Here is a 126306-nt window from a genome sequence, read left to right as displayed (position 1 = left end):
TGCTCGACACGTTATTTGCCAATGTCGACAACTTTTAAAATTCTTTTGCTCTTGAAATCTGCAAGTCGACAACGACCTTTTTTCAACCAAGACAAAGCGTGTTAGTTTTAAGCAATCATGGTGTAGGCAGCTATGAGATGGATATATGCAAACGAGTGCAACACAATGGAAATAAAATATATGTGTAGATAAAACACATGCAATGGTACAATGGTACATAAATATAAATACGACATCTTCTCTGAAAAAAATGCAACAATAGACATAGGTTAGAACGAAGCGAATACGGACCTTGAAATGGTCATATAAGTCCCTAATAGCTTGGTTGTGACACGGGTCAATACCAAGCTATTATTGGCCTTAAAAGATTCCAAGTGTCTCTATTCATCACTTGGTACAGACCCCGACACGGTGAAATAATGAACTTAAAGCTTACCATATAGCTAGATAGCGTGCATTTACACGGGTCAGAACGTAGCAAATATGATTCTTGAAATGGTCTGTTAGGTCCCTATTCGCTTCGTTCTAACCCTAAGTGCCGAAAAAACACAGGTCAATATCGAGCAAATAGCGACATTGTAAATATCCAAGGTTCCCTATTCACTTGGTACTGACCACAACATCGTCACATAATGAACTTAATTCTTACCACATAGGAGCATGGGCGACTGCATCCATTGCGTTGGTGTTGGAGAAATTGCGCATGCAGAGAAAATCTTGATGATCGAGGTTAAAAACAGAGTCCGCCTATGATCTTCTGGGCAGAGGAATTTGTGCTTGAAGAGGTTCTGAATTGGCAAGCATTTGTAGTCCCTCTTTGTTTTCTTCGTGGATCTGCTCTACAATATGCCAGTCTTCTTGCACACGCTCTTGCTCTTCACTAGCTTGTCATTGCTCTACGTTGGATGACCCTTGCGAAGAGGTACCTACCTCTTGCTTTTCTTGAGCAAACTCTAGCCCTACCTCACCGGGCTCAAGATCTAAATTGGTAGGCTTCTCCCTAGTGGACACTAGCTAATTTAGGATTGTAGGATCCTCTCTGACCAACTCTTCTGTCTCCACTTGTGCAGGCTCGTCCCTGGTGGGCTCTATCTCTACCTATGCGGGCTCCTCCGTGGCATGTTCAGGCCGGTTTCATGTGCCTTTCGATCCTATGCAGCTCCTGTAGGTTGCATCTATGCACCTCATATCGGCGTCTTCTTGCTTGAGCATGCAAGGACTCACCTATCGCTCTTCTAGGTGTGGCCTTTCCACGAGCCATCTCTACAAACAGCATAACGAAAAACCAACTACATTATGTGAGCAAATGTTACTTTCACATAACGGGATCCACGCATCAAACATAGCTGCAAATATGGTCAGTATCAAGCAAACCAGAGCACCAAATACAACAATGACTCTCCTATTCGCTTGGTACTGACCTTGCAAATTTGAACTACAGAAAAGAATAAAATATCTACAAACAACACAATGAAAAATTAAACCAACCACATTCTGTGAGCGAATGTATCTGTTACATACTCAGGGGGTGCACTATGTAAGCATGTTAATGTATAGCGTGAGTTAGAAAAGAGGAGTTTTAAAATGCAAAATTTTTAGACAATTTAACAAAGATACATTGAAATAAAGGGGTTTTATATTTAATTTTGGAAAAAAATCCTAAAATAAGGGGTCATTTTGTTCATTCAGACATGTTAAAAGAGGGGTTTTTTTAATACCCCCGTAAACGCATGTTATATAGGGGGGTACTAAAAGGTGAACCCTGCGAGGTTACATAAGGGGTTTCAAGCGGCAAACACAAATGTAAGGAATATGGTTAGTACAGGTGTTGTCAAAGTCTATGCAGATAGAGGTAGAGCGGGTCTGATCCCTAGAGACACATGGAAATATGACAGACATGGAGCTCTTTGTTAGAGTCTGTGCAAATAGAGGTAGAGTGGATCTGCTCCCTAGAGACACACACAAAGATGACAGACATGGAGTTCTTTGATATGCTCATGCTAGAGGCTGATGAGTTGATGACAGAACACGTAGTTCCACCTATGAATGAGAGGGACATAGCCATCCCAATGTTGGTAATGACACATCTATACATGATGAGTAGTCTTGATGATGCAGTGCATGCACATAGCACTGAGGTATAACCAAGTTTGTGCAGATTTTGTCAACATTTGGACGTCTCATGTACGATCTACTAGTGTCGAGGCCCAACCTAGCAGCTATAGTGGGAGCTTGTGTAGCACGTATTGCCAGTCATATAATGATTGACACTAGCATGATGCATTTTGGAGCTATGCAAACATACAGAGATGTCTGTGGGTTTGCATGCAGGATCTAGCATGGATACACGGGCTCGCCTATCGAGTGAGCGATCCAGTGGGCATAGGTTGAGAGAGTATCTTGCCTATTTTCTTGTACATACTAGTAGTTTAGCTAATAGGACCCACTTATTGGCACATTCACCTTTAAGTGGGAGGTTTTTGGGATAAAGGTGATTTGCCTTTGAGACGGGCTGGACATTTTGTGTCCGGCAACCAGCTGACCACACTTACCCTTATTCAGTATACATATACATGAACAAGGAGCACTCTCACTTCTTCTCTCGAGAGGCTTGCTCCACCCACACCGTCGTGTTCTCTTGTCTCCCTCACCACACATGCATACCGCACGTACACACACATCCACACACCGCACACTTTCAGGATTGCGTGTTATCATGTGTGGAGGACGAGGAAATTTTCCCTTTACATGATTGTGATGCCAACTTGGAGTCTGAGAAGGTATGGAACGAGTTCATGTCTTGCTTGATCGACAATGTGATGGTTGAGCAGGTGCACTCGAAAGAGAATGCATTGGGTTACAAATTTGTAGAGCTCTACCAAAGCAAGAGGTTGGGCAATCATCCACCAATGGACTCAAGGAGTAGGTGGCAATAGAGATTGAGCGTGCAGTAGAGATAATCGCTACTAAAGAGGATGTGGTGTCTGTGCGTGATTTTGGAGAGGAGGACTTTGTAGCTTCTTTTGCAGATTTGAAAGTTTGGAATGTGCTAGATGGCAAGGAGAATGGGTCTATGGATGATGAATGGGGCTTTGACAAGCCTAATGCTCCGATGAATCCTTCCTTGGAGGTTTATGTCAACAAGTCTCTTAACAAGATGAAGGCTATGAGAGGCTTATCTCATGTTCATGAGATAGAGGAGCAGGAGATGTAGCAACTAGTGTTAAAAGACACCTCTCCGGGTACTCATGATGTAGAGGAAATCAACCAAGGATATGTGTCTCTTATATAGGATGGTATGCTTTGAGGGTGATTGTGCTTTTGAACGAGCTTATGATAGTCTTAAAGCCACAAACTTTGAGCTTCAGGAGGATAGCATATATAGCATGGATGCACACCTTGTTTGCATGCTCATGTTTTGTTTCCAAACCCTCATATTCAAGATACAAGACAAAAAGCATATGCATTTTGTTTGGCATCCATGAGGGTTTGGGTATTCACATTGGAAGGCTCGGAGCCTTCTCTTTGATAAGGTAAAGCTCCTTTTTGAGTATATAAGAGGTGGACGCGGCAAAGGGAGTGATTTTAGAGCCAGCTTCAATGTATATATGGTATTTTTTAATGTTTTTAGAGCTTTCAACATATTGTACAAGTTTCTTGGCGGCATGTGTGCATTGTTCTCCAACAAAGCTATGTTAAGCATTAATGCTCAATGAGGGGGTTGGGCAAAGATGATGGATTCCAAACTGGCCTCAATAGATGCATTCCGGAAGCAAGCAACTCTATCTTTAAGCACGAGGGATATGGCTATGCAAGTGCTAGAGTGGATATGAACTACATCTATTTGAAAGATTCTGAGGTCAAGCTTATATTGGACGGTTCTTTGATTGTTAAAGATGGCAATCATGCAGGATAAATTTTGGCCAACAATCGAGCAAACATGGAGAGAATCCACCATCTGAGAAGCTTATAAGTGGTCTATTCTCTATTAAAGCCTCAACAAGAAGTTTCTATGCAGTGTACAATGAGTGTTTTGTGAGTGCACGAATGCGTCGTACGGACATGCTCTCTCTCTCTTTCTCTCTCTCTCTCTCTCTCTCAAATCGCTGCTTGCCAAAGTAGGTTCTCGAGTGGATAGGTTGGTAACTTGTATGGACCACTAGTTTATTCGAGAGGAGAGACTATGGCAAGGGCCTTGGGAGCCGTGCCGTAGCATCGCACTTTAAAGTTTAAACTTATGCAACCCCTTGTCCCCTTGTCATTTAGTGTTGAGGATGTGCCAGGCCCTAGGGGTGAAGGAAGGACACAAAGATGTGAGGGGGGATCTAGTGAAAGATGATAGCACTTTTTATTTTTGGAAGGCCTGCTGCGGCCAGGTGGCAAGTTGCTAGAAAAGACAAAATTGGGACTTCATGTCATGCATTGATGTGAAGGGATGAGTGAGGTGGGGGAGAAGAAGTCAAGGAGGTACGAAGATGAGCATTAAGCAGCTGTCTTGTCTTCGTGGGCAGGGGAAGGTAAGGCTTTCAAAGATTCTTGGGCCGTAGCCCTACTACCTAGCCTAGTGGAGAGAGAGGAGAGAGAAGGTATGTGTGTAGATAGAGGGACAACTAGTTTTGGGTGGAGGGGGGGGACTAAAAATTGTACTTGAATAGAAGCTGGACGAGCCCAAACTCTAGCCAATCAAACGAAGAGGGCAGCCCATTCCGGAGATGCCTCATTGCTCAGTGTCCATCTCAAGCCCACGTTGTACTTCTCATATTTTAGGTGATCAAATATAATATACCCTTCTGTCTCGACTCTCCACGAGTCCACAGCTCCCCCACCCCCCATGTCGGGCGTCTGCCAATTTCTTCTCTCTCTAGAAACCAGCACTTGACGTTCACGTTGTTCACTCACTCTTGTGCAGCGTCGTTCAACTTTGCGTGTCTCTCTCCCCTTCTATAAAAACCAGCAACAAATGCTGGCAAGGCATGGAAGTCTCTTCATTCCCACTTCCCAAACCCGGAGACCCCGGACACGTACGAGAGACGCCTCTTCTCTTTGTTTATTTCCTGAAGGCAGAGAGAGAGAGAGAGAGAGAGAGAGAGAGAGAGAGCTACAATACTCTCGCTCAGGTGCAGAAGAGAGAGAGCACAGCCCACGACGCATATCTCGAGCACAAATCGAGAAAGATGAGAGAGAGAGAGGGTGGGCAGAGGGAGAGAGAGAGAGAAAGAGAGGGCTGTGCTTCCTCTCTTCTGCGGCTGAGTGAAGAGTTCACCTGCGAGATCCAGGTAGTAATCATATCTATTCCACGGCTGTGCTAATTGGGTACTTTGGCGGTGTGACTTTTATTTGTCACCACTATTTTGCTTCAAGTACTAGCATTTCTTCCTGGTTAGGTCACCCTCTCTTACACAGCAAAGCTTGCCTGGACTCAACAGTCGGTACTACATGCAAAGCCGGTAAGGTGTTGCCCCCCCCCCCCCACAAAACCCCAAATGGGATTCGAACCCCAAACCCACTTGTTTTATCTTTTAGAACCTTGCCACAGATGTCCGAATGTGGAGAGTTCAAAGTTTCATCAACCTCAGCAAGTATGGTTGCAATTGGAAGCTGATGCTCCCATGAGTATACAATGTGTGCAACTGCAAGTGCAAGTCCGGAGGGCGCGGCCGAAGAATCCTTCTCCCCTTTTCTATAGAGGTATTCTCTTGACATGTTTATCCCCCCTTTATGTATCATTCTCAGTTCCTCAAGTTCTACATATGTCTTTAAGACTAAGTTCTTTGTACGTGTTTAAGGTTGAAATTAGATTAGAGAAGCTACAATAGTCTTTAAAACTAAGTTCTTTGTACGTGTTTAAGGTTGAAATTAGATTAGAGAAGCTACAATATTGACCAGATTGTCTGTTGTAAGAGGTTTATAACGTTTCATGGTGGCTAGGGCTCACTTGTGCATTAACACAGAAATTGAGCTATGGGTTACTTGCTTGTAACATAGTTCTTCAACATTACTTGTTACAACAGTCAAAGTTGACGGTTTGCGAAGCTTTAACACATTGCCCTTAGTATTTAGCCTATTACTAAACAAACCTCAAGACAATATGTTTAAGGTTTTGCTCCTTGAGTGAGGTTTTGCTCCTTGCACTCAAGGTTAGTGGGTATATACATAAGCCAAAGAATATACTTACGCCATAGCATATTGTCAACTTAGTCACCACTATCTATAGTGATGGAAGGCTTCAGATGACTCTTATGTCATTACTTCCTTACGCGTCCTAACGTATATGGCATGCCATAATCTCTAAGCATCTTCTTTGCGTGCAAGATCGTACCATGTTTGTTGAATCAACAATTTATTGCACACACACACAACATTAACAAGAGTCCATGGTGGAGCCCATGGTTATCTTGTCATATGCAGCAATTGGATCTTTCAAATTTCTTGTACTATTTTAATATAGGTGTGTGTATAATTGTCCCATAATTGTATGTTTGTTCTCGTTCGCCCACACATCCACACATACTATGAGATGTAAGGTTCGTGAGAATCTTTTTTCATTACTTAACTAGTCTTTATTGCCATGCTAATTGCATCTTGATTTCCATAATGGTGGAAGGTGTATGTCCATGTATACTCACACATGTATGTATACATACCATGAGATCTAAGCGTTTCCAAGAATCTTTTTTCATTAATTAACTAGTCTTTATTGCCATGCTAGGGCAAAACTAATTTGGATCTTGATTACCATAATGGTCGAAGGTGTATTATCTAATGTCCATGTATGCACCAATGGTTATGGTGCCGGATTTACTAGTGTAAGAGAGGCATTTAATAAAAAAAAATTTATAAAAGGCTTTCAATAGTCTCTTATGGGTACCACCTTGAGCCAGCTTGAGTTTGTTGTGACATGAAGAGTTAATCGTTTTAGGAAGGTGGAACAACATGTCGTTTAATCAAGTGGTGTACTAGCTAGAGTGCTAGTTTTGTTTCATTCCTATAAATAGGAAGCTTGGAATTGTGATATGCTAGCGATCCAAGCATAAGGAATTTGACGACTTCTTGTTGTCAAAGGAGAGAGAGAGAGAGAGAGAGAGAGAGAGAGAGAGAGAGAGAGAGAGAGAGAGAGAGAGAGAGAGAGAGAGAGAGAGAGAGAGCGCTACCAACGATCTTTGCAATGAATTAATGATTGTACAATGGGGGCACAAAATGCACTTATGTATTGACCTAGAGGCCTTAAATACCCCCTCAGGAAATTGCCCTACCTAGAATCATGTCAAAGAAGTAAAATAAATACCTAAAGACAAAAATAAAGTAGGAACATATTAGGCCATTCACTTCGGATGTTTAAACTTTAACGCTCTCTCTGCAGCTCATAGTGGCCATATGTTGGAGGATCCAGTCAATGAAGAAGCTATCATGGACACTCCAAAAGCGATACCTTCCACTGGGGATTTGCTATCACCGAGCTCTTACTTGAGAAGAATGCCACCATTGAGTATCGATTGCCTCACAAAAATTGAATTGTAGACCACTACATTCAAGAATCCCCATTTATGGCTTGTGAATATATCACATCCAAAATTTTCAAGACCATCAACTATTGGAACACATCTTGTTCATAGTCTAATCACTAACAATGAATTGTGTGCACATCTATAATGTTTTGTATATGTTGTTGATTCCTTGCCACATGCATGGGTCCAAATCAAGTATTGGGAGCTCATTTTACCTCTCTTTGCCGCTCACAAGCCTCTTTCTAGCTGAAGCATGTTGAGGCGACTACCACTGGGCTCGAAGCCTTGAACCGAGGGCACTATGGCCATCGCCATGTGTGCCATGTAGCTCTCCTTGGTGGAATGATTCGTGGCTACCCTCGTCAAACTTGCCTTTGCCTATATCCTTTTGCGAGCTTGTGCATTCGCCTTTAGTTTTCCAATCCCAAGGCAAATGACTCCCTTGAGAACTTCAATGGTGCAAAGGTTGCTAATTGGGTGCAAGTCCAACCACTTTCCTTAGTCATAGCTTGATCCTCATTCACCTTTGGTGTTGGAGACCGTCTCAAGGACCTTATGTAACCATCATGTGCAACTCTCATATTTTTCAAGATGTTGCAAAAGGGACCGTCACTCCTTAGCCACTTTTTGTTTCAAAATGTTGTCCAAAGGAAGCTTTGGCAGTTGCGAGTCCCCTGCACTTGGTGTCTTGAAATCATAGTTACCAGGAACGGGAAACCGGAACGGGAACGGGGAACGGGAACGCGGAACAAGATGCCATTCCCTATTACGGGTACTCACGTTTGAAACACGGAACGGGAACTTGGAATGGGGAACGGAGACCTGAAAACGGCCATTCCCTGTTACTATGCTTGAAATGCACCCATGAAAGCCACATCAGCTGAGGCACCTTGAGAATTGTGTCTCAAAACGCAAGGTTGGCCCTCATCCGTGGCTTCACCCTCTAGTTATAATGTTACCGAAAATGGTCTCTCCCGTATCACCCTTTAGCCGCTAGTCACAACGTTTCCTAACGTTCTGAAGCTGAGGATGCAACTTAAAAAGGAAGGAAGGAATGATGGAGTTATGGCTTATAAATAACCATATAAATATCGGTTGGCTTTATTGTAGAGATGTGAATGTTTATTCTATATAAGAAATTATATTAGATTTAGCCTTGTTGCCATGAATCTGTGTGTAAGATCAGCCATGGTTGCTTAGTTGTAACAATTTGTCCTTGTATATCTTGTACGACTACTTATGTCTCTAATATACATATTTCTTAAGTAGTTCCTTTCACTGCAATTCGCTCCTGTCAAACTTCAATTTTTAAAACCTCAAGCCAACGTCTCTCCCCTAATTTTGAGAGGAAGTAGGTTATGATACAGTTCTTTTTATGGATTAAACGGAAGGTTAGAATGTACATACATGTTAAGTGCAACTCCTCCCTCGACATCTAATACATTTATTGAGATATGGTTAGAGATACTTAATACTATACATAGTTAGTGGGATACATCAACATGCTCTTCTAGGGTAACTCTAAGAAATCAAATGCTTTTCTTAGGTAGTGGGCTTGCATTTTGGACTTCTTAATTAGGTATAATTCAAGGGCACATTTTACATGGCACTACACACCTCCCCCTTAATTCAGTCTACTTTGCTCACAACATTGCACTTCCGTTGGTTGATGAGCTCATACAGACATGTAGTGTACTCATACATAGCCCCTCCACCCCCCGGCACCCATACACACGCACTCTGCGAGAGAGAAATGAAATGAAACGAAATGTTATGTTAACGCCTTCAAAAGGCCAAAATGACCTATGAGACCAAACTGATGCAAGGCTGAGAAGAGGGGTGAGAGGACAGTGTGTGTAGAGAGAGAGAGAGAGAGAGAGAGAGAGAGAGAGAGAGAGAGAGAGAGAGAGAGAGAGAGAGAGAGAGAGAGAGAGAGTTGGTGAACTGTTGAACTGGGCAGTGAATTAATGATTATACAATAGGGGCACAAGTTGCACTTATATACTAATTTGGGGCCCTTAAGTCAAAGTTACTTGGAACGGGAACGGGGAACGGGAAGGGGGGGCTCCGGAACGGTACCAGAACGTATAGGCGGGGACCGGAACGGGAACGCCGGAACGGTCCACCAAAAAACGTTGAAATTAGCCTCAAAACAGCCTATAAGTTAGGAAACAACTATAAGCCAAGCTTCTAACACCTACTTGGACAATTAGAATCATGTTCAAGCATGTTTTAAGTTTCAACATGTCGCTCGTGCGCGATGCACGTTAGTGGTTGCGGATGTAAATTCAATTTACCGGGGTTGTAGACACCTCATAACATACTAAGTGCATCACAAATAACATTATCTAGGAAGTGCAAAGATTGAAGAGCTCAATAGACAGAAAGACGGAGTAAACACTTAAAGACTATGATTATAAATTCAAGTGTGGCTTATAAGGCCAGCCAAGGCACTACAAAAAGATAAGCACTGAGAAAAGATAAGAGTCGAGGCTCAAGAGTAAAGACTAGCCACTATGTAGTATGGACTCAAGAGCTCAATACATAGATGCCAAAATGCCATAATGGAAACATGTCAAGGGCCAAGGCTCAAGGACCAGTTGGCAGAAGAGCCAGCCTGCCAATCTGTAGTGGTGTCATGGAGATCATGGATGTCATCCCAATCCTCATCCCCAACAGGCTCGTCCGCATCATCCACTTCATGTAAAACCTCTGTAGATCCACCCTCCCCAAGTATCTCCGCCTCTGCCTCCATCTCCCACTGTAGAAAGGGATATGATACTTTGGATGCCGACTTGCAAAGCATACGCAAGTTTGCACTCACAAATACAAGATCATTTGCTTTCTCCACTGCAAGTCGGTGTCTCTTCCTGGATGCAACATGGCTATAAACACTCCACAATTGCTCCAAGCAAGAGGAGCTAACCGCTTGGCTGAGGATGCGGATAGCTAGTCGCTGAAGCTCTGGCCCATCCGAGCCATAGTCCTGCCACCACAAAACTGAGGAGATCTTGGTGCGATCAACTTGGGCATCGGCAAGCCCAAATGATCCTCGCATATCCCTGTACATAGCAAGTTGATCCTTGATTTTGCGGCGCACTTCTCGATCAGGGTGAAACGTGGTGAAGATCTCGTTCCATTGCATGGTCACCTCTCCATCATGCTCCTGTCCTGCACCTTGAAACTCTGGATCTAGCACAAAAGCCGCACCATGGAAAGGGGGAGCATAGGCATCCCATCTGCTCTGACAAAGCAAGCTAATCTCCTCAAACCTATCTGCATCTGGCTGAAGTGTTTGGAGGGCCTCCACCATGCGATCCATGGCCTCATAAACCTTGCCAATGCAAGGTTGCATGCCATCAACTACTCGAAGCAAGTGGAGTACCGACTGTACCATTTGGTCTATAGTCTTCAGTGACTCCCAAAAGTGGGGATCCTCTGACTTGCTTGCACATAAGATCCCTGTGACTGAACGTGCGTAGGATGAGGAAGTGTACTCCGTACTCATGAGGGTCTGTCGCACTGCACTCTGACATTCGCATAGGCGATGAACCATTAGGTAGTTGTAGGCAAAGCGGGTCTCGCAATACTTCAAGAGAACCTTGCCCCCTGACCGCTTCAAGAATGCAGCACGAAGGAGATTGTGATTGTTGATGAAGGACACTATCTTGGACGCACTTGTAATGAGAGGCTCGATCCAAGGTAGGCGCCCTATATCCTTTAAAAGGTTGTTGAGACAATGTGCCATACAAAATGACACTTTGATGCAGGGATACATGCCCTCCAAAATGGCGTCGGCTGCCCTGTTTGATGCCTCCCTATCTGTGACAAGCTACAATACCACCTCTGGGCCAATGATCTCTATGGCAGACGACCACTCTCCAGCAAGCACATCGGTGGATTTCCTTGTTTCTGTGGCGTCATGTGAGTGGGCAAAGTACATCTCTCCCTTGCAATAAGCCACAAGCCCATGAATGGATCTCCTCCTTGTGTCGCTCCATCCATCTGCAATGAGTGTCACTCCATACTTGGCCCATTGTCGCTTCATGTTTACGGCTGCCATCTCCACAACGGCCTTCTCTCTATGAAGAAGAGTAGTACGGAGGGCCTCTGAAGTGGGTGGCACGTAGTGTGGCCCGTAATCCCCAATCCTTGTGCACATTGCCTTGAAGTAGTCCGACCTATACAATGTACGTGTCACAAAGGTCAAAAGAGAAGACAACGTAGATTGGAAAACAAACATACTAGTTATGGTTATGATATGAAAGACCATTGAGAACTTGGAACTTACCGAGCCTTTATGAAAGGGATATGATCGTGATAAAAAAAGCGGGCAACGGCGGCATCCACATCCTCCTTCTTTTTGGGATCCCATGACGAATCTAGAGTTCGTTGACGATGGGTGGGATGAGAGGGAGTGCTCGTTTGAAATGATGATTGAGCCGCCGCACTACTACCTCCAACGGAAGCGTGCGAATGAGTGGTAGAAGAAGGAAAAACCAAGTGATTGGGGTCAATGGCTTTCCGCTTGGGTCGATCATTTGCTTTGGCTCTTATGATGGCATCCTTGATCTCAAGCTCCTTCTTCTTCTCGGCCATCACATTACTGCAAAGCTTCACTTGCTCCCCCACTATGTGAAGGAGATGTGCTCGAACCTTGCTTGTCGCGGATTTCCGTTGAAATCCACATAGTTTGCACATCCATGATCTTGCACCGCCTTCTTTGCCCAAGACTTCGGAGTGCACCTCATCCCACCATGAAGGCTCATCCTTCTTTCCTCTCTTACCAACCGAGGGACCTTCATTTGATGCGGAAGCTTGTGCCATATTGATGGCGCTTGAGACTTGAGGCTTGAGGCTTGAAACTCAAGAGAGAGATTGAGGGATGGAGCTTGAAAGTTGAGAGAGGGATGGAGCTTGAGAGAGGGATGCGATGAAGGAAATTGGAATGGAGCTTGCAAGTTGCGAGAGGGAAGAAGCTTCAACCTTGAGAGCTTGTGGCTTCGAGCTTGAGAGAGAGGGTGAGAGAGGCTTGAAGCTTCAAGCTTGAGAGAGGGTGTGAGAGAGTGGCTTCAAGCTTCAAGTTTGAGAGGGAGGGTGAGAGGGAGAGAGTGGCGCTTCAAGACTCAAGTAGCAATGCGGGAGAGTGAGGGCTATGAAATTGTGAGGGGTGTGGATTAGCTTTTAGAGGAGAAAATAGTGAAGACCCCCCCCCCCCCCCCCCCCCAAACACACACACCTCTAGTGTGAACCATCCCAAAAATGGGCGCTCCAAAAATTGCCGCCTGTTTTTGAAATTTAAAAACTGCCACCCGTTCCCATAGCCGTTTCCCCGGCCAGCCTTGCTCGGAACGCCGTTATGGAACGAAATGCCCCCGTTTCGCCCGTTCCGTGCTACTGTGCCTTAAGTACCCGCCTCATGAATTTCCCTACCCAGAATCATGTCAAATAAGTAAAATAAATACATAAAGACAAAAATCAACTAAGAACATATTGGGCCATTCACTTTAGATGCCTTAACATTTTTCATTGTATAATACGTCCTTAAGGCGCATTCAAATCCCAATGAGAGAGTCATGTTAAGAATGTAATGAGTTACACAATCTAGTTAGGCTAACATTGCGGTTTTTACTAAGCATCAGATTAATATCGTCCTATTTTAAATAACTTGCTCAAGCTTTGCATACCGTTTTAGAACGTAGCAATAAATGCGAGCAATTGATGATCGCGGTCCAATGGGCAAAAATTGGTGATGGGAAACTTGTTCTCTCCTACGTCTTGAGAAGTAGAGCAGTGAAAGGACCTTGCCTTACTTTTCGTGTTCCTCTCTTCTGCGATGCCACTTTCCCTTATCTGTAAGCCGAAGGCTCGAAGAAGAAGAAGAATGAGAAGAAGAGTTGGTGAACCAATGAATGAATGATTATACAGTGGGCGCACAAGTTGCACTTATATACTAATATGATGGCCTCAAGTACCTAGCTCATAAAATATCCCTACCCAGAATCATGTCAAAAATCAATTAAGAACATATTGGGCCATTCACTTGAGATGCTTAAACATTTTTCATTGTGTAATATGTCCTTAAGGTCGCATTCAAATCCCAGTGAGAGAGTCATGTCAAGAATGTAATAAGATACACAATGTAGTTAGGTTAACACTAGGTTAACATTGTGGTTTATACCAAGGAATATCATCCTATTCCAAATAACTTACTCAAGCTTTACATATGAAGTAAAAAACGTATCAATAAATGCGAGCAATTTAAGATTTTGGTCCAACTGGCAAAAAATGCCGATGGGGAAACCTGTTCTCTCCTACATTTTGAGAAGCAAATCACCAAAAGGGCCATGCCACACTTCTCCTATTCCGCGATGCCACTCTTGCTGACAGATAAGTTGAAGGCTTTGATACCAAGTCAAAATTAATGATGCGAAAGAGTAAAGATAGAGAGAGAGAGAGAGAGAGTTGGTGAACCAACGAACTGGGCAATGAATTAATGATTATACAAGGGGGGCACAAGTTGCATTTATATACTAATCTGTTGGCCTTGAGTACCCACCTCATAAAATTGCCCTACCCAAAATCATGTCAAATAAGTAAAATATATACCTAGAGATAAAAATCAACTAAGAACATATTGGGCCATTCACTTTAGATGCTTAAACAGTTTTCATTGTGTAATATGTCCTTAAGGTCGTAGTCAAATCCCAATGAGAGAGTCATGTCAAGAATGTAATAAGTTACACAATGTAGTTAGGTTAACATTGTGGTTTTTACTATGGATTAAATTAATATCGTACTATTCCAAATGACTTGCTCAAGCTTTACATGTTGTTTAAAAAACATAGGAATAAACGCGAGCAATTGAGGATCTCGGTCCAATGGACAAAAAATGTTGATGGCGAATCCTATCTCCTATGTTTGAGAAGAAAAGCACCGTAAGGTCCTTGCCTTATTTCCCTTATTTCTCTTTCCTGCGATGCCACTATCTCCCTAATCAACAAGCCGAAGGATTTGATACCAAGTGAAATTTAATGATGCAAAAAGCGTAAAGCTCCGGAGAGAATACGAGAGAGAGAGAGAGAGAGAGAGAGAGAGAGAGAGAGAGAGAGAGAGAGAGAGAGAGAGAGAGAGAGAGAGAGAGAGAGAGGAGGAGGAGGAGGAGGAGGAGAAGAGTTGGTGAACCAACAAACTAGGCAATGAATTAATGATTATAAAATGGGGGCTCAAGTTGCACTTATATACTAATCTGAGGGCTTTAAGAACCCGCCTCATGAAACAACCCTACTCAGAATCATGTCACATAAGTAAAATAAATACCTAAAGACAAAAATCAACTAAGAACATATTGTTCCATTCACTTGAAATGATGAAACATTTTTCATTGTGAAATATATCCTAAAGCTCGCATTCAAGTTCCAATGAGAGAGTCATGTCAAGAATGTAACAAGTTACACAATGTAGTTAGTTAACATTGCGGGTATTACTAAAGAGTAGATAAATATCATCCTATATCCAATAACTTGCAAATAAAACGATCTTAGAGGAAAAAAATCTTTGCATGTCTTGTCCTTTATCAAACATAACATATTGCCATTAGCAAATAAAAAAACCACCATTGGTCAAGTGATAGAGGAGTCATCATTGATTATTTAGTGTTGAGCTCTTATGAAAACCTATTTGTAATCTATGAATGTGCTAAGATGTGAAATGATTTGAGAAGAAGAGAGTGCTAGAAGTTGTTGACTTTCTATGTGAATGCCCATTTGAAAGGATAAAGGAATACCACCTTTTTTTTGGCGTATCTAAATTCACAGGTAATAAAGGAATGAGAAGTTTTCTTGGCCAACAAAAGAGAGATAAAACACTAGCAGAATAAGTCCATTTGAAATGTTTTCAAATTAGGAGCCCTTACAAATACCCACAAATACACTTACATGCATGTATACATCATATGTATACAACTCTAGATATGTGCATGTAAGTGTATTTGTATGCACATATCCAACATATAAAGTATTGAATTAACAGTAGCAAATTTATCATATGGTAAGGAGAGATTGATAAGTATGGTAAGTAATGGTAGGGAATTTATCGTATGGTAAGGAAAGAGTGATAAGTATGCGTTTGGAATAACACCTTGATTAAAACAAGAATCAATTTTTTTTCGGGTTGGAAGACTATTCATGAGGCAACGTCAAATGATACAAGATTGGGATACAATGCAATCTACCTTCGACAATCTAGGGCCATAACAAGAGTGAGCCTAGTAGATCATTTGTACAAGGGCATAAATTATTAAATTGAACCCCAATAGAGGTTTTGGATATCAAATCCTTAGTCTCTAGCAACACCAAGTTACTCTCTTCTAGTGTTTTGCCCCTAGCTTGACAAATTCTAGCCTTTATCATGGATGAGTATGCCCATTACCTTCGGAGGGTGATAGACACTCAGCTTGTTGGTTTTATAGAGTATGTTCAAAGCATGAATGACTTATGTACTATTCTGCACCTATTGTTGGCAGTGACAACGTGAGTAGGGATGTCATAGTTGTTGTTCAAGCCATAGAATGATAAAGGTGATAATCTTTTTCTTCCTGTTTGGGCAAGCAACGAAGTTGAGGTCACATATTTTCAAGTTTGGATCTTTGTACTGAGTACCTGTTTCAAGTTTTAGCCAAGTAAGTTACTTCAATTATTTTGCATTTGCTTTTCTAAAAACATATTGAAATAAATAATGGTTTGTTTTATCTAGTCTTGTTTAGTAGCAAATAAAGTGATTTAGTTTTTTTTTCTTGTGTCCCTTGCCTTTGTAGTTTGTTGAGTGTTTATATATGATACTTTAATAGATAATATATCTTTAACATTTTTAGTATACCTACTCTTACTTGACGATATTAACTCGTACTCGACAAGAGCTAGTGTTTATCATGGCTGAGTTTGCCCATCACCACATTCGGAGTGTAATAGAGACCGAGTTCATTGATTTTATAGAGTACATTCTAATCATAAATGAACTATATACACACTAACTAGAACATATTCTATAAAACTTAACTACTCTTGGACATTGATGTGGTGAGTAGTGATGTCAATGTTGTTGTCCAGGCTATGCATGATAAAAGAGATGATCGTATTCTTCTTGTATGGAAATGTAGTAAAGTCACATTGTCAAGCAACTTTGTACTAGTTAAGCATTGGATCAAAGTCCACATACGGGTAATACTATGCGCATCCTACTTTTCTTGCCAATGAGATGGTCCCACAATAGATTACCCACATTCTTGAATATGTGCATTAAATCCACCAAGTGATTGATTTTGAGTCTTTGCCAGTACCGCAACTTGTACCATAGAGAAAATCTCTTCATCCCTTTGGGTACATCTCCTTCTGCTCTAACCATTCTCGCGCAAAAAATTTTGGCGGTTCTCTTCCCAAGAAACCCTCTCGTAACTCGCGATTCTTTGGAAGATATGCTCTATGACCTTTGCATATTTTCTTCTTTAGTGAGGGTGCCAGACGTGCATTAAGTCTGGAGCCACATGTGTTGCATGCGTTGTAACCGCTTGTTTGAAGCCTTGCTCTTATACACTAGACGCAAAACCCGGACACAGGAGTTTGAGTCTCACCCAAGCATTTTGTTAGCCCGGGATAGTCATGCATCATCGGCATTGCGTTGACCTGCATGTTGGCTCATATCCACCACTTTTATGCCTGTCCACAATTGTTGTAGCTCTTCCAATAGTGGATAAAGATACACATCCATATTCTTCACTTTATACCGCCCCAACACAATCAAGCATAACAATAGGTGTCCCTTCTTAGTCGTCAGTCACACAGGGGAGTGTTGTAGTTGACAATGACAACTAGCCATACACTGTAAGATGTCGACCCTGACCAAATGGATTTACGTCATCCATAGCCAAACTGAGGCGCAAATTTCAAGCTTCCCTAGCAAAATCCGGTCACATGTCATCAATATGTTTCCATGCCGCACAATCTACCACTATTCGAAGATCAATTCTCCTCATGCCATGTTGCTAGAGCAGCCATGGACTTGCATTTGAAGAAATGCTTGATGCGAGGCAGTAGAGAAAAATGTCGTAGCACCTTCTGCAACACCTTTTATCTGTGGAGATCCGATCAATACCTCTTGAAATCACATTTCAGACACTTTTGGATGTCCACATATTTCCCCCTGAAAAGAATGCATTCATTAGGACAAGTGTAAATGGACTTGTAATTCATCCCCAAGGTTCGTAGGATCCTTCTTGCATCCTCTATGGAATCTGGCATCACATTATTAGTCGGCAATGTGCTCTTTTAGCAATCTACACATAGAAAAGCAATAACATCTCTCGTAATTTGGTGCATTATACATGTATAGGTTTTATATTGAAGTCCAGATATTGCAAGAGATTACCTTAAAAGTCCTATGACGCTAGTGTCACTCCATCTAAACTTTGCCTGCATGTTGAGAAGAACCAAGAGCGCCTTCAATCTAGTCACTCGTGCTCCATTATATAAGGGTGTGTTGGTCTCACGTTTCTTATCGACATCGTAGACGAGCCTTTCCAAATCCATGATCGTGCCAATCGTGTCCTCGATCTCGGAATCAAACATAGCGTGGTTGGAGATTTGTTGTGCATAGTCACCCTCCGAGCTTGAAGAGGCTACATTTTGCGTCCCCACGTATGCTGCTTGAGTAAAGTGTCTGCGAGCACGTCTATTAGGTTGCAAGATAGCTACTTGTTGGCTAGCATCAGAGTCCGACGAGTTGTAATTGGCAACAACTCGATTTATAATAGATGCGTCGAACCCGCCAAACTTGCGAACGTGGTGCAAAGAAACGCGCCTTGTGTGTCGCTCAATATGTTTGCATTGATTACAAGGACATAAGATCCTTTTTGCGAGATAGCCGTCTTAGTTGGATAGCCCCACATCATCGTCAATACTCATAATGACTTTGGAATACCCTGAACCCTAAATTAAACATAAATTTATTTCTCTCTCTCTCTCTCTCTCTCTCTCTCTCTCTCTGGTAGCTTTCAAGAACCATAAATCACATTGTAAACTACCTCACATTCTATAGTCATGCCCAATCCCCGCACACCTCGGTCTAGAGGTGAACGGAGATCAAGACCACCGTGTTATAATCTCATCTTTATTGGTGGTCAATGCCTATATTTGTAGTTGCGACAAATCTGAATGTGCACATCCACATCTCATGAAAATGCATGTAATGAGCAAAACCCCTTTGCGTCTTATTCAGCTCTAGCCATGCCCTAGCTAGTGTAAACTACCTCAAATTCTCAGATAGCTATGCTCGATCCCCTGGACGCAAAAACGCAACGGCCTTCAGAAACGATTGCATATCTAAACCCATGAAAACTACAGATATGCAAGCTATTTGCAAGCTCACATGCTCAAACGGCTCATGGATAAAGTGTTTTTGAAGTCTGCAACATTTTTGGAACGCAAAAATGCAGCGGACTTCAAAAACGGCTTGTCCGCGAGCCGTTTGCGCATGTGAGCTTGCAAACGCTACATACCTAATCCTAACAAGCTACATGCAAGCTATTTGCAAGCTCACATGCATAAAAGGCTAGCGGACAAGCCATTTCCAAAGTCCGTAGCGTTTTTGCGTGGGACACAAAAATGCAACGGACTTTAGAAACAGCTTTTCCGCGAGTCGTTTGCGCATGTGAACTTGCAAATGACTACATACATAAACCCATGGAAGCTACATGAAACCTATTTGCAAGCTCACATGCGGGAACAGTTCACGGACAAGCCGTTTCGAGTCCTCAACGATTTGGGACATTAAAACGTGACTACCATGGGTCTATACCTTGCACTTTCCTTTATGGGTGAATCTGGGCTTATCCTGGATTCATCTAGGTATACTAAAACGTAGCAGACTCTAGAAATGACTTTCCCGCAAGTCGTTTGTGTATATGAACTTGCGAATGACTACATATCTAAACCTAAGAAGCTACATGCAAGCTATTTGCAAGCTTTCATGTGCAAATGGCTCGCGGACAAGCCGTTTCCAAAGTCCGTAGCGTTTTTGGGACGCAAAACGCAACGGACTTCAGAAACGACTTTCTCGTTAGTCGTTTGCGCATGTGAGCTTGCAAACGACTACATAGCGAAACCCATGGAAGCTACGTGCAAGCTCACATGCGCAAACGGCTCGCGGACAAGGAAATGCGAGCCATTTCGGAAGTCCGCAGTGTTTTTGGGACGCAAATTAAATGCAATGGACTTCACAAACGACTTTCCCACCAGTCATTTGCGCATGTGAGGTTGCAAACGATTACATACCTAAATCTAACAAGCTATTTGCAAGCTCACATGCGCAAACGGATTGCAGACAAGCCGTTTTCTAAGTTCACAATGTTTTTGGGACGCAAAAACGCAGCAGCTCACAGAAACAACTCTCCCGCGAGTCGTTTGCGCATACGAGCTTGCAAACAACTACATACCTAAACCTAACAAGCTACATGTGCAATATGATAGAGGGAGAGGGTAGAGATTAGAGAGATAGGGTAGAGAGAGCAATAGGAGATTTTTTTACTATTACTCTCTCTATCCTCTCTCTCTCTACTCTACCTTCTCTCTCTATCTTCTATCTAATTTTAAAGCCTAAACATAACCCTAAATTTAAACCCTGACCCTAACCTTATACTTAAACCATAATTTTAAAGCCAAGTTTAAATATAAAAACTAAACCCTTAACCTAATCCTAGATTTAAACTCTAATTCAAAAGCTATATATATCCTTAATCCTAATTCTCTCTCTCTCTCTCTCTCTCTCTCTCTCCATGTTTCTCCTCTCTCTCTCTCTCTCTTGAATTATGTATGTCTCTCTCTCTCTCTCTCTCTCTCTGAATGTATGTATGTATGTGAGTAGATTGCTTCTTTATGCATGTCTGTGTGTAAATTCTCTCTCTCTCTCTCTCTCTCTCTCTCTCTCTCTCTCTCTCTCTCTCTCAATGTGTGTGTATGTATGTGTGAGTGGGAGGGAGAAAGAAAAGAAGGGGAGGGAGCATGAGAGAGAGGAGAGGGAGCATACGTAGCTCTCTCTCCTCTCTGTGTGTGTGTGTGTGTGTGTGTGTGTGGGAGAGAGAGAGAGAGAGAGGTAAGGACATTACCTCTTCTGCGTTTCGGTCGTCGCTTACCCGAGAGTGCCAAAACTAGATCTAAGTTTTGACGCTCTCGGGTTACTTTTACCACAGAGTAGTCGTCGCTATATAGAGACGTCTATAGCGATGCCCCAGCGATGCTCATAGTGACGGCATGAGTTTTGAGTGTCGCACAATGAGTGTCGCTAAGCTTTTGCACCTCTTGTAATGTGGGCAAATTGATTGCTCGAAGTGCAAAGAGCAAGAGATACTACGAAAAAATTTCCTTGGCTCTTCGATTGAAGCACTAGCCGCTCAGCTTGTGGTGTGCGTCATATCATGCACAAATGGTTTAAAATTTGCACTCATTAACTTGACAACACTTGATGGTACTCAAGTCAAACTAGTATCTAAGTAATCGGATTCAAAGCAAGAGATACTACAAAAGTTTTTCCTTGGCTCTTCGACTGAAGCACTAGCCGCTCAACTTGTGATATGCGTCATATCATGCACAAATGGTTTAAAATTTGCACTCATTAACTTGACAACACATAGGAAGGCTGGTTATTTTCATTTAGTTTTTGATTGATGGTACTCAAGTCAAACTAGTATCTAAATAATTCATATTGTTAATACTGATAACTTGACATTAATCGATAGTTCATGATGGGAATGAGATGGGTAATTGATGTGGTTATGTTGATTAATCAAGTTGCAATGCGCGCGTTTCCGCTATTATAAAGTTGACTAAGATTAGAAAAGAAAGAAAAGAATATTACTAAAAGAACCTTATTAAACAATAAGCTTTTGATTAGAGATAGTTTGCTGAGCTAGAAAGAGGCCTTCATCTTAGGCAAGCTATTTGTCTTACATCAATAATGATGCAAACATGACGAAGGGTGTTAGTTCACTTTGGTGACAAATTATTTTGCGGATCGAAGATCCCATTCACTGAGACTTGTATCCAAATTTGACATAAGAGTTAGTAACATGAGGTGTGTGAATCCTTTTTGGTCACTGTACTTGACTAGGGACTGATTCCTCCCTTGGTGACAAACTTGGATGTCTAGATCATCTAAGTATTTGCAATCAAGGGACCAGCTCAAGATGCATGACATCCCAATTTGCCTCCAACATGTGGGTTTACCATGGTACCATGTAGGTGGTCATGCACAAACCATCTTGACCAATATACTGATCTATTCAAGGGAGCCATAGGTAGACTATGTTATGGGTTTCACGAAATTCATTCTTAAATGTCTCAATAGACGTTCCTACTCTTAACGCCTTGATAATTTAATTGAGGGATTGTCTTTAGACCTTGTCTTACTTCCAATAGTCCAAGATGGATAGTTACAACTAACTTTATATATGTGTATGCTAGCAAACTCTTTAGTAGGCATTTGAAATCCTTGCTTTATGTGCAGTGGAGGTTTTGTATTGGTTAGAGTATTTCTCCCCACCCTTCAAATCTAGTGTTGAATTCTTCGACCTTAATCTTTTCTTGTTATTGATTTCTCCTAAACATGTGCCACATGCACTTCATGTTTGATGCACACAATGCCTTCTGTGCCATTTTTGTGTCTTAGTATATGCCTTAGATGGATTTCGAACCCTTTTACTTTGTGTCTATGGCTAAAAATCCATGCCATTTTCAAAATCTATGAGTTCCAACATACAAAAACAAACACGTGAACCTTTTGTGACGGCCTATTATTTATTCCTCAATTTTCATCTTACTTGCCGACTCATTTAGGAGTGTACATTTGTGCATGTCCTTTGTATATTGTACGCATGTGGGGTTTTCCCTTTTTACTTGGAAATAATGCCGAACTTTCTTTTCCTCCGAGAGAATTAAACGCATATTCTTTCTCTTTTCAGAGCTTATTGAGTGATCTTACTTTGAAAGTGTGAGAGGGGGACACACTTTCTCTCTCATTCTATTAGAGTACCGCATTTCTCCGGTCTTATTTCTCTTTTTGTTGAGATCTAAAAGAGAGAAATCTCTCTTCTTACAAACTCGTTCTCTCACTGTATTTCAAAGAGTCATGCTCTACACTGCACGAGAGTATAATTGCCTCACAAATTCTAGATGTGGTAAGAGTTATTTAAGATGTACTCATACTCATATCCCTTTTTTCTTCTTTTTTTTTTTGTGGCAAAACTCGCAATAGTGAGTAAGAATATATTAGCGAAACCAAAAAATTACACGATGAGCCCTGCTCAAAATCCCGATATTAGTATGAACTCATATCCTCTCTCTACGTCCTTTAATTAATCTAGAGCACATACTCTTTGATCTAAGGGCCACGTCCAAAATCCTCATCTTTGAAGACCCTTAAGTGTGTGCCCCATGTGCCATGTGTGGTAAAGCCTTCCGTCAACATGCCATCAGGCACGTATATGCCAGCTGGACTGCGTAGACAAAATTTGCCATCCCGGTACCATGTGCTCAAAGGCTTAGATGTCCACTTGGCGCCACTAGCTACCTTGCCCACTTTGTGCATTCCGCAAGAGGACGAGGGTTCTCTATGTTATACGTACATGCTGTCATGAGCAGATGGAGATGTCTTGTCGCAGGGTCTGCCAGGCTCACTGGCTCTTAGGTGCACGTAAGAGGATTTGGCAGGGTTTGACTTCGACCTTCCCTCCATAAAGCTTTGCAGGTAGGGTCTTCCCTGTGAGCTGCCAACCTTTCCTTTTGGACCCTTGGTGGTGCCCGGCCACAGCCAGTGCTCCTCATGCTTCCTGCTTCACAAGCTGCTCCTTTTGCTGCTATATATTTTGCCCGCGGCGGCACTGTTCTTGCAAGCCTTGATATGGTAGCTGTACCATCAAGCAGACGTGACTATGATGTGCTGCATTTATACGAGACACAAACGAGATAGCTGTCCAGACTCAAGTACTACGAGGTAATTCGCCCTTCAGTGCCATTTGCTTCCGTTTAACCTTATGAAAATCACTCTCTAGAATGCACCAGATACTTCACAGAAGCAGCAGCATGCTATACTTCAATAACAAAGGAAAATTGCAAGGTGCTCACTCTCCCTAAGGCAGGGAAACCTCCATGGTTGCTCATCCTTGAGGAAAGGCTCAAATCCAATTGGCCCGTCACAGTGCATTGGTAAAATTTTTGCAACCCTTTCCAAGTTTGGTCCAGTTGCAAACATGACTATTGCTTGTTACCATAAAATGCATTGTAGAAATTTACAGCCTCGAATCAATTTGTGCATTACCTTGTGTAAATAGCAAAAGAGGTGAGAAAAACCAACGGACAAGAAATGAAACTAGTCTTGCTTGATTGCCCTGGCAAAGGAATTTGTTAATATGGTTTAGTATTCATGTGTTAATGCAATTTAGTATTGATGTGTTGTTTGGAGTCGAAAGTAGTTTGTTTTACATATCATAGACTGAAGTATAGAGAGATGCAAAACTTAACTTGGGACTACTGACCTGATCATTGAGTAGGTGTCTTATCCGAGTGTGTAAGACGGAGAGTCGTGTTTTGTCAAGCTAAAAAATCCCCAAATCAATAGTTATCCGAGTATCTAAGACGGAGAGTTGTGTTTTGTCAAGCTAGAAAAACCAAGTCAATAGTTAAACTTTTTGTCATGCGCGATACAAAATACAAACCATATATAGTGTACGTCATACAAAAGTGCCAGACGAGTATGGTGAAGAGTCCCGTAAATTTGGATGTAGATGACAACATTGAGGACATGTTGACACAATTATTTTGTCGATTTTCACACGCCATGTGGATTTGCTCCAGTTCTTAGATCTACTCTAATCAGGTCATTTTTTATCTTGTAAATAGGAAAACACATATGCAAGGGGGTGGGAGGCTCCCGTTCTTAGATCTACTCTAATCAGCTCATTTTTTAGCTTGTAAATGGGAAGACATATGCAAGGGGGGTGGGAGGCTCCCTCATTTATCAATTGTCTATGGCCTTTATTGATAGATTTACACCACTCTGTAGCTTCACACACACGTCTAGGACATACATGTACGGTTGGTGTGCCTCCGGGCTGGCCACCCATGCTTGCATATGCATATAGGCTCCATTGTCTAGTCGTCCACCGGCCGCCCACCTTTGTTCAGTCGCCCACATATATTTCCTATATTCATTTATGCTGGGCGTTATCTCCCACTTGGGCACCTATATGAGGCGCTAGGGAGTACCTATAGTCAGTCAGTCTGTCTGACACACTGTACATTGCAGGTCGGTGGTTGATGGTAGTCATGGGGGGTTGATTGCCCCCTCCTCTCACATCTAGCGTTCTCTCTCTCTCTCTCTCTCTCTCTCTCTCTCTCTCTCTCTCTCTCTCTCTCATGCTTCCGCACATGCGCACTCACATGGTATTAGCAGCTTTAGGCTCTCCATGGATGAGGCGCTTCTGCAGAGGTTCTCCTCCCAAGGAATCACCACAGCCAACGTTTCTACAAGTGGAGAAAAAATCTGCCATTGCAAAAAGCTAGGTAAGCAATGAAATTTGGAGAGTTTTCATTGTGGAGATTTCACCTTCTCAACCTCCGTTTTCTGCTATCAACATGGCGATTACCAGATCTGCAGCCAGCGTTGGCCATTCCCAAACTTTTCGTCACTGGAAAACCCCTTTGTTCCTTCTGCATATGTAGCCAGATGTGCATTTTTGGACAGCTAGATCTACATTTCAGGAGATCAGGCCAACGTTTTTGCAACTGAGGAGGAGCGCCAGCCATACCTATTCGGATCTTTCCTTTCTTTTCGGTTTTGCATCCGGTGCATTGCCGACGAGAATCCTCTTCATCTGCTACAGATTTCAGTCATACATACCTACTGTCTTTTCTCCGTTTTCAGCCCTTCGACAATTGTGCATAGAGGGATACACCCTCCCTACACCCTCTGCACCACTCCAGATCCTGTCGGGAGCGTACGAGCACGCTGAAAATTGTTGGAAATAGCGTTTTGGTCACCTCGCAGTTGCGTTTTTGGGTGGACAGCAGCCACGTGGTTTGAGCTTTTCAAAGAGGATGAAGTTACCTCCTGCAAGGACACCATCCGGTGGTGGTCCATGCAGTCTCTCGGTGATTGATGCAGTAATGCGATATCTTTGACATCGGCTTGATCATCTACGGGCGTACGATCCTTGGGAGATCCTTATTCCAGCCATCATTCGGCGGTTGCGCACTCCAAAGGGGGTGGTGACTTGTGGTTTGTTGTGGACACACCTATGCACTCATCAGAGGAGTTCACACGAGATATGGTCATGCTCATGCGATATGGAATTCTGACATCCCTAGAGAAGACACCACCATCTTGGGTGGACAAAGACTTACCACTTGACCTGTCACCTCTACATGTCAGAGCACTTGCTTACGCAGGAGCATCTACATGGACTTAGGGAGAGGATCTTGGATCTCTTCTTGGACAGGTTCATTACTTGGATCTACAATCTGGAGTGGGGCTTCGGTTCTTTAGACTCTCTTGAAGAGTTTACCCGCAAGATGCTGGTGATCAGGCATCATTACTCGACTACATTCGAAGTCACCCGGAGCTTGGTTTGGATGATAGTGCAGTTGCTCTTCTATACTCTTGATTATTTGGATTGCTACCTTCAGAGTTGCTTACACTCTCCCTCGATAACCTTCCACCAGACTTATACCCGACCTCAGCCGTAGGCCACTCCCAACTCATCCACTTTGAGAGCCACACCAAGTCCCGGTTTGGCGTTGACGTTGGTGCGGATTCTATTTTGGTTGACACGGAGGATTAGAGGTAGGAGATACAGGCAAGAGGGTGCATATAGATTAGTCTGGCCCTTCCTCTTCTTAGAGGATCTTCACAGCGTAGACTTTTCAATATGGCTTCCCTACTCATATAGGATGATCACGGTGCATATAGCTTGGTCTGACCACACCCCTTCTCAGAGGCCCTTCACAGCACAGACGGTTGAGTCTTGCTTTCCCCTCATCTTGGATTACCCTACCTATTGACAGGACACCATCCGGTGGTGGACCATGTGGTCTCGCGATGGCTATTGTAGCTTACGGTAGCTTCTATAGTCTAGACTGTTGACTTTGGCTTTCCTTGATTCGGAGGACGTTTACAACGCAGATTACTACATCTAGCCTTCCTGAAGTTTTTCACAGCTTAGTCACCTAGCCACCGTGGGTTGCAGGTTCATGTATTGACAGGCTTCCGGTCATTCTCATGACGGTTCCTGGGCTTCTCCATTTTCTCCAGACGGTTTGACTACAATCACACATATCCTATTGGGTAGGACACTTGCAGGTCTATTGGCACTTCTTTTACGACAAGGAGTTTTTTTCACACTCAGTTCGGGAGACAGACACACGTGTCCTATTGGGCAGGACACTTGTAGGTCTATTGGCACTTCTTTTATGACAAGGAGTTGTTTTCACATGCAGTTCGGGACCTTCACGCAATATCGTCACCCTGTATTGGTTGAGTACAACAGTTACTACAGTGCTCGTGACAATATCTTCACCATGTATTGGTTGAGTACAACAGTTTACTACAGTGCTCGTGACAATATCTTCACCGTCTATTGGTCGAGTAGAACAGTTTACTACAGTGCTCGTGACAACACTTTACCATGGAGATCTCTCGGAGGTCGTGACACCCCAGACTATCACTACACTCATGGAGTATCCTTCAATGGATATTGCAGCAGACATCATCATCATTTTCCTCACATCGTTGGCTTCATGCAGTTTGTTGAGCATCAGGTATTGAGAGGGGTTGTTAGATTTACACCTCTACTGCTTTACACACAGGTCTAGGGCATACATGCACATCTAGTGTGCCTCCGGGTTTGGCCTCCCATGCTTGCATATGCATATAGTCTCCATTGTCGAGCCACCCACTTCTGCGCCGGCCGCCCACCTTTGTCCAGCAGGCGCCCACATATATTCATTTATTCTGGGTCGTAGGGTTTTTCTTAGGCATTGCCTTACCTCCCCCTTGGGCACCTATATGAGGGGCAGGGGGTATCCATAGTCAGTTAGTCTGACACATAGTACATTGCAGATTGGTGTTTGATGGTAGTCTTGCGGGGTTGATTGCGCCCTCCTCTCACAACTAGCTCTCTCTCTCTCTCTCTCTCTCTCTCTCTCTCTCTCTCTCTCTCTCTCTCTCTCTCTCTCTCTCTCTCTCTCTCTCTCTCTGCCAACATTTTCTATGAAAGAGTGCAAGGTATAAATGTGAGTGTGCATGTGAGAGGCCAACATTTTCTATGAAAGAGTGCAAGGTATAAATGTGTGTGTGTGTGTGTGTGTGTGTGTGAGAGAGAGAGAGAGAGAGAGAGAGAGAGAGAGAGCAAAACAATGGCATACACATTGCATACAACTTTGAAATGCCACAAGGGTGACTGGCTTCCTATATAAGGAGCCCATCTTAATTGCCAAACCTTCTAGAAATAACCCAAGACATCTTCTTAAGAGAGAAGGGAGAGAAGGTTTTAAAAACTGAAGAAGGTTTGTTGACTTGGGCGAATTGCAATGAAAGGTAATCCTCAAGAAATATGTATACTAGAGACATAAATAGTAGTACAAGATATATAAGGACAAAGTGTTGCAACTAAGCAACCATGGCTAATCTTGCTCATAGATTCATAGCTAGCCACAAGGCTAAATCGAATATAGATTGTTACATATAATAAACATTCACATCTCTACAATAAAGCCTACCAATATTTATAGGTTAGTGAAAATTTTGATTTGGTGCATTAAACTTTGCTTTTGGCTTTTTGTTTGGTTGACTATTTCGTTGTCTAGTTCTTCACAACTCCATCATTCCTTCCCTCCTGTTTAATATGCATCCTCGCAGGGTGTTTATCAACATTCGTTTTGTAGATGTTCAAAGTGACACGTAGAATTGTCTTGTTTATTAGCGCAATTGGAGAACAACTAAAAGAATTGAATGAAAACTCAATAGTCTTATAATATCGAGGAATACTATTCATTCTTGGTTGGTCCTTCAATGTTGATATAATTAAACATCTTTTGAATCTTTGGTAATTTGAAAAAATTACTCAGACTACTTATCATTAATAATGCAATACCAGTAAGTTTAGCTATGTCTTTCTTTCCATGGGCTTCTTTAAAACATAAACTTTAATCATGATATGAGGATATCTGAACAATAGTTGTTTAGGTTCCTCTACATAAACATCTCGATTGAACTCATTCAAAAATATCCAAACAAAGTTTATCAATGGCTCTTTCAAATTCCTCTTTGGTTTGATCCATAGCCAAACCAAAAAAAAAAAGTTGAATTGTTGATATTAGTTGACCATCTTGGTATTTAGAAATCAAATTTCCTAATTGATTTTATCACCTTCACTACAAAGTGAGAAATTTTAATCTAGATTATCATCAGGGTAGCAAAGGAGCGTTGAAAATTAATATCGTGTTTATTCAACTCATCATGCATCACTAAAATGTATATGGGGACAGGGGCTAGACCCTCCGAAGAGATTCAATGAGGCCACTCAAATACATACACAATGTGCAATTTCATAAGTAACTATGAAAAGATGATGGATATATAACTGTGCTATCAATGTCATCATCGATATTAGACCAAATTGATGATAAAATTAAGAGCTAACAATTCACTTAATAAAGCTAACTTTCATCAATTTTGATTGACGAATCACAAGCATTCAAGGATTTTATTGCTTGAATACTTATCAACTTAACTAAATGTTCCAATGGCAAGATATCATTGTCCTCTTAGGTATTGAAATACATGATCTTCAATACCTTGTTTTATTGGTTTGAACAATGTTTGAATCATAAGTTTTCACAGGTGTGGAAGTCTTCAGCAACAATGAACATAGAATCATGATCTCGAGAAGAATAGTGTGGCTCAGAATATACTTGCATGAAATATAAGTTGTCATCCAAATGATTTTTGACTAGTTAGAATATAATATAAAATTAGTTGGTTCATTGTCCTCATAAAACTGCTCCTTTTTAGATAAAATCCATTTTAATGAATAAGATAGGTCATGCTATATAGTTGAACAATCATTTGAAAACTTCGGTACTCTCTTCTCCTTTGCCATACCTTTATCTGCTAATACTTTCATGATTGATACAACTCCATGATCTTTGAAACTTAATATCATGGGCTGTACAATAACTATCAACTTTGCCAAGCATTCAGATTTAAAGTCAGAAAGAATCATCAAAATCTACTCATCACAAAAAATTGATAATTCAATTTCCATTGATAAATTTAATTATGGTTGACAATACAACAATTTAAACAAAGTTTGCTTTCTCTAGTACAAAGTGTTATTCATCATAGCCAAAACAAACCATGTCTTCCAAAACAGAAGCTCATCCCATGAGACATCATCACAAGGATTGGCTCCACTGCTCTCAAATGCATGCAACACTACAAAAGCCTCAAGTCTTTGCGCACTACTTTTAGCTGGCACCTCCACCATATTGTCAATAGTTGGAATGTTTGCATTAACGCTCCCAAAGCTTTGGTTGACATTGACCTCTTCATTAGCATCATTCAAAGAGTATTTTAATGCAGGTATCAAATGTTCCTTATATCAGGACAAGTCTTCCATACTATTGTATGAAGATTTCATCTCTTTAATTTGAAACTTTTCCAACTTGTCCATTATGAAGTAATAATGTTCAATGGCCTATAAATGAATGACCTTTCTTTTCTCAATAGCTGTGAAAATCCATTAGATGTATAGTGTGATATAATAGCTGTTTCTATCACAAATAGACTATCTTCTCCCTTCCATGGCATTCATTCGTGGTTCTTCCTTCTTTCGTGGTGGTTGCTTTGCTAGCTTGCATGTCGACCCTACCGGTTCCTCTCTTAATATTGTTTTCTAGAAGGTGTCTATATGGTGGTGTCTTCTAGTTTCATCGACTTCCTCCATAGCACTTCACTAGTGTTTCTTCCTTCTTGTGGATGGGAACCTTGTATGGTAGTAGTTTTGGTTATCCTCTTGAGACTCTTCCTGCTCATCGCTAAGCCTCTTGTGTAGTGCTTGTTTCTCAGCGCACCTTTTGATGTTATCTTCGGCTTCTTTAGACATGCCCCATACCTCTTTCGATCGTTTACTCTTCACAAAATTTTGGTCATGTCTATCTTTCAAAGGTTTTAATGGATACCCTCCCCCTCTTCTCGTCTCCCTTCAGTAATTGCCAGGACACATTTTAACTTTTTAAGGAGGGTTTTTTTCCTTTTTTCTATTATTTTCAATAATACTTACTGTTTGGCCATTGGCCCATTGTAATTGTCTACAGGAATCTTTGATACAATTTTTCCTTCCTCTAGGGGTAGATACCATTTTAAGTGCTCGAAAGGGGTCAAGTAATAGAACGTCAACTATGATTTTAGAGAGAGAGAGAGAGAGAGAGAGAGAGAGAGAGAGAGAGAGAGAGAGAGAGAGAGAGAGAGAGAGAGAGAGAGAGAGAGAGAGAGAGGTTTCCATCATCAACATGGCTTTCAGCAAACCCTTGGCAACTATCAGTACCTCGAACTTGCATGCATTCAGCTCTTTTATTGTGTTCCATCACACTTCTCCTATAAGTTTCCAAATTTTCTTTTTGCGGTTGTGGTGTAGCCAATGGTCATGCTTTTGTTAAAGTTATGCATCTCAAGTAATGCCCAGTGTGATCCTATTCACTTGATATTTTAGGTATTTTTTAACTTACTCGACATGAGAATGGGTTGGGAAATTTATTTGAAGGGTATATGAGGACCCTAAGCCCCATTGTATAATCAACTAATTAATTGCCGAGCGTGTTGGTGCAAAAAATGTCTCTTTCTCTCTCCTGCATTCTCTCTCTATCTTTACGCTTCCACATCGGCTACTTTGACATTGTGTTAGATCTTCTTGGCTTGTGATTGTGGGAGAGTGATAAGAAGAGGAGATCAGCGATAGCTATGGATTAATGGCCCAACACAAGTAGCAAGCTTAAGGATCATTCTTGGCATTTGATTTTGACGTTGAGTGTTTTTAGATATCGGCTGGCTAGACAAAACTCATAAATGGCTCCCCCATGTTCAAATGCTAGCAAAACAAAGATAGAAGACCTAATTGTGGTCATTGGAAATTGATCATATGGTTGTGGTTTTATTCAAAGGTTTGTGGTACATTGTCGATGGCTTGAAGACAAGACCTATGCGATCTGACAACAATAGTTGGACTCAACTTCAAGATGACGAGTTACTCCAATCATGTGTTGATTGGGATGCAAGTGATCCAAAGCCCATGTCTCCCACTATTCAGGTTTTTCCCACAATACTGACTTGAAAACTACCAGTAAGATGTGGTCAAAACTTGGAGATATGTTTGATCGAGACTATACGATGTGAGCGGCTACCCTTCTTTGGCAATCTTTTCGCATGAAGTTTGAAGCGTGGACTTTCGTTTAGTCATTTTTTAATGAAGGAAAAGTTCATTCTTGATCAATTCTTCACAATGGACAGTGCATTGACTAGTATTGAGCGAGCTACCTTGGTACTTATGAAGTTTCTTGAGGAGTATGAGATGGTTGTAAATGCATTATGCTTGCAAATCATGAAGGAAAAGTTGGATTTTGATGATCCTACTGTTTTTCTCATTGAGGAAGAAACCATCTTACTCTCCCAAAGTTCGAGTTTCGAAAAGTGATGAATCGGCACATGCTACATCAAAAACTAAAAAAGGAAGTCCCGGAGGGGTTGTTACGACTATGAAAGGATGGTCCTTTGTCTTACGATACATCCAAAGGCAAAGGTAAGAGCTCTTAAAAGGACAAAAAAAAATGGTGCTCTTTTGAAGAAAATTTTCATTGATGTTTTTGAGGACAAAAGTTGTCCTTCAAGCGGGGGTAATGTTAAGACTAGGGTAGGATGTGTGACACAATCCATAGGCAAGGCCGATTACAGATAGAGTGCTACATATATGGCACTCCTAAAGATAGGTCTGGGCATGTGTGTGTGTGTGAGAGAGCGAGAGATAGAGGTGGTAAAGATGTAGAGAGAGAGAGAGAGAGAGAGAGAGAGAGAGAGAGAGAGAGAGAGAGGAGAAGTTGCACTAATGGGGTCCCAACCAACCCTTTGAACCTCCCCCCCCCCCCTGCCCCGCCCCGCGGCATCGTTACAAATGTCGTATTTGCTTTAGATTGTGTAAATAGAAGGCATAAAAATATGCTAACTCAATACAAGACTACTCGATTTGATGGTCCTAGCAACTTTTTAAGATGAAGTGCCTCTAGGGTTGAATGGATGCACCAATGAGGTCTGACTTGATGTTGGTTGTAGATGGCTGCCAAGGGTTAGATCTGGGACTGATTTGGGTGATAGGAATCAAGGGCCCAATGCTAGTTTCAAGAACATAAATCTAAGAGGCTAAAAATGTATCAAATCTAGCATTAATGCAATGCTGAAATGATGCGAAAGTTGGGGCAAGGATGGGAGAGAAAGGGCTCTCGTATACCAAGGCAATAAGGTCATCTAGTGAGGGGAGGGGAAATAGGTGGCCCCAAGTTCCACAAGTCAATGGCTGCCCTCAGAGTGCAAATATGCAATGGTGTGATTGTTTTATGCCTAATAACATCGCACTCAAGTCAGAAAAGCATCTAAAGCTTGGCATGGAGTATGACATGAAGACAAAGACAAAATCATTGAAGGCTAAATCTTTGTAGCAATCATTGTATGCATGGCTTGCCTTGCTTATCAATATGCAAGTTGGTTTGATGTTTTTGCAACATGGCTACAATACCACCACCCCTGCTAGCTAAATCAACCCGCGTAAATTGAATGTTTTTGAGTTCTGCAACTTGACAGCCAAGCTTCTTGTCGCAGGGAGTATTTGTGATGGTGACTAGTCATGTGTGTGCCTTATGTTAAGCATGCTTTGACCGAATAGCTCAAAATCTACATGTGTAATTTCTTTTAGGTGGAATCTGAGGTGTGTAATTAGAATATTTTTCCATAGCTTGGTCTTTGCTAATGGAAGTCCACCAAATGGATAATTGAGCCATCCCAAACATTTATGAAGTATCATGCTCATCGTTTGATAAACTCCATGACCTAATAGACAAAGGTATATAATCTACTATTAGTTATAGCATCCACCTACTAAACTCAAGTCGAAGCTTGCTCCTAGGATTATGCAATGGAACACATCAAAACATTGCTTTCGAGGTCTCTTAAAATTAGACGACTACTCATACTTGTAAACCAATGCACGAGAGACTAGATCAATCTTTGGAAGCTTCTTAGCGACCTTTCTAGTACCAAGCTTTTGCCAAAGCTCATGAATATACAACTCAAATGTGTAGACAGTGTTACTTGATACGATGTCTATACAGCCAATGTAATAATAAACAAAGAACCATGATACAGATTTGGTAGATTGGAACATTTGCATGCATCTACATGGCAAAGCCTAGAGGTAACTTCTTTCTCAAGCTCTCTGTCTCCTCTACAATAGCCTTTGAATTTGACATTGCAACCTCCCAATGGAACCCATTAGGAGTGTGGAGGATAATTTGTATGTTACCGTCAAACATGCAATGATCCATGCTATTATATAACGGCCTTACATCTCACATGTGTAAGTTTTTTTGAGTTTTGTGCAGGTTAAGAGGAAAAATCAAGAAACCACAAGCAAAGCTTCATAGGTCAGCATTGAGCTTATCTCTTAGTGCTTGAAGTGGTTGTTGCTAGAATGTAAAGCTTCTGTTTTATAAGCATCCTTCATTTTAATTGTATTTCTAGAGAAGGTGCAAGAAGCTAGAGAAGCTGGAACAAGCTAGTTTCACAAGAGGGGTCTGCAATTATCATCATCTTGTTAGCATGTGCATTGAAAATGGACTCCACACCTCTTACGATTTTCTTAAAGTCCATAGTGTAAGACTCAAGGGCCATTTAGTGTCTTTCAAGATTGCTCATGACTACTTTTATCATACAAAAGTAAAAAGCTACACATTCAAAAGGAGTTGAGCCAAAATTGATGCTAGACATTGCACCATATTGTTGTGTTTCTTTTCTCAATTTTCATCTCACATTCTAAGGTGGTGTAAGATCAAGTGTTATTGAGCACCTTTGAAGCTTCATCATAGCTACTTTCATAGGCTCATCAAAGTGCCTTTACAACAAGCTTAAAACTTTAAATTTCTAAACCATTTGAACCACACAAAATCCAAAACTACATACTTTTTAAACAAGTTGAGCGATAACATTAAGGAAATTGTGAACTCAAAAGGGATCCTTTGGGTTTAAGATTAATTAGTGGCCAATCAATAAGAAGAGAGTGGTGGTGACACCTAGTACCTAAGAAGAGGTAGCCATGCTATAGTTTGTCCCTAAATTTCTTGGCTTCCCTTGTTCATAGCCACAAGATTTGAGGAGAAAAGTGTTAGGAACAAGGGAGGGAGGGGTGCATTGCTTTGTGAAAGCCACTTTGTAAGGTGAACGATCACTTTTATGATGTGAGGGGTTTCAAAATGTGCATTCATGTAGACAAGTTAGCTTAGCTTTTGTCATGTGGGTGAAACAGGGGAGGCAACCAAAGATAGGTAGTGCTCTCTCAAAGGAGCGAGAAGGACTGGAGTGAGAAGCGCCTTTGTTGGGCTATCCTATCTCTTTTACCAACTTGAGAAAAGCTATTTTATCATGCTTCTTTGTCCCGAAGTACATGACCGCGCCTTTTGAAAACGACCCCTTACTTGACAAAAGTCACTTTTCACTTTTCATACAACAATGGACTCCTCTTCTACCTTTTTTTTCTACTTGAATTTTGTGGTTTTGACGAAGAGATACCAAAGAAAAGAGGGGACCAATTATGAGAATTCTACATTTTCTTAAATGCTAAATGTCACCACCATTATCTTCCTATTGGTTGGCCACTAATTAGTCTTGAAACCAAATGGCCCTTTGTGAGATAGACATTTCTCCTAATGTTTCTCTGTAGCTCATTTGAAGAGCGTGTAGTTTTTTTCTTTTGTGTACCGCATGTGGTTTAGGAGATTGATTCTGTAAACTTGTTGAGAGATGGTTTGATTATTCTGTGAAAGTAGACATGGGCAATTCGAAGAGAGAGCTAACCACCCTTGAGTTGTTACACACACAATTTTGATTCCACTTTTTAGGACCATGCTCAGATGTGAGTCCAGTGCAGACCTTTGACATTTCTTTTGTGTTTTTTGCAAATTGTCATCTTTGGTGTTAAAAAATGAAAAATTTTGCATTTACTTGTGATATGTAAGGCCAATGATCACATGGCTCATTGCACATGTACTTAGAACAAAAAAGTGCTCCACACTCATAAGAGGATGCAATGTCAAATGTGAAGGCTAGTGTAGAGGAGATGAAGAGCTTGGGAGAGAAGCTACCTTTAGACTACACCAAGTAGGTGCATGCAAATGTTGTAATATGTCAAATATATAGCACTTATTTTTCTTATTATTACATGATTATATAAACTTTGCATCAAGCAATGTTTGCTACATATGGGGTGAAAGGTTCATGGGCTATGTCATGAGCTTGGTACTAGAAAGTTTGCTAGTAAGATCATGAGGGATCAAGCATTGAAAATGTATCGTACCACACGAGCGATGAAGGGGGGCTACTCAAAAAGCTTGGTAAGCGTATAAAATATGTTTCACTTGGTGGTGGTTTGGGTTTTTTTTTTTTGGGGGGGGGGGGGGAGGTTTGTTGAAGCAATAGAGATGTACCAGAAGGAGAGATACATATATTTTCTCTTTGAATTCTTAAAATAAAAAATATCTCCATTGACATATATAGATAAAGAGTTTGACTAATACATCAAATGCCAACATTCCCGACACAATCTTCGTAATTCCTAGTTACTGTGAATTGAAATTTATTATTGGACATTACAAGACCTAAATCTTTTCAAATAAAGAAACTCAAGTTTATCCATACTCACGAGCTGCCATCAAGGATTACCTAAAAAGTATTTCTTTCTCTTTTAAATTTCTCTTATAGTGTTAAAGTTTTTAGAGGCTTAGGAATAAAGAGAATCCATCAATATTGTAACTTCATGGTAATGCACTATAATTTAAGATTTTTGGCAAGATTAGGTGATCAATGGAGCAGTTAGGATGCTAATATTATGTGCACTTTAACACTCACACTAGTTGTGTTTACATACACTAGTAGTGATTATGCTTAACTATGTTGTGGCATATATGCTCCACATGAAGCATGTTTTTTATGCGAGTTGATTAACTCTACTTGCCATTTACGACACAAAGTAACTTCACGTACAAACCTATGACTAGAATTCAACACTTCAAAACAAATCACGACTTGGCAGCTAGAGTGCTCCCAAGCAGACAGTGACACCATGTTGGCCCCAAAGGTTGGTGCCCTTTTTTATATTTCTTTATTTCAATTGAAGTTGGAGAAAACCTTTAAACTTCTACGAGGTATCCCACTTCTATTGGACTGAAAATTTCCTACTCTAGACCAATTTTGGCAACATAAAGATAGTAGAAGGTTTCACATACCAAATCCCCATGTACTAGGTGACTTTCCACGCGCATTAGAACACTTCTGCAAACTTTGGGAGAAAATACAGCATGTTTTTTTGCCTCTAAAAGGCAATGGAGCACCTGTTTAATAGTTCCCTAGCGTCCTCGAAGCTCCTAGGATCTTCAGGCATCAAAAAGGTCAAAACCCTAAGCTTGCAAAAAACTACAGAAGGCTGTAATTCTCTGTTTTGGCTCCGTTTTGCATGCCAATCGCATATGTAGCAAGCCCTTCAGTTCTTGCACCTATAGGCTACTTGCCCATTGATTTGGACAAGATTCTCGCAAGAAATCTCTCCAATGGACTTGCTTGCGATTAACAGTTAGCTAATCAAGTACTAGTTCAAGAGGCTGTTGCCTTCGCAATCGCGCATAAACCCACAGAACTATACATATAGATGAATAGCTCTTGAGCTAAGCATCACGATTTTGTATTCATAAGGGGAGAGATGTGCTCGAGAGCGGAATCATCGTGCTACATAAGACAAAGGAAAAGGTAAGCTTTGCATTAAAGTTGTGATCACATGTACTAACTCCTCACAGACACGGTAGCTCTTAATAAAGTCAAATCAACCCCCAAACATCCCATATCGATTTGGGCCAACCCCATTAGCTGATGTGTCTTGTAGAGTGGCTTTGGAGCCGCCCGGATGACTTCAATTGAGCCTAGCCACCCTTTTACCACTCGGATTTCTTTGCTGATTGTTCCAACCATCTCGTGGTGACCTAGCCTTCATTGCTGCGAGTGAACTTCTTGGCCATCAACCTTTTACACTGGCCATACAATGTTTGGCCATTTGTGAAAGAGGGTCCCTAAAATTAAATAAAAACCAAGGGAAGTTTAAGGTTAGTGTTTTGCATACCCCCCTGTTGAAATTGCAAACATACTCAATTGCATGCCAAATATACATGACATAGATGATTTAGTGTGATTAGCACCCTTTTATGATCACATGTATCCGCAAGAAAGGTCATGAATCATAGATACAAATGACTTAATGAAACCTTCATACTTTGTCATTCGGTCAATCATAGAAGTGAATTATATCTTTACCCCTTGTTAAGCAATGTACACTTCTATTGCACTGAATATTATGTACATATGATGTGCTAGCTCTAGGATCACCCCTCTTCTCAGCACGTTGAGTTGGGGCATACATCGGTTGTAAACCAAAGGCTTCAAGGTAAAGTTGCAATACATTCGGTGACTAACAATTCACTCTCTTCCATCCACTTTGCAATCATAGGTGGAGAGTTCTTGAACTTCACTAAATAACGTCATGTAACCTTTTTCCTAACTTTTCTTTCCTTATGTGCCAAAATATGCTCAGGTGCCAAGATCTTATCAAGTTCCTCAACTTCAGGTTGATTTCCACTTGGCGTATCTTCTGGCACATCACCCACAAACGGTCTTAGAAGACTCACATGAAACGCATTATAAATCTTCCAATTGTCAGGCCATTTCTCCTATAAGCAATATCATTGATCTTGTCAAGAACTTGAAAAGGCCCACAGTAACGCATTTTGAGCTTGAGAAACAATATTTCCTTGCCCTTCATCTTCTTTAATCTTGTCTTTTTAAACCGCAAAAGAACCCAATCACTAGTAGAAAACAACAGTTCACATTGGTGATGATCAACAGTCCTTTTTTTCTTTGCCCGAGTCTTATACATATTATCCATGTTCCCTACATATCAATCTACTTCAAAAATCTTATCCCTTTTGTGAAAAATAGGAGGAAACTTTTTGCCACCCTTAACAATTTCAAAGGGTGCCTTGCATGCTGACGAATGCATCGTATTGCTGTATGCATACTCAAGCATGGGTAAATAGTGTTCCCACTTGGCCTTATTATCTGATACGTAGGATTTTAGCAGATATGAGAGAGTAGAATTGGCTTCTTCTAACTGTCCATCAATTTGTGGATAAAATGAGGAGGAAAACTTGAGCATAGTGTCCATGTTTTCAACCAATCCTCTCCAAAAGAAGCTCTTCATATGAGGATCATGATCATTGATCATCGATTGTGGCATACCATGGTACTTCAACACATTGTACATAAAGAACCATGCCATCTGATCAAATTTTATTTGCTTCCTGATAGTAATAAAATGGGCATGTTTATTGAACCTACAAATTATGGTCCAAATACCATCATTCCCTATTGGTGTTCTTGGAAGATCAAAGATAAAATCCATAGCAATATTTTTCATGGCTTGTTTGGAATAGGCAATGGTTGTAGCAACCTTGGTGCCTTTTTCTTGTCAAAATTTACCTTTTGACAAATGACTCATGCTCGCACAAAGGCTCCACATCTCTCCTCAAAATGGGCCAATAAAAGAATGTCTCGATGGCTTTTACTGTTGCATCTATACCACGATGCCCTACATATAGTGGGACATGACTTTCTACCATAACCTTATGTCGAAATGGCCTCGTGACACATAGTCTTCCATGCGTCATCATAAAAGCATCCTTGAGGAGATAGTGCTCATGGCTTTTTCCATCTAACAACTATTCAAAGATTCTTGCAAAATCTTTATCTATAGCATATTGTTCCTTCATGTCATCAAGCTCATGATGATAAGGAATTGACAACTAAAATTTGCGGCTTTCTTGACAATGCATCAACTACAACATTCTTCTTGCCTTCCACATGCACAACCTGGAAGTGGAACATAGAGAGAATGTTTGCCCATCGCATATGATTTTCAGATAACTTTCACTATGTCAAGAAGTATCGCAAGGTCTGATGATGTGTTTGGACAACAAGATCAGCACCTAGCAGGTAGTGTTTCCAACTTGAAAGCATGAATCACAACCAGTAGCTCTTTCTTATAGGTTTGCATAGTTTGTGCTAGCCCTTGCAAGACTCTGCTTTCATAGGCTACTAGTTGAGCATCTTGCATCAACATTCATTTCACCAATACCATTGCCACAAGAATCACACTGGACCACAAATGACTTCTGAGGTCTGAAAAAAACTATTGGATGCGAAGTCGTCTTTTCCTTCAAGAGATTAAAAGCTGAAATTTCTCTTTGTGTCCATTTGAAAGTGACCTCTTTCTTTTGCAAATCATGTAGGGGTGAAGCAATCTCAAAAAAGTTTTATATGAATATTTTGTACTAAGAACATAATCCCAAGAATCTATAGAAATCATGCACAATCTTCAAGTCTGGCCATGTCTTGATTGCTTCAACTTAGCAGGATCCATTCGGACACCATCCTTTGGCACTATGTGGCCTAAAAAGTGGATCTCTTCTAAAAATAATTCACTTTTCTTGGGGTTGATGAGCAACCTATGACTACGTAAATCTTTGAATACAATGGTTAAATGACACTTATGTTCTTATTGATTCTTTGAATAGATTATCATGTCATCAAAGAATGTGCCAACAAACATTTGATGTGTGCGGAAGATATGATCCATCCTGCTATTGAACGTAGCACGAGCATTTGTAAGACCAAATGGAGTCACTAGAAACTCATATAGAGCAAATGTTGTTCTAAACACAGTCTTCCTCTGGCCTGATACAAATTTGATGGTATCCACTCTTAAGGTTTATCTTGCTGAAAATTTGTGCACCCTCTAAACGGTGAAGAATATCATCAATCCTTGGAATAGGAAACCTATTCTTGATGGTATTCTTAGTCAACACAAGATAATCATTACACATGGGCCAAGAGCCATCCTTCTTTTGCACTAGAAGCAATGGGGAGCAAAAGGGTGAAGAACTAGGTTGAATCAACCCTTTTTCTAATAGCTCCTCTACTTGCCTCATAATCTCTTTCTATTGGGCCGCACTAACCTCGTAGGGAGGTCTTCTTGGTGGGCTACAACCTATCACCAAATCTATTGCATGATCCTCACGCCTCTCCAGTGGCAACTGAGACGGTAATAAGTAAAAAAATAGTCACTAAACTCTCACAAAAATGCTAACGTTTCTTTATCTAACAGAGATAAATTTGATTGACAATTATCTGAAACATCACGTGCAAAAATCAATTACGCCAAAATATGATTTTTAATTAGAGAAGCGATAGACAAAGCTGATACAATAGGGATAGACGCTCCTTCAAGCTTTACATCCAAGATGTGAGTTTTGCCCATATGCTACACAATGACCTTTTTGTTGAAGACATCCAAAACTTCATGTACACGGAACATCCATGGGATTTTCAACAACACATCGCACGCTTCCAATGGCATGATGTAAAATTCTTATGTGTCCACATATGATTGAATGTAGACATAGCTTTCAAATGATGGGAGTAACACACTCTGAATGGCGAGGACATGCCAAACGAGCCTCTGCTATGTATCCCATCTCTTCCGCTTTGATGCCCAACTTGATAGCCAACTCTGGTGAGATAAAGTTTGCCTTGGCACCTACTAATCAAAGAAAATAAGCATTGTCTGATCCCTGACTTTATCCCACGCTCTGTATAACTCACTTGCATTAGAGTTTGGTCTTTCGTCCACCATATTTGGCACTAAACTAGGTATGGGTTTGGGCTTCTTTTATTTCTTGTCCTTTTTATCCTCTGAGTTAGCTGGTCTCTTCTCTATGGACAATCTGTAGCAAAGTAACCATGGTGCTCACAAATAAATCATTTATTATGAGCCATAAAAGCCTTCTTCTCTTTGAAAGACTTGCGCACAAAAGGCTTCTTCTTTTGTTTCTTAGTCTGTCCTCTAGACGTCTCGATTAAGTCCTTAGCTTTTTCTGACCTTCTTGACCCCTGGGACGCTTCAGGAGTCGCTTTTGCAAAGGGATTCTTTGTTGAATTTTTCTTTGACTCGCATCCATTATCTTCTCCCTTCAACAAGACATGATGAGAGTTGGCAACTTCCATAAGTTAAGTAAGGGTGGCCACTCTGTTGTTTGTACAATAATTCATGAGCCCTTTAGGCAGCCCACAACAATACTTCTATATCTGCTTTGTCAATGGCACAAATCTATAGGCAATAACTGAAAGTAATGCTTTACAAAACTTTTGATTATACTCCTCTAAGCTTTTGCAAGTAGCCGCATTGAGTTGGCTCTAATTTGTCATAACAGCGGCTTCAAATTTGTTTGACGGCCACGCAAACATCTGTTTGAAGTAAACCCATGTGACGGGTGCCTGTCCTTGCATCAACAATGTCGTCCACCATGAATGCGTTTCAAGAAAGTGGTAGCTTTACGCACCTTTGAAGCCTCAATAAAATTCCCCCCTCCCCACATAGGTAGTATCAAACTGTTGGCAAAACGTGAGAGCCTTTATCTTTTCCTCAAATCCGCTAAAAGTATCAAACTTCACAGATGCACCACCTTCTTTGTATGGTTTTGGCCTGTCCAACACTACCAAATTATCATAAGGAAGTGTCTTCGACATGGGTACAATGGTAGGGATCATTTGTGCCCCTTGGTCATTAGGATCTTGGCATCCTGGTGCCATATCTTTCTTGCTGATTCGAAAAAATAGCCGTACTAAAATTTCCCTAATGTGACACCCCAAATTGTCCCTAATTACACTGAAACCCTAGCTATAAGCCGATATTATCATACATGGGGTTGGGCATTATCCCGTGCATACCCCCAAAGACCGTTCTCTTGACATGTATCGTTGATTTTCAGGTACATAACCAACCATGCTTTTGAAACACAGATCCACCCCCAAAATACCGAGGATGTACTGTAGGTGGTGGAAATACCTGATGCATAGCCTGGAGGTAGTTCCCTGTCCATTTAAACCAACATTTGGACTTTGAAAGGTAGCTGGCTGAACTGGTATAGCCTTTGGAATTGGTGTTCTAACCACATGTTCGTACACAAAAGAAGTTTGTCTTGGATCCCCAACTAACTCTGCAACATGCAAATGCTCCCTGCCCTGCTAGGACACATAAGGAACCTAGGCTTGAGCCTGAACGTGCTCTACTAGTTGAGAAAATTTTCTTACCTATTGTAACACTGGTGGAGCTTACAGAAACTCCATAAGTCTAGGGCTATGCAACAATTAAGTATACACATTCACAACAACCAATTGTGTCCTAAACGCATCCTCGTCTAGCTACCCAATCATTAACCCTCGAGCTTGTGGAACATTCATATCAACAAAAGGTACAGAGAGTGGTGGATGTGAACTCTCTCCAACCTCAAACACTCGAGGAATAGCCTGTCTATCCATTGAAGAGGAACCCTCTTCTCTTGTGTCATTTGTCTTATCAGCCATAATGGAATTCCAAGTTCCTGCACTTTGTGTCTTTGCCAAAAACTGACCAAGCCTCAATTCTTGAGGAAAAAGTGATACTATCCCAACAACAAAACCATGAAACCGGCCCTTAGCCTCACTAAAGGGCGGTAAAATTTGGCTTTCACGTGATCTATGTGTTGATTAACTCTACTTTCACTTTACGACACAAAGTAACTTCACGAATACACCTCTGACTGCAATTCAACACTTTGAAACAAATTACATCTTGGTAGCTAGAGTGCTCCCAAGCAAACAATGATACTGTGTTGGCCCCAAAGGTTGGCGCCCCTTTTGGTATTTCTTTATTCCAATTAAAGTTTGAATAAGCCTATAAACTTCTATGAGCTGTCCCACTTTTATTGGGCTGAAAATTGCCTACTCTAGACCAATTTTGGCAGCATAATGATAGTAGAAGGTTTCATAGGCCAAATCCCCATGTACTAAGTGACTTTCCACGTGCATTAGAGCACTTTTGCAAACCTTGTGAAAAAAAAATCACAATGAAATTTCTATTTTTTGCCTCTAAAATGCATCAGAACACCTGTTTAATAGTTCCCTAGCTTCCTCAAAGCTCCTGGGATCTTTGGGCATCAAAAACATCAAAAAGGGTCAAAATCTAACAAAGGTCTTGCAAGTGGAGAAGTAAATTATATGGATGAGAATGCATATTTGTGGGGTAAAGAAGACATTATGTTTGATAGCACATGCAAAAGGATTGAGGTTATGCAAATTGTAAAGCGATTGTATGGAAGACAATACTGTAGCTGCAAACACTGGATACTTGTCATGTGAGGTACATGATATTGAGTTGGAGGAAGAATATGTGTCTACATGTGGTTTCTTTATGTCATTTCTCTCAGGGGAAAGAGGGTTGGACGGGCTATTAAGAACATCTTTGCTGCTTCCTCTTGTTCTTTAGCCTTCCCCGACCCGCAGGCGCATGGAAACTAGTGGATGGTTGTCAATTACCTACTCAATCTTCTAAGACAATCACTACTCGAGGAAATGAAACATGGACATCCTATGTGCTCATGAATGCAACTCAACCTACAATGCTCACGCTCTCTGAATCAAGACCAAATGTGCCCGAATCACCACCATGAAACTCATAGGGCACACTCTACTTACCAAGAGGTCGCTACCCTATGGACTCTAACATGATATCCTAGGCTATTATGGTGATGGCAGGACATGTCGATCCACCTATGGGTGACAAGGACCTGATGACCATTCTAGTGTTGGGTATGAAACAACCATATGCGATGAGTTGTGCTGATGGTGTAGAGGATACACATAGCATTGAGTTGCATGCCACATATAGATCGACAGGGGTTGCATTGAGCATAGATAGGACTACCAAGGACTAGCTGGTAGATATCATGCAACTATCATCGACCTTTAGAAGTCTCATGCACGATCTTCTAGTATCAAGACCAAAGATAACACGTGTAGTGGGAGTATTTGCAGTTGGCACTGTCAGTCATGCGGACAAACACTATCATGATGCATCATGGAGCCATGCAGGTCATTACATGATACATAGAGGATATGAATGCGTACTTTAGCAAAGACACGTTGTTACAGCCTATATAGATAATGAGCATAGATTGAGGTTAGCTCCCTATATTCTACTAGGTCCTATTGTAGATCCACTTATCAGCACACTCACTTTTAGGTGGAAGGTGTTGGGGTAAAGGCGATGTTTCCAATATTGTTTGGCTGTCCATTATTTATATGAATAGAATGAGATCTCTCATCACTTTTGAGAGGTATATCCACCCCACACAGTGTGTCCATCTCTTTGCTCACACCGCACGCGCACCATTCATTACTTTGTGCCTTCAATCATAATATTACATAGTTTCTTTTATTCCCATGTATCAAGAAGTATAAAAGTGAGGTGAATGTTTTTATTTCACAATGTGTACATGCCACATCACAATAGCATATGGCATAAGTTTTAAGTCTGGTCCACGAGGGTCACTTAGGCCAAGAAAACGTTGAAAACCCATGGGGTGGCAGGTTACGTGAAGGAGTAAGTTCTGCAAATTCCTGAAATTCGTCAAGAAAGGATAAGAAAAAGGTTGATGATGCCCCTAGGATGCCAAATTTGAGTGCAAGTTATGACAATGGAAACAACTGGTGGATCACTACAGTGGCAACATGTGAGGTAGCATGGCTAGAGATGCTACTTGGAAAGTTGGGTGTACAAGTTCAAAGGTTAGTCAAGATTTACTGTAACAACCTTAACAACATACTATTGGTGGAGATTTGACCCATGCAACAAATGCGTATGCAAACACACATTGTATTATAGGTCACCGTTTCTCGTCATGTATGGTCCTGACATGTAGCTCTGCTCGCCTAAACCCATCGGTACAAAGATATCACCAAACAGACAAACGGTTAGCAAGAAAACTCACTCAGAAGCTTGTGGGAGCTCGCCTCGCAACGGAATCAAAACCGAGCAAGCTTGGCGTTGGTACACAACCCTCATCATTGCTAACGCATTGGTGGTATCTCTTCCGTAATGGCTGCTCCATAGTGCACGTAGGGAAGAGATAAGACCTCACTGCCTCTCTGTCTCTTTCAGATGTGGTACATAGTAAACACAATGATTTAATTAATTCCAAAGTTTTTTAGAGTTGCAAAAATTTGGTTTATATACAATTCCTCCTTAGAGGCTCATTCCTACCAAAAGTGATCTCTTAACCCTTACAAAATATCTTGCTTCTCATGAAAATTAAATAATACAAAAATGGTGTAGCTTCTCATGTTCAGTCGTCAACACTCTCCCCCTCCTAGTTGGAGTCCTCTCGGACGATGGTGTATCGGCCTAGGGTATATGTTGTGCATAGGCTACAACTGTGTGCTAATGATGGCCATGTAATGCGGGCCTATATGCATACTCAGTCAATGCATGGAAAAGATTAATGATGTGTGAGAAGAGGGTATAAGCAAGATTCTTATTGTCATTCGATGCTGAGGTTTCCTCTTATGGCATTACCGATATTAGAGCGGTGAAATAATAATCGTTCTAATTGTGCCGCTCATTGTTTGATTGACAATGGATGCCCTTGTACTGCTGGTCCGTTTTGTAGCTGGGTGGTGGCACACTTGTTTGACTCCAGGAGCCGCATATGCCATTTGTGTTGGCCTTTGTTCAAGTGCCCAAATTTCAGTTGGATTTTTTGGAGTTTGCCATAATTTTTTGGACATCCAAATCCACTTAACATTGTGTTATGGTTGATATGGTTGTGGTTGGGGTTTGATCTGAGGGATCTGTAAAGGGAGTTCCCTGTTGTGTCGCTTTGGAATCTAGATTTGTTTGATGACCTTGAGCAGCAAGCAATTGCTTTAGCACCCATACCTTTGTAACATACCGCATGGTTTGTTCTTGGGGTTTACCATTTGTCTTTGTTGAGGTAGCTTTAAGATTGGTCTGCTGAAATTGTGCAACCTCTGCCTTCTTGACCCAAACTTGATTAGGTGATGTGGGTGACTGCCTTGGTGGCTGTTGCTTAGTGGGTTTGCCTGACATAGCCCTTGGTGGTGTCTCTTAGCTTGGATCCATTGTAGTAATCTCCTTTGATTTGCTATTGGAATCCATTGTTGAACTGTTGTAACGAAGGGTTGTTTTTCCTTAGCTTTTGAGTCCATTACTGATGGTTTGTCCTCTTTTTTTTGCAGCAAATGGGACAAACCATCAGAGGAGTAGCTAGCAAAAATGAAAGCAGAGATGGAGATGCAAGTTACACAACACCAAAATGAGATGTGAGAAAGGGAGGACCAAATATGTGCAAGAGATCTCCAAGTCAGACAACTCCAAACAAGAAAAGAAAATATGCAAAACACATCTACAACAATGAACTTTGTACCACCTATACCTTGAGATACACGCAACATATCAAGAGACGGTTAAGAATGTACCAAAGACATCGGGGGATTGATACACCTCTCAAATTCAAATTTGAAAGCACCCTAGTGGACTCAAAGCAAGAGCTGGCCAAATGGATAGAAGACATGCATGAAGGGGCTACAAAGGAGAACAGAAGTGGATGCACAAATTTCTTTCTTCGACAGCCTTACAGTTCATCAGACCAGAAGAACAGGTAAAGAATATCAATCATGACATGTTACCTCTTTCCTTACTAAAGCATGAACTATACCTTTGGAAAAATAAGATGCTACTAGGTTCCATAAGAGCATTCTAAGTACAACCATATTTGGCATGTTTCACATCCATAGGCGTCTCAAATGAGACCATACATTGAGACAAAATCTTCATCTATTGCAACGTTAATATCATGAGAGTCTTGAAAACCATGGCAGATATCAAAATCATCATTCTTACACTCAAGAGGAGAATCTAAAGAGTTCTCATTGAAAGCTTTAATTACAGTATATGCTTTCACAACCTCACCTTCCTTTGCGGAAACTATACAGTGGTCCTTGCATCGGCTTTCCGTGTGCGTTTATCTTCATCCCTTCTAGTGGGATAGTCCATAGCCACAATGATATACTATTGGGCGCGAGTTTTGTAAGCGGGTGGTGAAATTAGTCTGACAAAATCTATAGCCCACTTAGCAAATGCTTAGGCTCCCATCATTGGCTTTAAGAGCATCTCATCCCTCTTTTTTGATACCTTGGTACGCTGGCAAGAATCACATCTCCTAATGTATTCATCAACGTCCATGTGTAATGTAGGCCACCATATTTCAGCGGTTAAAACAATTTTTGTTGTTTTATCCCCTGAGAAATGGCTTCCACTGAGTCCTTCATATGCCTGCTCTAGGACTGGCAAATACATGTTTTCAATCGCACATATCTTGAGCTAATTGTCCTTTCCTCTCTTATATAGGTTGTTTCCAATTAGTGTGAAGTCCCAAACCTCTATTTCTGTGGCCCTTTGTCATGATCTAGAGAGGTATGTTCAGGAAACTTCCTCATTGTCAGGTGGTCAATTATATATTGGCTCCACTCTAGTGCAAATGTTACTTGAAACAGCGTTGCATGTTCTTTGGTACTAATTGTACACATGAACATTCAGTGTGCATATTTGGCCAATAAACTCCTAATTGTTTCAAGTGCTAGTATGTATTTGTTTGTGAACAATGAAATGCTAAGTCCTAAACATGTGAAAACATGTCCTAAACTAACTCCTTTGGCCCTGTGCATAATCGTAAAATGTTGTCCAAGCCTAAATTATACAAACGTCCGTCAATTAATTGGAAATACCTTGATTGTCGAACCGTTTGTCGTTTAAGTTCCTACCCCTATCTAACTCACCTCCATAGGATAGTAAACCGACTATCTACCATTTCAATATTGAAAGATATGCTTCAGGGATGTCATCCTCTACCTCTTCTAAAGCTTCTCCATTTAGAAATCTAGAAAGATGATCTTCTCGACGATGCGTCTTTTCCTTTTTAACCATGATTGTAAGTCAAACTCTAGCGATATGATAAACCATTGTACAATTCTCCCAGTATTGCATGGTTTGTTTACAAGGTATAGGAGGGCTTAATGATCGGTGAAAAACACAAACTTATTTGCAAGGAGGTAATGCCAAAATTTCTAACAGCATATATCATCCCAAGCCCCTCTCTCTCCATGGTGTATTTCTTTTCAGCACTGTTAAGCTTCCTGCTTGCATAACAGACTAGGAAATTCATATTTCCTTCTCCTAGAGCTAAGCCAAGATGCATCCAATAACAAATTTTGAAGCATCGATATGAGCATGAAAGATCCTCTCCCATTCTAGTGCTTTCAATACTCGAGTAGATATGAGTGCTTTCTTCAACATTTAAAACGATTCATGTAGTAACCATAGTGTCCCATAAAGCATTGTAGTTGCTTTGTGTTGTTTGGTCTAGGCATTTCTACAATTACTTAAATCTTGTCCAAATCGGTAGATATGCCATTCTTCGAGACAATATGTCCTAGGATTCCGCCTTGTCTAACCATAAACACACACTTTTCTAGATTAAGGCAAATCCTATAAGTTTTGCACTTCTCGAATAGTTTTTTGAGATGCTCTGTATGCTCATCTCTCAAAAGAGAGTATACACATAGGTCATCCATGTATATTTCCAAGAATATCCTCAAGAGTCATGTTCCATTAATCTCTGGAATGTTGTTGGGGCATTGGTCAGTCCAAATGGCATTACCCTATATGCGTATATATCCCATTCTGTGGCAAACGATGTCTTGTATTGATCTTTAGGAGTAATTGCGAGTTGGTTGTAGCCTGAGAATCCATCTAAGAAGGAGTATGTTCGCTTGCCTGTCACTTGTTCAAGGACATGGTCAATAATAGGTAAGGGATAATTATCCCTAATTGTGGCGGCATTAACCTTCTTTAGATTCACACACACTCGGAGTTTACCATTCTTCTTAGGCACCATCGCAATTGGAGATAAACTCAGTCTCCTTCAATTTATCAATCTCCTCCTTGATGCGCTTAGCAAGCATGTCATTGTATATGTACGGTCTCTATCGGCTAGGATTTGCATTGGGTTTTAATGGAATCGTGTGATGGCATATCGTCGGATCTATTCCTTTCAGGTCTCTATATGACCAAGCAAACACATCCTTGTATTCTTTGAGAAGACCTATGAGCTTCTCCTCCTATCCCATACTTAGATATGTTGCTATATAGACCGGCCTTGGCTCTTCTCCTAGTCCTGCCAAGTCTATCTTCTTTGCGTCCTCTGGCCCATCATAGCACTCCTTGTCCTTTCGCTCTTGAAGAGGTTATGTCATCATTACCTTCCTATCTTGGATAGTGAACGTTTTGTAGTGGGATGACACACTCATTTTGTCCTCATTTTTTTCGTCCTTCCATTTGTTAAGTATGGAGCCTGATTTACCCCTTGTAATTTTCTCTGTTAAAAACGCACATTTGTAAGGCCCCCATTATAAGGAGAAGCCATCGTGCGTGAAGAAAAATAACTCATCGGAAAATAAAATCACTTGTTGAAAATCAAAATTTTCACAAAATATTCCTTTTCGCAGAATTATTATGGCCGGAAAGTGGTCGAAAAACGGTCGGTCATTTGGCCGGTGGGGCCGAATTCAAAAGCGGACTTGCCTTCTCAAGGGCGGCCACACATGGGCGGATTGGAGGGTCCGATTTGGACTTATCTACACAAGGGAGGCTACACATGGCTGCCTCTCATGAGAGAGGGCAACCCTTTTGGCCTATAAAAGGAGGCCATTTCTACACACATTTCATAGTGTGAAGTTGATGCAACAAGGTGGGTGTGAGGTGGTAAGAGTGAAGCAAGGCGGGATCTCTATCAAGGGTATAATCCCTTTGTAACCTACTTCTTGTTTGAAGTACTAAAGCCATTAAGTGGCTTCTTTCCCGTGGATATAGCCCACATTGGGTGAACCATGTATATCTTGTGTACTCTCTCTCTCTCTCTCTCTCTCTCTCTCTCTCTCTCTCTCTACTCTATAATCTCTTGTGTATGAAAATTATCTCTCTCCATTAAGTAATCTACTCAATTATTTACTTAGCTACGTCATATTTCCTAACACCATTGTCCATACTTCCCTGAGAGTTTTCTTAAGCTCTCGGTATTTCTTCTTTCTCTCCACCTTGGTCCATTTTGTTTCTCCAAACTCGTCTAACCCTTGTTCTTTTGTTTTCTCAGGTTTTGTTTCAGTTTTGAACTTCAGAGTTTGTTTTCTCAGGTTTCTAATGTTGTCTCGTATCTTTGGATCTCAAGCTCTAGAGAATCTTCCCGACACTTTGTCTTTAACACAATCTTCAGCTCTTACCGACATAAAAAATTTTGCATTTTTCCTTATTCTAGGCATCTAATTCTTTCTAGCCTTGCACACTGTCCTCTTTTCCCTATAGCGTTGTTGACGTCTTCCTTTTTAATTTAAAAAATCATAGAACCAAACATCTGTTCTCGTTTCCTCTTGTTCACTCGGATTGTCAGAGCATTCATTATCTGCGTCATCGTCTCGCTCAAGTTGCTATGGGAGTCATAAAACAACTCCTCTTCTTCCGCATCCACCAGGTTATCCTGTCCGGGTTGTTCCAAGAATAATTTCTCCTCGTTCCCATCTACTATATTGATCATATAGTATGGAACCATGTCATACCCATCCTTGTCACAGAACATTGTTGTGGGCCCATCCGAAATAGCACACACGTGACACATCTAGGGTTGTTGGAATATGGGTACATTCTAAAGGTTCGAGAGTTTCTTTTGAGAAGGGTTCAAGGATGTATTCCTTATCTTTAAGCGCCCTTTCCAGAATACACTCCTCTCGTTGTGTAAGCTTCTACATTGAGAGGCTCCACACATCCATAACTCCTTTGGTTCACCCAACAAGACTGGTAGCTCCGATCCTACTAATGTAGGTGAATCAAACTCCTCAACTGAGGTTCGGTTCACGTCTTTGTAAGTTGTAACTATGGTCTTTAAGGTTTATGAGCGTAGTGGTTTCCATGTGTTTGAGGTATATATGATCGTACCCCAATCTTGGACCATCTTCAATTGTCACATGAATGGCCTTCCAAGTATTATGTTGCCAAAATCCACTATAGCAAAGGCATGCTTATACTCAATGCCGCAAGAACTAACAATCACCTTCTCTAGAAGCCCGTGGGGTTTCTCCATATACCCATCTGCTAGTTGCAATTTCATCCTTATAGCCCTCAAGGCAGGTTTTTCCCATTTTTTTCATCTCTCTTGGTTATAATGGCTACACCAACTCCGCTATCAAGGATTGCCATGGTTGTAACTTCTTGGACCTCAACTGGAAGCATAGTGTTGCCATCCTCGCGTTCACAATACTCTCCTACCTTGTTTAATGGCACTGGTCACGTGTTTATCTGAGGCTTTTCCAGCTCTCTGATCCCTTCTTGTATCTGTGATGTTGGATCTTTCACCCCCAAACTTTCTAGATATTTCCCAACTATAGCCCACATGTTAGGTCAAATTTGGAGAAGCTTAGCTAGCGTACTGGTGCAAGTCACAGGTGTAGACAATATGTCTATTAATCCTTTAGAGTCCAAAGCCTTTCTCGACGAAAGTCTTTGTGATGGCATGTCTTCACATCAGACTTTGCCTCATACTCTCCCATGTAAGAGGGTAAGGTTCTCAAAGATTGAGGTCGACTCTCTAAAGATCTTACGGATCCTATATCCCCTCAATATGAGAAAATATCTAGATCTACTTGAGATCTTGCCTCGAACTCCTCAACAGGTGGAAGAAATACATCTCTCTCCTTACTGGTTTGGTTAACTCTGTGGCTCAACTCATCTGCCTCATTTGCTTCTCGTATTTGTCTCCAAAGCTCGTCTAAGCAATCACGCTCTCTGTAGGCCTCTGGTATTGTAGGATGGAAGCCCTCAGATTCCTGATCTATGGTATTCATCACTACCCTTGGCTCTTCTAATTCAGTTGAGGGAATCTCAGTTATCCTTTCAGTTTCGTGTCTTAGTGGGGTTAATGATGTTGGAGTTGGAACTTCCATCCAACTCTTTGGTTTGCTTGCCGGTGGCTCTAGCAAAGCTTGAGCAGTATGGATCATTTTATAACACATCTTCAACCTTTGCTTTTCCAACTCAACGTAAGGATACGTCATCCATTTTTGTTCTTGGTTTTGGTTATTTTGAAGCCGCGTCTCGTAGGCTTTCATAAGTGCATCTAGAGGTTCATTCACCTCGTAGCCGCGCCTCGTAGGCTTTCATAAGTGCATCTAGAGGTTCATTCACCTTTTCACCTAGTACAGATCCCCCTGAACTTGCACTTTCTGGTCCCTTTTTTTCCTCGAGCTCTCCGACTTCTGGGATTTCCAATTTCTTTTCTAGCTTTCATAGCCTTCCAAGTGTTTCGTTGACTTCTCGTCTCAAGAATAAGCACATCTCCTCTAGATTCCTCAATTACGGGTTCTTCCCTTGCTTTTTGAGCTTATGCTCTCGTGACAACTTGTATAGGTATCACCGTTTCATTTTCAGAACCACTACTTGTCGGGATTGCCCCTAGCACGTTCAATGTTACTTTCGCTCCTTTATTCGGGTTCATCGAGAATCAAATGAGTGACTCCACACTCAGGGCAATATGCATTTACCCTAATGATTTCATCATGAGGACATTCTCTTAGCCAGTGGTCTCCACCACTCTTGTGGCATGGTCCTTTGGGTTGTTGAGGTGCTCCTTGAAGAGCCCTATGTTGGTAAGTAGGTCTTGATCTCGCTACTCCTCCATTTGCTATGAACAACAATGTGCGTTCATCCAAGCTATATCGACCTTCTCTTACAGCATGTGTAGCAGTTGGTGGTCCAACTGATCCAATCATGCTCCATGTTTTTGGCGCTTTTGGCTCTTTGGGTGGATAATATGATGGACTAACCACATATCCACTTGGCTCTTCATAATATGCAGGCATAGGCACTAAGGCTTGTTCCTTCGATTCCAAAATCACCTAAAATAGAGAAACCATGTCGCCTCTTGTACCAATTGATGGTTACGGTAAGCAATATGCAAAGCAACAAGCACAAATGGTAAGAGAGCAAGTCGTTTTAGAAGTATGTTTGGGTTTTTAAGAGAAAAAATGCAAACGACCTTTGAAAACGGCTTGTTCTTATCGTTTGTCCTTGTCTTTGCATAAAGCTTGCTTTTGTACCTATTGATGTTTTGTGCAAGCCACATGTGAAGCGACAAGCACAAATGACCAGAGGCAAATTGTTTCTAAAGTCCATTTGTATTTTTGCTCTTAAAAACCTCAAATGGACTTTAGAAACGTCTTACCCTCTTGTCATTTGTGCTTGCTCCTTTGCACAAAGTTTGTTTTTGTACCTATTGAAGCGGCAAGCCCAAACAGATAGCTTTGTGTGAAGCAGCAAGCACAAACGGCAAGAAAGCAAGCAATTTTTGAAGTCGAATTTTGTGTTGGTTACAACAAGCCATATGTGAGACGGCAAGGTTAAATGATAAGAATACAAGCCATATCCATTTATTTTTTTACGAGTTAAAAACGCATGGCAAAAGAGCAAGCCGTTTCTGGAGTCCATTTGCATTTTTGAAGTCCATCTGTGCCAATAACAAGAACGCATGCGACTTGCCCAAATCATCAATAGGCAAGAGATAAGTACAAATGGCCACGTGGACAAACTGTTATGAAGTCTATTTGCGTTTTAGAGTAGAACACACAAACGGATTGCAAAAAATGGCTTGTTCACTTGTTATTTGTGCTTGTCGCTTCACACACAAATACAAGCCATATCCGCATATGGCTTGCCCACTTGCCTATCGATGGTTGCGGTAAGTCGTATGCAAAGCGGCAAGCACAAACAACAAAAGGGTAAGCCATTTCTAAAGTCTGTTTGTGTTTTTAGGCAAAAAACACAAAAAACACAAACCATAAATATAAGATAAAATCTCAAATTAAAATCTAAACTTAAATCTTAAATTCAATTTTAAACTCAAACTTTATATTCTAAATTTCAATTTAACATTAAAGCTTAACTTAAACTTATAATTAGAATCTAGTTTTAAACCATAAACAAAAATTTTGTAATCATCATTAAAATTAAACTCTAAAAATATAAATTTTAATTCAAAAACTAACATTCATGAATTAAATTAAAACTTAAAATTTATAATTTAAATTTAAATTTGAATTTGAATATTTCATTGTCAATTGAAATGGATATAATAACAAAACTAATTAACACTAGAATGGTAACAGGACCTTTTATGTCCTTGGACACTTTTGTGTCCTGTTAAGTGACCATTTTGCTTGAATTATTTGAAGAGTACGAAAATGAATTTCTAGGTGCTATATATCCACAAAGTTGCCTTATGAGTTGAAAAAAAAAATTGACTTTTTTTTTTTGGAATATCGATCTCACAATTAACCTTACTCTTGCACAATATTTTTGAAACTAAACTATGTGAAAAACGGGTCCTATTTTTGGCTTTTTTTCAAATTTTTGCAACTCTACCACTCTAAACTTCATGTTTGTGAGGTTTAAATTGCTAGAGAATAAGCCTTCATGTTTCTCAACATGTTTTGATGCTTGTAGGGAGAACTAAGTGTTAAAATTGAAAGTTATGACCAACTTACAAGAATTGCACAATCCTGTTTTTGGCCAAAATTAGCACTTTTATGATCTTTTTGGTGGCTTTCTTGATATCCAAATTCAATTGGACCTAATACGCTATATAGCATAGTATATGATGATGGTTGAGTTTTTTTATTGTTGATGAATACAAGACATTTTAGAGTAGCAAGTATAACTTTCTCAATATTGGTAGTTTCTTAGGCCAATTGTGTGTATTTTGTAGGTAGTAACCATATCTAATCATAAACTACAAACTTGGCTAGATATTGGGTAGTTTCTATGGGTTTCTAGAGGTCATAATGCTAAACCCAATTCTTTCATGCTGTATTTAGCACTTTATCATTGTCCCCAAGGTTCCACTTAGTAAGAGATCCATTATCCTTTTGACATGCTCCATGGCTTCTTTTGAATCCAAAGGCCCAAAGGGAACTAAGAAAACATGTATATAGTATTTGTATTGAGCATGACCATAGAAACTTTGATGATAGCTCCGCAGAATGGCAAAAATGCAACTTTTTTGTACCTATTCTTTTTGCCCAAAACAAATTTAGTGAGGTAAAAGAAACCATATGTTTTGATCACCAACCCATTGAAGTTAACGAGGAATTTTATCTCATGTCCTACAAAAATCCCCACTCTTATTTATATGGAATCAACCGTAAGAAATTGTTGTTTTGGGCAAAATGCACTGGCCCATCAACTTTGGAGGCTTGTAGTGACCAAGAGATGAGAAATCTACAAGTTTTTCATTTTTTCCATTTGTAGTAGTCCTTGAACTATAAGCTCATGAGAGGATTTTTCAAAATGAGTGGATCTACTATGGTTTTGGAATTTTTTCCAAAACCCTAAAAGGACACTTTTATGTCCAGTTAGGTTACCAGACAAATGTTAACAAAAAATAAATTTAAAACTTTTGACATTTTAATACTTACCTCCATTGATCATATCTTGTTGTTCATATCACCTGCAGTTTAAACCGTTCTTCATTATGATATTCGGTCGACAAATGACGTTTGATCTGCAGTTTTGATCCTTTCGAAGTTGTCTCAAAATCCACATCTTTTCATATTTGCCATGTTCGAAGTCCTTTCTTTGAAGTTTCGGCATTGGCTTTCAAAAGTCAATTCCGACTTTCCTGGCTCGACTTATCAAATTTTATTGATTATCTATCATTTTTTGCTGTTTAGTAAAAGAAAATTATTTACAATTATTATTAGTTGGCCAAAAATTAGCCAAAATTAGTGTTTGAGGATAGATCAAATGAGTGCCCAATTGGTCGAACACGTAGACGGACACCACATTTGTAGTATATTATTTTGCCGAGCTAGTGTAGTAATACTCTGTGTAAATCCTAATTCCAAAGTAGCAGGTCAATTCCATGAGTTGTTATACTGTCATGACAATTGTAAAGGTCCATGTGAACCGGCCACTGGCCATTTAGAATGCCCTAGGTATAAAGGTCAATAACCTTAATGTGAAGGGAGGCTTATCTTTAGAAGAAGAAGGGAGCTCAAAAAACGTACGCTCAAGCTACGAGCTCCTCCAAACTTGTAATCGACACAACTAATGATTTGGTAATCTGTTTCCAATTCCGAAACTTGCATTGTGTTCCTCTCTCTTTGCTCTTTAATTTAAGTGTAAGCATTGTCAGTTTTGATGTGGTTCGCGACTACGTCTAAAACTAGAATCTGAGATGCTTATGTAGGCTTTGGAGATGAATTGCTTCATTATTTTTAGACATAATTTTCCTTTTTTGTGAGGTAATTTGTGACAAATTACATGCTAAGCACTCAGAAATAGATCTCAATTGTCAAAAAGGAATAAAGATTAGAAAATCTTGAACAATCTAACCAAAATAGATACAAGGATATTTTTGGAATTTGAGGAGTATTTTGGGAATTTCCACAAATTAGAGGCCCGAGGGGTATTTTGGCAATTTTTCTTCTCTCTTACTGCGGTTGGTCTAGACAAATTCACTGAAGATCAGTAGATATGCCGGTTTTGGACACAATGTGGCCAAGGATTTTTGCATGTCGCACCATGAATGCAAGTATAGCTAAATCTGATAAATCCAACACTTCTAGGATACTTTTTTGAAGTGCTCAACGTGGTCTTCTTGCAGTAAGGAGTGAACACAAAAGTCATCCTTACAGATTTCTAAGAATATTTATCGATATTATTGGGAGCCTGGCTCATCAAGCGTTGAAAACTGGCAATAGCATTGGTGAAGCCAAATGGCATGACTCGATAGGCATATATAACCCATTGTTTGGTAAAACTTATGATGGTCTTCAGGTTTGATGGCCAGGTGGTTATAGCTCGAAAATCCGTCTAGGAAGTTGTAAGGTTCTTTGCCTGCCACTCTCTCTAACACATGATCTGTAATAGGGAGAGGATAATCATCCATGATGGTGGCCATATTCAGCTTCTTGAGGTTTACACACATTATGAGCTTTCCATTCTTCTTCGATACCACAATCAATGTGTTCAATTTTGTAGATGAACTCAGCTTCATGTAGCTTATCTATCTCCTCCTTGATTTTTTGTGCAAATGTTTTGTTGTAAGTATACGGACGTTGTCTGTTTGGCTTAGCATCGTTCTTAAGAGGGATAGTACACCGGTAGATGTTAGGATCCACTCCCTTAAGATCTTTGTAGGACAAGGAAAAAACATCTTTGTACTCCTTAAACATAACAATCAAAAGTTTGTGTTCGTCAAGGGTTAGGTCAGTTGAGATATATGCTAGTCTTGGTTTTTCCCACAATTCTACGAGGTCAATTTGCTTGGCTTTTTTTGGCTCATCGTATGATATTCTTAGTCCTTTCATCTCTTGCATGGGTTGTTGGATAACAATCCCCCGCATGTTGTCGTGAGTTGTGTACTTCTTGTATTGTGATGGAGCATTGATATGATTTTTCTCAGCATCTTCTTCACTCTCCATTTCCATTGTCCACACTTAATTTTAACGTTTGTATGAGCTCATGATATTCCTTTTTGCACATAACCTTGGTCATTTTGGAGTCTCTTTTCTTTGGCAATTTTGGTATGGGTTTGGTTTTCCTTTTACTTGTTGTCCTTCGTCCCTTCTATTGTAGAGATTTAGTATCTCTTCATGATCTTATTTTTCACACAGTACTACTCCAACGAGCATTAGGTACTGACTTTTCCCTTTTATCATTTCCATTGGTCTATGGTCAAATTTTTCTTTGCATTTTGTTTCTATGGTCAAATCCGTTTGGCTCAATGTTTGGGTTTTTGTGAAAAAAATCATAGAAACTTTCTATCATTTTGTCAAAACTTTGTTTTCAGTCTCAAATGTACTTGTCAATTCATCATCTGGATTCTCTTGAAAAATCTGAGGTTCATTGAGATCAGACGGTCTCCTCTATTTCAGAGAGATCCCTAATGGAAATTTCGTTTCTCTTGTACATGTAGAGTGTTTCGTTTTCGATTGTTTTGGCCATGTTGCTTTGCACGAGTCAAACCATGCATCTGTAAGGGGGCTATGTCGTATCCATCCTCATCACAAACTTTGGTAGGGGTCCCTTTGTTAACACATACTTCTAATGTTGCAAGTATTTGATCCCATCCAAAAACATCAACAAATAGATGTTACACATCCAAATACATTTAGTTGGTTGAAGTCACTCAAGAAGAGCTTAAGAACTTCGGGTTCACCCTTGGTACTCTAGTCAAATTCCCCAACCGGTGTGCTTGTGACATCTCTATAAGAGTGATCTTTGAGGTTCAACCTTTGGAATCTATCATTTTAGGGTTGACCTTTCACTGTGATAACACAACTCTTAACTTTTGAGTTAGCTTCATATTCACACGTGTAAGAGGGTAAGATCCTCAAAAGTGCAGGGCCATATTAGGCATTCGATGAGCACTGTTTGTTCCCCTAGAGGTGCTTCCACTTTTGGTAGAGTGCGTTCCAGTGATCAAGATATCAGTTTGTTATATGACCTCGTCATAGGCCTTGCAGTTGTTCACAAGATACAATGCCTCTTTCGTAACTCCTTCCACATAAGCAAATCCCTTCAAATGAAGATATTTTTTGAGCGTTTTGGTTTTAAGACCTTCAATAAATAACAGTGGCAATCTTTCCTCTTGTGGAACTTCTCTTAGTGGACATTGCTTCAAATACTATGTGAATCGCAAAGAAGCTGTTGGGTTTCCAAGCTCGTGGGAACACCGCTTATAGCATGCAGAGGACAGTTTAGTTTAGAGCCAGTCTGCATGGCCAATTTTGCTTGATATTAGTGTAAGCTTTTTTTCAACGAAGAAATACAATCAATCATCCTAGCGTGTTTTCTCTTGTTGACTCTCTCTCTCTCTCTCTCTCTCTCTCTCTCTCTCTCTCTCTCTCTCTCGTTTCTGCACCTGCACAAGCCATGGCCTGCCCACACCATCACCCACCATAACCGGCTCTCACCACCTGGTACCAGAGCCTCTTGGCGGCTTTGGCTTCAGTCGACACGGCGCGGAAGCAACCGCTTGCAGAGGGGGAAACGAGCATGTCGACCTGCATCAAAACGAGCAAACTCTGCATCAATATGGTCGGGTTGGCATGCTGGTTGTTTTTCAACACTTGATGGTTCGCTAATACACTATCTCCATCCCACCCTGAGCACATCTCTGTGTCATCCTGTCGTTTTGCACCATTGCTGCATTACAAAGGTCGTTTTTTTTTTTATATTTCACATTGTATTCAAGTGGCCACCCTATTTGGTCTTGAACCCCCTAAGCAAGCGGGTATTCACACCCTCGACAAGGTGTAGGACACCCCGTCCGTGCTCGGCTCAGTACTATATTGGCTCGTAAATTTGAAGGCGTTTTTCAAACTCAGCAATAGTCAATTGTAGTGATTTAGAAAGTTTCTGCAATAGCTTAATACATGCATGCAAAGACAAGACGAAGACAACCGCTCTGAAAGTTAAGCCGGCAATAACCAATAACACAAACTTTCTTTCAGGCTTCTAAAAGACTTCAACATGGCGTCAAAAATTGACAAGTTTAACGGATCCGGCTTCCACACTTGAAAAATCAAAGTGAAGGGATATCTGATGCGCAAGAATCTGTGGAGCGTCGTCATGCTGCTATCAACCGATGAAGCAGGCACATCCGCTGTAGTTACCCGAGCGTTATTTGCCGAGCAACAACGCAAGGACGAGCAAGCATTAGGTTTTATTCTGACATCTCTCAAAGATGATTTTATTCATTATGTGGATGACATGCAATATGCCAAGGTTGCCTGGATACAGCTAGAGAAGGTTTTTGGTGCTAAAGCTAAGTATTCAATGATGAGTCTAAAGATGGAGTTGTACTCTCTTGCTATGCGTGCTGATGAAAATATTACATCTTTAGTTAATTGGCTGAAGAGTATTAAAACTCAGATTGTTTATGTCGAAGCCCAAGTACCAGAAGAAGATCTCATAGCCGTTTTGTTAAAAAGTTTTCTTGATAAATTCCATCAGATTGCTATTGTTTTAAAGGGGAAACAGCTGCTCTCCTTGGATGGTATTATCAATTCATTGCAGGAAGAAGAACGAAGGGTACCCTGTACCAATTCTCCTATTATTCCTAGTGCATATATAGTCTCCAAATGCAGTATATCCCATCAGTTCTTCTGATACTTCCAGTGCCTATATAGTCACTAATTGTGCTTCTACCTCAGCTCCATCTCGACCATCCATTGGTACCAGATCTGGTTGCCTTGTTTCTTGGGATATAGTTCATCTGATAGTCTGAATTCTCCACTTGAAATGTAATCAATACTCAAGGGTTCTTAGGCTCACTGTTAGTTACAACAATTTTGGTTAGATCTGCAAAAAATCTCAATTCTAGGCTCTAAAACCTTATTGTGCGTGGATGATACATTGTTATGAATCCAAATTTAACTCTGAAACTTCTATGAGTTTCTAATGGTTAGGGCTACTTGGGATATGAACCTTGCCTCAGTTTGAGAAAATTATTTTACTTGTTAATAAGTTATGTTGATCACAAGTTTGCACGAAAGGCTTGTTCTTATACACAGCACCGTCTTCTGAATAGACGATTTGCCTTTCTTTTACAAAGTGACCTTTATAAGTTTAAGCTTACCAAAAAATGGCTTTGGGTTCCATTCCCATAGGGTACATCCACTTAAAATAAAAATAGCTTTACATATTACATCTTCAGAGAGTGGGCTTGAGCTGGTCCTCATATTACAATGTGGCTTCACAAAAATATTACTTTAGAAGGGGTATCTGCTGCGGCATCTCCAAACAGTAATTCTTGATGTTTTCTTTGTTGGATAAATTTATGCACATGGTTGGGAGCTGCTATGGAGCCCCATCTTCTAAAGGTAAGGGTTGTTGAGATGAAGTGATCTACTTTTTCTTAAATCAGAAGTGGAGAGATTCTTCTTAGTATTTTTTGCAAATTTTCCCTCAAATTCAGCGGTGTTTTTGCTACTTGGAGTCCAATTGTCTTCCCATCTACAGCTTGGGGTCACTTAGAGAGGCTATCCAACACTTACAATAAAAGAATCAAAGTCTGCTTTCGAAATATACCCCTCCGTTTCACGAATTTCCATTCACTGCCCTAGACTAGTAGGGCGGGACCTTTTTGCACAAGGTCTCGCTTGTAATAATTTGAAAAAAAACATATTGTGGGTTGCAGACTATTGGACTGCAGAATCTCACCATCGTAACTCCCTCTACGCTTCTCCTCCAACGCCTCTCATTGTCCCTTGGTTGCTTCAACCTCTTGTACCTTGTGACTTCCTACATTGCCTTGCTTGACTCCTCACCTTCTTCTCCTTCCTGTGTCCCTTTTAGAAGGAGGTAGCTCGCATCTCGCTCAATTCCAACTCATTTCCAATAAAAACAAATGGATACTCCATACTCGATTGGGATATATGCCATTAAAATCAAAGGTATCTAGTGGAATTTGTCACTAATGAAGGACACGTGGTGGATGGTGAGCTCCCACCCACCTGTATATATTGAACTCGCTAAATAAAGAGTGTCGGTTCACTTGGTGTGGAACGTGTAGCTGCCGACTTGCCAAAGCTGTCATGATTTTGGCGTAGAGCAGGAAGAGCCTCTGGAGTTTGCCTCATAATTATTTGACACCACTTGGGATTGGTTTTGCGTTTTCCGATGGCGATGTAATCCCCAAGTGATCACAATCGAAGTGAACCCCAACGAAATTCAATGTGAACATCAAGTGATCGCCAGGTGATCCCTGTGTGATTCCCAATTGAGATGTGATCACCCTGTGGACCTACCTATTCCAAAGTGATCACCATGTGACCCCAACCATTCTAAAGTGATCTCCAAGTGATCCCAACCATTCTAAAGTGATCTCCAAGTGATCACCGTTTGACTCCAATTATTCCAAAGTGATCTTCAAGTGAACACCGTATGATTTGCACCCCGTCACTTTTGCCATAACATACTATGTTCTCACCCTCTTTTCAAGTGGTGCGTGATAGCTTAATGGGAGAGCCGACGTCTCTAGTAGGAGGTGGTGGGTTCAAATCATGGGGCAAACCGACCAGAATCTTTTTATTCTTGGAAATAAACGGACGGTCCACATCTTTCAGAGATCCAGGTGTTGTCGGTGGTGGAGTCTGGTTCATCTAAAGCAATCTCATCATTAAACCATTATCTGTGAACGACGCCCTGTGTGTGCATAAAGTTGCAGTCGATCATCTCTCGTTCATGACTGAACGATTGGGAACATGAACGGCGCATGTGCGGACCATCTCTCATAGTACATTTTAGGGAAAATTACCAAAATACCCCTCTAATTTGAGGAAATTCCCAAAATACCCCCGATATTTTGTCATAAATTCCCAAAATGCCCTTCAAATTTTCCAAAATTCCCAAAATACGCCTGGTTGTGAGAGTAAATTTCTCGAAAAATAATGTTTTTTTGTAGGTCTTCACAAGAAGAGTGATTGTCTATCGTACAAGATGCTAAAACTACAATTTGAGTTAATTACGTAGGCTTTGGAGATGAATTGCTTCATTATTTTAAGACATAATTGCCTTTTTTGCGATGGTAATTGGTGACAAATTACATGCTGAGCACTCAAAAACGGATCTCCATTGTCAAAAACGAATTGAAGATTAGAAAATCTTGAACAATCCAACCAAAATAGATACAAGGGTATTTTGGGAATTTCCTCAAATTAGAGGGGTATTTTGGTAATTTTCCCTACATTTTATTTGGTTCCATTCTCTCTCTCTCTCACACACACACACACACCCTAGGCTAAGACGCACATGCTTGTGTCCAAAACCTACTCTCTCTCTGTCCTCCACTGTTGTTTACCATCTTTGGCTACCGAAAATCGCCGTGCAGCCATGGCCAATGCTTTGAGCATTGGCCAGGGCTGCATTGGTCTCACAACTGAGAACTACCTCGCTTGGCCTGCATCCGTTGCACCTGCTCACATGTAGCTGCTGCATCAAGGTCCGTAACGAGGTCACCGTCCACATGTATCTCTGTCTACAGCCCACCCGGCTTAGTGCCGCTGGTGTATCGTCCTACGGTTTCCCGTTCGCTGCTAGGTTTGCCCCTTACTCACTATGTTATCGGTCTCCGATCTCCCACCGACATTGTCGCCGAGCTCGGCCACTTGGACCACAGTCCGCTAGAGCTAAGTTCACCATTGTCGAATTGTCTAGACTCTCCACTCCAGCCTTTGGTCTAATGGACAAAGAATCCAATGTCCACCTTTGAGACGATGGCATCCAGCTACCAACCCTAAACGAACGCTAACCAGGTATGGGAAATTTAATTTGAACTATGGATTGTTACTATTTTGCTACGCAGTGCTACATGTCTACAAGACACTATCGGGCAGACCTATATTATGATCATTGGGATAACCAATACACATTCATAGATTGCACACCATGATGGGTGAGCTAACAGAGGAGCAATATTAAACTTGGGAAGTGAAATATTAAACTTGGGAAGTGAAACTACAATGGAAATGTGACAATTAAATAAAAAAACACTTCTCAAACTTAAAGCCCAAATTTGGGTATGGTGAGAGCCAACAAACTTAACAGAATCATGAGCACTTTGTTGCTCACCCAACACAAGGGGGAATAGGGCACAAATTGTGCTCAAAACGAGCTTTAAAGCGTAAACCAATCATGGGCAGGGTTTGCTTGAATGTGAGGATGAGGGAACTAGCTGCATGCCTTTCTCCAACCAACCAAATTTCTTTTATAATTCCGTAGTCTATCTATAGGAGATGCCTTGACTTGTGTACCTAGCGGCAATGCCTAATTTAATCTACATCAGGGCAGTTGATCCACTTGATACGTACCTAATTTGGCACTCACAGGTGGAACTATCTGCTCGTAGCAGAAACTAAACTAAACAATTCAATCAAACATTCTCTTAGGAGACTATTTTTTAGGACAAAAGAAACCTTTACTTGGAGCTCACACTAATATTAGAGCATACGTCAAGCGAGATACTGTAACCGAGCAAAACTAATTGCTCTCTAGTCTCTAGCAATTCTTTTTGGAAAATGGAATGCTTATCTTTGATGTAGATCAGTCAAGCGATGAGTAATTGGACTTTTTTGTGACACATAACAAAAAGTTGGCGCCTTGTGTCGAAGTCCATGGGTATATCAACCCTGTACGTACGGAGTAAATCCAAAAACTAGTAACGCGCTTCGTAAAGAAGAAGAGTTCTTTGTGGATTATCTTTGCTTAACTTAGCAGGATTCCTAAAACTTTTAAACTCCACAATCTAACGGATGTTGCCGTGTGCCCAATCATGGCTATGCTTGGACTGCACCTACATCACTCTGCTTAAATTTGTGTGTCCTTACAGCTGCACATGGCTTCTAACATGAGTAGTCCAAGATGAGCAAACATACAATCAAAGCTAATTTTAAACTGGACACTTGTTGTGGCCTGATAGAGTGAAGATGGATCTTGGATTTCACATCACCCTAATCATTACACTCATATGGTTGCACATTGTGTCACAAACTGGTGACGTGGCAGAGCCACCCGGATACACGCACACATGCTGACGTGGCAGCCAGAACAGACGCCCGAGTAATGCGCCGACAGATTGACCTAGCAGTACGGATGACGTGGCAGAGCCACCTGGATATACACACGCATGTTGACGTGGCAGCCAGAACGAATGTTTGGGTAATGCGTTGACAGGTTGACGTGGTAGTACGGATTTCTGCGTCTGGCGTTGACAGTTGCTGACGCGGCAGGAAGTATAGAAATCCCACTTTTTGCGCCGACTTGTTGACGCAGCAGAGCGTACGGATTTTCGCAGATTACGCTGATAGCTTTTGTTGGTAGATTTTTGATAAGTTGATTTTGGGACAGTTGTTTTTTATTTTAAAAGCTTTTCTTGTAAACTCTTTATAAGTGGCCTTTGGGGCTCACTCTGCAGAGCATCTGGACGCGGAGTCTGGGAGCGAGCACCCCCGGGCTCGATTGTACTTTGCTCAAAGACAAATATAAAAATAATATCGAAAGGGGCTGCAGTGTTTGGGGCCAATATCTCTTGGCACGGAACTACCCCGGGCCGTGTCGACTCTCTTGTGATCTGTGAACTAATTTGAAGTGAATTTCTGTTGTGTCGCGGTAGAATCTTGACTTGGGGTGTCCAAGTTTGTTACAGTGGTATTAGAGCACGACCAATTTCTCTTCTATCGGGAAATTTGATCCCTTATCTCGCGACACTTACTGATTCTGAAAAGAATCAGTTGACTTCTTCTATATCTGCTGATGCGGGAGGTGTAACAAACTCGGACACCCCAAGTCAAGATTCTACTGCGACACAGCAGAGATTTACTTCAAACAGTTCACACTTCATAATTAAGTCGACACGGCCCGGCGTAGAACCGTGCCTAGAGATATTGGCCCAAAAGACTGGCGCCCCTTTCGGTATTTCTTTTGGTATTAATCTGTGTTCAAAGTACAAGAGAGTGAGTAGGTGCTTACTCTCAGACTCTGCGTCCAGATGCTCTGAGATGTGAGACCCTGCCCACTTATTTATTGTTACAAGGGATGCTCAAAAGCAGAGCCCCAAAAGCTGTCAACTTTAATAACTTTCAGAAATAAAGCAACTGGCTCAAAAGCTGTCCCAAAATTCAACCAGCGTAAAATCAGGAATTCCGTACAGTTGTTTCAGCATAAAAAGCGGAAATCCGTACGGCCGGCCACGACAGACTTGTCTGCGCTTTTCACGTCGCAAAATCCAGGGATCCGTACAGCAGTCCGTACGGCTTGCCATGTCAGCTTGTCGGCGCTTGTCCGGGTCTGTTGCCACTTTGTGAGTGCCCAAGAGCATGCCACGTCACCCATTTGTGACATACCCCCCTCTTGAAAGCATTGTAATCGCCCTCGATTACGCCTGCAAAACAGACAGAGGCCATAAACTCTCTTAGTAGACACTGACTGTTAGTATCGACGCACTAGGAACAACACATCTAGCACATGTACCGATCGACAGTCACATCATAAGACATCACTTGACATCACATGACAAATTACATTCAAAATCATTCCAAATCTCAGACCATGATTAATCGGCAACGTATTTAGCAATCTCATCTAGAGTCAGTCAGGATTCACACATGTCCGATTAACTAATCCATATTGCAATCATGTCTATAGAGATTTATGAGACCGAAATGCTGCAGTCATTTCGTTTATCATTTCTTGCACTTAAACAAGTCAAGTACAAATCAATCAGTATCATTTTTTTTTCGGGAATTCCAATTCATAAAGTCATAAAGCAGAAAACTGTCAGCCTAGCAGTATCCTTGAAACCCAAAGGGACATCAGTGACTCTATATCAAAATATCGGGGCAATCTGTTGACAAAGGAGCGGAGTGACTCCCCTCTTGTGCAAACCCGCTGCACTAGATTCGCCCATGCTGAAATCGGGGTTCTATCGGAGTAGACTATGCTAAACCGAATGCTTCAAGGTAAAAAGGTGCACAATCTGAGGAGTATCTGCTAGGTCCTCCTCCTCCATCCACTTCGCATCCAATGCAGGATAGTCCTTGAATTTAACCAGAACCGCCTCATCACTTTACCTTTAGTCTTTCTATCTTTATGTGCCAATATTGTAAGGTGTAGCGGAATGAATGTTATATTTTCTCAAGATTAGTGATCTATATTTTCTCAAGGTTCCTTTTAGTTCTTAGGGAAGGAGAGAGCCTTCCGTCTTTATGGAGAGTGCTAAGATCACAAACAAAGTGAGTGGATATTGTGTGTGCAAGTGTATGAGACTGAGAGAAAGAGAGGGTTCTGTTGACCTAGGCTCCAGAGCCAAGATCGCTTCGTCCTGAATGATCGAATCATCCTGTGGGGGTTCTTTAGACCTAGGCTCGAGAGCCAAGATCGATCCTTCGTGATTGATCGAATCTGCAACGAGGTTAGCTTTGCCAGAAAAAGCATTCACTAACACCGTATCCTCGTGAACAATCACATCTTCTTCATGCAACTCATTATGCTTGTGAGAAATCACATCTTGATCATGCAAATCATCATGCTTGTCATTGGCATCCAAATCATCATGCTCATCATTATCATTCAATTCATCATGCTTCTCATAATCATGCAAATTCTGTGTGTCATGCTGTGGGGAAAAAAAGACGGAGAGAGTCTCCTTCTCCTGAATCCTTTCAATCTTGTCCTTCATATTAGCAACGAGGGATGGAGAATGAGCAATGTCTTCTCCATGAATGACAATAGGAGAATCACTTTTGGCATTGAGAGTTAAAGTGTTAGCCTCAAAATCAGTGAGAGCCTTGGTATCACGAAACCATTTAATGCCCAAAATCATATCACATCCTGGGAGAGGAGAAACAACAAATCTTCTAGTGAAGGCAGTTTGTTGAATTGCAAACAACACATCAAGGCACTCCTCCGTGATGAGAGCGTCCATACCAGGACGAAAACCAGAGACCTCGATAGGAGATCTTGGATTAACTTCGAGGTGGGCTCTCTCAACAAGAGAGGAACTGAGCACATCATGCATACTGCCTGGGTCAAACAATATGACAAAACGGTGCCCCGACGTACGACCATAACATTTAATGAGAGAATTATCAATGGGAGGGTCCTGAGAAACTTGGGCCACACTCGTGTTATCATTCATTGCATTGACAGAGGAAGTGGGTGCTGTGGGTTCTTTAGATTCATTCGATTCAAGCTTAGGACATGTTCTTTTTATGTGACCCTTAATAATGTGACAATGAAAACAACGACCTTCCTTAGAATAAGTCCTTTGCTCTTCCGATGTGATGTATCGTCCGACAATTCCTTGTGCTATCTTTTCATCTGGAGTAAGCTTAGGTTTAGCAATTGTGTTAGCCTTACCCTTAGATTCATTGGAGAATTCTTTGATGAGAGACTGTTGGAAGATTGGTTAGAAGAGTTATCATTCTTACCATTCTTACCATTCTTACCGTTCTGAGGGTTTTGAGAAGTCTGCGAGGTACTTGTGGAAGTCTTGTTCTCCTTAGGCTTTCCCTTGTTGTGCTTCATCTCCTGTGCGAGAGCGATCGCTACTGCCTTGTTGAGATCGATTGGATCGAAGACTTCGACATCGTACTTGATATACTCTTCTAATTTAAAGAGAAAAGCTTCTTTGTGCTCATCATCTGATTTCCGTAATTGAGTGCCTAGCTGCAAAACACGATTAGAAAAAGACATGACTGGCATACCATTTTGCTTGAGAGAGCGCCAATCGTCCTTCAATCGTGCGAGGTACTGAGGTGGCATCGCGCCTTGAGCTTGTCTTGGAAATCAGCCCAATCGAAGGAAAGGGGCGTGAATCCGTCGGCTTCCTCTAGGTGCGCGGCTAGCTGTGCCTCTTGCCATGCGTGGTACCAATTGATGGCATCACCGGCAAGGTACATAGCTACCGTGAAAACTTTGCTATTTCCTGTCTTCTTAGTTGTCGCAAACTAAGCATTAAATTGATGCAACTAAGAATGAATAACCGTAGCAATTATCTTACCGTCATACTTACTGAAAGTCAACTTCTCTGTGATTGGATGGTTGGAATCCGCATCGTGGCTTGCACCTCTTGAGGAACTCCCACGATCTTTGGGTGGTTCGGTTTTCGAGGCTAGCGCTTGTCGAAGCAAGTCTTGAGTGCGTAGCTCTCGTTCAGCTTCACGCTCGGTCTCCAAAGCCAATCTTTGAGCTGTACGAGCGGCCTCCAAGACCGCGTTTCTTGCCGCCTCGTCCGTCTTTCTTTGTTGTTTCCGTTCTTTGCGTTCGTTGTGCTCGCGTTCTAAAGCAAGGCGATTGTCTTCTTGTTGTGCGGCAAGTTTTGCGTTTGTTTCGTCGCGCTCACGATCCTGAGCAAGGCGATTTGCTTCTTGTCTATTCATCATAGCCATCATCTGCTTGACCATTGCCTCCATAGGGTTTGGTGCACTTGGTGGCGTAGATGGTGAAGGGGGAGGGTTGAAGAAATCATCTCCTGGTGGGGAAAAGTTTTCGTCGCCTCTCATGCTCATCATCTGTATGCGAAGTATCCATTCCACTTCGGGTGACGACCATGCTCTATGATCTTGGGTTCTTAAGTTCGCGAGGAACTTGGGTTCTTGAGGGTCTTGAGGTTCTTGATTCTTGAGGGTCTTGGGTTCTTGAGGTTCTTGAGGTTTTCTTTCGCTTGCAAATCGCGTTGGAGAAGGATCTTCTCTTCACCCGAGTTCTACTCCTTTCTGTGGGCGCACCCGTTGGTGGCCTTGCGCTCACACCAAGGTTGCTTTTTCCCACCTCACGTCGATTGGCCGGCCGCTAAGTGCACGGTCTGCTCTCAATGAGTGAAAAGAGACACAAGGGGAGGCTGGACAAGCCCTTCTTTCTTGGGATTCCTGTCACTCTTCAACAAAACACGATTAGGAATCGACACGCCCAAGCGAACTTGGGTTCGTGCGACCGCAACAAGCAAAAAAAAATTCTTGTGGTTCTTGTGGTTCTTCCCTTGAGTAGTACAGAACACTGATACCAATGTAAGGTGCAGCGGAATGAATGTTGTATTTTCTCAAGATTAGTGATCTATATTTGCTCAAGGTTCCTTTTACTTCTTAGGGAAGGAGAGAGCCTTCCGTCTTTATGGAGAGTGCTATGATCACGAACAAAGTGAGTGGATATTGTGCGTGCAAGTGTACGAGACTGAGAGAAAGAGAGAAGAGAGATACGACACCCGAGAGTTTGTAAAACCCTCCTCCGAAGGCCCCACTCTCATTGACGACAGTGGTCTACTTTTGATTGCACAAAGGTGTACAATGATGATGCATGGACTGATGCGAACGGGGACTATGTCGATGACGACGATGATGACTTTAGGCCTGAATTTGGTGCTCTTCTATCTGGTGTTTTTATGGCTGAAAATGACTGGTTTTGTCGGGGTTCATACATTGGCAAAAATGCTGAGGATCTGTCTCTGTCAAGCTGCGTTTTTTTGGACTGCTGTCTTAGGCTGAAAACGCTGAATATTGGCAAGGCAAAGCTGCGTTTTAGGGCTGATTTGACCTGCTAATAAACCCTGTTTTACTGCGTTTTATCAAGGCTGAAAACTGAAGTAAAAACGCTGGATTTTGCTGCTTAGCTGGCGATCAAAAACGCAAGTGGCTGAGGTTGTTGGTCGCGGGGAAAAACGCCAAGCAGGGATGCTTGATGGCGATAGCTTGCTGGGGAAGGAAACGCCAGGGAAGAGGGAGTGTAGGCGATCCCAAAACGCTAGGGCTGAAGGGGGGTGGCCTCACCAAGCGGGCTTGAAGAGGTTCTTGTTGAGAGAGGGAGGGAGCACTTGTTGCTTGGGAAGCCTGCTGTGCTCTTTGCTCATTTGCCCAATTGTGCTAACTTGGGTTTGCTTATATATTAACTTACCCAATTTGCCCTATTGAGTTCCCAACAAAAGTCACTTAATAAATAAGTGAAAAATGTTAAAAATAGGAAAAAAATAGGATAAAGTCACTTGAAAAATCTCCAAACTGACTCTGATGGAATCTGATGGAAATGCTTATGCTTATGCAGTGTGCAACCGGAGGATATGCATCTACACTAAGTGATTGGGCATGCACGGTCTACGAATAGACTCACAAAAGTGCCAGTTCACTTCTAATCTAGACTGACTGGACTGACGGGAACCCTGTTATGGTGTAGCTTGTCCACGGACACATAGGGTTGGATGTGTCACGTGACATCCCCTCCTTTTTAAAGTGAGGTACTGGTACCAAACTGTATGGTGTCGAGGGAGATCGCCAACAGCATCCGGAATCCTGGAAGGGACTCTTCGCCAGCCCACTCTGATGTGTGGGTCGTGCGGTACTTGAACTTCATAAAGGTCTGCAACGCTTGCTTCTTTGGGCCGCGCCGAAAGTGACACAAAGTCTTCTGTGGCTCCTTTGATGCTTCAACTTCGTCTAGAGACCTGCTTATTTCGTCTTCAAGAATCTCCATGGCTGAAAATTGAGTAAGTTTGTATATAAGCAAACCTAGACTAGCACTAATTGGTAGAAGAGGCAGCAGGAGCACCATTGCTCAACAAGCAACTTCTCAGAAGAACCACAAGCCCTAGCATTTTTGCTCCCCAGCAACCACCTAGGTTTTTGGACCAGATCAGCCAGTGTTTTTGCTTTTGTAGATTCCTGGCGACAGAAGGCTCAACAAGAGACCTAGTGTTTTGCAGTTGCAGGCCATCCGGCGACAACAAAACCATTTTGAGCCCTAGCGTTTTTGATTTGCAGATTAGCCCCAGCGTTTTGCAGATTTACCGCGACGGAACATCAAGAATCATCAGCGTTTTCAGTTTTCGGCCCTTAGACACCGCACATCAAGTCTCGAACCTCGCAGATCTCACCTTCTCGCAGGAGTTCCTCTCCGCACGGTCAATTTCCGCAAGGTTTACAGTTTCAGCCCGGAAAACGCAAATTTCAGCATCTGCGTTTTCAGCGCGTCGTCATCATCGACATCGTCACCGACATAGAGTCAAAATTCAGCAGATAGGAGATTTGCAGATTTCAGCCCGTCTCGTCGTTGTCCTCATCGTCATCGACATCGTCGGCAAGTCCAAGCATTGTAGAGATTTATGCAATCATAAGTAGACTGCTCTCGCCAGAGAGAGTGGGGCCTTCGGAGGAGGGTTTTACGTCTCTGGTGTCGTATTCTCTTCTCTCTCCATCTCTCAGTCTCATATACTTTCACTTTTGTTTGTGTCCATTGCACTCTCTCATTAAGAACGGAAGGCTCTCCTTTCCATACGAACAAAAGGAACCTTGAGCACAGTTCGGAGCACTCATCTTGAGCAAAGTTCAAACATTCATTCCGTTGCACCTAACATTGATATGAGAGCTTTGGTAGTGTTCTGTATCACTCAAGGAAAGAACCACAAGAATGACAAGAATTTTTTTTCTTGTTGCGGTCGCACGAACCCAAGTTCGCTTGGGCGTGTCGATTCCTAATCGTGTTTTTGAAGAGTGACAGGAAACCCAAGAAAGAAGGGCTTGTCCAGTCTCCCCTTGTGCCCCTTTTCACTCATTGAGAGCGGACCGTCCACTGAACGACCGGCCAATCGACGTGAGGTAGGAAAAAGCAACCTTGGTGTGAGCGCAAGGCCGCCAAGGGGTGCGTCCGCGGAAAAGAGCAGAACTCGGGTGAAGAGAAGATCCTTCTCTAACACAGATTGCAAGCGAAAGAAAACCCTCAAGAAAGTTCCTCGTGAACTTGAGAACCCAAGACCACAAGAACCCATGACTTCAGTGGATGGTCATCACTCGAAGCGGAATGGATACTTCGCTTGGAGGTGATGAGCATGAGAGAGACGAAGAAGAATTTTCTCCAAGAGGAGGTTTTTCCGACCCTCCCCCTTCCCCATCTACGCCAAGGATTGCACTTACTCCTCTGGAGGAGTTAGAGCAGATGTTTATGGAAAGGAAGTTAGAACGCGAAAGAAGAAATGTAGAAAGAATGGCAGAAATGGAACGCAGACATGTAGAAAGAAAAGCAGAAAGAGAAGCAGAAAGAGACGCAGAAAGAAAGGCAGCCAAAGCAAGACAAGAACAGAGCGACCGACACAGGAAAGAGTTCTGGCGACTCTTTTCTCAAGTTCAGGAACAGATGCAAGAGATTTGGGGAAAGGAGACTCTTTCAGTCTCTCCTTCTCCCAAGCATGATACACAGGATTTGCATGATTATGAGAAGTATGATGAATTGAATGATAATGATAAGCATGATGATTTGGATGATAATGATGAGCATGATGATTTGAATGCCAATGATTTGCACGATGATTTGGTTGACAATGACCAGCATGATGATTTTCATGATGATCAAGATGTGATTTCTCACAAGCATGAGGATTTTCATGAAGATGATGTGATTGTTCACAAGGATGATGTGTTAGTGGATGCTTCCTCTAGCGAAGCTAATCTCGTTGCAGAATCGATCAATCACGAAGGATCGATCTTGGATCTCGAGCCTAGGTCCCACGAACCCCTTCAGGAAGAATCGATCTTGACTCTCGAGCCTAGGTCTACAGAACCCTCATAGGAAGTATTATGTGTTCGCATGATTCATACGCACACATTGTTCAAGTGTTTCATTCGTGATTTTTTCCCGTATTTTAGTTAGCGTCTCTATGTGATCCCTTTTTCTAGGCATGACATATTGTACGTTGAGTACGTCTCACTCATGAATGAGCACGGATGTATGTGGTTATTCATGAAAAGCTGAAAAGTATGCATTCAAGGAAGTCACAATCCATGTCTCTTCCTTGGTACGACACAGTGGTAGAAAGAGCACATGAAAGTATGACCACCAAGCATGGGCATTTCCGTTGTGAATTTCCACAGTGGATTGCTCTAGATCATAAGAGAAAGATTCGATCTCATTGTTTGCGTGTGTGTGGTGAATGGTTTGGCACTCCGTCTCTTTGTTCATCTACATTGCATGCAGTCTATTAGGACGACAAGATTTTTTCCAGTCAATTTACATGGAATAGGTGTGTTCATGGTTTTTTGTTGGAAATGGTTTCAGGAATTTTCAGCCATGGAGATTCTTGAAGAAGAAAGAAGCATGACTCTCGACGAAGTTGAAGCATCGAAGGAGCCACAAAAGACTTTGTGTCGCTTTCGGCGCGGCCCAAAGAAGCAAGCATTGCAGACCTTTATGAAGTTCAAGTACCGCACGACCCACACATCAGAGTGGGCCGGCGAAGAGTTCCTTCCAGGATTCCGGATGTTATTGGCGATCTCCCTCGACGCCATACAGTTCGGTACCAATACCTCACTTTGAAAAGGAGGGGATGTCACGTGACACATCCAACCCTATGTGTCCGTGGACAAGCTACAGCATGATCATGGTTCAATTCAGTCAAGTCAGTCTAGAATAGGAAGTGATCTGGCACTTTTGTGAGTCTGTTCGCAGACCGTGCATGTCCAGACACTTAGTGTAGATGCATCTCCTCCGGTTGCACACAGCATGATCATAAGCATTCCCATTAGAATCCATCAGAATCCTTCAACGGAATTTTCCAGTGCATTTAGCCTATTTTACATATTTTTGACATTTTTCACTTACTATTTTTAAGTGACTTTTGTTAAAAAGTAGGTAGGGCAAATTGAGTAAATTTGTATATAAGCAAACCTAGACTAGCACTAATTGGCAGAAGAGGCAGCAGGAGCACCATTGCTCAACAGACAACTTCTCAGCAGAACCCCAAGCCCTAGCTTTTTTGGACCAGATCAGCTAGTGTTTTTGCTCTTGCAAGTCCCTGGCGTCAGAAGACTCAACAAGAGACCTAGAGTTTTGCAGTTGTAGTCCATCCGGCGACAACAAAACCATTTTCACCCCTAGCATTTTTGATTTGCAGATCAGCCCCAGCGTTTTGCAGATTTACCGTCTCGGAACATCAAGAAATATCAGTGTTTTCAATTTTCAGCCCTTAGACACCGCAGATCAAGTCCCGAACCTCGCAGATCTCACCTTCCCGCAGCAAATCCTCGTCGCACGGTCAGTTTCTGCAAGGTTTAGAGTTTCAGCCCGGAGAACGCAGATTTCAGCATCTGCGTTTTCAGCACGTCGTCGTCGCATCGTCGTTATCGACATTGTCACCGACATAGACTCAGAATTCAGCAGATAGAAGATTTGCAGATTTCAGCCCTTATAGTTTTCAGATTTCAACCCGTCTCGTCGTCGTCCTCATCGTCGTCGACATCGTTGACAAGTCCAAGCATTGTAGAGATTTGTGCAATCATAAGTAGACCGCTCTCGCCATAGAGAGTGGGGCCTTCGGAGAAGGGTTTTACGTTGTCTCTGGTGTCGTATTCTCTTCTCTCTGTATCTCTGAGTCTCATACACTTTCACGCACCATTCACTTTTGTTTGTGTCCATTGCACTCTCATTAAGAACGGAAGGCTCTTCCTTCCATAAGAACAAAAGGAACCTTGAACACAGTTCGGAGCACTCGTCTTTAGCAAAGTTCAAACATTCATTCCGCTGCACCTAACAACAAGCATCACAATATACTTCGAATGACTTCTGCAAATCCGGCAAAGTCAAAACTGGTCCCGTAGTCAGTTTCTCTTTTCAATGTTTGAAAGGCTGTCACCTTTGTGGGTCCCCACCATAGAAACAAGGGACGGGGAGACGTGGCCCTTTTATGCGGGGACGGGAAGGGGGACGCCGGGACGCAGACGGGGACTTGTTTTTGGGACGTGGGGAAGTCCCTCCCAGGGGACGGGTCCCGGGACGCGGGTCCCCGGTGACCAACTCGGATGGGACGCGGGCAATGTAGCCCTACCAATGTAGCACACAAAGTGAACACATAGGTGTCCATTCACAAATTGCAACCAATGGACTTGAACCCACAACTTAGAGGAAGTGAAACTGCTAGGCCAGTGTTCACGAAAAAACACCGTCCTTTAGTGTACTTTTCATCGGTTAAAATTCCCAAAATCCCGGCTAGATTATTCAGCTTCCTCTTGAAGAAAACCGTCAAATATTTACACATTTTAGGTTTTTTATGAGGCAAATTAGCATGACAAGGCCTTTGAAGTTTGAGCTTCACAGTGTGGCACCACGTGTGATCGCTGTTGGCAAGTGTATCCGCAATGAAGGGATGGCCATCAATCTAAGTTTGCTCTGAGTTCGCGTGCTCCACTGCTCGAAGATCATTGAAGGGATGGCCATCAATCTAGGCCTGCTTTGAGGTTGCGTGCTCATAAATCAACCTACTTTGTGTATTCAGCCTACTGTGTCTATTCACACGAACAAGCCTTCAATGGAGGGGCCTCACGGTTGTAGGAAATCTCTTTGTGCAATCAATACTCCTCTCTGCTATGGAGACGAAACGTCCAACCCCTGGGAAGCGCCAGTCAGAGAGACTTTTGAAGCAGAACCGATCCTCCTCACACCCCCTTTGTAGGAGCCTGCAAAAAAATTGCAGGTTGCAAATGAGAAGCAACAAGAAAAGGATGTCTGAGTCTCCGTTGTCTGCCGATAGGAGCAAGAAGGTTGCAAATGAGAAGCAACAAGAAAAGGATGTCTGAGTCTCCGTTGTCCGCCGATAGGAGCAAGAAGGATCAAATTCGTCCTCTTTGGCTTCGGACGATAGGGTAATGGTTGTTGCTGCAGATGTGAGAGACGTTCTTCTTGAATTCTTCACGGAGGATGATGATGTCGTAACCCAAGGTGTACGATTTGCGAAGGAGTTTCCGACGTTAGTGTTGCTTAGCCTTGATGAAAGCCTCAGGATGCTTCGTACTATTTTTCCGAACTTGGATGATGCAATACTTGTCAATGTATCTGTCTCCCTCTCCAAAAGAGGGCTAAAAGATAGTTCAAGGTACTCTCCCTCTCATCACCCTTTTGAGTCTTCCCCTGGTCCTTGAGCAAGAGTGGTTGATTCTGGTTATTGTGTGTGTGTGTGCTGAAGGAGGAGTAGTGGGTCCTTAAGTAGTCTATCATATGGTGTCTCACATTCCTATCAAGCTAAAGGTAGATATGCAAAAGCTAGTGCAGTTGATCTGACGCTTCCTCAACTGCTTGACAGTAGCCAAGCAGAGGCGTTATGGGGAGGTAATGGCAGGGTTATGCTTGTGAGCATGAGCAAGGTGTGAGCGACCCCAAACGATAACCTAGCAACATGATTGAAATTAGGAGTTAAGTCTTGTATGTTCTAAGTAAAAGTATTTTTAAATTATATAGATAGTAGATGCAAACAGATGCATTAGGTGAATGGGATGCTTGTGCCCAAAAAAAAAGAAAAAATTGCTTAAACATCACCTAGAATTTACCAAAAGAACCAAACACATCAATGTTCATGATTGACTTTCAAAAACTCAATTAAAATCACATTTTTGCTTGTTTTCTTAGCATCAAGCGCTTCATAATAGATGTCCATAAAACTGTCGGAATATTCATCCAAAAAAGTATTAATGCCACAAGCCTTTGACACTTTTGCATGAGGATTTTATCTAAATGTCCACCATTCCGACAGCATATGTACTTGTCCATATGAGCAAGCCAACTGTTTGTTGCCTGACACTTTATGAAACTTCATGCAAACATTCTCAAGATTTAACTTATTAAGGAGACATAAAACAATAGGATTGTTCTTTGAGTAATAGTACCTAGGGTCAAGGAATATATCCATGCACAATTTAACATGCTAAATTTCAAAATCTTCTGACTTGGATGGGACTGCCCCTTGGCTTTCCAATGGCACCATCCAAGAAGGACTAACTTGGAAGTGCATGATAATCTACCAAAAGAGAATGTCGAAAGTCATGAGCTTGTGATCTATTGAACTTAAAACAAGAAACAAAGATTTACCTCTTGATTCTCGCAAATCCAGAACTCATCACCATCAAGGTCAGCATTTGCCATCATATCTGTTTTGCAGAGCGTTCACCGTGCAGAAAAGAAGATTTCAAATTTGGCAAAACCCACAATGTCCCCTCTTAAAGCCTGAGGCTGTGGGATAACTTGAAACTTGTGGATATCTCCAAGATGCAAGCCATGGGGCTTATACACCAATACTTCCTGAGCAATAATAGGTTGCTCTCTACTTCCAAGAAGTAACCCCTATTAAAGAAGCCTCCTCAATTTGAATCACGTCTAAGTGCACTAAAATACACACCTCAAAATAATTACTTGTGAGGGAGCTAAAATGCCAATTGGGTTAGCACAACCCTTCAAATAGTAAGTCCCTTCAGCACAAAAGTGATACTTGCTTAAGTGGGACTTTCGCAAGCCACTAAATTCTAACCAACCATAGTAACCCCTCAAGCTACAACGGCCTACTACTGCTAGGACCTTGTTTTATAGTCATACATACACCACCTTCCCCCCATGGAGCCAAAGCTTGCATACCAATGAAATTGTCAAGCTATCTATGGAGTGAAGCTTTACATTCAAAAGCATGGATAATTTTTTTACCTAATGTTAGCCTTTGGTTTTGATATGGCTGAGCTCAATCTTGTGGGGTGTAAGTTAGAGACATATATCTATAGGTCCTATATATAATATGATGCGTGTTGCAAATTTGGGTTTATAGGGTTTACATATAGTATGATATATATTTATTACTATTGAATTGTGAGCTCCACCTCTCTATCTTGATCCATCATCTACTACTGGATTGCAAGCTCCAACTCAGTTATCTGTCCTAATCCAGTGTTGTTGTTGAATTGTGAGCTCCACCTCGGTCCAGATTCATCTACTTTGTTGAATTGTGAGCTCCACCTGTGTCCTGAGTAATCTACGACTACCGAATTGTGAGTTCCACCTCTGTCTTGATCTTGAGTGATTTGTAGGAGATGGTCTTTGTAGAAGGCCATCTTAGACCCAGTTCTGTTGATGGCTCATTCCAAGTCTTTCTAATGTATAACAATAGGAGATCATGTATGACAATCCTATTTATCTCGGAGCCTCTTAATTTCCTTAGCTTTTGATTGTTCACCGTAATATGTAACTCTGTTCACCGTAATGTTACTCGTAATGTAAATTTGAGTCGGAGAGAGAGAGAGAGAGAGAGAGAGAGAGAGAGAGAGAGAGAGAGAGAGAGAGAGAGAGAGAGCACGTAGAAGGTGGCGAGCGTCACCAGCGAGCAATCGTCCGTCAGCTCGATTGTTGCTAGGTACTCTCTCTCTCTCTCTCTCTCTCTCTCTCTCTCTCTCTCTCTCTCTCCACATGCCACGAGAGAGTTCAATGTCCATTGAACGACCTTGTTAATAATCCTCCCTTGCTCGTCCAGCCAGAGCTTCTTTGCCCTGTCCTATTGAGCATATCTCGCAATCAATGCGCTTGAAGAGACGACATTCCGGACATCAACGTAGTGCCACATGCCTTCAAGACGAAAGTATAGGTGATTGCATCTGAAGAGATGCCCTTGCTTTGCACAATGAACCTGTCCACCGTCGTCCTCGTGCACATCTCCAATCCCATCTAAATGCTCTCCTTCCACAATAATGTCCTGCTCAACCTCACCTACACAACCAAAACTCTCTCTCTCTCTCTCTCTCTCTCTCTCTCTCTCTCTCACCTAAACTTAATGTCAAAGAAAAAATCTTATTAATCTACATACGATGTGATGATGGAACCATGGGTGAGTCATCAATACTTATGACCATGGGTGAGTCATTAATAGTGATGACCACAGGAAGAGGGGGAGGAGAAGGGGGAGGCACGAAGGGAGGAGGAGGAGGAGGAGGAGCAGGGTCATCAGCAAGAGAAGAAGCAGGCTCAGCAAGAGCACAAGCTCGTGTAACCCTCTGGGCCTCGATCCGCTTAAGACGCTTCCTTTTGGCTTCTTTATTGCGGTATGCTATATACAAAGCAAGATTAACAAAACTTGTTATAATTATTTAATATATATATTAATAAACATAAGAAAGCTTTTTGCTAAATATACCTTTATTGTTGTTTTGATGCCAATTTCTTGACGCCTCATTTCTTCTTTGTCTTTTATCACCCTCATACTTTTGCTTTGGCATATCTTTAAAAGTATTTCAAAGAGTTAAATATTAAAAAGATTCAAGCACAAGAAAGATGTTTAGCTACAAATACATAACTACACACACACTTCTCTCTCTCTCTCTCCCTCTCTCTCTCTCGTGTGTAGTTGTGTATTTGTAGCTAAACATCTTTCTTACGCTTGAATCTTCTTAATATTTAACTCTTTGAAATGCTTTTAAAGATATGCCAAAGCAGAAGTATGAGGGTGATGAAAGACAAAGAAGAAATGAGGCGTCAAGAAATTGGTGTCAAAACAACAATGAAGGTATGTTTAGTAAAAAGCTTTCTTATGTTTATTAATATATATGTTAAATAATTATGACAAGTTTTGTTAATGTTGCTTTGTATATAGCATACCGCAATAAAGAAGCCAAAAGGAAGCGTCTTAAGCGGATCGAGGCCCGGAGGGTTGCAAGAGCTTGTGCTCCTGCTGAGCCTGCTCCTTCTCTTGCTAATGAGCTTGCTCCTCCTCCTCCTCCTCCTCCTCCTCCTCCTCCCTTCGTGGCTCCCCCTTCTCCTCCCCCTCCTCCTGTGGTCATCACTATTGATGACTCACCCATGGTTCCATTGATGACTCACCCATGGTTCCATCATCACATCGTATGTAGATTAATAAGATTTTTTCTTTGACATTAAGTTTAGGTGAGAGAGAGAGAGAGAGAGAGAGAGAGAGAGAGAGAGAGAGTTTTGGTTGTGCAGGTGAGCTTGAGCAGGACATCATTGTGGAAGGAGAGCATTTAGATGGGATTAGAGATGAGAACGAGGACGACGGTGGACAGGTAATCTCTTCAGATGCAATCACCTATGCTTTCATCTTGAAGGCATGTGGCACTACGTTGATGTCCGGAATGTCGTCTCTTCAAGTGCATTGATTCCGAGATATGCTCAATAGGACAGGGCGAAGAAGCTCTGGTTGGACAAGCAAGGGAGGATTATTAACAAGGTCGTTCAATGGACATTGAACTCTCTCGTGGCATGTGGAGAGAGAGAGAGAGAGAGAGAGAGAGAGAGAGAGAGAGAGAGAGAGAGAGAGAGAGAGAGAGAGTACCTAGCAACAGTCGAGATGACGGATGATCGCTCGTTGGTGACGCTCGCCACCTTCTATGTGCGCTCTCGCTCTCTCTCTCTCTCTCTCTCTCAATGACTCAAATTTACATTACGACTTACATTATGGTGAACAGAGTTACATATTACGGTGAACAGTCAAAAGCTAAGGAAATTAAGAGGCTCCGAGATAAATAGGATTGTCATACATGATCTCCTATTGTTATACAATAGAAAGACTTGGATTGAGCCATCAATAGAACTGGGTCTAAGATGGCCTTCTATAAAGACCATCTCCTACAGATCACTCAAGATCAAGACACAGGTGGAACTCAAAATTCGGTAGTCGTAGATGACTCAGGACAGAGGTGGAGCTCACAATTTAACAGTAGTAGATGAATCTGGACCGAGGTGGAGCTCACAATTCAACAACAACATTGGATCAGGACGAAATGGAGCTTGCAATCCAGTAGTAGTAGATGGATCAAGATAGAGAGGTGAAGCTCACAATTCAATAGCATTTCATGTGACTCCTATCAAGGAGTGTTTCTCTACTTTTGATGCAGGCAAGCATGGCCATGCATACCTTGGAAACAATCATGCATGTTCCATTGAGGGTATTGGCACTGTGCATCTCTCCATAGATGGCACAAATGAACTTGTCTTGCTTGATATTAGATATGTGTCAGGAATCAATAAGAGTCTGCTTTCTGTTGGTCAGATGGATATGCATGGTTACAGCATCTTGTTTGAGGGAGGATCATGAAAAATGACTAAAGGCTCAAGGCTGATTGTAAAGGGCACAAAGAAAGGGACACTTTAGTGCATGCATGGAAAGGCCGTGCTGGGCAAGTTTATTGCATTGGCTGAAATTAACTCTCACATGGAGTTGTGGCACAAGAGGCTTGGCCATATGAGCCAAAAGGGCCTTTCTAAACTTTGTACTTTGAACAAGCTTGATGCTAAGGGCACAAAGCTTGACTTTTGTAATGAATATCAATATGGAAAGCAAGTAAAGCGTTCTTATTACTCCGGTGTCTCGTAAATCTTGTGTGCTTGATCCTGTACATTCTGATGTATGTAGCATGCCTACTAAGTCTATGGGAGGTGCATGCTATTTTGTCTCCTTTGTTGATGATCATTCTAGGAAAATTTGGGTTTATATGCTTAAATGTAAGGATGAAGCCTTTGCTGCGTTAAAAGAATTTCATGCATTTGTGACCACCCAAACAGGTAGAAAGCTAAAATGCTTGCGTACGAACAATGGGGGGGAGTTAACAAGTGCTGAATTTAACAAATTATGTGAAAATTTGGGCATTAAGAGGGAGCTTACTGTGCCATACAGCCCCTCTTCTAATGGTGTGGCTGAAAGATTCAATAGGACACTTTGTGAGAGGGTGAGATGCATGCTGTCCACAGCTAATCTCTCTCATGGATTTTGGGGAGAAGCTTTGAAAATTGCAGTCCTTACCATTTGCAAACGTTTTGCTTGATCTTCACCCTTTCAAAGTAGCGGCAATGCTTGTCGAAGGCTTCATGTAGAGAGGGCGGCATTATACTTGCTCAAAGTGCTTTGAGATAGAGAGCTTGATGAAGATGAGCCTTGGCACTTTGAGAAGTGATGGAGAGATTCAAGAGAGACGAGAGAGAGAGAGAGAGAGAGAGAGAGAGAGAGAGAGAGGAAGGATGGAGGGAGACTTGAGACTCAAGAGCTTGAGCCTTGTCCAATGTCACTTGATGAAGATGAGGCTTGAGGGTTGAGCAATGAGACTTGAGGAGGGATGGAGGGACTCGGGAGAATAGAGTGATGATGCCATTGAGAGCTTGAGCCTTGAGGCTTGAGTTGATGATGAAGAAGAGGGAATGAAGGAGCATTATATAGATTTGAGAGGGGGGGGAGAGAGCACTGGATGCTCATTGCATCAATGCATTGCTACCATCATCCATGCTAGAGGGAGAGGGCAAGAGAGGGAGAGAGAGAGCGAGAGGGAGGGAGAGCATTGTATGCTCATTGCTACCATGCTAGAGGGAGGGGGGGCAACTTGCAAGAGAGGGGGAGAGAGCAATGAGCATTGGATGCTAATTAGTAATAGCTATAGCCTATCATCATTCATGCCCCATGGGCCATGGCACATGTTGGGGGGGAGGGGGCAAGAGAGGGAGAGAGAGCCATGAGACTCGATAGTCAAGAGACTAGAGTCGAGTCAAGGCTCATTCACGTGCCTTGTGAGAATAGAGAAGGCATCAAATTTCAAATGCCCAAGGATAGAGGCCACTATGGACTAAGTGGGAGGGGTATCCAATGCTCAAGCATGCAAGGCTTGGTGGGCCCAAAAACAGCCGAATCGGGAGTTAAAAAAGGCGAAAACGTTTTGCGCAGTCAACGGTCAAAAGTGCGAACGAATGTCAAAAAAACCATCGAACGAATGTCGAACGGAATGGACGAGAGAACGAAACAAAACGAAAAGTACGAATTGTGCCGTACGACGTACGAGATCAACCATGGTTTCAAGTCTTTGGTGCTTCTCCTTGAGCTTTGAGGCTAGCCTACCATTGCCTATCGGTCCTTTGTAGGTACATAGCTACATGGCGTAGCTTGGACCTCTCTGTGAAATCCTCTCCAGCATCAAATTGTTCAATAAAATTCAATTCTTTATCAATATTACCATAGCTTCCATCATAATAAAATGAAGTGATGTTATGACCGCCTTCTTTAAGTCTTTGCATACGACAGGCTCTCTTCCATGCAAGGTGAGAAGGGCGGTGTCCTTTCTTCTCTTACCTTCAGAGACATGACGGTTTCATTTGGAGGAAGATTTCTTCGATGAATGAGAAGAGGGAGAAAAGAAGATGGTGTCCTCCATCTTTGTCTTCTAGGTTATCTTAAATGATTGAGAAGAGGAAGATCTAGAACTAGGTTAGCCCATTTAATCTTGGTTTAATGCTCTAGAGAGTGTTTAATATGTCTTCCTCATGGAGCTACCTCATCATCAGAGGGATTTTTGTTCTCTCTAGCACTCTGCGTATAGTGGGTTACATGATTAGTCCTTCGCCTCCGGATAGGAGAGTGTCATTTAGAATAGCTGATCTTCTCCTCTTCGATGCATCAGCAACTCTATTGCGGGCAAGAGGACTACGTCCATGAGGTGATGCACTTTGTCCCCTCTTCTAATGAGAAGACTCTCAAGAGAGATTGGTTAGTCTTTGAATTAGGATTTGCTTCCTTTGGAGTAGTTTCCATTGCTGATACTTGTTCTGCAAAGAAATTAAGTTATTAGCTTGTAACTGTGCTTGGGCGTGTGCTCGTAAACAAGGATTTCTTTGCGCTTCTTGCAATTACCTTGTGAAATATCTAATTACATTCATTCGTGCAAAAACATCATCATCATTAAAATTCATGCGTAACAAATTTGTGTCAATTTCTTGAATATCAGACATCCGTGAATTTTCTCTTGTAAATAGGAGAATTCACATAACACCTACACACATCATTACCCTTGGACCGTCCTTCCTTCAAAAAGATTTTTTTTTCGTTATTCTTTGATACGAATGTAATAAAATTGAACTCGCGATTGATTATTAAAAAGAACTTGTTGCTTAATTAATCAATTTATTAATGAATAACGAGTGAAAATTAACATGGACACAACATTGATGATCAAATTTCATGAGAGCCCCCCCGCCCCTCCCCCTTCAAAAGGACTTTTCATTATGAATTGATAATTACAATTGTATATGCAAAAAAAATAAAACATTAATTTACCAAACTCTTGGGTAATTACTGTGCTCTGTGAAGACTTTTATAACTTCACAAAATGGAAAATTAAAAGCTCTATTTCTATGATCTTCTCTTGAAATGTGTAGTAGTTGGAAGATCTTTGTGGCAGACAGAGAGAAAGAAGAAGAGTGAGCCTTTTGGAAATTAAAAAGCCTTACTCTACAGGCTGTGATTAACCTCATGTGCATCAATATTTTCTATTTTCACCCTCATCACTCCTCTAGTGAAAAAGTGTTCAACATTAAAGTTGTAGATCTCATTGTTTTTGGTCTAAACAACGGGTTCTTTTTAAAGATCGGCTCTCTATCGTGAGATATTTGAAAAATAGTGTTACTAAGTCTCTTTTGGTAGTCATTCACTTCTAGACCATTTCTTTACTTCTTGACTCACTTTTGAGAAGTATCCACCACTCCGCATTAAGAGATGTGTATGCATGGATAATTAGGGGTTCTCAATCTATGTTCAAGCTAATCCACATCTCCCTTTTAACTGGTATTCATGTGCCATTTTCGTTTTACTCTCGAGGTACGGGAATCGAGGTTTGGAGGTCATTTTGAACTCGATTTGATCACGTAATCTTATGAGAAATTTCTTAAATATTTTTTCACATCACAATGGACATATCTTGAGCTTTTGACATTCTCCTACCCATTTCCTTGTTTTACTAGGAGCTTCTTGGACATCAAAATAAGGATGGTTGACAGGTATCACGTAGTTATTATCGGCCTTGTCTTACGTACGATCTTCTAGTGTTGAGACCTGAGATTAGCAGTTGCAGTGGGAGCATTTGTAGTTGGCATTGTCAATCGTGTAATGATCAACACTAGCATGATGCATCATAGAGCTATGTAGGTCATTACAGGATACATGCAGGATGTGCCTGCACACTCTAGCGGATATAGGGTTTCGCATATTGCTAGAGTTTTTACCCAGGCATGCATGTCTTTCGAGAGAGCTAGTTGGCGTAGGTTGAGAGGGTCTCTCCACTTATTAGAACACTCACCTTTAAGTGGGAGGTTACAAGGGTAAAGGCGGTATGCCTCACCTCGGATCGGGCACAGTGTTCAGTCACCCACTTACTCATACCTTATTCATTATACATATATATGAATAAGGGGTCCTCTCATTGTGAGGCTGACTCCACCCATCTCTGTGTGCTATCTCCTTCAATGTACACCACGCACGCAGGACACATGCTCCCGCACCACGGTCCTTTGAGTCACAACGAAGAAAAGCTTAACAGGAGCGATAGCACCAACAAACATCCACATAGAGAGATTGATACAAATACACAATGAACAATTGTATCATGCTCTTAATGCGATGTACTACATGTGCAAGAAGTTATTTCTTAGACTCTAATAATGAAGAGCAAGAAATGTATCTCAAGGGGGTCATTATATGTAAATTCTATATATTACGTGCGTTCAAGCATTATTTTTAGAACCCCCACCTATAGACTTTTTTGTTTTAAACTTCCCTTATGTTGAAAGCACGAAGGAGAGGCTATCGGGAGATGCACGAGGTGAAGGAGTGCATGATTGGGCCGGATGTAGCCAGGCGTGAGTGCACGAGGGGGTAGTGCTAGGGATCGAAAAATAGCAGAGAGAGAGAGAGAGCTCGCACGATTGGAGAAAACTCACTTATGAGTTTTGTGGGCTTTCCCACTTTTATTATAAGTGACTTAAAAAAATCTAATGTCTCATAGAAGGTGGATAATGATGGGATATTCTTTTTCAAATCCATCTTTTTACTTTTACGATCAAATACAATGTACGTTTAAGCAGTGCTAAATGTTTCTAAAGGATAGTCATATTTTTAAGTTGAAAAAAAAAAACGTTAAATAGATTGTGAGACAAAAGAAAAAAGAGAAGTACTTTTAACCTAAAATCATGATTGCAAAGTTTTTTGAAATTTTATGTTGACTTTAATTTTTTCAGAAATTCTCTTGATAAGACATAAAAACCATAAGGAGACGGAACCTCTAACAGGGATAGTTGAAAAGTGTAAATCATATGTTTTAAGAATTGTCACAGGGGAAACAAGTAGTGGCTATGGAAAAACACAAGATTTTGAAGATTAGGCTAGTCTCACCCAAGAAGTCTATTTTGGCCAATAAATATATGTTCTGAATTGAGTCGCGTCAATTAGGACTCCTTTCCTTGCTACAAAGGCTTTACGAAAGATGCCTCTATTACTCGATATATGTCTTGTGACCTTCTCTATGTTCACCTCATCTCCATAGCCTCCCTTATCTTATACTTATGTGTGGTAAGAGATTCTATGCATATAGCTACTCTCTTGAATCGACTCAAAGGGGACAATACTCACAAGTTGTGCATGTTATAGTTTTTCACCAGTACTAGCACGCTTATTTCCATTTCTATCTAGAGATGATCTCTCTAGTACTTTCTTCCTTATCTCTCCACGTAACTGTGTGTTTCTCTACCTATAAACATGATAGAAAGCACATATTACATGTAGTTTTCAAGATCATTCTTTTGAGGAGATTTTATGTTTCAATTGTGATTTAATGTATGTGTTGAATCGTTCTAAGGTTCTAATCATATTCAAATCTGAAATTTTTGCATAGGTATTTGAAATAATCAAGAGCACCATGGTTATTATATATGGGTGCAAGAGCACCACCCAATACAACAATTATGCTCTAATAATCCTCGGCTTTAAATGTCATTATAAATTTGATTTCCTTGTGAAGAACAGCACGATAGAGATTTTCAACATGAAGTTGACATCATTTCATTTGGAAAGATGCTCTCTTGTTGCATGTATGTAAACTAGCCGAACACCTCAATGCAATGCATTTTTTAAGCATTTTTGTATAGAACATTTTGAGAAGAAAGCTTCTCTAGAGCACCTTGCACCTAGAGAAAGAAGGATTGCATGTGTCACTCTTAAGTAGAATATGATCCTCAAAAGGGTCCTCAAACAACTTTTCTTGCATCAAAGATCCATAACCATTCTCACTATTAATACAAGCAAGTTGCACGCCTTCAAAATACCGGATATTGTCTTTTGTCTGCTATGCTATAATAGTGCTTGCCCATGTCGTAAATCAACGTGAATATCCAGGAAACAACCATTCCAACAAGTGCTCACAAAAAATCAACCTTTATTGTATATTTTTTTTTTCGACACACCATAGGGCCCATAGGGGGAGGTGCTTATCCCTTCCAAATATTAGCCATGTTACATGGTCGGGCAAGGGCCGCGTACCATCAGGCAAGAGCAACGTGTAGGCATCACCATGGACACCTAATTGATGCACCACATGCTGGGAATGACGGAGAGAACTCGTAGCAACCAGCTAGGAACCTCCTCTTCGGGTGACCCACCCCAGGAGGAGGATGCACTCGAGTGTCCCAAGGGCAAGAGCCCTAGCAACGTGAACACCAGGTGAGCACAAGGTGTCTCTCTAGAGTGTGACCCAACAGGGGCTTTGAACCCACAACCCGTAGGTTGAGAGGCCAAAGCCTTACCGTTAGACCAACTCTTTGGGGACACCTTTATTGTATTTTGCATTCATTAAAGTTCGAAAGTCCCTCTAGATTTCGAGTAGGCGAGTCGACTCAAATTACATGCACCAAATCTGAGAAAATTGCTCAAATTTTTAGAATTCCTTTTTGAAAACTCCTGGAAAGTAATTATATCTACTTTTTTTCCTTTTTTTTAACACTTGTAGGCATTAGTTGATTCAAACTCTTAAATGTGGACGTTTATGGTAATGAATGGAATCCAATCCAGTATACCCTAATATAATATAACCAAAATAATTAAGCATAGTGTATATGTTAAGCTCATGGCAACCTACCATGAAACTTGTCTACATGTCCTCTACCTCTTCTCCAACCTCTATAAACCAGGTAGTTTTTGCCAACAAAAAAAAAACAATCTTCACCTTCCCTCCAAGACCTTGGATGAGCTTTTTAGCCAAGCACGATGGTGTCTTCAACAATCCTCCCGTTGTCAATGGTTGTGCCACCCCCATAAAAATTCATTCATTGTGAGAGAGAGAGAGAGAGAGAGAGAGAGAGAGAAGAATCTACTTACATTCTCCAAGGAATCGGTTTTTATCTCTGAGCTTGCACGAGTACACCACCCCCCAAAGTTTTTGTTTAGTTTACATGTTTTGTTTTCCCCATCAAGACAACCAAATGCATGTGTACGTGTAGATAGGGCACGAGCCTCTCGCTTGGGTTCAAATCCCATATCGGTGCGATCAGGATCGACTTTTTGATTGCCGTCCGTCAACCTTGAGATTTTTTGAGTGCCGTCTGTCAACCCCCCTTCAACCCGCTCCATTGATCCCACCGCTTGGGATCATTTAAGACCCCATGTAACTTAAGCATGTGGGAGGACGTGAGATTAGATCACGTAGTCCATGGGTCAATGCTTTCAAGAAGAGTGATTGATATTTTAAATGTAAGATCCCGAGCTTTGTGATCCATGGTTTGTTTTAAATATGCACCTCAATGGGATTCGCTCCGTTCTATGATTGATTGGAAAAATTTGCTCGATGGTTCTGTTTGCTTGGAAAAATTTATTCTATGATTCCGGAATATTTTGCCCTATTGAATGTAAATGTGCATAATCTCTCTCTCTCTCTCTCTCTCTCTCACAAGTGTGGTAGATTGGTTATGCCATGAATAGTAGGTCTCGAGTTCAACTCTCGTTGGATAGATCTTTGAGGTCTCTTGGGATAGTTTCCTACTACGTTAAAATTCTCTTCTTCTTCCTCTTCTTCTCGGGTGTGTGTGTGTGGATGTGTGAGTGTGTTAATAAATGGAGGAAAACGGTTTAACTTTTCTATCACCCAAGTGTGGTAGATTGGTTATGCAATTTCCCTCTTCAATAATAGGTCTTGAGTTCAACTCTCGTCGGACAGATCTTTGAGGTCTCTTGGGATAGTTTCCTATGACATTAAAATCCTCTTCTTCTTCTTTTCTCTCTCTCTCTCTCTCTCTCTCAAGTGTGGTAGATTGGTTATGCCATTTCCCTCTTGAATAACAGGTCTCGAGTTCAACTCTCCTCGTCGGCTAGATCTTTAAGGTCTCTTGGGGTAGTTTCCTACGACGTTAAAACTCTCTTGTTCTTCTCTCTCTCTCTCTCTCTCTCTCTCTCTCGTTATATAGCGGAAATAATTCAAAGTTAAGGCGTACATATAGTCCAGGCTTGGATTTGGTCACATGGTTCTATTACTATACGCGATGACCCTGGAAATGTTTTGATTGCAGGAGTATGTAACGTGGGACTTCTCTCAAGATTCTATCAACGCTGCTAGCATTCGCAGGCCTGCGGAATTCATTTAAGGGGCTTTATGTCAGATGTGGGGTTTCTTCATGGCATGAAAATTGAGGTTGAGGGGGTCTCTCTGCGGATGCCTGCGGCATTAGGCAAGCCTTTGACATGGGCAAAGAGGTGAAGATGGTATGATGGCCGCTGCAAGAACCTGCACTTTCCAGAGCTTTGGGCAAACATGTATGTGTAATATTCAAAGTACAGAAGTTCTGGATGAACAATTAACCGCGATGGGTTCGGATGAAATGCACTGATCGCAGGATATGTTGCAAAAGGGTTGTTTTCATCACATGCAAAACGAATGTCTTTATCAAGATGCCATCACCTAAGCTGGTATCTTGATAGAAACATTCGTTATGCATATGAAGTTATGCAAAACGTTGAGTTTGAAAAACGAATTCATGATGAGATTTTCAGCTGATGGATGTTGCAAAATGGTGTGCTTTGCAAAGCTTTGGTCAACGTGCGTGGCGAATGTGGGGTGCTTTTGAAAGCACAAAAAGCTTTGTTGGAGTGGGTATCCAGACATTGGAATATGTCTAATAGAGGAATGGTCAAGAAGCAGAATGGTGATCCCATGTGTCTCGACAAGTCACGCATCGACAATCCCAAGTAAGTATACTACTACTTAGTCAGTAGCAAATACGAATTGACAAATTCTACAAAATTAGAAAAACGCTTCACGAAATGTTTATTTTGCAAGAGGGTGGGCTCTTTATTGAGAAAAGACCTGCCTTGTAGAGCTTTGATAAAAAAATATGCCAGATGTGGTGTACTCTTGCTAGTGTAGAAGCTTTGGATAAACTCTTTTGGAATGCATTGATAGCAGGATATTTACCACAGAAAGTGTTGGGAACTCTAGCTGGTAAAGAAGTATGAGGCTGTTTTCAAGTAGGTGGAGCAATTGGGGTTCGGAATGCACAATCACGGTATGTTTTCTGTTGGCCTGCAGTTAGAGGAGGATATGTCCAGGAAGGGCTATCCAAGGAAGGTCATGCAAAGTGACGGTTTCTCTCAGAATGCCATACCCTATGCTATTACATTAAAGGCATGTGGCACGAGACAAGATGTTGGCATCGGCATCTAGATGCCGGAACCTTTGCTATCACATGAAAAGCATGTGGCTTCAGGCAATATGCTATGTGCAAATAGATTTAGGATCACATTTTTATTTGATGGCTCTTACAAAAGATGTGATTTGTTAAATTTTGGTCAATATGTATTCCAGTTTTTCAAGGCACAAAATGCTTTTTATTGAACTTCTGTCTATGATTGGGCTCCATTGGAATGCATTATTGCAGGGTATGTCAATAACAAGACGGATCAAGAATCTTTAGGATGTTTTCTTTAGTGCATGCCAGGGGATTTCTTTAGTGCTTGATGGTCAATGTTTGACTGAGTTAGGATATGCGTTGTGAATAAAATAGAATGATCAAACCATAATATATTTGATTTGCAGTTGGCCTTCACGTCATGTAACTTGCACCCACATTTAATTTAGGGTCGGGAAATATTCCAAATGGACTCGGTGTAGAAGTCATTGTTTTGTTTAGTGAAAGCCATCGTGCCCTTTGTTCTGGCATAAATGCCACCTTCGCCGAACATCTACAATTGTCCAGGAAGTTCATATTGAAAGGAGGCCCCCTTGTCCAAAAATTGAGTGCCTTTAAAAATTTGCACCTGGCATTCTTCACTAGTCCTTGCTGTCAAGGAAACCCATGTCTCAATGGAGATAGGGGCAGTTATGGCTTTATTCGAGAGGTTCCATAGACTATAGTCAGCAGCCCATTCTTCAATCTCCCCCTGGCCAGGAGGCAAGGAAGGAAACACCTTAGAAACTTTGGAAAGTAATTCTGACAAGGCAGTGTCACTAATAGTGCATAACCTGCTCTGAAACACTATTAGTCAAAGGGACAATAAGCATTGGATGTGTGAAAGCGATGAGATGTAGGCCACACATCTTTTTGAGATAGTTGGAGGTCTACTCCACTTGAGGAAAACTTGGTTAGGGTGTTGTGGTGCCCTTTTGCTGTAGCTAGAAGGTTAGCTACTTGCCGTTGCAAGAATCTGAGCCCATCTTTTGCCTGCTTATCTAGGTTAGTGAATATCATAAGGCTATGGTCACGTGAGGCTTAGTTATAAGTTATAGATAGCTATTCCAACTATGCCCAGCCAGAGCATTGAATGAATAACTAAGTCTCTTGCATGGTCATGTGAGGCTTAGTTATTCATTTATCCTCCCAATTTCACAACTATACCAAAATTGTCATAGTTACTAAGGGTAGGCATAGTTATTCATTTAATGCTCTTTTTTGCGTGTAACCAAGAATGAGGCTTAGTTATTTGTTCAAATAACTGATAACTAAGCTTGACTTGACCATAGCCTCACCCTGTCATTGAAGCTAAGCGCATATCTTTCACTCAGATGCGGCAAATGCCGAGTTAATAAGGCGATGGCTTCAGAGTTGGAGATAAACTTATTGACAAGTAATGACTAGGTGACAATGGCTCAATGGCTAGAGCAAAAGTACAGTTGGCAGGGACAATCTGAAATAATAAACGCTAATGTTAACTCGAAGGGATAAAAAAACATGGCTATTTCTTTAAATGTGTGCATGTGTATATGTATATACATTAGAAAGAGAATGGGCTCTAGGAGGGTCTCTTTATTTTGCTCTTTAAGTGAGTTAAATCTTTAGTATTAAGAAACAATAAAAGGACAACTTTGAATGTAAACAACCAAAATAAATAGTTTATTTGAATTCTATTTTTTCACCCAAAATGGAATTTAAAATCCAACAAACAAAATCATATCATGTAGCGTATCTATGAATAGAGCTTGATGCATAGATTGCAGATCTATAATCTCCTCTCAACTTGAAGATCGTATAGGAGTCATGGAAGGTCAAAAATCATAAAATTATCCTCCACCCTTCTAGGGAGAAAATTGGATCCTTTATTAGACCTCTCTTACACACCACACATGGCATGCACCTATGTATCATAATCTCATGGCAAATAAAGAGGCCCTCTTAGATCCCACCATATATAAATAAATAAATAAATAAATAAATATGTGTGTGTGTGTGTGAACATATATATACGTACGCATAGATCTAATCGAGATGTTGTAATTTTGATCGCTTAAAAATACATTAATTGTGATTCTTTTAAAATATTGGGTGAATGTGTGGAATAGATGTGTGTGTGTGTGTGTGTGTGTGTGTGTGAGAGAGAGAGAGAGAGAGAGAGAGAGAGAGAGAGAGACATTTTATTATTGTCCTCGAAGGTGTGATTGATGAGTGATTCTCGATGCTCCAAAATTGTGGTGATGAGAGTACTTTCCAACTATTAGGGAAAAAAGAAGAGGTACTTTTCAACTATTGGAAAGTGAGTAAGATTTTGAGCAACCACTATTGGGGGAAAAAGGAAAGGTGTATTCTAACTATTGGAAAGTGAGAGTAAGGTTTTTGCGGTGGTGGTTGCTCAAAACCTTTTCTTTAATTTCCAATATTTGGAGTGAGTGCTCACAGTTTTTAAAATTGACAGAACAACATCTGTGTGTGTGTGTGTGTGTGTCTCACACACACACACACACACACACACACACACACACACACACACACACATTCCCGCTTTGGACTAATCTGATAGACCGCGCTTCATACATTACACCATCCATATTTCAGTCCCAACTACAAAACTCTCTCTCTCTCTCTCTCTCTCTCTCTCTCTCTCTCTCTCTTTCACAGACACATACACACAAACATCCACCAATGTATTCCGGCTTCGAAGGAATCCGTTGGGTCATACTTCATACATTACATCACCCATATTGCACCCAGTTACAAAACCATGTTCTTCGCCTCTCTCTCTCTCTCTCTCTCTCTCTCTCTCTCTCTCTCTCTCTCTCTATGTTAGACGGATTCACTAAACAGGCGTCTACCTAGTCGGACATCACATTTTAATGCATTTGTATTGTTATTTTTTCGAGCTAATGTAGCTACAGTGTGTGTAAATTCTGATTCCAGAGTAGCAAGTTTATTCCTTGAGTTGTAATTTTGTTATGATATATGTATAGGTCCATGTGAGCCGGCCACATGCTACTTAGAAAGCCCTAGGTATACATGATAATGATTTGTGTGAGAGGTTTATCTTTTGAAGAAAAATAGCTCTGTTGTACATATGCTTTGTTATACGCACTCTCAAGCAGCTTCTCAACTCTAACTTGTATTCAACATATCTATTTTCAGCCGTGCTTTATAGTTTGTGAATCGGACTTATACATCATGAGTTATGGGTATCCAAAGTGGGCGGTCTCAACTTGGAAGGTGATTGCGGGTGCATGCGACAAGGGCAACTCGGCCAACTTGACAATTGGAATTAGAAATGATGAGGTTTAAGAATTCTAAATGTAGCCGACATGATGGGCTTCGAGCTGTGTGTTATGGTGAGTCATTCGGTGACCGTAGCAACAAGTTATGCTTGGGGAAAGTTTGTTCGAGGAGCCCTCCTGCTTTGGGGAAATTTGAAAATTTGTGGGCACAAGGGGTTTGGGAGGATTGAGGAGGAGGTTGGCATGTGGCGGGGAGATAATGCAACATGGGAAGGAAAAAGTGGAAGGTGGGAGGTATATATAGCCTAAAGGGGGAGCCCATTATGGGTGTATCACTTGGTGAGAGGCTCTCACGGCTTGCCATGGAGGGGCTCGTGGGCTCATGGGGAAGAGGGGATGCATTTTGGGAGTTCACACTCAGCTGGATAGGCATCTCACACATTTTTTTGGTCCCCGGTCACTTGTCCCCACCCCATTCCTTGGTCAAAGGGTCACCGACAACTCATTTTTTGCCCAAAAAAGGCCAAAATTAAACCAATTAAAAGGTGTGTACAAATGAAGCCTTGTTGGCTGAGAAGAGAGGGAAGATTTGTGGGGAATAAAAGATAAGGGAGCCCCCATTTTAATAGCTGTAACACCTGCACAACTCTAGAGAGCTCATTTTTGAGCAAGAAAAAAGACACCTCCATGTTCGAGCAGTCATAACTTGTTTATTTCTCATCTGTTTTTTGCCTATGGATATCCTACAGACATTTCCACGAGACGAGCATTGTCATGATGTCCTTGGTTTCTCCTAATTTCCATGTGTTCCATGCTTGAAGGGTTTTTCATAAATCTCTATAGGTGTTTATCACAAGTGTTTTCGACCGTGCAATAGTTCTTCCTTCCGACGGTGTGACTCGTGCAAGGCTACAAAGGCACTCATTTTTTTTGTCGTTTACATTCTAACAGTGTCTACGAGCTTAATCTTCAGATTTGAGTGTTTAAATCGTTGTTTTTTTTGAGATTTTGACTATAGGAGAGTGTCATTAGACCTTAGGGCGACCAATCTGGAGTGCTATGTTGCAATTTTTCATGACTTGGACCATGATGGATCGCAATCTATGTACCTTGTCAGAATGCGACGAGACTTAGTAGACATGTCTTTTTAATCCTAATATAGCTTCCCTTAAAGTTTCGTGACGATTCGAGTCCGTTTAGTCGACGAAATGACGTATGACTTAGAGTGGTAAGAAAGGGCATATGCATATTTTTCAATCATCGAGTGGTGATTTGCGTGTTGAGTTTATGTGTTTACTTGTTAAGTTCATTTCTTGAGGACTGACAACCTCAAAGACTCTCCCGTACCCCATCTGAGTAGCTTTCTTGAATATTGACATATTATATTAGTGTCAAACAACTATGTTACGGATGTCCATCACAACGACCCGCTAACATTGGTGTCATTGCCGCAAAATGATCCTTAGATGGTGAGTGATCTAGTGCATATTTAGTGTATTCTTTTCCAAAGATTTGTCGTTTCATTCTATTCACAGCAACACTGAAGCAACTAGATACGGGGCTTAATGCTTGATAGAATCTAAAAGTCAGGGACTTGCTACATCTATGCTGGATAGGTAAAGAGATTTGTAAGTGAGATAGCCAAAAGAATTTCATTTTTCGATTTTCTCGTTACTTTTAAAATATTGTACCATTTTTCGATACGATTTTATTTTGTACCGTTTTGTTTGTTTTTGTTCTTAGATTCATTTTAGTACTTAGGAGTAGGTTAAGTAGCAACTACCACCATCAAATTGGACTAAAAAATCAGAGAAAAAAGGAATGAAAACCATATATTGATCAAACTGACCATAACTCTGAAATTTTAATAATGTGATAAGAGAGAGCCGAAAATTGATCCAAACTTAAAAAGTTGGTGTCCAAGGACATTAGCAAACTCATTAGAAGCAAGATGAAAAGTTTAAGCAAATTTTGTAGAGGAATATGGATCGCAATCCATGTACCTCAGAGACCATTTTTGTAGAAAAGATATAAGTGACACTGTGTATTAATAGTACATTGTTTTGATAAAGTTAGTTTGCAAGAAAAATTCAAAAATCATATCAAACTTAGCTGATAAGGCAAAAATAACAGAAACAAGGATTTCAGACAGAAAACTGGGCAAATCTTGAGATTTTGTGATCCAAATTAAGAAAAAAGGTTGGGATTTGACATCTATAGGGTATAGGCAACCAATTGACGACATTTCATGTCAAAATGCTTTCAAACATGGATCGCGATCTATAAACCTCTTGGGATTTTGGGTTGAGATTTGAGCAGTAGATAGCTGAGACCATTTAGATCACCTTTTTTGAAAGTTACATTAGCAAAAAGTTAAAAGAAATTAGTCAAAAGTTTCAAAAACTAGCCAGCAACTGTAAAACAAACACAAAATTTCACTTTGATTGGCAAAAAGTGATCTAAATCCAACACTTTGGGGAATAGCTTCAAAATAGAAAAAATCATCCAAAACATCATCGGGAGGTTCGGTCTTAGTAGATAAAGTTGATGAGCATTTAGATGTTCCTATTGTAATCTTATGAGGCTAGACTAAAACCCAATGAGACATTAAAACAGAGAGGGATGGGGTATTCACATCCTGAATTTGAAACAAAGAGACTGAAAATGTGCAAACGGTTTATAGATACCACTCGAGCTTTAATGCAGCCAAAAACATTAAACATTCCCAGACAAGAAGTGCCAATACCTCAAAAGGAAGATGAAAGTGTGCACTAGAAAAATAAAACAAGTGAATAATGAAACCTGAAAATGAAACATCATTGAATACAAGGGTAGTAGATAACACAACTGATGATGCCATGTCTCAAGAGTTACAACCTATTCCAAAAGTGGAAGAGCCGTGGCCACAATCCTTGTGGTAAACAATCAAAAATCACAAAGATGGTAACACTACTTTACAGTCTGCACTTATCACTGAGATTAATATGGATCATGAGCGCTAGTTTGGAGATATACGATCTCTATATGGAGACGTTGGGTCTATAGCATTTAAAGAGAGCAAACCACACTCTTTACAGACTTTCCCTTCCTTCATAGGAGAACATGAAACAAAATATGAGATTAGAGTGGTATCTTTTTAGTGAAAAGCCATACCAAAAAATGGTGATGGATACTAAAAGGTTGCATGAATTGATGTCTTCTCCTATACAATGCAAGATTACTATCTCAAGATGCTGAAAATTTAACCACATTTATGGAGCCAGATGGGCCAAAACTTGGAAAGAATGGGAGTGAAAATTCCTCAAGGCATCCCTATATATGACAACATGGGTAAAATTCCACCAGAGAAATTAAAACTGAAACGTGTGCTTGTAAATAAGTGAGCGACTACTATGAAGATGAAGAAGGAAACACCACCTTACGCATGGAGCACAAAGGCATAAAAACCATTGCTATACTTGATAGGGGGGTTGGAGTGGCTATTGCCACCAAAAAAGTTTGGGAAAAATGGGGGAGACCAGCTCTTAGAAAAACGCAAATGAAATTGCAACTTGCATACGGATTTGTAGAAAGATCTTTGGGTATGCTGAAACAAATCATAGTATCCTCTTGTGAAATTGAATATGAACATACTTTTGCCATAGTGGAATTTGCTAAAAGCAACAACTTTGATATCATTTTGGGATGACCATTCATGCATCAACTTAACATGGTGCAAGATTGGGGCTATGATCATATCTACTTGCGACACAAGGATGCTACAATGAGGATCAACAACAAAAACCAGAGATACAGAGACGTTTTTTCCACTGCTATGAAAAACTTTGACTTAATTATCATCCACGAAAAAGAAATATCTTCATGATTGCACGACAAAGCGCATATTTGGATGTGCAGAGTGTCTGAAGACAGAAGCCTGGATAAGAAATATTGAATTCTAGATAGATTAGTGGAGGATAAGGACTACATTTGAGAACCATTTCTAGAATATTTGTTTGAACCTTTTGGATGGGACCAGATATTGGCTACTTTAGATGTATGCGTAAATGAAATAACGCCTACAAAGTTTTGTGATAAGAATGGCTATGACATCTCTCAATTTTATGATAAGGGTGTTAAAAGAAGCTAATGAACATTGTGAGGGTGAAAGTAGAAAAGGTGAGGCAAACAGTCTGTCATGAATCACAATGCAAGAGCAAAATGAAGAAAGAAAAGACACCACGAGAATATGTCATGACTGACATACTTGAAGAATTGACAAACGTTGTTTCAAAGAAACCAACTCCAAAAAAGCACAATTGAAAGCAAAGGAAGAAGAACTATTTCCAAGTTTGACATCAACAAATATTCAACTAACTCAAGATCAAGAGAAGGACAAGAACAAGACAAAAGATCGATTGTCTCCTACAATGATCAATATATGTGGAGAAACAAGATTCAAAATTACATGTTCAGCTGTGATCGATTCTTATGCGACAAGCAATCTAATGTCTCATAGAACGTGGATAATGATGGGATATCCACCAATCAAAGAGCTAGAGAAACAATGTACACAAGTCCCAAATGCCAATTCCTAGCTTTGGTGTGGCAGAAGCCGTAATCAAGTTAAGTATTGGGGAGTTCAAGGACACCTTCTACATAATCGACTCCCATCACATCAAAGAGAGTATGTTCCGGACAAAAAGCTGGAAATATGTTCCTTTGACAACAACGAAAAGCTCCAACAACACCAACAACCGTAGTCCTAGATGCATCTCAAGTCCATGCAAAAAAGAAACAACCAATTTTCTCGTAGAAAGGTAAAGCTATATAAAACACTGAAGCATATCAATCTTGCAAGTCAATTTTACCTTCAATGAGAGTCCAACAAACTTCCTACATAGCCTCTACATCAAAAGCCAAACTATCAACAATGCAATGGAAATCGAAGCAGAAAGTTTATCAACCGAAGTTTCCATCACAAAAAAACCTCCATAAGAACAGAGGGGACTGCATCATGCAACTCTCCACCCAAAATCACTATATATAGATTTATAGCCTGCTAAAATATAGCACCCCTTGATCGCATGTCTGTCCTCGCCCTTGGCCTGCCAAGTCTTACCCTAGGCATGATATTACTCCCCCCTTGGAGAATATTTTTCATACTAAAAAACAAAAGTGGTGATATCTTCATAAGAACACTAATGTTTTGTGGAGTGGCATCCTTCATGGAACCAGCGATCCATGTGACCAGAACATGGTTCAGTAGGAGGTTTAATGAAATCAAGGAAAACATCTTGATTTTCCACATTTTTGTCCCTTTGCAACCGTTTTGTGTAACCGACATGTATCCAACATTTTGTGTAGACTTTATTTAGAATTCACTAGAGATATTTAAAGGAGTTACCACAACTAAGAGATGTTTAAAAGAATACCTCTTTTCACTTTTCATGGAAGTAATTGGTTGACATAACTCATCAACAAAGAATAAGTCCTAGAATTGTTATTATTCTTCATTTGTAGATAACCCCACCATAAGTGATGTTCAAGGTTGAGAAGTTGACTTGAACATGAGGAGACTAAATTTAGTCACAAACATCCTTTGCCTTATGGTAAGAAAACTCCAACTAGAGAGATATCCTTTCCAATTGGATTGCTTGGTACTGACGTATATACTTAGCATATCCTTTCGCACAAGATTAGGACTTGTAATTTGCCTATCCTCTTTAGATAACTGACTGTAATGAGGTGCCTTTTCCCACCGTTTTACAGACAGTCCTCAAGAACGAGTGGTAAAGAGGGATCACAATTTCTTGCAAAATTATTGAGTAATTCAACAATGTTAGGAATAACCATCTTGGTTAACTTTAGTGAGCTGATATACAAGCACCCAAACCGAGCCATGACCTCTAAGGTTGATTGGTAGATCTATAATTAATCGCATAGAGATATTGCAGGCCAATGAGATTGTTCTTGATACGATGTGTTCAAAGTGGTCTAACAAATGGATGCAGCCAACACCCGAGGACTCTATGGTGACACATAATTGAAATAATGGGAGCCGATGTTATTCTAGAGACTCATATTGACCACATGTGGAATATGCCTCATTTAAGAATGTAAAAAAAATGACATCTATCAAGTAGGAGAGGTACTTGTGTATGGAGGTAATTGTAAACACTCAATAACATGATTGCGAGGGACCCTTATAAACCTTACTCCACATTGGAAAAACTGAACTTCATGAGTTCCTAAACCATGTTGTATCACATGTGACAACATGTGCCAAACAAAACCCTACATGTAGGTCCATAACTGCATAATGCACAAATGTATTCCGGACATTACAACCCAAAATACTTTACTCCTACATGACCTTATTATGTCTCTGAAGAGCAAAATGGATGAAAGCATTCAAGCTGACACATCCTAAAAATGTTCAAGAAAAACATATTAAAAAATGGAATAAAACCAAATCACATGCGTACCTGAAGGTTGAAGATAGTGTTCACTTGCTCAGTCATGTGCATTTTGAAAAACTAAATGATACAACTTGAAAGGTGCTTTACCAAAAAGCTAGCCTTAAAGAATTAGTATGTGGTGACCTATTGAACACTAAATGAAAGATTAGTGAAAATCAAGGAGCATAAAGTGGTTATCTTGGGTGTTCCTTTGCAATCCAAACCCCTTGGTTAGAATCTATAATGTCAACCCCTTGGTTAGACTCTGCATGGAGACTGCTCAAACTAGTAGTCAACGATGACCAACACAGCCTATCGTATTTGATAGTGATTGGAATCAACTTGGAAAGTTGAGCTTGGCCACTAATCCTTGGCAGATTATAGAATTCTTTCTTTGAAAGTACAATTGTGATGAGATCAAATTGTGACCCTCAACAACGATGGAGTGATTGTGTATTAGCTGGGTCATACCCCCTCAAGGGGGTCACTTAATAATTATGTGACTATCACATGAGTGCAGCAGAAGGGATTATTAAATTTCATTTTTCCTCACATTTTCACACACAGAAGGGTACCGTAAAATGAATCTGGGAAAAAAAATTACAAATTGAATAGGAAAAGGGTGTATTTTATTCGTAAAAAATTCACAGATAAGGAGTTTTATAAATCGTCATTGAATGCACGCGATATACACAATTTATACATAGTGACCCCCGCGGAGCATACCCTTGAGAATACCACTCCTAGAGACATAATCAGTGGTGCAAGAAAGCAATAGCACTGCTCAAGTTAGAATCTTATCCACAACTAAATCGCAAAAAAGTCATATTGCTTCATGAACAGAAGAGAACAATTCCTAACACCCCAAAGAAAGTAGTCATATTGGATTTTCTTGGGTTTGCAACAAGAGATTACCTACTTTTAGGCTATTTTAATCTATTCTTGTTGTCCCATGAATTAGTTGTTTGGTTGATAGCTAGTCCATGCTTGCTTGCTACCAATGAAAATCGTCATTTGTACAGGTTGTACCTTGTACATATAGTCAATGATGTAAAGTGCCCACCACTGTAGTCATATACAATGATCACAAGAAAATATAACAGCCTCAACTTTTCCTGAACAGAGTAGCTGACGTTATAGTGGAAGCGTAAACTATGCTTTAGTGAAATGAGTCCACCATACTGGCATTCTATGCATGCATATTAGGAAAATAGTGTAATAAATACTTGGATTTAATGAGGGTCTCAACAGTTTGAGCTGGTTCAGACGTGCCTTGCACAATTTGTAATCAGATGGATACATCACAGTTTTTTGTTGCCAAACATAACTATGAGCTTATATCCTGCTATTGCCAATTTGCCAAATCTGTGTGCCATTATCCTTCATCCTAAGTCAATGGATAATACTTGGCACCAAATGGAATCCGTGCTTCTCATTAAAACTGTCAAAGCACTTGCTTTACACATCCAAAAAATCATGTCCTATTTAAAGGTTGACCACAAAAATAGGAAGAACTTCAAATTGGTTAACCTTGTCACCCCTGTGAGAATAGTTGCCTTCGGTTGGAGTTGACTCGTAGCCATATATGTTGAAAATTTTTGAGTTTTTAGATGTACCCTACATGTCCTCGTGGGTTGGTTCATACTGACCTCTAGTGAAAAATTAGACAGGCATGTTGCACAGTTTCTCCAAATTTGTATGCTGATAGCATATTCCAAACTTTGGAACTTCTATGCAATATGCCCTTAAGTGAAGCCTTGCTTCCTAAAAGTCCATCAAAAAGATGAGACAAAACTGATCTTGAGTGCTCATAGCTAACAGGTGCTCCCGTTGACACACAAATGTCAAAGATAAAGATAATTAACATTGTCAAATCTTTCATAGAGAAACGGCCTTGCTGAATCATGCAATTTATTGAGAATCCTGAGATTGCCCAATATTACAAGAGATAGCTCCTGAAGCTTAGCTATCACATGTCATTGAACTTCCAAACATTTCTTGACTGAAGAAATCTTTTCTTGTCAAGTTGGCAATGTAAAAGATTCTGCAAGAGTTATAAGGAAGCTCAAAATTAAAACTAAATTTAACGTACTTACCAAATTTTTTGAATTTATCACCCTTGGCATTGAAAATCATAGCACCCTAGAGTACGGTTATCAACGTTGGACCTACCCTCTGCAAGATGTATACGCTTTGGAGTGATCATGCCCGCAATGCATAAATAAAGATACACTAAAAAAATCTCTTATAGTTTACCGCGGTCTTTTACCACGTTTTGTAGAGAGAAGGTCCAACTTCAGCTGGAGAGGGAAGAGAGAGTAGGGCGAGGGGGGAGTTTGTATTTAAATTATTATCACAAATATTTCCATGAATATTACCACGGTATTTACCTCAATTATTGCCGCTACTATTACCACGTTTATTCCTGTGGCAAGATTTAGCGCCTAAACTTTCAAATTCTGGCCTAAACATCCCCCCCCCTCCCCCTCAAATTCTGGTGTTTCCCTCCTCTCAATAAAAATTAACGAATATTATATGAAATTTTCAATTTTTTTTAAAAAAAGATATGAAAACATGAAACAATAGTTAGCTATTTAGGATTACACTTGGTTACATCTAACTAATCACTGTCAATTGATTAACATAATTGAGCACGTTCACAAAATTAGAGAGAGGAAGAGGAGGGAGAGAGAGACGAATGGGTTACAGGACCAAAAATTTTCATAACTTAAAGTATGAAAAATGTTTATGAATCATCTTCCGAAAGATCCCTACAAGAAGCATCATCCAATTCTTAGCCCATGGATCCTAAATCAATAAAGAGAGAAACGGAATTGTCGTTTGTGGATGCGTTGGCTTCATCATCTTTGAATTTGTCATCCTCCATCTCATCATTTTTATCATCATGAAAATCATTCTCGCTAAGACTTGACGCTGCCGGACTTGATTCATCGACCTCCCTCTCCTCTGTCTCCACCTCATCCAAAGTAGGAGGTGGAAGTGGGTCGAAGATGGTCTCCACTTCATTATTGGAAAAAATGGTTCTCCCCCGAGGTGTTACAGAAAATACGAACCAAAGTTTTGGTTGGTGGATTGCTGGGATATAGATGACCTATAGAAGAGAAGCTCAAAGTGAGTTACATTGCTATGATTAATGTTACAAGCAAATAAGAATAAAAACGATAGTCACTCACTTGCTCACAATTGCGCGGTAAAACTAAATTGTCATACCTCCCTGTGTGATGCACACTAGAGTCCACCATGTAGAGGCCATTTTCATGTCGTCTAGACACATTTTCAAATCACTTGCACTCAAAGATGAATAGTTCCACAGTACCTGGCTTCATCACCATCTATGTTAAAGGTACCAATAATGCCACAATCCATGGTGGTTCTATGCTCGTCAATGTGGCGCATATGAAAGTGAAGACCCTTTGACCACATAGAGTTAAAGGAAAGGCACTAAAAAATAGGAAAATATATTTTATCAAATACAAATATAAAATCAAGAAAATAATTTACAATATGGTTTAGGTATATAAGTACTCTACCTTTGGTACGCAACCTCGTGCATACTCCCATTCTTTGTTGGTGATGTCTTCTCCGCGCGCTTTTGCTTCGGTCATTCTCTCATGAATCCACTCCGCACTAATGAGATCTGGGAAACATGCAAGGTGTTTAGGCACTGGGGGTGCCCTCCTTCCTCCATGTGCTTGTTTCCATGCTTCTCTCTCTTGCAAACGCATTGCCTTTGCCATTGTCCACAAGTCCACCCACTTGGTCATAACCTTTGCATTGAAAGTACAACAGTTATTGACCACTCGGGATAGATTCATATCCATGTTAAATAGTTTTTTCTTTCCACTTGGAAAGTGTGAAGTCATCCTTGCATCTTCTTCATCTGACCACATGCGAGGCATTGAAGGATCAACTTGTGCCAAATACTCTGAGATGTAAACAAATGCCTCTTGCATGATCCACCCTTCGGCCATACATGCCTCTTGTTGAGACCGTAGCCGCACAAAATCTTTGAGAGTCTTTAATAACCTCTGTAAGAAGAACATCCATCATGCGTGCACTACTCCACATATAGCGATCTCCTCCACCACGTGAACCAAGAGGTGGATTTGACAAAGGACTGATTGAGGAAATGCATCCTCAATGGCACACAGTTTCTTTTGCAAGTGTTTGAGCAGCAAGGATATCATCTTTTTTAATTTCTTTGGAGCTCACAAATCTGCAAGAAAACACACAAGGATACACTAAGTGCTAGTTGAGATTATTGTGTATATAAAAAAAGTGTAGTTGAGTGGAGTCTTGTGGTGTACCTTACTAGCTCTCCAAGTTTGAAAATAGATTCCCTCACTTTCTTGTCCCGATATATACACATGCTCACTTGCAATATGAACTACAATGTAAATTAGGGGAAGGGAAAGTCAGAGAAAGTCATACACACAAACTATAGATAGAATAGGGAGAGGGACATTACTTGAAGCATCTTGTGCCAATCATGGGACTCCAACCCATACAATTTAAAGCTTCCACCATTTTTTGCTTTTGTAAAATCTCCTTTTAGCAACCTCATGTATCCTATTGGTGTGCGAATAGAAGCAATGGTACCCTTTACTTTGTATAATTCTTCTTTGGCTAGCATCCATGGTGATTTAGGAAGCACAATCTTCCCATTGGGGGAACGGCGTGGAGTAGCAAAGGCGGGGAGAAATTTCAAGACCCTCAAATTCTCCCTCGCACCCAATGATTCTTTCTTGCCAATAATGTGGTCCCACAATGTTTGGGATACATTCTTGAATATGTGCATGGGATCCAAGAGGTGTTGTATTTTTAAGTCCTTCCAATATGGAAGCCTTAAAATTATGGAATATCTTGAAATACCTTTTGCCAGAGGACACGAAGCCGGATTGTTGTTGTAGTGCTCTTCCCAAATGGTTGCCCAATTTGTCATCGTGAGCTTTAGAGGTGTCTTCCCATTTGTTGGAGCCTTGTGCTTGCTATGACCTTGGGGTAAGAAACAATGGTTTTTTGGATAGATTACCTTGCACAAGGCATTGGGCCTCTCTATCACCAATGATGGCTCGTAATAGGACATGCATTGTGATCCAATGTAGACAACCCTGCATACATATCATATCGTTAGAGAGAGAGAAAACTAAAGGGAGAGAGAGATAGAGAGATAGGAGAAGGGAGATACCAAAAATCTCTCCAAGCCCAGGATAGTCGTGCATAGTCCACATAAGGATTACCCTCACAATGGCTTCTCCCCCCCGTTTGCAAGTGAGACATCTACAATAGAAATGCCTCTCCATAACTCCTCCAACTCCTCGATGAGGGGCTCGAGGTAGACATCAATATTTGACACTTTGTACTTTCCTGGCACAAGTAAGCAAAGAAGTATATTGCCCTTCTTGGTTGTATCCCATGGTGGAATATTGTAGAGCAATCACCACAGGCCACGTGCTCCATGAAGTAGACTTAGTTCCAAAGGGATTGACACCATTACTTGCTAACCCAAGCCTCAAGTGTCGAGGCTCCAACCCAAACTTTGGCCATTGAGTTTCAATGTGCCTCCGTGCAGGTGAATCGGCAGGGACACACATCATTCCATCATTTGAGCGGTGTTTGGCGTGCTACGCGAGAAGCTCCACGATAGACCTACTTTTAAACTTGTATTGCTCAATACCTTGCAGTGTAGGTGGCCCCCACTCACTCCGGTCTTGTATCGTGCTTCCCTACACACGGGACATGAGGTATTATGTGCGTGCTCATTGCGGTATAGCATGCAATGGTTGACGCATGCATGGATGCGCTCATACTCCATTCCAAGCGCAGTGACATACGATCTAGCTCGTTGATGATATGGAGTCATGTGGTGATCTTTTGGCAAGATTTTGCTGGCGAATTAATATAATTGCAAGGAGGTGGCGCCATAAAGCAAGATAGATGTATAAAAAGCCATATTTCAAACTTACCCAAGGAGTGCATCAACACTTGCATTGCCTCAAATGAATTTCGGTTGCAAGTTGAGGACTTCCAACGATGCCCAGAGCACCGAGTACTGTGCACCATTGTAAAGAGGTGTTTAGACACTCGTCATCAATTTGTCCTCCATTACCACTGCCCGTTGAGTGCATGGCTGGTAATCCTCCTTGTACACGTTGCGTTCATGAGCTAGTAACTCATCACAAATGTCAAACATGTGCTCATCCTCTGCCTCAAAATGAAATTGAGACTCCACAGGCGCTGTCGGAGTAGAGCTAATGGGAGGATCACAATGCGGTGCACCCAATTCGTTAAATAGATCTTGCCTTTACCGTTTGTCTTTGCACGCCGGCACACCACCATCGAACACAAACCAATGGGGCACTTCCTCAAGCGAGGGGTGAGTGACACTCTCATCTCTTCGAGCGCTTTTTCGAGGATGACAAAACCCTGCGTTCTCCACGTGATCCAATGCAACCCCCATGCTTTAATCAATTCTCCAGCTCATGGAACCTCTCACATGTGATCACGATTATCTGCATTAGCTCAAAGGAGTGTGAGCTTGATCCCGCGACTAAACTGGTTGCCAACAACCCTTGTGCAAACAATGACCTTGCTGCCATATAGTTTCTTTTCACACTCTTTAGAGAAAAGTGTGGCTTTAAGTGACCTATTCACCTTGCGACCGGCTGCCATGTGCTTAGGACGACTTTTCACAAGGCTTCATTCACATACCTTTTGTGCCATGATCGCAATGGCCACCAACCGCTAGTTGAGGAACATATTTTTTTTTTCCAGACTTCACATGACGTGTTTATCATGCTAGCCCTTGATATAGATAACCATGACTCTTCCCAAAAGATTAAAAACTAGGGACGTATGCGGACTTAATTCTACTAGCTTTTCTAAGTGGGGCACAAATCTTGAGGCAAAAAGATGGTGATGGACATAGCCTCCCCAAAGCAGTAAGCTAACAGCAAGTGTGGATCCCCTATTTGCCATGCTTGTGCATGCCATGGCCTCCTCTATAACTTCAACTATGTAGCCAGTCTTGGAAAACCCACCTCCAGCATATTTAACACTTATTTGCATCAATTGTCGTAGACTCATTACACAACACCACTAAGCATATCTCCCTTCCCCAATATATTTCACAAGGGCCCAACTTACATTATACTTTTATTTTCATACTCCTCTTTTGTAATGCTTCATCTTCAAAAGCTTTTGTTCAAATAAAATTTATTTACTGTAAACTTCCTAAGTGATTGTCATGATGCACATGTCGCCCTGAGTCTAGCAATTGTCACAGTTACCTTCAAGCTAGAGGAAGCTATGCGACTATTGTTTGTGGACTATAGGTTGATCAAGATACTAAATATATTATATAGCTTTTAAAACTAGATTTTCTCATAGATCACTTCATATAATAATTTGTATATAATCACCTATGTTTCCCTATCACCATAATTAACACAAACTATTAGTGTGGCCAATTTTCTTTTATCACAAGACAATATTAATTATCATGCAGATGTAGGTTGAAAATCTATAGGCCCCTTGAGCTTTGATCTTTGAGATCTTGGCAGATATACTCACAACCTTGGTTACAATACTGTTGTAGATATTATAGCCCTACGATAAATGATTATAAATGTCACACGTTAATAAACTTAGTATAATCTTCATATAGGTGCTGCAAGATTATTAGTACAAATGTATACCACAATTTCTTTCTTTTCTCTCTACTCACTAGGTTTCTATTTCCAAATATTAGTTGTGATTCCATTTTTGTGTGCTCATAACAAGAAATAACATACTTTTGATACCACATTTACGTGATTAATATAGTTATTATATGTTAATTACTATTATAAGTTTTCGTGTCGCATTTAGTAAATTTCTTTTCATTTGATCGGCTTTTCTTCAAGCACTCATGGTTATCATTTCTAGTTATTGATTACATTAATTTTGATTAGCATTTTTTCCTTTGTTTTGTTAATGCAAAAGATCTTACTTGAATGACATTAACCAAATGATTTTATAGTTGGCCTTTATTTTTGATCATTTATTTAGCTTTCGATGATTCATGAAGGGATATGTAAAGCATAATATGGCCTAACCAACTTTATTTTGGTTAATTGCATGCATAACATCAAGGCTATGTACACTTGGAGAGAACGAGTCAAATATTCTCACATGTCTACACCCAAGCAACTTTGCAATAAGTAACAGTGTCACTGTACACTTTCAAAACACAGAGCTTTTTTACTTGTTTACATTGTGTTGTAAGCTACAAAATAAATTATTTTTAGGTCATGGAATTGTACTTACATTGATTAAAATTTCCACTAAGATAACTTGGCATACAACCACTTATATCAACTCAATTGATTTAGCACAATCGTCAACATTTGGTACAATTCATCATTCCAGGTAAATGATTTATAATATTTATGCCTTGTCTAGTCCATTAGTCATGTGCACACAGATTGTCAATTTAGGCAGTGTGTAAATACTCATCCTGGTGTAGATTCATCAATTTAGACAACTCAAGTTGTACGTAGAGATTTGTCGGTTTACGCAACACGAGTGTGGACTTTACGATTTATACAACATACCAACAAACTACAGATTCACTATTTTAAACAATACCCAATGCAGATCCATCGGTTTAGGCAGCATTAGTGTACATTGTCGATTTAGGCAGCACGTCTCATTGGTGTAGATTCACTAATTGAGGCAACACTGATCAAATAATCATGCTGCAGTGGTTGGCCACCACTGTTCCTAGAATGATTTTATTACCCAAGTATAAAATGATATTTGGATTTGGTATATGATGATTTTCTGTCACAACAGTGTTTATGAAATTGGACTTGATATTTATGAGATTGATGATGAGTGTGACCAATGATATCCTGATTCATCAAGGTATGACATATACTACTTATTCTCATGGTATGGGACACTAGAATAGGTAGTATGTGGATGACGGCAAGCATAAGCAATGTTGTTTGGTTCTATGATTTTTTCTTTTACTGCGTGATATTCTGACAGAGAATACTAACCACTATTTTTGACAAGTATGGTTTGCAAATTATTATCTTTGCCACTGAGGACAATTTCTCTCTAACGGAGAGGTATGTAATGAAAATGAAAAATGATTTATTTATTTGCAGGTGACAGGTGGAAAATGAGATTGACAATGAGTGTGACCAATGATATCTTGATTGATCAGGGTATGACATATACTGCTTATTCTTGTGATAAGGGACACTAGAATGGATAGTATGTGGATAACAACAAGCATAATCAATGTTGTTTAGTTCTATGACTTTTTCGTTTACTACGTGGTATTTCTGACTTTGACAAGTATGGTTTGTAGATTCTTATCTTCGCAATTGAGGATAATTTCTTTTCAACGGAGAAGTATGTAATGAAAATGAAAAATGATTTATTTATTGCAGGTGACATGTGAAAAAAGCTAAAGAATATCACATTTAGGTATATTTTATTATTCAATTTCTCTTTATGAGCTATGGCCATTTATGTTCGACTGGCCAGTATGTATTGACTTTGAGTATTCAAAAAATCTACAAGTAAATACGTGCAAGAGGAAAATCCTCACTTTTGCACGGGAGGAGATTATGCCCAGTGTCGGTGTCTATTCTTCTCTCCTCTCCTCTCTTCTCTCTGGTTGTGCCGGTGTAGCACTGAGATCTAGGAGGAGCATCTACATGTGCTTTTGTGCGCTCTCTTGCTCTCTGTCTCTTTTTGTTCAAGGACAATGTTGGGTATTATGGGTTTGCGAGGTGAGCCGGGTCAACACCGGGGGCTGCCACTGTGGGAAAAATAAGAGACGAGATGTACTACACCAAGCAAACAATTCAAATCACAATTTAATGACTTAAAATTGGCACACTTAAAGCCTCAAGCTGCTAATGATTTACCCAAAGTGGAATTTGTTTACATAAGTTTCCATTAACGACACTGCTAAATAAATTTCGAAGCTAGTGAGAGCTTAATCCTCCCAAATCAACCTTGGTTACACCTTGAAGCTTAACTAATTTAATATGTCTGCTATTAGAGCTTGCAAACTGATGCCTTTCTTCATGAAATCCTTGACGATGTCGAGGTAATAAAGGAGAGATCCATTATTCCTTTACTTGCTCCTCTTCACTTACTCCAATTCACTCATTCCCTTTTCTTTGCTAAGTTGAGAGGGAGAGAGTGAGAGAACCTCCTTAGTCAAGAAGGAGGGAAATCCTCTCCTTTGCCGAGATTGAGTGAGTGAGAGAGATATATTCCCTCATGCTTTACTTGATCAAGAGAGAGAGCAAAAGAGAGATTGGTTTCATTCACCTCCCTTGCAATGAAGCTCCCTTACAGTGCCCCCCTTCCCGTCAACTTCACCAGCCTTGAGGTGCAAGCTTCTCTCCTCATTCACCTAGCTTCCCTCCTTGTGCCTCCCCTCTCCAAGAGAGAGAGAGAGAGAGAGAGAGAGAGAGAGAGAGAGAGAGAGAGAGAGAGAGAGAGAGAGAGAGAAATCTCCCAAGCTTCTTCCTTCTCCACCTTTATCTTCCTCAAATAGATTTTTCTTGCCTCATTCCCTATTAGTGCACTGCATTCCAGAATCTAGTGGAAAGCCAAAAAATGCTAGCTGGCACACTCATCCAGGCGACCAAACTGTTATAGAACTGCCCTCGAGGAAACCTATTTGGCAATATCTTGGAAACTAGAGCTCCGATTGACAATCTAAAAGGATTGATGTGCTCCACAAGATGAGCACTTCAGGCCCTTGCATTCACTTCATCCTTGATCCCTCATCTACAGTTTCCCAATTGGGTACAAATTTGCAATCAATCCCAAATTCAAACTGTCATAACGTCTTCACCGTAGCTCCAAATGATGAGCCGTAAAAACAAGCCCGTAGAGAACCTTGGGCATTGCAATTGTTATCCATAAAATTCCATTCTATACCGACTTTTAGCATAAAAGCCATAGGTTATGTCCCTTTAAAGCCGCATCTGGTATACATTTAGCATCAAACCTTGCTTGTTATCATTGCCTGTTATCAAGCTTTGGCCACTGCTCAATATACATATAGGCTTCAAAGAAGCCAAACTTGTAGCCCCTGGCCCTTTTTCCCATCATGGAAGCAGAGTGGTACGACATCCACCCCCTTTGAACCTGCACATCCCCTAGCATGTGTCAACCGTCTTCCCTTTTAATTTTCATCATCCAAAGCTTCATCAGACACATCCTCTGATGCAAGCATATCATCATCATCCCTTGGCTACTGATCTAAGATTTGATCCTCAAAATTAAACTCACCTTCCTGTTTTTTGAATAGTTTGATCCTTTTCCTTGCAATAGGCACTCTAAGCTCAGTGCCATCGAGCTCACATGATTTATATGTTGTATTGTCATCATAAACATGAAGCACAACATACGGTCCAAACCACTGCTTGACCATCTTTCACATATAATTCAAATGGCATATAACTTGTAACTGAACTATGCGTAGTGCGATCAACCCATAAAGCAAAAGGTAGCAGCTTAGGCCAATCACAAATATGTCCTTGGCATGCCTTTGCTAAAGCCTTAACAATAGGTGGATTTCCTCTTTCACTTTTTCCATTACCTTCTGGATTGTATGCCATAGTAAGAGCCAATTGATGCCCAAACAAGCAAAGAATTCATGAGCTTCATTTGCATCCAACTGTTCTCTATGAACAATGATTTTACCAACACAACGATACCTAGAGATTACATCTTCAAGAAAAAAATTGCATACAACACTTGCAAACTTTGTATGCAAAGCTCTCTTTCTTCAACCTGATTAGTGAGATCTTCTATAGAAAGAATAATATACCTCATCTGCCAAACACCCACTGGCATTATAATCAAATCTACTACCCACTTGTAATGCAAAGCTAGTGGATAAGTAGGATGTAATCCATCTCGATGCTGTACTGTTGGCATACTAAACAAGTATCCACAAATTGAGCAATATCTTTGTACATTCCCTTCCACCAGTAGCGGTCCTTGATTTTGACAAAAGTTCCCCATACCCCTCTGTGTCCAGCCCATAAGCTTTCATGAAACTCTTTAATCACCTGCTGTTGAGTTGCTTTACCACAAAAAACCATTGTGGTACCCCTCTTGAACGCTTTGGTTGCTTCCACAAGTGACCATCCTTTAAAGTTGTTTTAAGCCTGATCCTCTTGCACTCTTGATCACACAATACCTCTTGCATGGTAAGAGTGCTAAGGTAACGGCCTATCAAAAGACATTCTCGATCATACATCTCTTCAGAAAATACTTCAAAAACACGAGCATGCGTACCACAACTTGCATGTAAATGAGAAGAGGTGTAGAACTTTAAGCCCACATCATCACTAGTGGTAAGCATATCCTCTTCAACTTCATATCAAGCCCTTGAAAATATATCTGGAACAGGGTTATCTCTGCCTGCAATGTGACAAAACTCAGGGTTAAGAGACTTAATGAATGGTATCTATCGCAACATTGCAATGTACGGAGTAGTGCAGTTTGCAATATCCATATGCATGGTGAACAATTTGTCTCTACCACAACTGAAGCACCAATGTTCTATATAGCTTTGACTTTAGCTGGACTCGATCGTCTTCCATCTGGGCCACACATATGTCCCACAATTAAAACCTCTTTAGCACCAAAAATTGATTTTGGCCCTGAAAGTATCAAGTTAACTTCTTCAAGCCTAGATAAAATGGCATCACAGTTAGCAATATGCTGGGAAACAAACTGTTGGCACCCCCTCTGGTCTTTTACCTCATCTTTGAACCCTTCTTCACATCCCTTGATCGGAAAATCATAATGAAAGGCATAGTAACATGAGGAATAAAATCGCTCATCACCTTATTCATACCATTCATCATGTGAGCTACAAAGTTAGTAGCACTCTGTGGTAGAGTGCACATCCTCACCAAATTGAGAGGTGTACGCATTGTAGTAAGATCTCTACTCTCCAAAGCAAGCTGAAATTGATCATATCCTGATTAAAGATTACCCATAGAGTAGATGGATCTTCCTGCAAAGGCTTCAACAAACTCGTCCACAATTGGACCTGTACCTACCTTGCGGATTGTTACCTTATTAACTGGCTACATATCCTGAATGAACCTTAGGGTACCATTCAGTGAACCACCAATTAGAGTATGGTGTGCATGATGGATCCAATATACCCATCCTTATCTTCTCATTTAGCAAATCAATGAGCTTTGGAAAGTGAGCTTTGGGTACTGGAATAAGGTGTAAACTTCATGGCATATGGTAACAAATAAATATAACCATAGGAGAAACAACATTTGGATATGCACATCCAATATCACCTGGCTCAAAAGCAAATGCTTTACCATGTTTTCCAAGCATCTCTCAAAAGCATTTGATCTCCTCGTCAGTAAGGAAATCCTCCTCTCCAATCTTCAGCTGCTTCAATGTCTCTTTGGTGAACTTATGCCCAATGTTCTTTGGATCTCTCAATATAGGATGGTGAGAAGCTTTCTCCATTACTCCATCACTTCCTTCCAGCAAAGGTGTAGCCACTGGCCTCACCTTCTTTGCAATAGATTCATATTTTTTCTCTACCTAGACTTCAACTGGTTCACCCAAATCCTCCTTAAAATGTGTAAGTGCTTCATATAAATTCTTCATACATGTCCATTGAATGTACTTTAACTATGTCAGTTCCACTTTGTAACCTCTATTGCATGATCTCCTCTAGCTCTGACATAGTATCCACATAAGAGACCTCTTCAAAGATCCCTAAAATCACATCATTTGGTTCAAGCACATCACATCCCTACAATTCACTTTAAATACCTGACACATATTGCTTTTGCCATTTAGGTAGCTCATTAAACTTCATGTATGACACCAAACCCTCAGTTGTTAATCCCAAAAACCCCAAAGAGAAAGTCTCTCTTTGCGAGAGATTTCCCACCTCCGTACCACCATAGTCCCTCTTTATAGTGGCACCCCGAGAAAATACTGTGAAAACCTATGTTCTTTGAACTCTTTACATATCTTTGGAAATGGATGATCACGTAGGCTATCCTTGTTTCTGACATGGTCTACACACATAATCAAAAACTGAATAGCCCTTTTACTATCCCTACTTTGGACCCTTGCATAGGCCAATACATTATCTATCACCTTTGTTCCATGCGCACAACCATAATGTAATGTTGTTCTAGTATGAGTGGATAGGACGAATGCTCCTATATAAAAAAATTTTGTGCATCACAAACATCCCAATAGTTACCTTAACATTGCACATGAACCATAAAGATCCCCTAAAAGCATATTGGGAGCTCGTATCCACCAACCGTGATCAACATCAATAGGCCATCTCCATTTCTTATGCAAGCTATTGCCATAAGGTTGATTTTTGACCCATGGTCCACAAGTGCTAAAACTGGATCTTCAATGTCCCCAAGCTTCTCAATGGTTTTTGTCGTTGCTATGGCCCAATCAGTCCTAGAAAGTGATGCTTGGGCACAATTTCCTCATCTCTATCATCATTAAAATGAACATGCCTTACCTCAGATATAATTGGATTTGAAACCATCACTTCCTTGACTTTTCAACTTCAAATGCCTCTTCATAAGCATCCAAAATTGACTAAATGTGATGGATCATTTAGCTTTTAACCGCATCAGGTTCCTGCTCACTTGGTATCTATAGTTTTTGTTTAATGATGTCAATAATCTCCTCATGAAACTCACGCTTGGAAATTACTAAGATGTCATTTAATGTGAGCTCCACCTTGCTATCAAGAATGCACTCTTCAAAAACCTTCTTTAGATTTGTAGCCAACTCAATGTTAGATTTTAGCTTATAGGAAGGTCCCTTGGGCTTACCCTACTTCTTATCTTTTGATGCCTCTTCCATAACCACTTTAGGAGAAGGGAGAAGGCCCCTCATCTTGCATACTGCTAGATCTTGTTGCTCTTTTTAATGTTATTTTCATCTCTTTGTGATTCTCTTCTACTATGCCTTCATTAGCTTGAGACCTGGAAATAAATGCATACACAAAAAGAGAATCCAGAGGATCTGCCCATCTGGTAGTTTCTCAAATGCAATTCCCAACCTGACATAATTTTCTATGAGTCACCTTGCCTGCTTCTGTAGTCTTCAAAGCATAAGGCCACAAATCACCTTTAGTTCTTGCACCTTCATCATCTGCATTATTGTATACTTGCAACCCATATGTAGCTGCTTCTTCAAAAGCAACATTATGCTATATTTCCTCCACTAATTTCTTCATACCACCCCTTCCAAAATTCAAGCGGAGCGGCTCACCTGCTGCTTTGAGATGAATCTTTTTGTCTTTCCAAAAGACCACATTTTTCTTGTAAGCTTCATCAAAATCTTCACACTCTTTGCGCTCATGATCTTTACTACCACACCACATGCAGTGGTCATCCTAATTTTAATTTAGTTCTTGTATACCTTTGATGAGCTCGTCAAGAACTGGCTCTTTTGATTTTTGTTTCCCAGAGGATGACTTCTCCTTAATTTCCTCATCTATTGTCTCCATGGGATCAACCACAATCAGCTTATCCACCCTCATTATTGCTTTTTACAATCATGTTGACTGCTTCAGAAACCAGCTTCCAATCAGATGTTAAACCCAATTCACCTGTTGAATCCTCAAGTAGCCGCACCAAGAACTTTTGAAGCCATGGGTCAGCAGCTTGGACAAATAACTCTACCCCTTCTGGTTTCAATGACCACTCCTCTCCTATAAATAACTGCTCAAATTTATTTTCAAATTCTCATAGCAACTCTCATGCAGATAAATCCTTGTTTCTCTGCTAGATCCACTTCATAAAACTTCACTTAGTTACCCTTTGAGAAAATTCAAAGGGTAACTAAGCAAGCCAGTTTGGTCCTTGTGCAGCCTGTATCTCCCCAATTTGAGCCCTAAGCTCTAACAAGACAATCAAGTGAACACTTTCAATAGCTTCATGATCATCAATCCCATTATCCTCCATGGATTTCTCATAAACTTGGGCAAAATTTTAAAACATCTCAACCTTCAAACCGCTGCAATTTCTCTATTACTGCTTGTTGAGCTTTCCGTATCCGCTCACAAAAATTAAATTGCTGCTGTGTATGTTGCATGTAGCCAGCAAATTGCTGCATCATCTACTGCATCACTTCCTCTTGTGGTGTAGTCATCTTTCTTTGCGAAATTTTCCAACCCCAGCTCAGTTTCGCATCACCAAAGATGTCCGGTATTATGGGTTCATGAGGTGAGCCGGGTCAACATCGGGCTACTCCCTATGGGAAAAACAAGAGACTAGATGCACTACACCAAGAAAACAACTCAAATCACACTTAAATGACTTAAAATTGGCACATTGAAAGCCTCAAGCTACTAATGGTTAACCCAAAGTGGAATTTGATTACAAAAGTTGCCGTTAAAGGCACTGCTATATCAATTCCCGAGATGATGAGAGCTTAATTCTCCCAAATTAACCTTGGTTACACCTTGAAGCTTAACTACTTTAATATGTATGCTATTAGAGCTTGCAAATTGGTGCCTTTCTTTATGCCATTCTTGACCAAGTCAAGGTCAAGAAGGAGAGAGCTGTTATTCCTTTACTTGCTCCTCTTCACTCACTCCAATTCATTCCTTACCTTTTCTTTGCTAAGTCGAGTGGGAGAGAGTGAGAGAACCTGATTAGTCGAGAGGGAGGGAAATCCTCTCCTTTGCCGAGATTGAGTGAGAGAAAGAGGTTTTTCCTCATGCTATACTTGATCGAGAGAGAGAAAAAGAGAGATTGGTTTCTTTCACCTCCGTTGCGGTGAAGCTCCGTTGCGGTGCCCTCCATCCCTTCAACTTCACTGGCTTCGAGGTGCAAGCTTATCTCCTCATTCACCTTCCCTCCTCGTGCCTCATCTCTCCAGAGAGAGAGAGAGAGAGAGAGAGAGAGAGAGAGAGAGAGAGAGAGAGAGAGAGAGAGAGAGAGAGAGAGAGAGAGAGAGAGAGAGAGAGAGAGAGAGAGAGAGAGAGAGAGAGAGAGAGAGAGAGATCTCCCAAGCTTCTTCCTTCTCCGCCTTTCTCTTCCTTGAATATATTTTTCTTGCCTCATTCCTCCTTTTCTTTATACCCTAACCGCCCACTTATCTCCCCTTTTCCGTTTTTTTGCTCATGCCCATCAATCACGGCGCCATGACTCATGTGGCATATGACGAACCTTGATGACGTGGCAAGTGCCGTTCGACCGACACCACGACCGACACCAAATGTAGCAAAACCAGAGCCAAACAATGGTGCCATGAGCTACTGAATCTTTTTTGCTGCTTAGCCGGATAACTATATATATATATATATATATATATATATAATATATATATATATATATATGTATGTATGTATGTACATGTATGTAAGTATCTATGTATGTATATATGTATATATGTATATATATATATATATATATATATATATATATATATATATATATATATATATATATATATATATATATATATATATATATATATATATGTATGTATGTATGTATGTATGTATGTATATATATATATATATATATATATATATATATATATATATATATATATATATATATATATATATATATATATATATATATATATATATGTATATATATATATACATACATACATACATACACATACATACAAATATATATATAAATACAAATAAATAAATAAATATATATATATACAAGTACTGTACTGTTTCTATTAATAGATGAATAAACAGAGTGCCAAAAGGAATAGTATTTGCAAAGCTAGAAATACATGTGGATTTACATAAGTAGTATAGCTGTGAGAAGGCTTAAGGGTTTGGGAGAGAGAACAGGGCTGAAAGGCATGAAAGTTGCAAAGGGGCAAAGAGTAGTGGAATCCAATTGGAAAGATATTCCTCTTTTGGATGTTACTAGTTAGCATCTTGGATTTATCTCCAATTTTATTGGACATCAGTGCTGATGTCATAGCTTTGATTCCTTCTTGTGACCTAAGCATTTATGTGTGATGTCAAAATGACTGAACCTACTCAATGACGGATAGATGGAATCAAAATAGATAACAAGCTTTCCATCACATGGTTTGATCCGTTAGACAGCATGAGTGAATTGGTCCATCCAGATCATAGGATATTGTGGAGCGGTCCAATTAAGATAGCCTTTAAACGACTGCAGCTGTTTCCTATTTTGTAGAACATTTATTGATATTTCCTTGATATTTGGAAGGAACAAATTTCAAACCCCTTGGCATAGAGATCAAGAACTGTCTTGTACTTGTCTTCAGGATTTATTTTGAATTGCCAGAACCCTGACTTCAAATCAAATTTAGAAAATATTGCATGACCTTTGATCCTTTGAATTAACTCATATTTCAGTGGAATGGGATACTTTTAGTCAATTGAAACTTTATTCAAATGTTGATAATTGATCACTATCCTTTTCTTACCTCTGTTTTGCTCACTGTGCTTGTTACACTTCTTGCTTTTGGTTCCGATACCTCAAGCAATACAACTCTATTTGCTTAAATCTGCCTGGCCACATATCCCTAGCTACCGTATCTGTCAGGGATCTACGACACCTTCCAACTTCAAACTTGAATATCTTGCACACCGAGGCTCCGTTTGATGAGCCGTCTAGACAAGCTTGCAGAGAATCTTGAACTTCACATTCTAGAGACTTGAATGATCACTTAAATAACCTTCATTATCATCCCAACTAGACCATTTTGGAGCCTTGTTTGCCTAAAAATCTGCATCTGGCATACACTCTCCCTGCCACTAGTCTACCCATGGACCTCATACATGTTCTAGCTTCTGTACTACACCTACCTAGAGACTAAGTCTTGCATTGCACACTTTCCAGATTGGACCAACTTTGGTTGCACCATCATTGCCCAACCTCTAGTTGACCATTTATGCTCAACCGTACACAAGCTTATTGCACGAGAAAACTACACACTCCAAACACACACTCTCTACATTACAAAAGCACCTAGCATATCTACAAAAGTTGGCACCTATTACTCGACATCTTTGCTCATGCGGGTTGCCCAACCCCCTCCTTTACCACATAGTCATCCTGTGGGTCAAACACTTGCGATTGATCTTCTTCATCCACCTGTAACACCCTTCCATAATGCCACACCAAGGCACATAGCCAACCACACACCCAAACTACCAGTAGCATACCTCTAGCACTACATGCACTCATCATCAAACCTCCCACTTCAAATAGAGCATCACCAAGATCATCAAATAGAGAGCCATCATGCTCACCGTCCTACTCATCCAACACTCCTGACATACCCGACCCACCCTCCCATCCATGTAAAGCTAGATCCTCCTCTAGAAAATCATGTACTTGTTCAATAGCCCATTTCATAGTCACTTTTATTAGCATCCCTTTCAACCACCACTCACAGACCTCCTTGGAAATCTTGGACACTACCTCCAAATCCACATCACCTGTCATAGAGTGCACTTGCTTAGGAAAGTCTTATACCTTTGGCTACACATTTTCCTTCTCACCTGCCATGCACTCAATTCCAGCATCGTTGAGCTCTTCCTCATCAACTGAACCTTCAAGGCCAATTAGCACCACCTATTTGTTGGCTTCACTTACCTGCTCTCACTCAATTCCAGCATTGTTGAGCTCTTCCTCGTCAACCAAACCTTCAAGGTCGATTAGCACCACCTGTTTGTCAGCTTCAGTTACCTGCATTTCAAGCACCTGCTTTTGTGTTGCATCATGCTCCGTCAAGGAAGAGAGAAACTTGTTCTCTATTGCGTCATCCTTGTCTTCTTCCATAGGCATGACTGCTCTATCCCTCTTGGAGAAACTCTGCAAATGTTGCACCAAAAAAGCACATTCCACCCCCACTTTCATCAACAGGGCCATTAGCATGGCACCACACATCACCTTTACCTGCATATCATCACCTGTAGGCCTAAGCTGTCCCACTTGGTCTTCATCAGGCATCTCGGATTGCTTTTCACACTGCTTATTGCACACATTAAGTGTCTCTTCACTCACATACAAGAGGTCAAGCTCATCATACCTGGATTGATATGACTCAATTGCCCAACTGGTGTCAGCATCCATAGAGCTACTGTCACTTGACTAAATCTCTTCTTCAATCTCGAGCTCGAGAATCTCCTCTAGATTCACCGCTTTGACATCGTTTGCAAAACCACACTCTTGGACCTTTACCCCACTTCAATGGAGCTTCAACAACCATACTTGAGCTTGGCAGCATATCCTTTTTCCAATTTGGAACCACCTGCACATCCTCCACAGTTGGAGCCGCTCTAGCCGGAATCCTCGGCATAGGGACCATCATGTCTCTCTGTAGCCAAAGAACCATTGGTTCTTATCACACATGCACTCCTCTTTGCACTACTTGTGGCTTGAACACCACCCCATCACATAGTCTTGGCATCACCTCACTTAAGCAAACTCTATCTAGCTTCGCATTTCTTCAATTCTTTTTTGGTCCGCACTTTCACTAGAGCTATCGTTTCTTCATATGAAACCGGGCCATCTATCTCAACCTTGTCGTGCACTTCCTCATGAGAAAATCCATGAATTTACTCAACTTTAGAAAACCAACATTCTTTGCAACAATTACCTTCATTAGTTTTCCCCAAAGGGCTTTGAACTCCCACTCGAACGCTTGAAAATCACCCTCCAATCACTGCTTCAAACTGTCAAGCTTTCTCTTCACTTTGTCCACTGCACATCCGCTATATATCTGCTTTCAAAATCCATGTTGAGGGCTTCAAAATCACTCTTTTATTCATCACAAAGTCCATTGAACCATAGCCTTTCTTTACGATGAACCGGGAGTGGGAACACCTGTACCGCACTATCTTCCCTTGACAAACCATTTTCCAACACGACAATCCATAATCTTGAAGCCAAGTTTTTGCATCTTCGACCCCAGTGAAAATGAGAAATCTGGATTATGCCATCTCTACTAGCACCTGCTCTCCAAAGGCCACACCTTTGCCAAAGGTGATGCCACACCTTTGGCATCACCAAAATCACCGCTTCGACATCAACTAGAAGCATCAAACAGCTCCTCAATGGGGGCACCAGAAGATGGAAAGGGGGAATGGGGAAATACACCCGACACACAAAAAGACTACCTCTCTATATCCCAAGGTGTACACAACACCTCAATCCACTAGATTTCACCTTTAAAACTCTCGACACACACTGGCAAGCCATCGCCCGCATGCACAACGACGCATAAATGCACACACAACAGCTAACATCGGGCTTCATTGCTTGTTTTGAGCCACACACAGTTTGCTGCACAAAAAACTACACTCTCGCTTCCATTATGCTCACAAAGAAGGGGTGTGAGGGGGGCATACACATCCTCACCAACACCACACATGCAAGCAAAAGAAGTAGAGAAGGAGGGGTAGGGGAAACAATGCGAGAGAAACACCATGGAAGCTTCACCACTTCTCAAACACCATTTACAACTCTTTTACATCCAACGGTTTCACCCACATGGTCATTGGCCATGAAAACGCACACTTGGGGCTTTGCACGCACACACCTCTGCACAAAAAATCCAACTCAAGAACTCACACACACAAACACACTCTCTATCTTGGCTCCCTGTAGGCTCACTAGCTCAAGGCCCTAGCAAGAAGCCTATTGTGGCAACAAGCATGAAAAATGGCTTATATAGTGGTGCTCCCCTTCAATTTTGGCAATTGACCTCTGATTGGCCTATCTGGCATCCTTTTTTGGTAATTTTGGGAGGGAGTAGCCGCCTTGTATCTACGTCTTTGGCTTGTGCTTGAGAGGGGGGACGCATAGCCACGTCGCTAGTGCCCCTTGGCTTTTTTGAAATTTTTATTTCCCTCCTTTTCCACCTTTCATTCACCTTTGACTGCCCTCCTTGGTCAATTTGGCCTGTAACTCCACTCCGACTCCCTCTTTCTCTACCTCTAACTTTGGAAAGTCTTCATTTGACCTCTCTCCCCCTTGCTCACTTGGAACACTACTTCGCTTCCTCTTTACCTTAGTGCCAAAACCGGTCAGGGGGCCCTTTGCTTTACTTGGCAATCCCCTCTCTCTTGCCTTTGCTTCCGATTGCTGTTGCTTGCTCTCATGATGGCCTTGATCTTCTCTCCCTTGCTGTCTCTTTCTTTCTCATCCCATAGCACACGCTCCCTCCTCCCGAGCACTAGTTACCTCGATGAGAGGGGGGGGGGGGTGTGACTCTACTTCAAAAGGGGGGCTCAATGGTCGTGAGAACCGCCTATACCATGGACTTGCCACATCACTGGCTGTAGCTACCCACTAGCTCCTCCCGAGCACTAGTTACCTTGCTGAGGGGGGGGGGGGGGGGGGGGTTGTCTCTAGTTCAAAAGGGGGGCTCAATGGTCGTGAGAACCGCCTATACCATGGACTTGCCACATCACTAGCTGTAGCTACCCACTATTGGATACCGCACAACAACAGCCACAACCTTTGGCCATGTTTCTCTGGAAAAACTCTGCCTTGTGCACTCAGTGCACCACTGCGCAGCGCCACAGGCGCCAACAAATCCATGTGCCATATCCACGGGGTGAGGGAGCTCCACTCTCTCCCACTTTGTGTACCAGTAAGGGGCTCATGCCTTGGCCTATATAGGCCACATTTTCTGCTTGTGTCCCCTCATGCGGGGTATTTAGTTCACCATGTGGAATCACCACGGCTCCCTACCTTATGGGGGTGACGCAAGACCACCAAACTCAAGAAAACAAAAACTGTTATGCTTCCCTTCAGAGTTGTGTATCTTTGTGCGTGCAAGCTTGATGCCTAGGTGAATAGGGCCGGCCAAAACTTCACCCCTTTTGACTTCTCCAAGTCCACAAATTGAGGCCACTAGAATCAATAAAATGTATCAAGTACTTTCCCTCGGGAAACTGCGCCAAACTTCAAACTCGGAGATCTCCCACGTCCAAACTCCAATCTACGTGCCGTCAGTTCTTATTGATTTCACTTGATGCATATCACCCTTGAGAACCCCAAAGAGGCCCAAAAGATGGTAGATAGCACCTTTCCCAATGCGATCAACTTGCCCATAACTGGCCCCAAAAAAAACTTCAAATGGCCAGAGCTTTGATCCACAATCTGAGAAGAGAGGCATGCTCCATAATTCAAGCACTACAACGCTATCTGTTGACGTCTAGCTGACCATCTATCCCTAGCTTCCCTATCTATCAAGAATTTGTGACACCTTCCAACTTCAAACTTGGAGTAACTTGCACAACGGGGCTCTGTTTGATGAGCCATCTCGACCAACATGCACATCATCTTGAACTTCACATTCTAAAGAATTGACTTAGCACTTTCAGAACCTTTCTTGTCATCTCAACTGGACCATTTTGGAGCCTTCTTGGCCTAGAAATACAAATCTAGTATACACTCCCGCTTCCACTAGTCTACCCAAGGACTTCATAATTGCTATAGCGTCCTACACTCCACCTGCCTACAGCCTTAGCCTAGCGACTAGCTTTGGATGCACCAACGTCTCCACGAGACTAAACAATTTTCTAGAGATGCAAGCCCGTCAATTACAAGAAATTCAAGAGCGAGATAAGAGACTTGTAGATAAGGTAGAACGTTCCTCGAAGGAAGCATCTCTTGTAGAGCCCCATCCAAACATTGTGGAATTGGATCCACCAGCCCATCTCATAGAGTAGACTAACAATGGAAAACCCCACATTTTGTAGACGATGCTCTTTTTGGTCATCCAGTGTATATGGATGCTTTAAACATTCTGTGAACTTTAAACATTCTGTGAATAAATAGATATGTTTTTTTAATTTGCAAGAAGTCTAAAATTTTAAATAGATGGATTTTTTGTTGTTGTCGTAAACCAGTTTATGTACTATGAAAGAGGGTGTACATACTTGTATGTTTTTTTATCAAATGAATATTACATTTTTTTGTGGCTATTTAGTAAAAACATGTAGTCACTATGGTTGTCCTTACAAAGGTGCTACGTAGAGCACAGAGGGAGCTTTCTTTCCTTTAAGACTCAATCCCATAAAAAGAGCATAGAGAAAGCTTTTTTGATAAAATAATCAACTGTTCTATTTTTCAAGAAAAGATTTCTTAAAAGATTCCTCCAATCCCCTACTTGGTAAAGGTGGTCATTGACATAACATCCGTTGAGGTCTTCCCTTTTCCATGGTTGATTTAAGAATTTGTACCATGTTTGGTGGGTACCTATAGATTAATTATCCTTATAGCCTTACAAGGTTAAAGGTGGTCGTTAACATAAAATCTGTTAAGGTCTTCACATTCCTATGGTTGATTTATGAATTTTTACCATTTTTGGTGGGTACCTATACATTAGCTATACTTATAATTTTACAAGACATACTGCACATTTCCATCATATTTGTGCCTATAATAGCATTTTTTGGATTCATGGTAAGTCCAATTATCCTCAATGGCAGACCATTTGAGCTATTTTGGTGGGTTTTCTTGAGGTCCTTGTGTTGGTTTCAATCCCATAGCTCTTAAGGGAGTTTTCCTTTGAAACCTCAAAACCAATTGTTTCATTTTTTAAACCAAAACCTTTTTACTTTGATACATGAAGTGTTATTGCTGTGCCTATTTGAGTAGGTAATGTGGACAACGTTCTCTCCCTCTTGTTATCCATGATCATATCACTCTCCCAAAAAATTAACAATTGTACCATAAGGTCAATTGCGTCTAATATGTAGGCTTTAAGTATTGCATGTTTTAAAATATACAATAGAATTCATAGTT

General features: G+C 41.0%; 2 protein-coding genes across 16 annotated transcripts; both read left to right on the top strand.

The window, feature by feature from the left end:
* Positions 1–4758: 4758 nt before the first annotated feature.
* LOC147459329 (uncharacterized) lies at positions 4759–91958 on the top strand. 15 transcript variants are annotated; one of them, XM_086510618.1, is made up of 5 exons: positions 4779–5447; positions 5537–5688; positions 90613–90856; positions 91129–91288; positions 91506–91958. In XM_086510618.1, exons 3-5 carry the CDS (start codon positions 90808–90810, stop codon positions 91543–91545), a joined length of 249 nt encoding a protein of 82 aa, XP_086366744.1. In that variant the 5' UTR covers positions 4779–5447; positions 5537–5688; positions 90613–90807; the 3' UTR covers positions 91546–91958. The 15 variants fall into 15 exon arrangements, 13 of the variants coding, with proteins under 13 accessions (XP_086366740.1, XP_086366744.1, XP_086366746.1 ...); XM_086510620.1 differs by lacking the exons at positions 90613–90856; positions 91129–91288; positions 91506–91958 and adding exons at positions 34014–34062; positions 34250–34291; positions 35170–36086 and having other exon boundaries at positions 4781–5447; XM_086510621.1 differs by lacking the exons at positions 90613–90856; positions 91129–91288; positions 91506–91958 and adding exons at positions 34014–34062; positions 34250–34291; positions 34394–35136 and having other exon boundaries at positions 4781–5447.
* Positions 80718–90687, top strand: LOC147459330 (uncharacterized). Its single transcript, XM_086510023.1, has 3 exons — positions 80718–80800; positions 80888–81135; positions 90613–90687. Exons 1-3 carry the CDS (start codon positions 80719–80721, stop codon positions 90685–90687), a joined length of 405 nt encoding a protein of 134 aa, XP_086366149.1. The 5' UTR covers position 80718.
* Positions 91959–126306: the final 34348 nt, after the last annotated feature.

This window comes from Adiantum capillus-veneris, chromosome 4 (genome assembly GCF_014529385.1).
Source record: "Adiantum capillus-veneris isolate H3 chromosome 4, ASM1452938v2, whole genome shotgun sequence".
In the NCBI taxonomy this organism is placed as follows: domain Eukaryota; kingdom Viridiplantae; phylum Streptophyta; class Polypodiopsida; order Polypodiales; family Pteridaceae; genus Adiantum; species Adiantum capillus-veneris.
The sequence above is the reverse complement of the archived record's forward strand: the minus strand, read 5'-3'. Positions and strand labels throughout refer to the sequence as shown.

Coding starts and splice junctions, on each gene's coding strand:
- LOC147459330 (XM_086510023.1), top strand. CDS start 80,719: ATGCCAAAGCAGAAGTATGAGGGTGATGAAAGACAAAGAAGAAATGAG. Junction 80,801..80,887: donor GTGTCAAAACAACAATGAAG/GTATGTTTAGTA, acceptor CTTTGTATATAG/CATACCGCAATAAAGAAGCC. Junction 81,136..90,612: donor CATGGTTCCATCATCACATC/GTATGTAGATTA, acceptor TTTTGATTGCAG/GAGTATGTAACGTGGGACTT.
- LOC147459329 (XM_086510614.1), top strand. Junction 5,689..31,765: donor TTCTCCCCTTTTCTATAGAG/GTATTCTCTTGA, acceptor TTTTATTCAAAG/GTTTGTGGTACATTGTCGAT.